This window comes from Culex quinquefasciatus, chromosome 3 (genome assembly GCF_015732765.1).
Source record: "Culex quinquefasciatus strain JHB chromosome 3, VPISU_Cqui_1.0_pri_paternal, whole genome shotgun sequence".
Lineage (NCBI taxonomy): Eukaryota > Metazoa > Arthropoda > Insecta > Diptera > Culicidae > Culex > Culex quinquefasciatus.
Window position 1 is genome coordinate 153,965,107 of NC_051863.1, and position 142,744 is coordinate 154,107,850.

A 142,744-nucleotide genomic window follows, 5' to 3' on the forward strand; every position below is an offset into this window, starting at 1 on the left:
TATTGATGTTTTTTGCTGAACGTTTGTTGTATTCACCTTCTTCTTCGTCTCTTTCTATCGTTACGTTACCCTAAAGCAGTCCATTTGTTGTTGTTACATTGGTAATTGGTTGTTTGTTGTTTACACATTGTTTACGTTTAACGCGTGCTAGTCTTCGGCGATGGAATATGTTTGTGTTTTTACCCTTTTTTTCTATTTTCATCACGATTCCTCTCCTAACACACTTGACTTTTTTTATACGCGCTCTTCAAGTTGTGTTGCTCATCACGAAAATCGCTCGCGTCTTTTCTACAAAAAAAAAATGACGCTTCCCTTTTGAGCGGCTTTTGGTTGTTTGTTTTGTTCTTACTCGTTCATTTCGGCTTATTTACTATTATTTACTTTGTTGTTGTAGGGTATTGGATTTTTTGTTTGCATATCACAGATGTTATCATTTGCACGTGTTGGTTGCAGTTTTGAGTTGTTTATTTTTCTTTTGTGTAACGCATCTTTCCCAATTCGGTTGTTTTGGCTGAATAACATTCAAACTTTTCAACCCTTTTGTAACCATTTCAATTTGATTGAGAACAGGTTGCCTCTTGTTCCCAAAAATGAATCTTGTTGAGTTTCGTTAAAAAAAGACAAACGTCAAAAAACAAATAATATGGTAATAGTAGTTTATGCAACAAGTTGCAAAAAGAGGATTTTTTCAGCACGAGTCGCACATTTATCCAACGAGGGTCACCGAGTTGGATAAATACGAAGAGTGCTGAAAAAATCAAGTTTTGCAACGAGTTCCATACAACTTTTTTTGCAATTCCAAAAAAACACACACTGAGTGACATTTTATGTCAAATCGTTTAAATCAAAAAAAATGTTGAAAAGTGTTACTTTTCGAAACAAGTGCTGATAAGTTCAACTTTTCAGCACCCATTTGAGTGCTGAAAAGTAGAACTTTTCAGCATTTATTTTGAAAAGTGTTGCTATTCGATTCTGTTATTTTTGGTACAGAAAAGTAGGCTATTTCGTCGATCAAGAATGACAGGAAAAGTAAGTGGTTTCACGAAAGAATTACAAAAACATGTTTTACAAATGAAGGAATTTCAAATTATAGATTTTTGAATATTTTGGATTTTTTGAACCTTCTGAATTTTTAAACATTTAAATTTTCAGGTTTATAATTCTGAAAGAATTTTAGAAGTCTAAAAGTTTTAAAGAAATTTAAAAGGTTAGAATTTAAGAAGTTAAAACGTTTAGAATTTAAAAAATTCAGAAGGTTAGAAGTTGAGAAGTTTAGAATTTAAGAATTTAAGAATTTTAAAATTTAAGAAGTTTAGAGTTTAATAAATTAAGAATTTAAGAAGTTTAGAAAATTAAAAGTTGAGATGTTAAGAATTTAAGAAATTTAGAAAGTTAAAAGTATAAAATTAAAGAAATTTAGAAATTTTGAATTTAAGAAGCATAAAAGGATAGAAGAAAAGAATTTAAAAAGTTAAATTTATTTGAAGTTTATAATTTAAGAAGCTTAGAAGGTTAGAAGTTGAGAAGTTTAAAATTTAAGAAGTCAAGAAGTTTAGAATTTAGGAGGTTTAGAATTTAAGAAATTATGAAGGTTGGAAGTTAAGAATTTAAGAAGTTTAGAATTTAAGAAATCAAGATTTTCATAAGTTTCTAACTTGTGAAGTTTAGAATTTAAAATTTTAAAATTTTAGAATTTAAGAAATATGTAGCGGAATTAAAAGGAACAACTCGTCTCTTTGTATTCATAGAAGTTTAGGATTTAAGAAGTTTAGAATTTAAGAAGTTTATAAGATTAGAAGTTTAGAATTTTAGAAGTTTAGAATTTAAGAAATCAAGAATTTAACAAGTTTCTAAGTTGAGAAGTTTAGAATTTAGGAATTTTAAAAAATTAGAATTTAAGAAATTAAGAAGGTCAGAAGTTCAGAATTGAGGAAGTTAAGATATTTAAAACTTAAGAAGTTTAGAAGTAAGGAAAAAATAAAAAAGTTTGGAATTTATTTAAGAAGTCTAGAAGGTTAGAAGTTGAGAAGTTTATGATTTGAGAAACTTAAAGTTTAGAATTTAAGAAGATAAGAATTTAAGAAGTTTAGATTTTAAGAAGTTCGGAATTTAAGAAGTTTGGATTTTAAGAAGTTTAGAATTTAAGAAGCTTAGAAATTCAGAATTTAAGAAGTCTAGAAAGTTATAATTTAAGAAGTTTCGAAGTCAAGAATTTTTGAAGAAAAAAATATATATATATTTAAAATTTCAAAACATTCAAAATTATTAAGAATGTTTGAAATTTTAAATATATTTTTTCCTAAATTTCAATCAAAATTCAGGATACAGTCGTTTAGGATCACAATTTAGAATGTTTTGGAATTTAAAATACATTTTTTCCTAAATTTCAATCAAAATTTAGGATAAAACCAATTTAGGATCACAAAATTTCAATCGCTTGGAGTAATCAGATGTTTAGAATTTAAGAAGTCTAGAATTGAAGAATTTTAGAAGTTTAGAATTTAATAAATTAAGAATTGAAGAAATTGAAAAGTTTAGAAGCTTAGAATTTAATAAATTAGGAATTTTCAAAGTTTAGAAAGTTAAACGTTGAGAAGTTTAAAATTTAGGAAGTTTAAAATTAAGAAATTTAGAAAGTTATAAGTTTAAAATTTTAGAAGTTTAGAAATTTATAATTTAAGAAGTTGAAAAGTTGAGAATTTAACAAGTTTAAAAGTTTAGAATTGAAGAAGTTAAATATTTTTATAAGTTTATGATTTAAGAAATTTAGAAGGTTACAAGATTAGAATTTAAGAACTTAAGAATTCAACAAGTTTAGAAGTTAATAACTTTAGAATTTAAAAATTAAAAAGTTTCGAATTTAAGACATTTCGAGGGTTAGAAGTTCAGAATTTAAGAAGTTTAGAAATTTAGAATTCAAGAAGCTAAGAAGGAAAAAAAAGGTTTACCAGTTTTAATTTAAGAAGTTTAGATATTGAGAAGTTTATAATTTAAAAAAACTTAAAGTTTAGAATTTAAGAAGTTTAGAAGTTTTAGAATTTAAGAAGTTAAGAAATTTAGAATTTAAGAAGTTTAGAAGTTAAGAAGGAAAAAAATTAAGAAGTTCGAATGTTTAGAATTTAAGAATAATAGAAGTTTAGAATTTAAGAAGTTTAGAATTTAGGATGTTTAGAATTTATGAAGTTTTGAATTCAAGAAGTTTGGAATTTAGGAAGTTTAGAATTTGAGAAATTTATAAATTCTGAATTTAAGAAGGTTAGAATTTAAGATGTTTTGGATTTAAACAGTTTTGAAGTTAAGAATTTCAAAAGTTCAGAATTTAGAATGTTTTGAAATTTTAAATATAATTTTTCCTGAATTTCAATCAAAATTTAAAATAAAATCAATTTAGGGTCACAACATTTCAATCGCTTGGAGTAATCAGAGTGTTCAATGTTCAAAACATTTTCAACAAGATTCATTTCTAGTTATCAAAGATCCTCAACATCACTTTACCTCTTTCGCCTGTCTTTTTATGTGATAAACGTTAGCACACCTTCTATTTCACACTTTGTGTGCATCTACTATTTATATTTCATATTCTTTTCTTATCATTGCTTCGCTAGCTATAACAATGGCATCGTTTGTTTTCGTTATGCACTTTTCTTCTATAAATTTGCTCTTTTCTGGCATTGATCTTTTGAACCATTCTATATTTGTTATTAATTTAACCACTTCATACCGGAATTATGTTCTTGAGTCAACAAATGACGAAACAAAGTTAAACACACTTTAAAAATATTGCACTTTTGACGAGTACGCTCTCCAATTCGAGTTGTTGTTAACGAAAATCAGAATTCTACGGGGAATCCACTAGTGTTGAGGGTTAAGTTAGAAACACTAACATCTATTCGGTAGCATTTGAGATGCACTCTGCTTACGCTAGTGTAATATTTTGTTTTGATTATAATAAGTAAACTTCTCTTTCCATTTTTTTTTTGCTACTTTTTTACTTGGTTTCTTTTGTTGATACGTCAAATACATACATTTATCTAAATATTCATAACACACTCTTTGTCTACAAATTCCATAACCATATATAGAAGAATAAATAAGATATCCGAATAAAAAGAATGTTACATTTCTGCTCAGTTTAAATAAATATCATGCCGTGTTTTTGTTGGTTTCTGTTCATGCCGGTTTGCGTCACAAAAACGGAAAAATTTTAATCTTTTTTTCTGTTGCTTTATTCTATATGATTCATCCTCGCAGTGGACTGGATTTGCTGTAACACTTTTGTTGGTTTCCCGCTAAAAATCCGCTTTTGTTTTTGTTTCGATATCTGTTTGTTTGTTTGTTTCTTTCTTGCTTTTTTCCTCCTCCGTTATAATCAGTTAGTTTCACTTGTTTTGCTTGTTTGCTTGTTGTATGTGTTGTTATCATCTTCATATTTCGATATTATCACAGTTCTAATTTGTTGCGTTAAGGAATTGTTGTTATGTTCTTTGTCGTTTTGCTTGCATCTTTTTTTTTATTCTTCTTTTTTTTTCTCTAACTTAGTTTTGTGTAACACATTTGTTGTTGATTCTTGTTTTTGTTTTGCTTCGCTTAGGCACGCTGTTGCTTGATCTTCATGGCATTTGTTTCTTTGTTTACATTTGTGAGTGTTTTTTTTTTATTTCTGTTTTGGTTTGTTCCCTTCTGGCGCTTCTGTGTGTGTTTTTTTTTCTTCTTCTGAGTTTGCTCTGTTGCTATCAAAAAGTGTTTCGACCGAGTTCGGAAGGGACGGTTTCGACGGTAAGAAATTCTCTGTTATCTGTGTGTTTTGTTCCATGTTGTTTTGTTTCGTGCTAGCGTGCCACAATTTCGTTCTAGCTTTATTGTTTTGTGTGTTAAATTTTTTCTACTCGTTGAGGATGTGTTTCGGTTCCTTGCTAGCACTTCCTTAACTGATTAGTGTTTGTGTGTTGTTCTCTTAGCAAACTTTTCATTTTCCTAGTTCACTTTGTGTGTTTTTTTTTTTGTGTATTGTTCACTCCGCGTTTTGACTTGCTCTCTTTGCTGACTAGGGGAAATAACGAAACGGTTTTGTTTGAGACATAACGTAAATTCAATCTTCAGTTTCGGGATAAGTCATATTATAAGTGTATAAAAATATGTTTAAAGATATTATTCTTGCATTCGATTTGATTTTGCTTACAGTTTGTTTTTTTTTAAATAATCTTTTTTTCCGTTAAGGTACACAGTACACAAATCATTCCTCCTTCTCTTTTTTTCCTGTTTGTCTAGTGCTTATAATCACTTCTAGAGATACAATATATAAAATACCGATTGGGTTGCATGCAGATGAATATATTTTGTGTCTATTACTCTTGAACCTTGCTTCAATTGTCTGCTAATTTAGAGCAACAGTAGAGCTTTTGTAGTCTTCGTCTTTAATACCTTAATCACCTTTCGCTCTTAACAAACCGTGCGTGATCTACAATTTATCACCACAATTTTCAACGGAAAATATAACTCAGTAACTCATTCGGATGATTTTGTAATGGAATTAGTGTGCTTGGTGCATGGTTCACGGTTTAAACCATTTATCATAGAAACCCCAACCTTAAAAAATGTAAAAAAAAACTACCCAACGCAAGGGCTGCTCGTCTTTTTTTTTACAAAATGTCTTATTTCTGTGGAAATACTCATTTTTTTTTAAATTTGCACTGTTGGTGTCGATGCAATTTTTATATGTTATTGATTTTCACTACCACCAGCGTTTTTTGTGTAAAATGTTCACAAAACCTGATAAATTGATGAGCATACTTAAAAACTTGTAATTTGCAACAGCGATACAAAGCGTAGCGAAATGTGTTAAATACTTAAATTCCCACAAAGTACCTCTTTTGTTGAAAATACTAATAATTCCATAATTTGTAATATGAGCATTTCTTTCTTATTTTCTGTTTTTTCTCCTCTTTCTTTTTTTTTTTTTTTAGTTTTTCAATTTTGTATTTTTTGTTGTACAAAATGGCCATGTGAACATTTGAAAATCTGTAGCCTGAGAAAGAATTTTCTGATCGATTTGGTGTCTTTGGCAAATTTGTAGGTTAAGAAAAAATGGAAAAATTCCTCGCTTTCAAGACCTGTCTACTTAAAATAAAAGTTGAGTTGATTATTAATACTTTCGAGAAAAATTAGAATCCTGCGCTCCAAATAATCGCCGCAGAAAGATATCGCCGCAACGAAAAAACCTAACGAAGGCAAGGGAGAGTAGGCTTAGGCAAACCTAAATTGTTTACATAAAGTGACAATCTGAGAAAATCGTGGGGGCTTGTTGGCTGGCTGGCGTTGGCTTTTTGGTTCTGCCTGCGGTTGTCTGGGTTCGACACCGGACGCAGTGGTTCTGCAGCCTTCGCGGTCAGCTTAGAAGTAGTCGGAAATGACACCGAGGACAACTCTGGAGGCGACGTGACGCAAATCACTCCCGAAAAATTCTTGGTCAGCACCGCTCTCCAATAGTTCGCCGAGCCAGACCTCTTCGGTGTCTCTACTAACCGGCTTTCGCTGAGGCAAGCAATTCAATGGAAGTCCAAGTAGTGCTGCAAACTGTGGGCAACGGATAATCTTAACTTGACCTTCACCAGCTCTAGCACATCAATGATCTGTACCGGCAGCCGAACCTTCTGGTCGACAAGCTGGTCCTCCTGAAACAAGATAATCCTCTCTTCCTCCCCCTCTCCGATAGAGCATGTGCCGTATCACCGTCCAGTCGGACGGACTGGTGCGGGTCGTGCGCGTCAAGGTTCCGTCGGGCGCTTTCTACGACCGGTCAGATGTGAAAGAGTGCCTGATATCCATTAACAACCTCTCACCAGCGAACAAACCCGAATTAGACGAGTCGCCCAGCTATTCGACGACCTCCCAAGACAAAGAATAAAACTAGTTTATAAGAAGTGTGAGATGTTAACAAGTTTAGATTAAATTTAAATGAAATCGGGATTCCATTGGTGGCCGGTATGTTGGGGCTGAAAATTAATTGTGAGCCTGAAGGACCCCATTTTGTGCTCGGTTGGGCACTTTGCTTTGAGACTTGACATTTGTACACTGCCCCAAGCTGATCTTACCTATTGCGCTTTTGTTAGTACCAATCCCCATTGTTTGCGATAGATGCCCCTGGCGTATAAAACCCCGATCGAACCCTGTAACCAGCTCTCAGCTAATAAATCGCCTCATGGCAAGAGATCGTGAATCCGTCCGCTCGACATGATTGTTATCCACCATCCGGAAGTAGTCTATTTAATACATTCCACTGGCCCTTTCCCCTGTGTAGATTGGGCTGCGAAGAGGTGTCTCGGCGTGGACACCTTGCAAATGAAAGAAGCAGACCAATTTAAGATTCATAGCAATTTTTATTTTTTCTAAAAGAAACGCGTTCAGTTTGAAAACAAATTAACATAAAAAGTTGAGTTGAACTGACAGCAATGAAAAGCGGAAATCAAAACGGTTACTGCGATGGATTGGAAAAATGCTTGCGCTCTTATCTTAGAGACCCCTTCAAGATAATCACAAAAACTGATTATTTCTTAGGACGCGCAATAAAAAGAGCATCTTTTACGATTGATTTTTTGAAACATCGGAGCCATTGCCAAAAAAAATAAAGGTCATTTTTAAAAGCAAAATCAAACTTTCAATCGAAAATAACTTTACCTTTTTTATTGTTGATAAAGGGCATCGTTTTCAAGTAACAAAAATTTTCAAGGTCATTTTTTGACTTCTGGAAAAGCACCCTGTAACGTTAGGAAAATTTTGCTGTAATTTGAGCTTATTTGGAGTAAAACATTTTTGTACGCACTTGAACATTATTAAAATAACGATAAATAACAAGCATATCTCCATAAACGTGCATCTTCTGCACGCCAACACGACCTCACCAATACCAGCAACCGACTTCCGGCAAGAACTTCGGCTGCAAAAGAGCGAGAGAGCGAACAAGTTGGGGAGAGGAGAGCGTTTCTACGGATCGGAGGGTTCCACATCTCTCAACGCTTCGGGGTTGCTCAGTTCCAATGATTTGTTATGGGCTACCATTTGACAGCTAGTGCTTTTGTTGTGGGCTCTCATTTGACAACCGTGCTAATGTCGACTGTTGTCAGTTTGCTTTGGTCGGAATAGAGTAATCTAAGGCCGATGTCACGCACACTAGCACACCATTTGTTTTGCCGGCTGGTGCAAAATTTAACCTCAATCTTTTTCGTGTACGTATGCGCAATACATGCGCACGTAGATATCTCTATAGGGTTGCCATCCCCCCGGTTCCCGGCGATCCAAGCAAGCGAACGGATCGCACTTTCGCGGTTGTCCGCGATCATTACACGTCAAAGTCACGTGAAGCCCTCGAACCGAACAAACGAACTTCCGCGGCGTGCGCGAACGTATCCGGATCTCGCCGGTGGCCAACTACTGCCACGACTCGGATCGGACACATCCCGGCGGACGACGGCAGCCCGGGCGCCGACGAATTCCAGCAGAAGCGGTACAGCGGAACGACTCTGGCCGGCGGAACGCGTGCGGCGGGAGGCCGCGTATCGAAGGCGCGCGGTGGCCGGTTCTGGACCGGAGGCCGTGGCGCAGGTTTGCTGCAGAAGAACGAGTAATGTAGTGTTGGTTGTTGGTCGTGCCCAGGAGGAGGAAAAGAAGATTGAACTGCTAAAGAAGTGCTTTGTGACCGAGAGAAGAAGAGGACGCTAAAGGCGAAGGTTGAGGCCATGTAGGGGAAGTTGGGGTTAATAAATCATTATAAGTCGATAAAGTTAAGTGTTTTTTTCTGTAGAAAGAGTCTCTTTGCAACAACCCTGCATTAAAGGTTTTTGAAAGCTGAGAAAATTGTTTAATTAGTAAACCGACCTCTCTAAATTTTGTGAGAAATTTGTTTTTCTCTGTTTCATCTAATTAGCCAACATTCTTTAGCTCAACATGAATAAAGAGTAAAAATTTTACAGGGCCAAATAATTTATTTTGAGCCTTTTATATACTGCGCATGATTTTAAATTTTTGAATTTATTTTTATTAAAGAAAGCAGAAAGTATCAAAAAATATCATTTTTCGTTTTCGAGAATCACGAGTTGATAAATTTAAGCAGATTAGATGACACTGAGGAAAACTCATTTTTCACCCAGCAAAAAAAAATAACTAAAAACGGTTTGATTTTCGATTGCAAATTTAATCTTGCATCTAAAAATTATTTTTCTCGAGCGATGAAATGGCCTACTTTTCTCTACCAAAAAAAACTGATTGAAAAAATTATACCTGTGCTGAAAAGTTCTACTTCTCTGTACTGGAATGGGTGCTGAAAAGTTGATGTTTCCAGTTTCGAAATCAAATAGTAAAATGTTTCATTATTTTTTTGTTTGCACCGTGGATTTACTTAAAACCTTGAAATTTTACGTAAAATTCCATTCGAAATGCATTTTTCAGAATTGTAAAATTGGTTGAAAGCGACTCGTTGCAAAACTTGGAGTCTTTCTTCTTTTTGCAACTTGTTGCATAAACTACTACAGTGATGCCACGGTTGCATAACTGAGGGAACTTATGGGATTTTGGCTATATGGATGACATTGAAATTTTCCTTTTTTTTAAATGGATATAAAATGATTGAATTGAAAAAAAGATGAAAAATTTTCATACATTTCTAAAGATTTTTTTTTTTTGAAAATTATAAGAATTTTCACAGAACTACGGACTTTTGAAAAAAAACCTCAAAAATCCGTTCATATTTGTATTATTGGATTTTTGTTCGTAAAACCCTGACATTTCTAGCATTTTTTTTTTTGTAAAAAAGTAGTTTTGTGAAAATTTCAAGTAATTTAAAAAATTGCACTATTTTTACAAAGCTACGTTTTTTCATGATTACTCAAAATTTAAGTTTTTTACAACATGGGTATTAAATGATCGGGATTTTTTCATACATTTTGAATGTTATAACTAACTTATAACTTTCAAAATGTATGAAAAAATCCCGATCATTTGAAACCCATACTATAAAAAACTGTAATTTTGAGTATTTTCGGAAAATACGTAGTTTTGCGAAAACTCTGAATATTTTCAAAAATGTGAGTTATAATATTTTGCATTTCTTCCATGTACCTATTTTTTCGAAAACGAAAAATTACGAAATTCTAGTGAATTAAACTTTTGCAAAATAAGAAAATTTGAGCATTTAGAAAAATTTTCGGAATTCTGTTTTTTTAAACTTGTAAATCAATTGGACCCCAAAATTGAGTTCAGATTCAGTCAGGTTAGGGTGGTTCTAAAAATGATTTATTTCAACTGATTTGAACTCTCTTGCACATAAATGGTTGAAAAAAAATCTGTTTTTGGATCCACCTCAACTTAGCAAAGAACAGCCTTTTCCATAATTTCGTAGCCGGCCTACCGATATTGAATTGGGGAACATCATTAGACCGATTCTTTCGTGACGGGACAACGTTTGTACGCATGTTTTCAGTTTTTTGCTGATAACTTTAAAATCTGTGGGAAAAGGTACCAATATTTATACAAATTTGGAAAGCATTAAATTTCCAATAAGATTCATTCCAGCAAACATTTAAAAACACAAAGTTTGAGTCAAGTGGGATACATATGTAGCGTGACGGGACAACATCGTACAATTAGATCACTTTGATTTTTACACACAAAAGTGGAGATCTCTGCTCTCCTAGTAAGTTTCTGGAATAACCTTTTTCTACAGGTGTTTCTAAAATGAAAAACGAAGATTTTGCTTTCTGGATCACCCAATTTCGTCAAATTTTGTTGATTTGACAGGTACTTCTTTTCGTGACGGGACAACGCAGATATTTTGCAAAAGAGGATTTTGCTCGCGTTGTCCCGTCACGAAATGAAGCAATTGTGAAAATCTCTACTGACTAGTCAACTTCAACTAATTTAGGATCGCTGAGCTCGAATATGACTCCTAGAGTACTCCAATGTATTCAGGGAATGTGCAATCCAAGATGGCGGCCAATATGGCGGTGCTTGAATATTCGATATTTTATAAAGAAATGTTACCGGCAATGAGCAGGGACAAAGGGTTGCGAACTCGAATATGAGCCCTAGAATATTCCAAAATACTCAAGGAATGTGAAATCCAAGATGGCGGCCAATATGGCGAAGCTAGAAAATTGAATTGCATTCCATGAGTACCTATTTATTAATTTTTGGCCGTATTTGGCATTATGCCGCATAGACTGTTCTAAGGACTATAGAATATTCTAAGGATTATATTCGAGTTCAGCATCCCCAAATTGATTAAATTTGACCTGTTGACTTCCTGTTACATTTCTGTATAAAAATTTCCAATATGCTAGGTTCGCCATCTTGGATTGCACATTCCCTGAGTACTTTGGAGTACTTTGGAGCTCATATTCGACTCAGCGACTCCAAACTTTAAAATCCTTTTATGGTGTTTTTTTTCCATTCAGCCGCCATCTTGAATATTTCGCTTCCTTTTTGAGACTCAGGAAAATCAATTAGCAAATTTGTATTCAGGAGGGTCGATTTTGTCTAGATCGATCAAAAACTGGCCTGTTACACGATTTGCTTCTAGACACGTAAAAAGAAGGACTTTTTTTAATTCGTGCCTTGACCAAAAAATTGGCGTGACGGGACAACGCAAACTTGCGTCAGTCGTAACTGTGGTTCCCTTAGACCAATTTTCGATTTCTAATAAGCATTTTAAAGGGGTTTTTGAGTACAAAGAGAATGCAAAATATGATGCAAATCCGATTTCACGAACTATTGCAAATTAAACAATTGTCATTTTTCGTGACGGGACAACGCTTCCATATACCCCCTTTTTAAATGTCCTGTATAGTTTTATAACAACCGAATCTGCTTTTGTCAATAAGAGGGCTTATAAAAGAGTCATTTTACTATAAAATTCCGTGTGTGTGGTTCAAATAGTAGGAAAACATGGAAAATTATCAGAACCATCCAAAGTTCAACTAGAAAAAATGACTGCTTGGTAAACAAATGCTAAGAATCGGTCATTACTGTAGTCACATAGCGGAATGGGATAACACACGCACGTTATCTTTCGAAACTGAAATTTTACATGTTTCAAAACACGGTTTCCCGCAATAGAACACAACCTTTAGGGTTTTGAGCCATGCCCAAGCACACTTTTTGTCAATATGATTGCTAACCTAATTTTTGAATAAATATTTTTGAAGAAAACAAAATATATAACACTATATAATTTCAGTTGTTTCATGTATACAGCACAATCAATATAATAAATTCGAAAATATATGAAAAATAAATATTCTAACCGCAAAAATAAATCACAGATCTGTTGTTGTTGTTGTTTGCTCTGTACATCGGTTTGTGTGTTTTCTCTCAAAAGAGTCGTTTTTCTTTTCTTTTTCCTACTCCATCCCCAATCTCGATTGCACAATTTAATGTAATTTCTTTCCTCTAACAAATCTCACTTCATTCTAAACCAAATTTATCTAGAGTAGGGTTTGCCTCGGTGTTTTTCGTTTTGTTTCGTGTTTTTCTAAAGGTAATAATGTTTCGCTCTTGCTTCAAGCTGCGGCGCTCTAACTTTGCGTTTGTGCACTTTGTTGCCTGGAAGTGAAAGCATTCCGATATTTCCACACACACTAAATTGACTTTCGCGCGCAACGGGTTAAGCTGTTGTTGTGGGGAGGAATGCGCACCTTACCGAGCTATAGGACGCTTCCTTGCGTTTCCTTACGAAATACGATGAAGATTTAAAAGTGTAACTTTTGTAGAATTCTCTTCCCACAATTTTCTTTCTACTATAATGTACGATACTTTTACTACCACGTGTATGCCCATCCAGATCTTCAACTGCGTCGTGCTTCAAGCTAACTGCCGGCGCCGATCGATCGAGGATCACTTTGCTTCGTTGGGATTAACCTACCTTGCGTTCAGCTTCACTGTGGCCGTCTAGGTTGAGCTACCGTTGCGAATGTAGCGCAAAATGTACTGATCGCGGACGTCGTCCGACACCGGATAGAAGCCGAGTGCCGCTGGTAGTGTTTTCGGATCCAGCGGTGCCCACTTTTGTCCCAGCTGGGTGCTGATTTCCTGTTGGCGGAATTTGTTCATAAGTTAGAACGACTTTAGATGCAGAATTTTAGTGTAGCTCACCTCGATGAAGGGCGTCATCATGACCGACGGCATCGATAGGTCGATTCGGGACACCTCGAGGACCTTAAGATCCCTACCACGCAGTCGGGAAATCCCAACGAGGTTGTGCGGATCCAGCACGTAACCGTGGATGACGATCTCCTCGAGCTTCTTGCAGCGCCACGCCATCATAACCAGCGGGTCCTGCTCGGTGCGGAGGACGAGCTCCATAATGTTGCGGTACTCCTGGATGCGCTGCGCGAAGAAGATGCGATTAGTTGGAACTTATTGTTTCTGAGGTTATTCAACATACCATTGAATCAACCCAGATCATACTCTTCAGGGTTTCCTTGTAGTAGCGTGAAAGATACTCCAAGGCGTCGCAGTTGATCTTGAAAATAAACTCTATTAAACCTAGTCCGTAATTAGCGTCAAAAATGCTCACCCTCTCACAGAACAGCACCTTCAGGTGGGACAGCGGCATCGACGGGCGCAGGATGTGACTGTGCAGGATGTCCACCGCTTCGTACGCGCACACCAGCGTCAGATGCAGCTCGGTCTGCGGGTTCTTCGCGCAGAACGTGGCCCACGCCCCCTCCGATATGCCCGGATGTTCCTCGTCCAGGCCGTGCACGTGGATGGTGAGGCGACGCAGGGGCAACAGCTGCAGCGTCTGCAGAAACTCGTCGCACATGGTGTCGTAGTCGAGCGAGAGCTGCTGCAGCGCCTGGCACTTCTCGAACAGGGTCGGCTCAATGGCACTGAGCGCGTAATGGCTGGGGTCCTGCTTTACCGAGGCGAACCCCAGCCGCTGCAGGAACTGGGGCCGGGGGCAGCTCTGCGGGGAGTCAATGTGAATTTTATGAGCATTGGTTAGGAAATTTTGAAGGTGCGACAGTTTGATTTGCGAAAGCAACTCTGAATTTCTTGATCCGAGTGGATATGTCGAGCTTGGTGCCACCATCAAGCAGCGCATTCTGCTCCACTAGCGTATATTAAAATTGTTCCAATTTTGGACCGAACCAACGTTGACGTTTTCTGAACACAGCATACTGCGATGCTGTCAAACTTTCGTTACACGAAAGTGACAGCTACACGCAAAACTTGCACCACTCAATTTCGCGCCACTTTAGTCAAATTTTGAAAAGAGAGTAAAATTGTTTTCAATCAGTTTTACCCAAAACTTACGTTCAAAAAGTCAGCGGCATGAAGCGTCAAGATTTCCGAACATCCCAGATCGAGCTCCTTGAGGGGTGGGTTCGGCCGGCCGAGCAGCGCTTTGATGGGCTCAACGAAAAGTCTGCAAAATAAGCGTGTTAGAAGTAGATGACACAAGAAACGGTAGATTTCTAACTTGTAGATATAGTTCCATTCTTCCTCGGAGTAGAACCTTCCCGGAGTGACCAGGGTGGCATATTTCGGCTGAAGCGACAAGCTAGAGAGACAGGAGCTTTTGCTGAGCCTGCAAAATCGAAAATCAGTCAATTTTTACAAGATCTTCAAAGTATTAGTCATACTTGTAAAGGATTTCCGTGGCCAGCTCTACATCGTACAGGTTGCACGAATCGAACGAAATCTTGGCGGCGCTGATAATGTGCGCCAGCGACTGTAGAAAGAAGCTGTTCTTTTTGTTGTTCTCCCGAGCCACATCGAAGTGAATTCCTTTGAAGAATCTAATAGGAAAATATGTTATTAGATTGCATTCAATCACACATTCCTCAAGTAAGTGGCACGCCATCGCTTGAATGTGAACGTCGAAGGAGCTTGCACAATTTGCGAATCGCAATGTCGAGCGCAAGAAAGAGGTGGGACTACGCAACGCCTTCAACGCAATAACCTTCCTCACCTTGGCTGGAAGATAACGGAGCGCCAGTGCCAGCAAACGGCCGAGGCCTGCAGGCGGTCGTGATAGTCCAGATACTGGAACAGGTTCGTGAGGACGAGGGCCGGCAGTTCGCCCCAGTTGGAACCCTTGCTCATCCCTCGCACGTCGTCTCCAATAAGAATTGTGCAAAAAGTACCTGTTCTTTCAGCTGTTTTTTTTTTCTTTCACACTACCTTGCACTCTTTGTTGGGGGGGCTGATGAACTTTCTTTTTTTCTAATGCTTGCCTTTTAAATTCGCTTTTTCAGCCTGAAACAAAGCCACAAACACTTTTAGGATCCGGATTCACATTCGTCACCGATTCCGGGATCAACCTGTGGCCACGGTTAGGGAAAGCGGTCGAAACGTTGCATAAAAGCGTTAATTTTAGATTAATTTGCGTTTCTGTCGATGATCTGTGAAAATTTCCTTTTTGTTTTTGTTACTCCTTGCCTGTCATTGTTGTGAAAAGTTTGTTTCGTTTCTTTTTCTTTCTGCGCTGCACGCAACTGACAGTTCCAGTTTCGTTGCATTCCCCGTGGGCCGACTGAAGGTGGCTTTGATTGTTTTGAAGGTTCGCAGAGTGCCAGCTTCCCCTAATTTGGTAAGAGGTCTTTCTGAACTACCAGGTGAATTTGCAGTTGGCTCTCTCATGGCGACAAATTGCCAATTTGTTATTGTCATTCATATTGTGATTCGTTCTTGTTCGTCCAGATCTTGTTCTTTGCGGTGATCCTCTACCTTAGCAAATTGGAAAAAATGCCTTTTGTTTTCAATCTGTTGTTTTTGTCATTTATATTGTGATTCGTTCTTGTTCATCCAGATCTTGTCCAGTGTGGATAACCTCAAGAAAATCTGTGTTTTGAGGGATTCAGAACCTTGTCAAAAAGGGTTAACAGCAGCTCTGGATTACAAACGTCAGCTAACTTGAATACGGAACGGCTGAAAGTGAACAATCAAATCAAAACAAACAACTGTCAAAATAATAACAAAGATTGCAGGAACTCAGCTGAATCATTCGGGTCCTTCTTATCAGTAAGTCATTTTTGCTTCAATTTTCAAACAACACACTGATTCCGTCCCCGTTCCGGAACCCCCGATAGTCTAACGTGTAGCCGTGTGTGAAACTTTTGTAGCGCTTCCGACACGATGATTCAGTTTGTCCTGCTGATTTCGCTGTGCCTGCTGGTGCTCAGCGTAGACCGAGCGGACGCATCCGGCATGGACTTTGCCGATACCGTCGCACTAATTCTTGGCCTCGTCATAGGTACCGTCGGCGTGTTGGCCTGCCTGGGACGCTACGCTCGTCGACTGCGGGCCGAGCAGTACTGAGCCGGAGTTGCGACCAAAGAAGAACCTCCACCGAAAGGAGTTGCTGTTTAGGCTTAGAACTTTAGAATTTAAGACTATTTTGTAAGCAAATTTTGTAATTTTATACGATGAGCTACCTACGAGTCATGGTGCAACCTGCCCGCAGTGCGAGGGTCATCTGCGCTGGAAGCGCGTGGCATAACCCACCAGAACCTGTAACCCATCCTACCACCCGCAACTTCTCCGTGGACAGCACCGTAACGTCCCTGTGGACGACCATGTCCCAGAGCACGCCGGTAGCATACGTCCAGCAAGGGCTAGTCAACATCCATGACTTCACCGGGCTCCCCTGGTGGGCATCTGTCATCCTGTCGACCGTACTGATGCGTTCGCTCGTCACACTTCCTCTGGCCATCTATCAGAACAAAATCGTTGCCCGGCTGGAGAAGATCTCCCTGGAGATGCCCGAAATCGTGAAGGGTCTCAAGCTGGAAACCGCCTACGCGATAAAGAAGTACAACTGGACGGAACAAGAGGCGCGTATAACGTACAATCGATCGGTGAGTGGCTCCTTCAACTGTTAAATCCAGCATTACAAAAAAAAACTTTTTCGTACAGCTCAAGAAGCAGTGGGACAAGCTGGTGATCCGCGAGAACTGCCACCCGGCCAAAACGATGATCGTGCTGTGGGGACAGATTCCGCTGTGGGTGATGATGTCCGTTTCGTTCCGGAACATGGTCCACATGCTGCCCGATCCGGGCTCGATCGAGGCTCAGATTACGTTCACCGAGCTGACGCTGGGCGGGTTTGGCTGGATACCGAACTTAACGGAGGTGGACCATTCGCTGATTCTGCCGGTCGCGATGGGGCTGATCAATTTGGCTATCATTGAGGTAGATGACCATAGGTTTTGAATCCGAAATATGCTTATTTTAATATTTTTAAGATTCAAAATGCTGCTCGAACTCGAGAGTCCTCCAAACTACAACGAATATTCACCAACGTGTTCCGAGGCCTCAGCGTTCTAATGGTTCCGATCGCCGCTACTGTACCATCGGTGAGTTGTTCTAGGTTTTAAAATAACTTAGAAATTGACAAACATTCTTCACTTCAGTGCCTCTCCCTGTACTGGGTCACCTCTAGCACTTACGGACTGTGCCAGAACCTGATGCTGATGTCCCCGCGCGTGAAACGCCTAGTTGGTGTTCCTCAAGTACCTTCCGAGCTGGCCAACCCGTACCAACATGTCCGGGAGAAGTTTGCCCAGAGAGGAAGCGCACTGTTGAGCAAGATCGGACTAAGTTCAAAGTAGCAGGACATTTAACAATATGGAAAACTAGCTTTATTATACAATAAAAAATGTTACAAATATTCTGTTGGTTTCACTGCTGTTTACAGCTCCTTAAGGTACAGTGTTGGGTCACACGCCGTACGTGTGCAAAGATTGGAGCAGCTTCTCCTCGATCCAGTCCAGGTAATGTTCCACTTTGACGTATACGCCGGGTTTGTTGGCGTATCCGCACTGGGAGCCCCAGGAAATGATACCGTAAAGGGTGTGGCCACCTGTGGAAAGAAAAAATGGTTACTGTGGCATCCTGAACATTATCCTAAATTAGGCAGTCAGCTATAAGCGTGTAAAGCTATGTATGTGTCGTGGCATTTGAGATTAGTCGTGTTATAGCTGAAGTAGAGTTGAGTTGAGGTAAACGACAATAAGCGTGGGAGCTGTCAGTCAGTCAGTGTACGAAGGTGTTGGAATAAAGCGGTGCATTGGAAACCGCACAAATGTGTTTTAATTACAAGCTTGAGAATATCACGGTTACTTCACCTTCAAAATTGTTTACATTGATCAAGGTGGTTCACGATAAAGGTAAGCATCTGTCAAACTTACGGTCATTTTTGCAAACCAGTGGGCCACCTGAGTCACCCTCGCAAGCGTCGACTCCACCGTCTAAACTGCCGGCGCAGAACATACCGGCGGTAATGTTTTTACCGTACACCTCTGGCTGGGTACAGGTCACGTCCGACAGCAGCGGAACCTTGGCCGCTCGCAGCTCCAGGGAGTGAACTGTGGGGAAAACAATCGTCATTTGTCAATGGATCAAAAGCAGGTCTTGTAATTGCTTACTCGAAGATCCAGACTGCGTTGAGCCCCATCCGGAGATCATGCAGTTTGCTCCTTCGTGGTACGGTTGGTTTTTCGCTGGCAGACACACCGGTTGAACGTAATTGTTGAAGCGGATCGGTGTCTTGAGCAGCACAACAGCAATGTCGTTGTTCATGTGGTGCCCAACCCTGAACTCCTCGTGGATGTACCAATCCTCGATGAAGATGTCAATTTCCGCCTGTTCCAGCGCATCCGTATTGTAATCTCCCAGCCGGATCATGTACGCTCCCTGGGGAACCCAATCAGGCAGTGAGCAGCGGTGAGGATGTGATACTTGGAGATCAGTACCGCTCCGCACCAGTGGACGGACTTTCCAGTTCGCTTCGCTCGCAAAGCCGCTTGCCACGGATGGTGTCCGTAGACAGTTTCACCACCGTGAATCACCCGGGCACCGTATGTCGGCTTGACCGCTTTCGGATCAACCTGCAGTTGGCCGCAGCTATCCGGATAGATCTTGGTCGATCTCTCGCCGTCAAATTTAAACGACTTGCCGGTTGCAAGTCTCAGCTGAGCTGAAGTCTGCGGAGGCGTTCCACAGCTTACACCCACATCCTCCTGATGGCTACAGTTGTGTTCTCCCCATCTCCAGTGCATACAGTCGTCAATCGAAGTCTCGTTTCCACCGCAAACCACCTGGTCCAACCAAATCTGTCCCGTTCCCACCTTGTACTTGTTCTTTCGCACCTGCGCCGTTCCATTACCAAGTCCCAACTGCCGGCAGATGACGCGAGCTTCCCGCAGACCAAACTCATCGTCACAGATCGTACCCCAAACGCCGCGGTACTTAACTTCAACTCGGCCCTCCGTTCGGCTTGGTCCATCCGCCAGTCGCATCTCCAGCGGTGCGTTACAGTGTTCGGCACTCTCATCCGACCCGTCCGCACAGTCCATCACATTGTCACACAGGAACCCTACCGGGACACACTCCGACGAGGTATCGCACAGCCAGTAGTCGTTCGGGCAGGTCATCGCCGGCGTCTTACACACCACTCCAACAACTTCTTCAGCGTTACAATCGTGCACGCCCCACCCAGAGAAGGCGCACTCCTGCAGGGAACTCTCATTCCCCGTACACCGCACCTCATCCATGATAAACACCGGATTCCCATTGTTCATCAACGCTGCATTCGGCGGGAAGAACGAGTTCGGCTTGAGCTCCAACGCTCCTCCAGCGAAACCCAACTCCCGACACAGAACGTGCGCAGCACCCAAGCTGAAGCTGTCGTCACACACATAACCCCACTTGTCGTACGCCTTGACCTCAACGCGACCTTGATGCTTGCCGGAGAGACGCACCTCGTACCCGACCTGGTCACAGTTCCGTTCGTCCTGGCGAGCTCCGCAGTCATCTCTACCGTCGCAAACCTTGACCGGGTCGATACACTTGCCGTTGCCGCACACGAACATGTCCTTGCAGGGATCCGCCTTTGGAGTGGTTGTTCGAGGTGGCGTCGCCATTGGACGCCACTGGGGTGATCCCTCGTCGAAGCGAGGTCGTACAGCAATCGCTGGACGCGTGGTCGTGGTTGGTCTGTAGACTGGGAAGTACTGCGGTTGTTGTTGTTGCTGGGTGTATGGAGGAGAAGCATGTTGTCGGTTGAATGTTGACGGTTGGAAACCCTGGGGTGCCGGAGGTCGATACGTTGGCGCACCATAATAGATGGGCTGTTGTCCGCTCAGTTGACGGTTGATGTCCGAGGGAGAAGCGATGTAGGGAGACGTCTTGTTCGGATTCAGTCCGATCACTTCCAGACCAGGTTGGTTCATCATGGAGTTAACCTTGGTCATGTTGAGTGTAACGTTACTGTTTGGCGCTATGTACGGCTTGAGCAACAGTTTGAGTGCTTCACTGAGTGGGAGTGCTGTGGTTCCGCTGTGCAAGTCTCGAGCATTTGGGGTCACGTTTGGCTGGTAGTATTGCGGATTGTACCTCGTATTAGCTTGGTTCATTCTCGGGGTAGTATTAGGAGGTGCCGCGTACACCGGTCGTACCTCACTGGAAGCCGGACGTTGATAAATTGGCTTCGGAACCTGCAACGGAATGCGTGGTCTCGCCGTAGTTGTCACATACCCATCGTCATCGTTGCCATTGAATCGAATGTCCAGGTCATACGAAACATTCTCGACGTCAATCTCCTCCGCATCCGGATTCGACGGAGAAGACGGTCCATGCTGAATAAAGTTTCCGTACCTATTACAGTCCACATTGTGGATGTGATCACACACAGACATCATCCTGTTGAACGCCGTTCCAGGTCCACAGTCCTGAACCACAGTCGCACCGTTGTTACAGTTCAAAAACTTCCTGCAATCCGTTGGATGCTCCCGCAAGCCAATCACATCCGGCGGACACCTCACCACCAACTCCGTCCCACCATAGAAATCATCCTGGCCACCCTGCGTAAGCGGAGCCGACTTGACCGGATCCTTGGGCTTCCTCAACCGTGCCAACCGCTGATAACCCTCCATCGTGTTCGACGTCAAGCAGTGCACCTTCGTCGGATGATCGCACTCGTTGGTTTCCGAGTTGAATAACGTTCCCGGTGCACAGCTCTGAATATACCCACGACCTTTCCAGCAGTTCAGGAACTGTCTACAGTCCATGATGTAGACAAAGTGACCTGAAGCCGAAGGAGGACACTCCAATCCCGTAAAGTTCGTCGGAACCTCACCGGCAGTAGGTCTCAGCTTTGAGTTGGTCGCACTCAGAATGGCGTTCTCGTTGCCATAGCCGTCGTACGAAGGTGCTGCCTGAAGGTCTCGATAGGCGGCCTTCTGGGGTGGTACTTCAACCCTGGCGGTTGTAGTGGGGACGGTTGGTGGTACATATCGGAAAGGTTGCTGCTGCTGCTGCTGCTGCTGGTAGCCGTGGTCACTGCGGGCGTAGTTGGGCTCGTACGAGCGTGCCTTGTGAGTGTGCACCTTGCTGTAGTCCCCGTGGACCTGGGGCATCATGTTGAAACTGGGACCGCCATTAGTGCGGGGGTCGTAGATCTGAAAAGATGATTTCCAATAAGATTTGCTGAAATTTAAAATTTTTTACTTGACAAAATTGTGTCATTTGAAATCATTTTCGATGACGAAAAATGCTTATTTGTTTCTAGAATAGTTTCATAATTCGATTTAAAAAAGTAAAAGTACAAAAAAATAATTTAAATACAAAGCTTTGGAAGTAGTATTTTTTTCAATTTTAATGCAATAATAATGCTGGAGCAAAAAAAAATAAAGGCCACATTTGAATAAAAGATAATAAGTGTTTTAAAATGCATTTCACACTAGTTCAAGTGTTTTACAATCATTATTTTCAAAAAATTGAAGGTTTGAATCATCGGAAAAAACTTTTATTTTTATATTAAATTGATTTAAGCCGATTGCACTTGAATTACCCTTGAAATTTTGAAGTTTTCTAAAAAAATATTTGTTTTGCCCTTCGATTCATTGGGCCGATTTTGATAGGGGGGTAACAAAAACTTTATAAAATATTTGTACCAGCCTTATCATTACCATATCGATGCCAACATTTCAAAAAGCATTATGTACACACCATCCTTTATGAGAAAAATGCTAATTAAATCAAATGCTACTAATCGAGCTGTCAAAAAAAAATTCTAGGAATTTGCAGAAATCGAAAATAATCCTATTTCCAAATTAATCTTAAATAGTAGTTTATGAAACAAGTTTCAAAAAGAGGATTTTTTTCAGTACGAGTCGTACATTTATCCAATGTAGGTTCAATCAAGTTTTGCAACGAGTTCCATACAACATTTTTTGCAATTCCGAAAAACACCCTTTGAGTGAAATTGATTTTGTCAATTAACCGTCAAAATAAAACAAAATGAAAAGCATTACTTTTCGAAACAAGTGCCGAAAAGTTCAACTTTTAGCATTCATTTCAGTGCTGAAAAGTAGAACTTTTCAGGATTTATATTGAAAAGTGTTGCTATTCGATTCTGTTATTTTTTGTACAGAAAAGTAGGCCTTTTCACCGTTCAAGAATGACAAGAAAAGTAAGTAGTTTCACGACGGAATTGCAAAAATTCAATTTATAACATTTTGTTTATATATGTTTCTAAGAAATATAAATATTCCAAAATTGTCAAACTTACGGATCCAATCCTGCAACAACGGGACTGTAAAATTAGTCAATCTTTGTTGTAAATTACTTTGTGCACAGTATTTTAGGGGATGAATAAAAAAACATTCAGCACTTTTGAATGACCCAATCTCCCCCCCCCCTCCAGACCCAATGTCACCCCTGATGACGGTTGTACCCGTAATTTTGAAGATACTTAAATGTCTATAACAAAAGTCTGGGTGCAAAAGCTCTGTTTGATGTGCACCGTTAATAAAAATAGCAATCATAACCTTTACCAAGACTCAGTTAAAGCATTGTGAATAAAACGAATATATATTTTTCAAAATAAAACAAATCCAAACGAGATGTCTAAATCCAATTGTTTTTTTTTTCTTTATGGTTAAATCATCAATCATTCGACTTTATAATTACTTGAATAAATAATCAAATTCAGTTTTCAATAAAAAGTCGTTCCAGTCACTAAAATTTTCCAATGAAAGGAAAATTTTATTAATTGAGCAATTCCAGCTCAAATCGGGAATTTTTCTGGTACTTTTGTATCCGACCCTCTCCGATTTCAATGAAACTTTTTAGACATGTTATCCTAGGCCTATATAAGCCATTTTTATGTATATGGAGCCTATAGTGTTCGAAAATAACATTTTTTTTTTGTTTGATGCCACTATCCACTGCGACCAAAAAATAACATTTGAGAAAGGTGTAAGAGTTTCAAATATTTTTGTGTTTTGTAATTTAAAAATTACTGTATCTCGAAGCCCTAGCATCGTATCAAAAAGTGGTTAAATACGAACTTGTAGGAAATTTGATGGGCTTTCTGAAAAAAATACACTGCAACAAATATCTTATCAAGGATTGGACATAGGAAAATGGTCAATATGGAGACTTTTATGTAAAATTGTCTGGAGAATCGATTCTCACTACCGATTTTTGATCATTTTGACGTTTAGAACACTTTTCAAAAAAACAGTTTTAGTTAATGGTTTTTGTAATTTTTTAGGAGAGACGTAGTAACATGGTTTTATCATGGTTCTGCATAAATAGGCTTTTATGTCCTTGTTACTACATACCATGCATTTTTAGTGAGTCTTTTTGTCACATTTTAGGCTATTTTCACAAAAATTTTGAACGAAAAAAAATCGTGACATTACCTTAAAATTTAACTTTTAAACTTAAAAATTGAAAATTCTCATAAAATTGGCATGTATTTTTGATTCAGTGTTTTTTTTTTCAGAAAGCCCATCGAATTTCCTACAAGTTTCTCTTTGACCAGTTTTTGATACGATGCAACGGGGTCGAGATACAGTTATTTTTAAATTACAAAATACAAAAATATTTAAATAACTTACGCCCTTCTCAAATGTTATTTTCGTGTACTATTGGCTCCATATACACAAAAATAGCTTATATAGGCCTATGATAACATGTCTAAAAAATTTCATTGAAATTGGAGAAGGTCGGGTACAAAAGTACCAGAAAAAAATCCCGATTTGAGATGGAATTGCTCAATTTGGTTTATGTTATTCTAAACTTTTTTGATTGTTCGGCTTTCTCAGTCGGTTAGAATAATCAAGCGATTGGGCAGTTTTAATTTAAAAGTTTTAATTTAAAACTGCCCAATCGCTTGATTATTCTAACCGACTGAGAAAGCCGAACAATCAAAAAGTTTAGAATAACATAAACCAAATTGAGCAATTCCATCTCAAATCGGGATTTTTTTCTGGTACTTTTGTACCCGACCTTCTCCAATTTCAATGAAATTTTTTAGACATGTTCAGTGATCCCCGTGCACCGCGTTCTCTGTTTTCTGTACTCGATCAAACACCAGCACCGCGTGTGCACGCGTACAAGCAAACCTGAACTCTGCCGTGTACAGTCTGTACGCGCACACGAACCTCGAGTTTAAAACCGAACCTTGCACCCCGGGTACAAACCCCGTGCAAGCCGACGACGCAGAAAAGAGAGAAAAATAGTTCCCTCACGCTCCCTCTGCTGTAAAGCGGTGTTTCATTCTCCGCTGCAGTCACACTACAGTGTTTGCCACAGAGAGAGTGAGAAGCAGTCATTTTTTCGTCTCTTTACACGCTCTTCCCTCGCACGGCGTTGTACCCGAGGTGTGTACCCCGTGTTTACACCGCGTGTAAACTTGAGTGCGCCGTGCGGGGAGAACTCGAACATGGCAGCCTGGTGTGTTTGAGGTTCATCTGCACTGAAAACTTGTACGGCGTGTACGGCGTGCGCGCGTTTCGGGAAGACTGGTTTTAATATAAACATCGCTTGATTATTTGAACTGAGAAAGCCGAGCAATCAAAGCAGAACATTCCAGTCAAAAAATCATCCGTTATTCTAAACTTTTGATGTTTTGACTTTCAAAAACAATCATTCGTTATTTTGCAATGAAGGGTAATTTTCTATGAGCAATATTCGTGTGTTGTGCAAACAAGGAATGTATAACATTGGCTCAAGTAGTTATAATATATAAGTTATAATTTCTAAGCTATCTATTTTTCGCCAATGTTTTAGAGCTTGTTTTAGAAAAAAAAACAAGGAAAATCATTTAACAATTACAAGATTTTGCAAAGAATTTTAGGCTCTTGAGAAAATACAACATTGGCATTAATAACCTCAGGTATATATTGCGATAACGATCAAAAAAGATCATTACAGACATATAACTTTACTTCAAAAGGCAATAAGAAGAAAAAAACAGCAACCGAAACTAAAGATTGCGTAAAACTTTTAGCTAAATGTAAAAAATATATGAAAATAACCATACAAATATGTTAACAATTACTTTTTCAAAAAAAAACAATGTCATTTGCCCACATCCAAAATTTTAAAAAAATATGTTGTTAAATTGCTCATCGATCAAAGGTGAGGGGCTTTACTCGAACTCCCCTGACCCAGATGCCTTCCAGCATCATCATCGAAACGATCATCCAGAAAAGCGTGATAACGAATACACTTCACTCTGTATTATTCAAAAGGCGCCATGAAACTGAACTAAGTTTATAAAACGCACATCACTCTTGATAGGATGTTTTGGCACTAATCATCACCACAGTATTTGCAAACATTAAGAGTAGGGCAGAGCAACGGAGAGATAATAAGTTACATGTGGAACACTTCCTAGGAAATTCCGCTGAAATCACATCACGCATATCACAACCCATCTGAACTGTTTTTCTTCTGTTTTACAAGTCCCATTACAGTAAACACCAGTGAAAAAAAAAGTCTGAATCACGAGTTTAAAGCAAAAACAAACAACATTTGGTTCACTCATTCGAGTAGCATTCCTCCGGGTCAGTCCTTCTCTCGTCCTTTGTTTACTTTCCAGTCAGTTCTTCAAACTGATAACGACTTCCATCACTTGCAAGTTCTTCTACACTTCAATCGATCTCCAACTTACACCACACGATTCGTGGACGATCAGGGCCAACGCCACCAACAGCCAACGCAGGCCACGCACGTGGATCTGCATGTTATCCGTTTGGGCACGTGGAAAAACGCACGTGTTTGTACTGAACGCAGTACTGAAAGTTCCAAGGTTCACACACTATCTGCGCTTGATGTTGTATCACTACCAGAATCCAGAAGATGCCCGAAAACACGTCCGTTCGGATTGAATTCGCAAAGCACAGTGATAAGGATGGTTTCTCTCGGCGATGGTGCTCGGACTCCAGGCCGATCGTCATCATCATCCTCCTTCTGGATGTGTCTCTCTCTGATGAAAGTGTTCCACGCGAAATGGCGATGGAATTCTTGGAGGTTGTAGGTTTTTATATGTTTTATAAAAGACAAAAGAGATATAATATTTTTTTCTATTATTCGTTTCTAATCCATTTAATTTCATTTTACAGTAGTTTAGGGGTTATGGCTAATCTACAATCACTTAACTCAGAAAATTGTATTGAGCTTGTCAGGTTAAAGTTAGTTTTCTAGCAAATTTATATTTAGTTTGAGATCACTTGTTCTTAAAATTGACTTCTCCTTTCCAAGTCTAAAATTTGATACAAGTATTTTTGAGATGCTTTGTGAAAATTATTATGAGTATAATACGGAAAGGAGTCAGATTTGCGATTCCTTTCCGTAGGGTCGTAGAATTTTCGCGTCCGCCGTCGGTGTGTTTTTCGTTTCTTTGGCGTGCGTGTGTGCGTGTGAAGGTGCGGCTGGCTTTGGCTGTCTCGATGACAGTTGAGCCAGTCAGATTTGCGATTCCTTTCCGTAGGGTCGTAGAATTTTCGCGTCCGCCGTCGGTGTGTTTTTCGTTTCTTTGGCGTGCGTGTGTGCGTGTGAAGGTGCGGCTGGCTTTGGCTGTCTCGATGACAGTTGAGCCAGTCAGATTTGCGATTCCTTTCCGTAGGGTCGTAGAATTTTCGCGTCCGCCGTCGGTGTGTTTTTCGTTTCTTTGGCGTGCGTGTGTGCGTGTGAAGGTGCGGCTGGCTTTGGCTGTCTCGATGACAGTTGAGCCAGTCAGATTTGCGATTCCTTTCCGTAGGGTCGTAGAATTTTCGCGTCCGCCGTCGGTGTGTTTTTCGTTTCTTTGGCGTGCGTGTGTGCGTGTGAAGGTGCGGCTGGCTTTGGCTGTCTCGATGACAGTTGAGCCAGTCAGATTTGCGATTCCTTTCCGTAGGGTCGTAAGAATTTTCGCGTCCGCCGTCGGTGTGTTTTTCGTTTTTTTCGCGTGCGTGTGAAGGTGCGGCTGGCTTTGGCTGTCCGGATGACAGCTAGCCAGTTTGATTTGACCCTATCAACACCCTATCATACCATTTCAGCTCGATACACATCGAAACTCGTCGTTCGCACCGTTAATCAGTACCTCACTAAACATCAATCATTTAAAACTCGTAAAATCATCTCAAGTTAAAAGTTACATTGTTTAATCCTTCATTCTTTAATTACAAATGATTTTTGTTCTATCTTTCCACAGCCGGCTGTCTAAGACTAGACCATTTCATTTAAAATTTAACAACCGATAAACGGAAATGTCTCATCCGCAGCATCCGATTGTTTGCCTTGAGAATAATATATAATACCTTTCACCAAACACTATGATTTTGGGTCGCATCATCATCTTCTATGATGAATCCTGACCAAACACCCTATCCTACTAACAAGTTTTCAGGTTCCTGGCGCTCGTGGGGTGTAAGCACAGAGTAAATCAGCTGCCCTAGTAGCAACCTGCGCTAACTAACATTCCCGTCCCTTAAAATCGAGGTCTACAAACTGACATGGCGGGCGCCGTTGGTGGCCAATGACTGTTACCTATTCGCAACTGATCTAGCTTTAGCAATTATGGTGTTTTATCTTTTCAGCGCATTCATACATGCTGTTGATAAGGGAAACACCACTCGATCGTCGAAGCCTATAATCAGTAGTGCTGAAAGGATATTACGGTTCTGTTCAGCAACGGAGGGGCAACCATGGGTGATCTCTCATGCTCATGCTCATTATTATGAGTATAATACGGAAAGGGTAGGTCTGTGATTTGAGGTGGAATGAATTTTTTTTCTACAGTTCTTTTCTCTCCCTCTCAGTAGCATCATCCACTGAGATGAGCTCTTATCAATAAGTGTCTCTGCCCCTACGTAGGGGAAATCCTACACTAGTCGGACTCTACATTGGATTTGTTCATCTTTCTTTTCCCAGTACTACTAGCCGCGGTTCTCTCTCTAATTTCACCGATAGTGGTGGTCCACCGCCGCGGATTATGCTCGCTCATCATAAATGGGGAGATCCCCTCCGGTGACGTCACACTATTCTGGACCCTTTCGCCTCAAAAACACAGCTCATCGTCTTGAATATGTACTTGCAAGAGCTTATGATTGGGATTAATTGTTTGGCCCGCCGTTGATTACAGAGATCGGTCGTTGTCGCTTCGTTCGAAAGTCAACTGAAAAATTGGTCCCAACCGACGACTACATCGTCTTCGTGCCAGAGCTTCTTCATCAACTTCACAGGAATTCAATTAGGTTTAATTGATGAAACGGCGGCTGATACAATTTCATGGTGACGTTTTCTCGGCGCGTGGTCGGCTTGGGTGCTGCTTGGTTCAGCATACTGACTGACTTTACATCTCTAGGCATATTTATTTGCTGGTGTAGCAGTTTGATTAAAGTTCGTTGAAGGCAGAGCAGAAGTGCATGCCTTTTGGTTGCTGCAGGTTCAAGTGAAACAGCATTTGATACGAGACTTGAAGATGTATTGCTAGCTCAATTAAAGGCTGAGTTATTTTTTCACATCAATCATGATTTGTTTTCAACAAAGTCATAAGATAAACAGAGTTTGTATCAATAACATACAAGACCATTCATTGCTCAATTTAAAAGATTCTTTTCGATATGTTTGAAGGATTCGGCATTTTAAGATAAAAGTATTTTTATCAGTGTTATTTCAGTTTAGAATTGTGACTGCATTGCAATCTTGTTTGAGTCTTATGAGATTTTCATTACAAATTTCACATTTCTTCACGTAAACATCGAAAAGTTTATGCCATCAGAAACCAGTAAGGAATCTGTTCAACTTACAAGGTGAAAATAAAAAAAATAACAGTTTCTTTCTGGCTTCATATGCCATGAACTTAGTTCACGTTCACGCGAACTTATTTTGTTTTTGCGTGTATTAAAATATGTTAATGCATTGCATTGTTGTATGATTAAACTAAAGTATTCTCTCAAACTTGATAGTTGATAGTGCCCTGATTCCAGAAATCTCAAAGTGCCAAACATCCGAATCCCAAATTCACAAATCTCCAATTCACAAATTCCCAGATTCCAAAATCCCAAATCCCTTAATTTTTGCCGTCCTCACCTCAATGAGGAAAGGCTATAAAATCACTCGAAAAACGAACTTCTTTATTAGACCTCGTAGACCCACCTTCACGTATACCTATCGACTCAGAATCAAATTCTGAACAAATGTCTGTGCGTGTGTCTGGATGTGAGTCCGTGCACCGAAAAATAAGTTATAACCACTTAAGTGTTTTTATACACGTTTTTAGACCGGATTTCTGATATTTTGATAAAAATAAGTCTTATTTATACTCTTTTTTGAGGCTCTGTAGTGTGTTAACTTTATGAATGTAAGGAAGGCACCACCCACCTAAGGTGGATTAAGCAACGTTTTTTTTATTGACGAACTTCCTAATGATTAATTCTCAGATTCTCAGATTCTCAGATTTTCAAGTTCTCAGATTCCCAAAATCAGAAAATTACCAATTCCAAAATTCCTTAATTCCCGAATTTCCTGATTCTCAAATTCCCGGATTACCAAAATCACTAACTTTTAAATTTTTTTCTCACAAATTTTCAAATTTTTAAACTCCCAAAATGTCGAATTTTCAGATTCCCATATTCCCAAATAACTTTAATTTGAAATCCTTAGATTGAAAAAATATCTAATTATCTAGTTTTAAAATTCTCAAATCCTCAAAATCCCATAGACATTTCTAAATTCTCAAATTGTCATAACTTTGCAAATATCCAAATTTCCAAATTCCTAAAACCCAAAATACCCAAATTATCAAAATTCGAATTCCCAGGTTTCCAGATATTCAAATTTCAAAAATCCTGAATTCCCAAGTTGCCTGATGCCCAGATTCTGTAATACCCAAATTCCCAGATTCCCAAAATTACACATATTCAAAAATTTCAAATCCTCAGGTATCCAAATTTTTAAATTCCTTAATTCTAAAATTCCCAAAATCCAAAATTCCCGGATAGCAGATTCCCAAATTACAAGATTTTCCAACTCCCACTGAGAATCTTGGAATTTTATTCTCAGATATCCAGAGTATAAAATTCCTGAAATTTCTAAATCAAAAATTCCCATGTTCTAAAATTTTAAAAATTTCCATATTCTTAGATTCTTTAATTCAAAGATTTCCAGATTTTCAAAATCACGTATTCATTGACTCTTTTTTTTATACCCAAATTCCCAGGTTACCAAAATCACAGACTCCCAAATTCTCAAATTTCAAAATAAAGAACTCAATGCCCAAAATTTTGAATTCACAGATTCTAAAAGTACTATATTTCTAAATCCTTAGATTCAAAGACTCCAAAATTCTCTAATATTTTTAAATTCTCAAATTCTTTAAATCCCATTTTTACAAATTCTCAGATTTCCAAAATCTCTAAGTGCCATATTCCCAAATTCCTAGAATTTTTTTTAAAGGTCCTATAATCCATATGTTTATATATCCATATGTTTATAGAACCTATTCAAAATAAACTCTAAATATACAGAATTCCCTGATTCCCAGTTTCCCAGATTCCGAAAATCGCTTCTTCCTAAATTCCCAAATTCCCATGTTCCCAGATTTCTAAAATCCCATTTTTTTTAATTCTCATAACCCATCCCATCTCTAACACACACGTGCACACAAAAAGTTGTGCGATGTTTTTTTTTGAAAATATCACTTTTATTTCTGAAAGTTCTACTCATATCTTTCCATCAGAAAGCCATCAATCCATTCTCAAAGTACAGATTTACAAATATTTACATGCTCTTTTTATGAACACTTCGTGAAATTGTATGGAAACCTGTATGGAAAATCTAATGATGCAAAATTGCTCCTTCCAATATAGGGAATGCGAGGGGCGGGACAATAGTAAGAAATTAAATAATTTAATTAATTAACTGTCGAAATTAACAAATTAAGGCAAAATTAACTTTTGTTTACGACCAAAACAACGCCACCTCTTTTTACACCACATTGGTTTGGAAGCTTGATATTGCACGGGATGTTTGTTGTTGTGTTAGGTCAAATTTTGTTTTGTTTTGATTACGAATGTGTATTTGCGTTAACCGAGGGGCGTGACATTGGCCTTAATGTATTAATTTTTGCAGTTAATATATTAAGGAATTAAATACCTCTCGTCATTTGACATCTGACAGCGCCACACCTGCATTCTAAACCTTGGTTTGTTAGACAAAATCAAAATAAAGCGGAATAATATTCTTGAGTGTTGTGTCGATATTACGTTGCGTGGTGAAATGCACCTTTGTTATGACTAATAAAAATAAGATTTGGTTGTTGTTTTTTTTTGTGTTTGCTTTTTATTACCCAAATAATTTTACCGAAAACTCTGCTCTCGCAGGCATATTCCGTCCAAACCTCTTCTCTGGAACACGTACGTAATTTTACATCGTTACATGATTCGCCACGATTGGCACTTGGTCCTAGGCCAACCTCACATTCCGCTGGATCGTTTTCGACAGCTTCTTCGTTGATTTTCAGGTGCAGGCGCTCTTCCAAGACGAAATCCATAAAATCGGTGCTGTACATGTTGGGAAGGCAGGGTAGGAGGCCAGTTTGCACTCGAAAACAGACACGGCGATTTGCCGAAGCTCCGCGAATTCATTTCCGATCATCCACAGAAGGACGTGTCAGCTAATTTTCCAGGGTTAATGTTAATGTCGATGTGAATGATGTAGGACGTAGATACCACAGGTCTGCCTAGATCCGGTTGACCACGTTCAGGAGGCAGGTTGGGATCTGGAACGCCACAATTCTAAGTGAACTGGCATTGTACTTTCCGATGCAGTAAAAGCGATGATCTGGCAGGAGTTCAACCAGTTGGCTTGTTGGATCAGATTCCTGGCGAGCAATGCCCTTTGGTTTGGTTAACGCCGAGAGGGAATGTATGGAACTCATTCGCCAGCGGCAAAAATGATCCATTTTGGCTAATAAGTCGTACAATTTAAATATTTATTTGTTATTTCATAAAACCATTTCTAAACCATTATTTCATTCATTTCTAAACCATTTCTAAGAAAATTAACAATAAAAAAACAAATGTGTGTGATTGATTCATTTCAATGATCTAAATGTTTATACAGTTGACAAAACATTGAACATTTTGTTAGACGACGGTGTTAATAACAATGCCAATTTTCCAATTCCAATGATCGGAAAACTTTTGGAAAATGCTTAAAGCATGGTGGAGCCACCAGGTAGTTCAAACTTCACCACGCGTCTCCATCAAATCATTAACACACCCTTTCGTATCCTTCACCTTCTTGAGCTTTTTCACCACGCTGAAAGCTTTCAACTTTCAAAAACTTCACCAAAGTTACCACGAGAGAGCACACAACACGTCTCTCTTTTCTCCCGCGTCAAAGTGCACGTGCTATTCTCCATCACGAGCACGCACACATCTTTCTATGCATTGTTTGGGGGCCCTCTGGATAAATAAATACTCTGTGCGAGTTGCTCCCCAACCAAGTGCCCAGTGCCGTTGCAGCTCCACCGTGGGAGCACATCGATCAGAAAGTTTTCAGCAATAACAGTTTGCTCGTGTAGATGTAAGTAGACCCAAGCTAAATTGAGAGGAAATTTTAAGGTGGTGTTTGTAGGCTTCTGGATGACTCAGAGAGAGAGCGGGAGAAACTTGGGAATTTTCGCGTTTTTTGAGCGATTTTTTGGCTGTGGTGCATAAATACTATAGTAGAATATTTATTGCGAAAAAACACGGTTGTGGTGTAATTTTTTGGGTTGAAGAGGAAAACGAAAATCGCATTTTGAGTGTGTTTTTTATTCGGTGCCAAAAATTTCGGCCAAGATAAATACACCGGGGATTGTCTTTTGCGAGTCTTTTTCTCCAGACAAGAAGAGTCACTGAAAAAAGAGCAAAAGTTCAGTTGTGTTCGGGATCGTCGCGGTTTCGCAAGTTAACTATATCCAGTGTGTGTTCAGTGCAATCCGGTTCTGGGAAGTTCTTAGCAAAATTTTCACGAAAAATCTGTGAGTATAGCGGGTTGAAGGGGGTTAGTTGTAGGAAGCGTTTCTTAACCCAAGTGATGACGTACAGTCAACCTTGTGACACATTTGAGACAAGGATTCACCCACTTTTCAGAGTTTCTTCTCCGGCAGCGTTCGATTACATCATAGCGTAAAGTTCGGCTTTGACGGTTGTCGGGAGTACGGCGAAAATAGACACTGATTGCATGCACCGGTTCGGTGTGACTCATTTGTGTCATTTTTTGCTTCATTTTTTTAAAATGTTCAAAAATATTTTTTTCGGGGTCAGTTTCGAGTTACTTCCTAAACCAACATTTAAGCAAAACCTTTTATCTGCTCCATTTTTCCTCTTTGCAACCCGTAAAAACCGCAAACCCTGGGTCATCGACGCCGAGTGACGTTCGTTCGTTCGTTCAAGAAGAGTCATGTTTCTCATACACATTTCATAAAATCAGTCAGAAATTAATTCAACACTTTGAATCATTTAGCAGCTTGGAACCTGAGAATCCAAAGAGCGAAATATCCCAACCATGACGAAGCGGACGCATGAGACATCTTTGCCAGCAGCAGCAGCAGCTGAGTAGTGGCACGGCTCTAACTGTGTATGGAGGCTCTTTTGTTACGTTTGTTCTTCTTCTGGTCGACGACGACGCTCGTTCAAACTGCTGCGTGACTTTGTCCTCGAGTTGTGGTGACCTTGCGGTGGATGCGGTGCGGGGAAAATGAGTGGTTTTGATAAAAAATTTGAGATCATTGTAGGTTAGAACTTTTTGTCACTCAAAAATACTTAACATATTAATTTGTACGATATAGAAAAAGTTGTCCAGATCAATCTTCGATTTTCGTGAAGTTCAGTTCTGATTACCTATGGTCCCTATCAATAAAGTCTTTTTTTTAATATCTTGTAACGGAAAGGACTGTTCTTACCGAGGTTCTTACTGACTTCCTGAGTTTTTACAAAGACATGATTTACACCAGAACTGGGCATCGGCATACGAGAGGATAAAGAGCATGATTCGGTAGTAAAATGGAACTGGAACGGGCGGAGAGGATAAATCCCGAAATTATCGAAAGTATTTTACTCGTAGGTTCATTTTCCAAAAACTTCACCCTTCAAAAAAGTGTCGATACCGAGACTCTTTTAGCCCTGTCCCATCTACCTGTTGATGTTTACAGTAGAAACAAGCAGGAGCAGAGCCTATTCTGGAGCAATATTTGAATAGTTCGCATGAGCATCATTTTGATAGCGATTATTATGCTAGATCTGTAGTAATATTTACACTCTTAAAAAAGACTACCTACGGTTTTATTTTATATTCTATCACAAATAATCATTTTGTGAAAACAAACTTTTTTGGATGTGCGACAAATGGTCGAAAATGGACAAAAGATCTAATGGAGAGAGAAAGTGGCTAAAATATAAAATTTTGAGATATTTACATTTTCCCAAACAAAATATTTTAATAAATTTTAGATTATTTCCACTCTTGTAAACATGATCAGTTCTTGAAAAAGTTTTCAAAAGTTTCTTTAAACACAAACACCCAAACTGGACATCGGCATACGAGAGGATAAGGAGCACGATTCGGTAGTAAAATGGTACTGTGTGAAGACTGAGAGGATAAATCCCGAAATTACCGAGAGTACTTTACTCATGGGTTCATCTTCAAAAAAAAGTTCATCTATCAAAAAAAGTACCGGTACCGAGACTCAAACCCAAGACCTTCGGTATATCGAACCGTGCCTTTGCCGTATGGGCCACCATGGTTCGGTGACTAAGTGGCGGTCATTTGGCCTCTCAATAGGATGAACTGTTCCAATGAACGAATGAACACGTGAGAGGACTATACTCTCGCAAAATAGCACTTTCCTCACGTTTCTTTTCGTGAGGACTATCCCCTCGTTCTTTAACTTTGGATGAAGATATTTGAATATTCTTCAAAATTTCTAATTCTATTGTAACCAGAGCAGTTTTTTTTAAGTTTGAGGAATTTAATTGTAAATTCAGATTCCAATATTCTTTCAAAATATTTTATGCTAAATTCAATAAATTTTTGGAGAATATTTCAATTATTTCAATCATGAGAAGTTGTTTAAAAGTGCATGAGAAATTATATGTACAAACATGAGAAAGTTTAATATTGTCTCAGACATATAGTCTGTGACGATTTCCTTTTTTGCAATAATGAATATTTCTTAAGCAGCTTGAACATTTTTGAATCCAATGCACAGTGGGCGAAATGGAACCCAAAATCGGACTTAATTGAACGCGGCTGGTTCCCTGGTATGAAAAATAGTGTTTCTCATGTAAAAAAATCCGGGGAATCGAATGGTGATGGTTTCATCCACCGCACGAAACGGCAAAGGGTCCATTTTGCCCCAATTCCCATTTTATAACATTTTTTCTTGAAAATTGGTCTGTATTTAGAGCGGAGGCTTTATGCGGCCATCAAAATGCACTTAACTTATGTGAAAATGTCCCAGGAATCTAGTAAAAATAACCACTTGCACCGCAAAAATCATCTAGGGTCCATTTAACCCCAATTCCGCTATAAAAGCATTTTTGGCCATTTTCAAATGTTAGGTCAGATTTTAAAAATCTTAAAATATTTTTATCGTAAAGATCAGACAATTTTACATAAGAATGACGATGTGCATTTGATAGTTTGACAATTTTCAAGAAAAAATGTTAAAAAATAGGGAATTGGGGCAAAATGGACCCTTTGCCGTTTTGTGCGGTGGATGAAACCATCATCAATCGATTCCTTGGATTTTTTTACATAAGAAACACTATTTTTCATACCAGGGAACCAGCCGCGTTCAATTAAGTCCGATTTTGGGTTCCATTTCGCCCACTGTGCAATGCATTTAGGTATTCTTTCAAAGGTATTTGTTCTTGATTCTGACATAATTTAAACATGTTTCTTTCTGGTATTCATGAACAGTTCTTAAAATAGCACAATGAACTTAACATTTAATAATTCAGGGATTTTCCAATATTAAAAAAAAATATTCGTGTTTCAATAATAACAAGGGGAAATTTTCGTATGTTTGGCAAGTTAAGCACTCGCTCCTAATTCCATCCAATTTCTGATTTAAACAACTCATTTAGCAAAACTTTTGATAGAAACTTGCTTGCTCACTTCTTATTGAGCTATTTATCATTCGATTTCAATTTATAACGCTTTTAATAAGCTGTAATTGAATGTCAAAGGGCTGATATGGCAACATTGGAGGCACGCTGGAATTAGATGCTGCTCCCCTATGTATTTTTGAATACAAACAGTTTTTGAGCATTTTTATTCGCTTTTTTTTTTGTTTTTCTGGTCACTGGTTAGCCTATTATTATAAACTGTGTATTTAATTGTTTTTAACAAGTTTCATAAGATTATTAATTAAAAGAAATTTAAATATCCTAAAAAAGGTTTATCCTGGATTCACTTTTTTGTAATTTTGGTAAGCTCAAATTTAATCTAAAGTGAATTTTCGAATTTAGAGCCTAATTTTCAACAAAAAGCACAAAAAGCATAATTTTTCAAGTTTATTTCAACAAAAAAATGTATGCGAAAGTTATATTTTTGGGAAGAAAAAAATAAGATAAAATTTGCATTAGCCATTTAAATTACCATAAATTCAGCTGTTCTTTAAAAAGTTTGATTTTTTTAATTAGGAGTCCATAAATATCAATTTTATGAGATTTTATTTTCAAGCGCCAATTCAGGGTTCTCAATTTATACATTTTTCAAAATTAGTTTTGTAAAAAATATATTCAGACATTTTTAAATATTTTCAAATATTTTATTTGGAAGAGTTTTTAAACGGGTTTTCACAATAATATGCATCATGTTTGATTGTTAAAAACTGCAAGATTTTTCAACAGTGATTTCAGTTTCAGAAACATCCGAACCAAAATTTTAAAATGGGATTGGAATCAAAATAAACTTTCTAGATTTTTTTTATAACCTGCAACGTTTTCGAGATAAGTCCACCTAAAGTTAGATTCTTGTGAAATCTGTCATTCTGATTGGCTGAGATGCAGCAACAAAAAGAAAACAAAAAAGAATTTTATGAAATTTTCTAAACTTTTTGCAACAAATGTTATCAATTTTTTTAAATCTTGATTAACATTTTAAAGGGGTTTAAAATTAAAAATCTGATAAAATTTTGATTAGGAAAATCAGCAAGTTTCACAAACTTATCATGGATTGCTGAGGTTTGTAATTTGAAAGTTGGGTGCTATTTAGGTAATAACCGAAAAACCTCTTTTTTGTTGTACTCACAAAATACTTATCTGAAAATAAAATAAAATAACACCAAAATATCACATCAGTTATCCTTCTATTCCCACGATTCACTCAAGTATCACTTATAAGCACTCCAAAACATTATATCAAGCTACACCTAGTATCGTTATCATGTTACTCAACCAACACCCCTGGGTTAGCTTACCATCGATCCAATGTATATGCTTTACTCACACTTCAGCTGAAAACTTGATAGGCTCCTTTCTTGTAAACAGGGGGAGGCGTCCCCGTAGACTTGTTGACGCCATCGACCGCCAGCGAAGAGTGCAACCTTTGCCAGGACTATCATTACGGTGCACTGAAAAAAAAAACTGCAGATTGTTTTGTGAAGAGTAAACTATTCAAGATGAAAATTAAAGTTAGTTGATTAGTTAACCAATGATATAAAACCATTTTTTACATGAATTTGTAAATTTACAGCCAAGCAAACGCCAAAACAAAACACTGTAACGACTGTAACATTTTGTCCAGTCCCAACCGGGAACAAACAAACGAGACTTGTTTCCTGGAAATCGATAAAATTGAAGGATAACTGGAGTGACACGATACCGGAACCGTGTTGGCTATAGAACGAAATAAATACTACAATGAAAAAATTGTATTTTGTGTCTCCACTAGTCTATCAGATAGACATGGAAATGCCACGGAGACATTAAATGGGTTATTGATACGATGTTGTCACGTGCCATTCTATGATTTGGGAATGTCATCAAATATACTGGAAATGGGGAACAGGATGGAAGATTATGATTAGGTGTTTTTTTTTTTATTGATCGAGCCGAAATTTTATAAGCATAAAAAATAAGACCATTTAACAATACTATTGCGTTACATAAAAAATTAATTTCAACTCTTCCGTTCAAGAAACCCGTTTTTATTAGAATTGGTCTAGAACTGCTTAAAACGAGTGGTATCTAATTAGTGATAATTTTCACATCTTGGATATGTAACTTGAAGTGTTGTAAAACCATGGGGTTTAAGTTTTTTTCTGAACTCAACAATATGGCCTGCACGAAAATTTCCAAAACTAGCCTATAATTTCGCATGGTCGTAAGAATCATTTTCCCATCATAACCTAAAAAAATATATTTTTTAAAATTCAGGCCTGAAAGGGTTAAGGCACATATTAAATGATCTTAATAAACTTAGGAAAAACAACATTCCTAAAATGTATGTTTTCAAATATGGTTGTTTTAATTCGATTAATTTTCTAAGCCTTTCTTTTTATCTTAAAACGTCACTTTCTTTTCTTTTCCAGAGAATTTATACTCAAATATATACTAATCCCACTGCTCGCCATGTTCGGACTTTGGTACTTTTCGCTCGCGTTGGAAGAAATTAGGTAAGTGCTAAGTTTACAAACATTCCACAGTTAATTTGTCATCAGTGTCGAAGCTGCTGCGCCGCTCATAAAATGCTTCGCAAAAAAAAACGCAGTTCCGCTACCGCTAGAAAAATAATCATCACCATTGAACACTTTGGAATCCGATAATATCGACGCTGTAAACCGGGTGAATCACGACTTGCGCCAGCAGCCGGCTTTAACAGGCCTTAACCATTTGTGAAGGCATGGCGTCATCCTTGGCGAGTGCCAAGTCACGTGCAAAGCAAACACAGCATCTAGAAAATTCATTTTGGTTCTTTTTCCGAAAAATGTGCAACTTGCTCATTGGGGTAATTACGCGTAGTTCCGATAAGTAACTAGAAAGAATCGGCATTAATTATGCTAGATTACCTTTGAAAGTTGAAGAACTAGAGCAAGTTGGAATTCTTGAAAGGTCATAGAACATCAGACATCAAATTTAATTAAAAAAGAAATATTTTGAGAATGTTTGAAATCATTTTTGTCTACTTGTCTGAGATAAAACCCCGCGATGTATGCAACCGCCCAGCTAGCAATGCCTCAAAGTAAGCTTAACCGTGCCGCTTTCAAGCTTATGCGCAGCGTTTTTAGCCACAGTTGAATGTAGCTGAGATACTGAAAGAATGCTTTTGGCTTGGAGAACAAACCAAGCCAAAAAATGCAGGAAGGAAAGAACAGTAAACAGCTGCCGGATTTGCCAAATTAAATATTGACTCGAAAACGTCTAGAAAATGGCAAGGTACGCGCTTTAACCGGTCTGTGGGGTTGTTGTTGTTTTGCTACGGAGAAAGAAAAAATAAACCATCGTGCTTCTCCTCTTTAAGGCAGAAGGAGTGTGCAGTTTGTAACTTATGGAGACGCATGGTAATTTATTAGCAGTTGAGGCAGGTGGGGTTGTTTACTAAAACCAATTTTATATACAGAAAGCAAGTTGAAAATCAAAAATTTATCTGATTGTGATAAAATTTGATCCTGGGCAAAAATAGTTGACAACTGTTTGCCTCGTCAACATTTTCACCAAATTTCAAGGATGATTTTCAAAATGTGTAAGCAAAAAATCCTTTACACATTAATACAGTTCATGCAACACAATGTAAATGGTGGTAAGTTTAAAGTTTTGCTATGCGCAAAGCGAACTGTCAAACTTTGTGAGCATTTTTTCTCAAAACACCGAGTTGATTTGCGGGTGCCACGCTATCTCGAGATGGGATGAACCAAATTGGCTGAAACTTGGAGAGAGGACTCTCAAGACATATCCCGTGTGCATGACGAAGCCCGATTTTGAAATTTAGGTTTTTTTTAATTATAAGAATCAAAAACTGTTGATTTTTTATATAAAAAACAGAAAAAAAAATAATTTTTTTAAATAAACTTTTTGAGAATCGGCCTTCGTCATGCACACGGGAACCATTTAGTGAGTCTTCACAAAAATTTTGAGCCGAATTTTTCGTGGCACCCGTTTTTTGAAACTGCTTACTTTAAATAGCTATATCTCGGCAATGGTACTACATCGAAATGTTTTCATATTTACTTTGTTAATAGATCAAAATGTATATTTTAAAGCCCTGAAAACAAATTTAAAAAAATATTTAGTGTGTGCCCATACCAAATTTACATGTATGCAACCCCTTAAGCATGACTTTTGCATCTATTAACCCCTCGGTAATTTCGGTTTGTTTTGGTTTTTTGACGTTTCAAAATTTGGCAAAAATTTACACTACATAAGAGTTTTAGTGGAAAATACTGAAGTGTTCTTAAAATACTGTATTTGATTTTTTGTATACATAACTCTGTCAATTTCTCACAACAATATTGATGAATTGAAATTACATTCAACTCTCTGGTTGTCAATATCATCAGATAAACTCTTCGAATAATGAAGCTTCAGTTTACAAACGATTCAAAATGAAGACTCAATTGAAATTTGTTTTCTTGCTAACCAGCTATGGGAGCGAATCCTGGCAACGTCCAGCAAACAAAAACAAAGAAATGTCAAACACCCTTCAAAGCTTCATTTCTCAAAGAAAAATGTCTATGCAAGCCATGAGAAAGTGAAATTATTGACAACCGGAATAGATGTTTAAAGCAAATAGAATCCAAGGGACCGTCGAGGAAGAGATCCTTCAAGCAAGAGAAAATATCGAGGAATAAAGGCAATCGAAGTATGCCGTTTGAAGGGACTGAATAATTCATCGGTACATGGAGTAATATTGATATTGAGAAGATCGACAGCCTGAGAGCCGACTGTAAAACCGATTTTAATTAAAAAATTAAGAATTAAAAAACCGCATAATAACTGGGATCACAAAATCACTGGGATTTTTTATCAGAATCCAAATAAGATGATATGATTCGATGAGCCACAAGGATGACTAGAATTACAGTGGCTCAGAGTATCTTCAAATTACTTCCGTATAAAGTCCAAAAAGGGCATGTAAATTCAAAACTCAAATCGATTACACAGTCCAAACAGGATTTTGTCTCTGAGACGAGTATATGTGTTCTTAGTAGAACTAAACTAACATTTCAAGCGGGTGTATCTCAAAATTGGGACCGTTTGGAGCAATTCTGGACCCGGATTCTGATTCAGCAGAAAAAATTCTACTAGGAACACATATACTCGTCTCAGAGACAGGAAGCAAATGGTTTTTTGTTGAACTGTGTTATCAGTACTTTTCATTATCGTTAAATTTTCAAAAAAAAAATCTTATAGTTTCAAAAGCAAAGCAAATTACTAAAACTTGTTATGGCTGGAGAATATTCATAACTATTCTGAAGTATTTTTTATAATGTTGTATTTTTTGAATTATCTGAAAAAATGCGAATTTCTTTGCATAGCCACACAAATTTTGTCCACAGTGGACTCTCTGGCTGTCGATATTCTCGATATCAATATTGCTCCAGCTGTCAATAAAATTTTCATTCCCTTCAAATAGATTGCTTTGATTTTTCGTTCTATAATTTCATAACTCCCGCTCTCGAAGTTCTTTAAAAAGCTTTCTGAAAAGTTAGACTTTTTAACAAAATTGTTCAATTCTCAGAATGTTACAAGGAACTATTATCAAGGTAAGCAAACAACAACAGAACCTTAAAATCTAGAGTTTGTTTTAAAGGACACAATCGCTTATAGCACTTTTTCAAAAAAAAAAATCGGAAATCATGAGTGAGCCACTCTTTTTATTACAAAAACCAAAAACATTTATGAGATTTTAATTAAAGGAACAATCCAAAGCGTACTACACTGAATGAATAAATGTGTGTCTATTTCTAAGGTTTTCGATTAATTTAACAACCCTGCACTATTTCGAGGTAATACATATTTTATTGACTCAAAATCTGTCAACATTCCCTGATGTAACATTACTAAATCGCTTAAGAAACTAACTATTTAAATAGACTTTCTAGACCCACACCTTCGCGTGTACAAATTAAACCAGAACAAAATGCTGAGCAAATGTATGTGAGTGAGGATGTTGATCATAATAATATATTCCATTATCTCGACACTGGCAGAACCGATTTTGACCATATTGGTCTCATTGCCCCGCCCATTCCCAGAGAACCAAGAACCGGTCCCAAAAAGGTCAGATATTTCCAAAATGGTTTTGAGTGTCATCAATGAACATGATTTTGAAAATGCTAAATTTTGATACACATATTGACTGGTCTAACAAAACTCTAGAAAATGCTCCAGAAGTCCAACACAATTTTGTGCGTCATCAATGAGCTTTATTTTGAAGATGCTGTATTTTGATTCCCATATTGCCAATGCCAGGCCTGCAAAATGTTTCCAACCCAGCGTACACATGAAGCAAACCCAAATGTCAGTTCACTGCTAGAATGTGACTGTAAGCCTACTGTGTCCGTTCAACCACTGCCGCCTGACTCGTGCCGGTCGGCTGCTGGAGAATGAGAGACGTGAAAAAACGAACTACACTCACTCAATTCGTGTCGTATGACTGACTCGTAAAATCCTCTCTAAACACTTTTTTGACTATTTTTAAACAATTGAATGGTTCTAGACTGTGCAAAACACTTAAAACAACCATAACTTATATTCAAAATTACATTTCCACGCATAAATACCAACTTTTTGTGTAAAAACTTGTTTCTTTATGTGTGTGCGTGCAACGTCGAATGAGCGTTGGTCGACTACTGCCTCGCATTGCAGCTGCTCAGTGAGCTAGGGCACTCACGACTGAGTCGGGTTTGTTTATGTCACGGTTTTGCGGTTCAGTGAATGGATCTGAAAAATTCGTGTATGCGTCGCCGATTTTTCGCGTTAGGACCCCTGACATTTTCCGTATCCGCCGAGTGTTTTTCAGGTGAGTCCGTTCCCGTTGATGCGCGTGTGTTCGTGCGTTGAACGGTTTGATTAAAAGTGAGCGAGTTGTGGCACTATAACCACGGCAAGTAGTGTCCAGGGCATTTGTGGAAATACGATGACCCATCCCAGAGGGTCCCGGAGCACCAAAACTTCTTAGCATGGTGCTCCCAACGATTTATTGCTATAACAAACAGGAACGTGAGCGGGGGATCCCCACGTTTCTTCCTCCCCTGTAGATTCAGAAATGTGTTGTTGTTTGAACATTCGTGCTCAAACTCTATCCAATTCAACTAATCATCTTTGCGGTTAACTTTACGCAGTTGGCCTGGCCGCTTTAACTTTTGTGATGTTTATTGCATTGGGGCACTGCAATTGCTAATAATGACAAGAGGATGCTAGGCGTTAATCAACCTAAGGCATTTTCCAGGATGCCCTCGAAAGACTGGCTGCGCTAGGGTTAGATTAGATTAGATTAGATAGGACCCCTGACATTTTCAGCTCTGGCCAATGCAATTAAATTCATGGATTCCAGGTGATTGGGCATATTCCACGTTTCACGAAAGATCCTAGAACCGGTCCCAAAGTGGCCAGATCGGTTCAAGATGGTCTTGGATATTATAATTGAACTGTACCTTGCGTTATGATAAAATTTGAGACAGATTATCGTTCAACATTTGAACCAACATGCAAAATAACTCGAAAAAAAGTCAGTTAAAAAAAAAATGTCTAGGAATCACTTATGGTAAACGCACTTTTTCTATTTTTCAAAAAAGTAAAAGTGTTTAAACATCTGTTCGCATCTTTAACTTTTTAACAGCTAAAAGTTTCAATTCAAGAAAAGTCTAATTCGAAAAAATGGCTTGCAGTTTTTTTTTACAAAAATGTGCAGTTTAATCGCCAATATTTATAGACAAATATAATCAAGCTACTTAAACCATCAAACTCATACGATTTTCTTCGCATTAACACCAATCTCTCGATAGCCAGTCAGCGCAGTGGTCCGACGGCGACATTGTCATAATTCGTTATCACTTTTCGTCAAACGCCACTGCGCGCTTAGCTTATTTGCCGCTTGTTTGCTGACAATTCGTTCACCTGACGTGAAAGAACCTTTATCACCTCGCGACACACCGCGCGTCAAGTGCATTTTTCTGATCTCATCGCTGCGACGTCACGTGCCTTGCGTTGTTTATTCCAGAATGGTGGTGGTGGGTTACGTGAGTTTTGGAACGATATTTATTTGCTTGACTCATTATCTTTTCGGAGGAATGGATTGTTCAAGATGCCGGCCGGCGTATTGCATGGTAGAATGCAATTTGGCAAGGTTTGGGGGATTCTGTTGCCAACAGGAATTGGGTTTTATAGAGATGATGAATTTATATTCGATTTAGGAAATTTTAAATTTTAAGGTATTATTATGATCATAAGGCAATTTTTGATTTATTCATTTTTTGCAGAAATTTTAAATAATCACTTTTATCTCGTTACATAACATTGTTTCTAGAAAAGCGTCACAAAAGGCCAACCTGTCAAGTATAATTGACTTCTGACGGTAGAAAAATGGTTGCAACGCCAACCCAAACTTGTCACTGAACTTGACATTGGACTTCAGGGGGAGGCAAACCCAAATGTAACAAACGCCCATCCGACACATCTGGGCCCAGAATTTTCTAACGATCAGCGAGCCGCCCAGATTCCGCGGAGGCAAAGTTGATAATTATAGCACACACAATTTCCCATTTTTCACGCAAAATCGTGTGTGTGTGGAATTATTCGCGCCTCTCGAGGGGACCAACCGGCCGGATTTGCCCCACCACCACCGAGGGGAAAATTTTGGGCGAATTTTATCGTGTAAACATGTATACAAAATAGATTTCCTAATCCTCACCCCCATCATCCGTTAATGCGCGATAAACAATGTTGTTAAAATGAGAGTGAAAAAAAAAGTTCACTGAAAACAGAATATTTTTTTCGCAGAATTACTTTCGCAGTAAATTGAGCCGAAAATTGGCATTCGTTTGATTTACGAATCCGTTCAGTTACAGCTGTTTTGTTTGCATAACGTTTGTGAATTTGCAGCAGCACCGGGGAACTGCCAAAATCTAGTGGGAGCGCGCCCGGTGACTTAAGTGAAGATGACTTAAGTGAGTGCGCGGCTGTATACCTAGCTTAAAAATATCACCCCTAAAAGCGTTCAATTGTGGCAGCACTTTTTTGGCAGGATGATGGCTCTATGCTGGTGAACCGTGGCACGGTACGGTGTGTTTGGATATTAGAACTAAATAAAAGATTTTTTTTACTTTTTCTTGTCAACGATGGATTTTTCTAAAAAAAATACTTTTTGTCAATCTGTAGTAACGAAATTACTAACTTACAATCACTTGAACGACTGAAATAGTAGTTTATGTACCAAGTTGCAAAAGGAATTTTCAGCACTTTTCAAAATTCATCCAACGAGTTCACTTTTGATAAATACGAAGAGTGCTGAAAAATTAAGTTTTGCAACGAGTTCCACAACATTTTGCAATTCCAAAAACACACAGTGAGTGAAATTTTATGTCAAATTTTCATGTATTTTGTCAATAAATCGTTTAAATCAAAAAATTGAAAAGTGTTACTTTTTGAAATTGCTGAAAAGTTCAATTTTCAACTCATTTGAGTGCTGAAAAGTAGAACTTTTCAGCATTTATTATGAAAAGTGTTGCTATTCGATTCTGTTATTTTTGGTAAGAAAAGTAGGCTATTTCGTCGTTCAAGAATGACAGGAAAAGTAAGTAGTTTCACGACGGAATTGCAAAAAAATAGTTTTAAGCATTCATTGGAGTGCTAAAATGTCCAACATCTCAGCACTTTTGTGAGTATTCTCAAAGATAATAGAAGTCATTTTGCATCTATTTATTGTCGTCAGACACAAATACCTTAAATGGTATTCATTTATATTTAATAATTTGGGTAATATTTTTTCGGGAGCTTCCTTATGACCAAAGAAGGCATTTTGCATCGACATAAAAAAATGGCAGCTGTTCATACCAAAATGATATTCGAAATAATGTTTTTGGAACGATATTTTCTAATCGATATAGTGTCTTCAAAAATTCTTAAAGTGGTGATGAATCTAGAAAAAAAAAATTTACATCAAAATGCATAATTTTATTTACCAAGAAATATGTTTTCAAAAAATCGTATTTTTCAGAATTATTGAAAATGCACAAAGTTTTTGCCTTCCTCACCTTACTGAGGAAAGGCTATAAAATCACTTGAAAAATTAACAAGTTAATTAGACCTCGTAGCCCCACTTTCACGTATACATATCGACTCAGAATCATGTTCTGAGCAAATGTCTGTGTGGATGTGTGTAGGTGGGTGGACAAAAAATTGCCACTCGATTATCTCCGGACTGGATTAAAAGGATTTTGACCGTATCACTCTCATTCGATCCGTCTTGGGGTCCCATAGGTCTCTATTTAAAATAAGCAAGTTTAATTAAGTACTTCAAAAGATATGCAAAAAAACGCTTTTGGCGTATGTCCGGAAGATTGTAAAAATGCTGGTTTTGCAAGAAAACCAATCATGTTATACATTTTCAGAAAGGTATAGCAAAGACCTTTCCAATGAGCCTAGAACATCGAGGATCTGACAACCCTATCAAAAGTTATTAGCACTTGAGTGATATTTATACACCTTTTGGAGGCCGGATCTCACATATTTCGATGAAAATGATGTCCGGGTCCCTTATGCAACCCGACGTTAGTTAGATAATTGAAAAACCTTTCCAATGAGCCTAAAACATCGATGATCTGACAACCCTATCAAAAGTTATTTGCACTTAAGTGTTATTTATACACTTTTGAAGGCCGGATTTCAAATATTGTGATAGAAATGTTGTCTGAATCTTCCATGCGAACTATCGTTGGATAAGTTTTTTAACAGACCTTGCCGATGAGCAGGAGTTATTGAAGGTCTGCGATTCCTATCCAAGGAAATGAGTATTAAAGTTGATTTGTTAAACATTTTAAGGGGGAATGTTGTTATTTTACTGAATGTATTGACTTTTTTAATGTGAGGAAGGCACTAACCACCTAAAGGTCGATTAAGTAATTTTTTTTTAATTTAAAGTAAAACAACGTTTTCAATTGAGGGTTAATTTCATTATTTTTTTTAATCAGGCTGAAACGCTGAAACTATTTTGGTGCCTTCGGTATGCCCAAAGAAGCTATATAATTTTCTATACAAATTTGGCAGCTGTCCATACAAAAATGATGTATGAAAATTCAAAAATCTGTATCTTTTGAAGGATTTTTTTGATTGATTTGGTGTCTTCGGCAAAGTTGTAGGTATGGATAAGGACTACACTGAAAAAAAATGATACAGGGTGAAAAGAATTGGTGATTTTTAATTTAACTTTTTGTCACTTAACTTGATTTGCTTTAGGAGACATCAAATCCCAACTTTTCATAAATTTCCAGGTTGTGCAAAAAATCTTTGACCGAGTTCTAAACTTTTGAATTTATGCAGATTTTTTTTGTAAAATCGAAATATTGCTCGCAAACATTTTTAAAATTCATTTTTCGATGTTAAATCAAATTTGAAATCAAAAAGTACTTCAGTGAAATTTTGATAAAGTGCACCGTTTTCAAGTTAAATTCATATTTAGGTAACTTTTTTAAAAAAGTCAGTTTTTCATTTTTTTAAATTAGTGCACATGTTTGTCCACTTTTGAAAAAAAATATTCTTCAAAAGCTGAGAAAATTCTCTATATTTTGCTTATTGAACTTTGTTGATACGACCTTAAGTTGCTGAGATATTGCCATGCAAAGGTTTAAAAACAGGAAAATTGATGTTTTCTAAGTCTCACCCAAACAACCCACCATTTTCTAACGTATATCTCAGCAACTATAGGTCCGATTTACAATGTTAAAGTATGAAATATTTGTGAAAAATTTTCGAAAACGATATTTTCAAAATTTTCAAATCAAGACTAACATTTCAAAAGGGTGTAATATTGAATGTTTGATCAGTAACCATTCATTTATTAAAACATATGTGCTTTTACTCTCAAAAAAATATTGCTTTTAACTTTTTGTTTTATTTTTAAAGGAATTTTCAAAAAACATGTTTTTACTTTTTGGATGTTTTTGAATACCCCTGACAAAAAATGGTTTCAAAAACATCCAAAAAACAAAACAAAAAGTTTAACTGCAGATTTCAATTTTTGATTAAAAAAAAAGTTGTTCATGTTACTCTATGGCTGAAAAGGAACCTTTTTTCGTTTCCTTAAACATCGAAAACATAAAATAAAAATTAAAATTTTTGAGGGTTAAAAAACTGTTTTATAAAAGAAGAGCGTAAATTTTTTTATCGATTTTTTTTCCAGATTTTCCTCTAAATTGCTTCATCTACAACTTTGTTGAAAACACCATATCATTTTTAAAATCTTTTCCCGAAAAACAGATGTTCAAAAATTAACACGCCATTTTTGAATTAACAGCTTCCAAAATAGGATGGAGACATGAAAAATGAAAATCTCATAAATTGGTCATTAAAATAACTGTAAATATATCCAAAAATCGGTACTTCTTTTATGAATCAATTAATTTATGAAAATTCATAAAAAAAAGTAAATACTTTAAAAAACTCGCGAAAATCGATATGTTTTAGATGATAAACAAAAATACCACATTTTGAGCTATAACACCAGAAGATATAAATTCATTGACATTGTCAAAGCATACAATATTGAATAAAAAAAAATAGAAACAAAACATGTCATGACCATCTTGACCTATTATGATTTCTTTTTAAAAGTTCGGAAAATTTCCTATGAATTTGTTCAAGAACTTTGAAAATTGGTCATAGACAATCTGCACATAGAATAGTGAATCAGAAATCACAAATTCCAAGTATTTTTTGGCATATTGTTACATTGAATCTAATGAACATGGACAATTATCAAAAGATTTTGACGCATTGTTATCAAGAATTCATTTTTCGTAGTATTTTCTACAGTATTCTGAAATAATTTATTAAAAACGCTTTCTCAAACCAGAAAACCCACCGCTGAAGAACGGAAAATTTTGTCGCCAAGTAAAAATTCGCAAATCTCAATGAAATTGACGTGCGGTGGACACATCTGTTCGCAGAGAGGGGTTATTTTTGTTCGTTTGCTGTCGGATGTCGTGCAACACAGGCTAAGTGGAAAAGTAACCAACTGACGTCGAAGAACCACCAAAAAAATAAGTGACAAGAAAACGAAACCAACAAGAAAAAAAAAACAAAGACAAAAAGATAGCAGGACAAACGTAAAGACCTTGAGCGCGGTCAGCAGAAAAAATGCTATTTTTTGTCCCACAAAAACAATTAGTGTGCGCACTAGGAGGGAGAGAGAGAGAGAAAGCAAATCATATGATTGTCCCCTGGTTTGTTTGAGGGAAGATGATAAATTAGTCTTACAGACAGATGCTCATCGATGGCCTATTTTTATGACAATTTTGTGCGATTTTTTTTTGTTTTGCCTTTTTTTCAAGTTTTATTCTATGATACATTTCTCTTTTTTTCCGGTGGTTTTTTTCGACAGATTTGTTTTATATAATTTTTGGATCGGCATTTTAACTTTAAGTGTTTGCTGATAAGTATATTACTATCACTGGTTTATTTAAAGTGTTAGTCACAGTTTAAAAATGGCATTGTTGCAACAAATCGTGGCAAGTCTTTAATAAACTGCACCTGAAACCATGCTTTTTTTTCAAAATTGATCTATTCTCCTGCATACTGATCACTAATTCGACCAAATGGATAAATATTGGCAGGTTACGAAATCTGTTGTGTAAAGTTCTCTGAGAACTTAAATTTACTAAAAAATGATTTTTGAAGATTTAGATCAGGAATGTAAAAGCCTAAATAACATCAACATCAAAAGTTTGGGATCTTCAGCAAAGGAATTTATCGCTTTATGCCATGCAAGAGCTTACATTGCTTTTCATTTATTAAGATTTAAGAATTTAATTATTATTTTGTAGATCTATTTCGAGTAACTTCTTCATTAGTTCATCGTTTTTGTTATTGTTTTCGAATGATTTCTGTATAATTTTCTTTCGTTCTCTTTCGTTTTCAGAAAACGCTTTGGTTTTATCAATCGTATTTTTATATTTTTCACCGGCAATGATATCTCGAGCAACAATCCGGCCCTTACCGATACCCCGGCCGAAGATCCCTGTGAACCCGGGTCTGACAAAACAGCCCAGGTAGATCCCAAACCAACGGACAAGCCCGTTGATGACGGCCCCGCAACGAAGCCTTCCGGCGTCGAAGATCTTCCCGAACCCGTCGAACAGCCTCCAAAACCAGTCCAAGCGCCTGCTCAGCCCAAAGTAGAGGCCCCAGTTAAGCCAGCACCCCCCAAACCCGCTCCGGTTCCGGAAACTAAACCAGTTGAAGTGCCTAAACCAATCGTTGAACCCGCCAAGCCTAAAGTTGAAGTGCCTGCTCCGGCCCCAACTCCGGTCGCCAAACCCGAGCCAGTGATCCCGAAAGAACAATCGAAACCTGTCGCGCCGGCACCCAAAATCCCGGAACCAGCCACAAACGGTCACCAGACGAAGCCAGCTGTGCCGGAACCATCAGCCAAACCGGCGGCACCGACCACCGAAGCCGCGCGACCTTTGAAGCCAACCTCGGCCGAAGATGGCCCGTTGGCGGCTTCCGCTGCCAAGTCAGCCGCCGCCGCCGTTGAGTTGCCGGCCAGCAACGAGGACAGTTTTATTATAGTCGAGCAGCAAAAACCGAAAGGTCCCGCGGTGGCCGCTCCCACCCCGGCCAGCGTCCGCAACTCGACCGTGGACTTTTTGCGCGCCGAAGGTGGACGCAGCGCACCGGCACCGGCTCAGGTGGCACCTCCCGCAACAAGGTAGGGCACCCGGCGAAGAGATGAAGAGGACAGTGGGTGGGGGGGGATTATTTATACCCTCCGACAGCTGTTCGCTCGGTGATGGCCAGCGGCCAAAATTACTCAACTGTTTACCAACGGTGCCGCAGGCCGGCCGGCTGGCCGCGACATTCCGTAACCGGTCCGAGCCAGAATAGTGTAGACTCTAGAGAGTGTAGTGGAAAAGGGATAGCTTCTATTTGATATTGTTCAAATTACTTAATCATTGTATGAATTCAATTGGCCTTTTCCTTCCTTAGTAACAGATTTTGCTTTGAGCAGATTGATATTGTTGTGTTAAGTTTGGCATTAATAAGTTAACGCTGGTAGACCAAAATAACAAAACATTGTTTTATTAATCACAATCACAAACAGTCTTTCTTTCCTTGAGTTGCCGCTTCTTTATGGTTTGTTTGTTTCATTTCAATTATTTATATGTATAGCCGTGAGAATAACAGCCGATTGTCGTTTTCATTAACAGAATTTATGCTCCTGATAAAATACAGACCATATTTTTTATTTGTTGACAAACAAAAAATACAACGCGTTACCAAGCAATGAGAACGATCTACCTAAAAAGAAAAACAAGCGAAACCAGATAAAATTACAAACTATTCTCGTTTTTGTTTGGTAGGTTTTTAAAATATTTTTTTCATTTCAACTTCATGTGCGTTTACTGACGGTCGCTCCGTAATAGAGGGCATGATAGGCGATTTTAATGATAGAAAAACGATCTGACAAAGTTCGTGTAATCACTGTCAGTGGCCGTTTCCCTACTTTGCTGTGGTTCCACCCGTGACCTGAATTTTGAATGGAATTTTAATCAATTTAACTCTTTTTCGAGAAATTTTTCCTAATCCGATGCATGTTTCTCGTCCTAATGATTACTTATAGGTTTTGATCCGGAAAACCATTTTGTAGAACATCGTAAAGCGCTAGGAATCGATCCCGAAGAGGTACAGGAAATTTATTGAGCATGTTTTTAAATTTCACCAGAAAAAAAACAAACTCCAAAAAACATCCTGTATATTTTCGGGATCGATTCCTAGCGCTTTGCGATGTGCTACAAAGTAGTTCTCCGGTTCAAAACTTATAAATACATACCTTAGGAAAATTTGAACTGCGAATTGCGATTTTAAAAACTGTCTCTAAGAAGAGGTAAAAAGTTTAAATTTCCCACAGTAAATTGATTTAAGATGGAGTTTTTCGACAATGTGAAACAGGTCGTATCAAGGTGCTTCCATTTGGATGAAACTTTCAGCGTTTGTTTGTCTATTCATAATATAAATTCATGCCAAATATGAGCCCTGTACGACAGAGGAAAGTGGGATTAAACGGGCTTTGAAGGTTCAAGTCCAAAAAACATTTTAAAAAACATAAAATTGCTCGCATTTTCGTAAAATTTCATCAAATCCAACTCTCTTAGGTATTTTGAAGCACTTTAAAATGTGTCATAAACATTGGCTGACTCATAGCTTTTGAAAATTACTGATAAAAATTGATATTTTAAAATAAAAACTTTAATACCTTTTAACAACAGCCTCCTACACCCATACATCCGAAATGTCAAAATCGCGCAGTAGCACCAACATTAGAAAACAAATGTGGCTGTCATGCCATGGCACACTTTTTTCGGAATATTGATACCACTGCGTGATTTTGACATTTCGGACGTTCACCATTCAAACGCCATCTTCGTTTAAAAACCTGGATAGGTCAAAAGTTAGAGAACAATAGCAACAGCCATCCTGGGCAGACGGTAATAACAAAATTCATGCTAATTCAATAACAAATACTGTTAAAATAACAGAAAGTGTTATAGAATCTTCTTGAAAAATCCATTTTTGCATATAAGGGTTTAATAACATTTTATTTTATCATTAAAAAATTGTTATTGGCTGTCACCTGATTGTTGTTTTTGATGATGTTTATGGGCCTTTTTGTTTAGTTAGAAATAATGGGGAATTCAGCAGAAATTCTGATAATTGGGTCCTAAAATGAAGCTTAGATTGCTAATATTATTGTTTACAGTGATAAAGCTTATTTTTCTGAGTACAATGACCCTTTGTACGACCACAAAGAGTTTAAAATGGATTTTTAAATCAATTTTGAAAAATTATCCTCGCGGTCCTTCTTGACAGAAAAACTCCTACTTGACAGCTCGTTCCAAGGGGACCATAGTCGATCCATCGAAAAAATGTTGTCTTGTCAAAAAAAAAATTGCATCAAAATGAAAAAAGTGATCAGAAATGGTTTTTAATCGTGTTTTTACCGTTGTACATAAGAATTGACATAGGGCTTTAGTACCCAATTGGTGAAGTTTTGTGATCGAATGGTGTAGATAAGGTATGTGGAACATAAAAATTCTTCATAAGTGTACTGAACAACAGCCGCGAGGCCGTATTAAATGGAGCCTAAGATTTCAAAAAGGCACATAACTTTTGTAAACAATAGTGTATCCCTTTCACTCAAATGGTGTGAAAGGGACACACTCTTGGTTAAAAAAGTTATGTATCGTAATGAAATGGCAAGCACGAAATGTTGTATTTGGACAAAGTTTTTTTTTAAGTGAATTAGTGTTAAGAATGTATGAAAAGTTCAATTTATAACATAAAAGGATCCTTAACCACGAAAAACTCACGAAAAAGAAAAGGGCACAATTGAACTTTTTTCTGGTTTGGAGTGAACATTGTTATGTGCCCTTTTGTGTTTTTGATTTTTTCAATAGAAAATTGTTTGCTATCAATCTGATTCTTGGAAGGTATGTAGGGAGTGTACCAATGAATGGAATAGTGATATAATCCCAAATGTTTACGTTTTGGTTTTGTGCCCTAATGAAATGTTTAAATTGATATATGTTGATTACAAAAAAAAATCTTTTTTGTATGGAGCGTGGACAATTGCCATACCAAATCGCCCCCCAAAATGTCCACGAGGTTTATATGGCTGATCCCTATATTGTGTAACAATTGAAAATACACCATTTTTGAACAAAATGTTTCTCATTGCTTTGAGAAAAGCGGCGTGCCAGGTTTTGGCCAGATTTTTTTCAGGCCTGGTAACCCTGTATTCAAGTGTAAATATTCCTCAAAACTCTTATTTTTTTAAATTTTTGATATTTTGAAGATGGAAAAATCCCGCAACTTTTGAGGCACATAGAAAAAAATGAATAAAAATTTTGTCACTGATTTAGGCCGTTGCAAATATTTATTTCAGGAGGGGGGGGGGAGCAAAACAAAAAAAAACGTCTAAAAATAAAAACCTCAAACCATGGTTTAAACACTAGAATGAAAAAAAAAATCTAAAATATTTCAATGCAAGTTTAAGTGCAATCAGCTGAAATCAATTTAAAATATTCTCATGCGCTTAGGATCATTTTAGCGTATTTGAGTTGATTTAAAAATCTTTTGATTTTTTGGAAAATTTGCGATGTTTAGTATCGTATCGTTATTTTTTTTTTTTTTCGCTAAAATTTGTGTTATCGTCAAATCTTACAGTTTTTGAAAACTGGCAATTGCAAAACAACTGAACTAGTGTAAAATGCATTTAAAACACTTTTTGCATGAAAATTTTTAGACTATGGCTTGTTATTTAAATTTTTATACTTCATTTGTTCAAACGATTTCTCCTAGAAAAGTAAAAATAAATCAAATGCTATTTTATACTGTAGTTTTATCTACTACTGAATTGCTTTGTCATCAAACAAGAAAGCACGACCAGACTTGTGACGGTTTCCCAATTTGGCCCAAAATAGGAACTGCAGCAGACACGAAAAAAAACCCTTCCCAAGTAACAGAGCCAAAACCGAAGTGCGCGCGCTCACATCATCTTGGACGCCAACAACCGTTTCTAATTCTTCAAGACGCTCTCTGAACGTATATCAGTCCGCATCCCGTTGACAGATGTGTTTCTTTTGGTGTGTTGTTTTTGCTATAATTAAAGTTATTTTTGTCCCGCTCGGTGAGGTGCCCGAGGGAAGCGCTCGCACCGCACAGTTGATGTGAATTTTGGCTGTTTGCTTGCCGGCCAGCGCTTGCAGTTCGGTTGTAATCTTTCTCGTTTGTTAGCTGCAGCAGATTTATGGCGCGGAAAAATTATCGCGGCTTTCAACAAATTTCGAGGGAAATATACGATCGTTTTTGTTCAACTGAATGCAGTTTTCGATTTCTGCAATTGCAAAATACTTTTCATTTGACAACATTTTATTAAAGCAATTCATGTCTTTTGAAGAATAATCCAAATACCATGTTTGTTCTTGGGTTGAGTCAAACATTACAAATATCTTAACATTGCTTTGAGTCAATCAATACAACTTATTTATGATTCAATTAGGCTCAAAGTCCATCTCTATACAAGAATTTCATAGAAAAAATGTCTTCGTACTGCGCAAAACAAATTCAACAACGACGAAATGTCAAAATAAAATTATGCGCTCTACAGCATTGCCTTGGCGTTCTCGATTGCGAGATTTCTTCTCGAAACTAAGTGTCCGAAGGCTTGATTGTTGAGGCAATTTCAAACCTCTTTTTACACCTTAGCTTCCATCCACCCCGGGATTCGAACTGACGACCTTCGGATTGTTAGTCCAACTGCCTACCAGCGACTCCACCAAGACAGGACCCACGGGAACGACTCCTACACCTGGACTGAGCTATCGACCTAACCATTTAGGTTGGACTGGGACCAACGTTTACTTCCCCATCCGACGGAAGGCGTGGTCAGACAAATCTCGTCTCGAAAAATGCCACCGGGACCGTCTGGGATCGAACCGACAAGCCACGACCCACTGGACGAAATGTATGTTGACGAAAAACAGTATTTTTCAAGTAAAATCGAAACTGTTGAGTCATATTAATTTTTCATGTTTTTTTAAGTAACGAGTTTGATCTGAGCTGAATTTGTTCATAATGATTTAAAAATTGCCCATAACTTAATAAAAAAACAATATTTGGTGAAACAAAGCATATGAAAAAAAAAACAAAAAGGAACAATTATGATATTTGAGTGTCACCAAAATAACTCCTAATTTTCCAAACTTGTATTTTAAAAAATGCTAATATTATTTGAATTTTTTGTCTGCCCCTTCAAAAATACCCCAAAAATTGCAACAAAATAATATTTTCATTCAAAAACTTTTCAATTGTAAACTATTAAGGTTACACAGAAAAAATCAATTCCCGTAATCGTGAATTAAGTTCACGAATGTGAGATCCACGAAGGAATTTATTCATGAGTATGGTGCATTTGCGTGAATATATTCCTTCGTGGTTCTCATAATCGTGAACTGACTTCACGGTTTCGAGAATTGATTTTTTTCTGTGTACATTTAAAAAAAGGTAATTTTTGTATTTTTCCTCAAATTGGTAGGCTTTAAGCCTACTTTAATCTAAGACCAGATATTAGGGAAAAAAATAATACAGTCGAATCTCTGGTTGTCAATATCCAAGGGACCGTCGAGGAAGAGAATCATCAGTTTACAGAACGATGCAAAATGAAGACTCGATTGAAAATATGTTTTTTTGGTACCCAGCTATGGGAGAGAATCATGGCAACGTCCAGCAAACAAAAACAAACTAATGTCAAACACCCTTCAAAGCTTCGTTTCGCAAAGAAAAATGTCTATGCAAGCCATGAGATAGTGACAATATTGACAACCGGAAGAGATTTTTAAAGCAAACAGAATCCAAGGGACTGTCGAGGAATAGATCCTTCAAGCAAGAGAAAATATCAAGGAATAAAGCCAATTGAAGTATGCAGTTTGAAGGGACTGAAGAATTCATCGAAAGATGGAGCAATATTGATATCGAGAAGATCGACAGCCAGAGAGTCGACTGTATTTCCATGAATTTTTTGATATTTCGAAAAATCTTGACAACTAATATCCCTCACCGAAAAAGACTGGAAAAAATATATTTTCATGAATTTATTGGTACTTCGAAAAATGTGGACAGTTGAACAACTGTTACTGTTGTAAAACATCTTGTAATAATTACTATTGGTTGAAAAATAAAATAAAATTTGAATTGAAATTCAAATATCTGTTTGTCCTTTTGTATGTATGTATGTATTTGAACCCCCGTCTTGGCAGGACTTGGCCATGACCACAGTATATTTCAACTAAGACGGTTCGGTTAGTAACCACCATATATCTCCAGAACCTTTGAAGCGAAATACCTCTCTATCGCTAACGATTTCTTCTAAAATTGTACAGACATAGATCGATAGACAATGCAGATGACTCGGGCCAGACAATCCACGACTCCCTCGTCCAGTTCATGAGTATATGAGATGGCCCTGGGCTGTTTTGAGACGGTGTTAGTAGTTATATAATGGTTTGATATATTATACCTTGTGACATTATGTCGCCACTACGGATCAATTCAGTTCTAGAGCATTAACTCTATGATGGCCGACTGGTTAGCTTCGCAGACCATCAATCCAAAGGTGTGAGTTCGAATCCCACCTGATTCTTAAAGGTTTTTTGTTCATATTCAAAGTTCAATTCCTGATTTGAAACTTGAAGGGAACCGACCGGGATTTGATCCCTGAACCTTCTGCTTTCGAGGCGGACAACCATTAAGCCACGGAGCCGGTTATCTAATATCTGTTTGTCCTTTTGCTTCTTTACTATTTTCATACAAGTCTCCAAATAATTTTGCGAGCTTGTCATACAAAATGGGATGTGATTCATGCGAAGAGAATTAGTGATCGATTTGCTGTCTTCGACAAAATTGGAATTTATTAGAAAAAATAGTTCGTGGAAAATAAATTCCCGATTTTATATTAAATTTACTTTTATCTTAAAATGTCAAATTACTGATAAACGTATTTTTGAAAAGACGATTTTGATATGTTTTATCAGACTAAAAGGCATTTCTTGCCAGAGTGTAGGATGGTCTAAAACCTGATACTAGAGTTATTATTTTTGGAAACGTGGTGTTTTTTGCAGTAAATTATGTCACACAATTTATTATAATACGCTTTTACATGCAAAATCTAAATCGGCCGAACATTAAAAAGGGCTGAACACTAGGGTGCCCAGAAAAAAATGGTTTATTGGGTTGACTTGAGCATCTGTGCAAATTTTGAGCGAAATTGGTTGAGATTAACCCATTGATGCTCGAGCCTAAAGTTGGTTAAAAAAATGTTTTTCATGCAAAAATGACTTTTTTATATCGCTTATAACTTTTCAGGAACAAGTTTTATAGTTTTGGTATGTTCTACAAAGTTGTAGAGCATTACATTTTCAATCAGAATCTCATTTTTTTAATTTGGATGGAAGAAGCGCACCGTGCAGACCACACCGTAAGAAAATTGAGTTTTCCATATTTTTTTTTCGATTTTTCCCATACAAACTTCCCCTCGAGTATTAATGGGTAGATGTTGACCGATTTTGCTCATATTTGGCCCAGAGTCCTAAAATATCTCAAGGAACAATTATCAGCTTGTGGAGCGAGATTTTGAGAAAAAGTACCATATTCTGGACACCCTACTGAACACACTTAGGGGAAGGTGGGGCAAGACGACCATATGGGAACAATCGCTTGTACGGCAGTAATTTTTACAATTTTGATTATTTACAGTATGAGGAATTGTTGATAGCAATGCAATTAGCTGATTCTACTACCACATAACCGCCAAAACGACGTAAACGCAACTGGGCATAAGATTGAATGAAGTTTTTTCCAAAACCTTCGTTTTCTTATAATATTTGAAAAGTACAAAATAAGGCTTAGGGTTCGTTTTAAGGCTCATTTTATCAAAATGCTATTTTTCCTAGACCAGTAGTGTCTCTACCAATGATTTGCACTTATTATAAAGTATGATTTAACTTTTGGTTATTTTTGTTGAGAGCTTTTAAAAAATCTTGTTCAGGTGGGGCAAGTGTACCATATGGATTTTTAGTATGGAAAAAATTACGAATTGCTGCAACAACATATTTTATTGTGAAATAAATTCATAAAAGTACTTAAAACTGATAAACAACTGTTAAAAAATTGTCCAAACAAAATATAGTTATATTATTAAAATTTACTATTTATCTTCTGAGTAATAATTTTTTTTCGTAAAAACGATCAAATTTTTAGTAAAATATTATTTTTTAATCTAAAAATGAAAGAAACGTTTCAAATACATCCTAATCTGATGTATCTCAGTGATAACAGTTCAGTTGTTAGCAAATTAACATGTTTTTTTCATGCATTGTTCCTCTTGCCCCAACGGCTTGTTCGTCTTGCCCCACTATTTGAGTAGAACGTACGTAAAATCAAAAAAATTAAAATCATTTTTACATTAAAAAACAGGATTTTTTAAATTTGGTCTATCAAAGTTTCAGTCAAGACCTGGAATAAGATGTTTATAAAAAATCCGACAGATTTTTTAACGTTTTTAATGGGTCTAACGAGCATTTCCTTAGCTTGTTACACTTGCCCCACTTTCCCCTATTGCGAATACAAGCAAATGGCAAAGATGATGTTCAAGCTACACAAATATTGTATTTAAAAACAGCAAAATACATCCATCATATATCTCAGACTTTTCGACATTGAAAATCTAACCAACAGTTGTCAAAATAACAGTTGAAAAATTAAGGTGCCAAAGTCTTAAAAGGTCTGAAAATATAAAGTTTAATCAAGGGATGCTTTTTCATGTTTTTTTTTAAATTAACCTTTTAAAAACTTTTGACCAGCAAATGTATATATTTTGAAACAGTTCACTTTATAAATAAAATTTGTTGAGTCATTTTTGATTGTAAATTTAATTTTACAGAAGATGCCCTTTTAAGTCTCCTTGAACATTTACAAATTTAAAAATTAAAAGAGAAAATCATATCGAGATTTGTCCCATTTTACTGAATTTTGCATCATAAAAAAAAACTTTAAAGTTTCCAAATTTTTTAATTGTTGGATAACATTTTTTTGGAAAAAAAATTATGAAATTTTTAAATATACCAGAATAAAAGTAAAATAATTCAAAAATCAATCGTTATTTATAAAATGGTCCAAATTATATGATTTTTTTCACAAAATTTGCTTTATTATTAATCTTTACTGAGCTTGGTTTGTCTTTGAAAAAAGAGTATAGAATGTAAATTAGGTACCTTATTGTGACCCTTTTAGCTCTCATATTGAAGGTGACAATGTTATGATTTTTTTTAGAAAAAGCGTTTCAGTGTTTATTGATTCTACCAGAAATAGTAGTTTATGCAACAAGTTGCAAAGAAGATTTTTCAGCAGTTTACATTTAAAAGAAGTTTTTTTCAGCACGAGTTTATGCATAGTCGAAGTATATGCAATAAGTATTACTTTTCAAGAACGTAGAATCAGCAAATGTTCGTTCTATTTTTCTTCGCTTGCAGAAAATATTTTACTTGATTAATTGCTGAAGTATTTCACAATAAGTCTGATGAGCATGCTACTTTATTGCTCGCCGACTGCAGAAAGCATCTTTTAATTCTGGATTATTCCTTCCATTCACTTTGGGAAAGATAACATCATGTCCCCCCGTCTCGAATCAGAGCCGACCAAACGTAAAAGTCGGCATCAAGGGTCACTCGATTCCGAAATACACCTGTGTAAACAGAGAATAAAAAGATCATCTTGCACGCAATTTCTCCTTTCATCGAAAACATTGGAAAGTCATTACCGGGCGATCGTACTATAATTCTCAAAAAATGAAAGTGGTTTTCGTGCTTTGCTTTGCTTCTTTTATTCTCACGATCACGGTTTATTGTACACACACACACTCGGGGGTCATTACGTTAGGGTAGTCCATGAAGCGGAAATCTGGGTCGGCGCCAATCTGGCTGACCGGTCCGGTCCAGTTTATCCACTTCTTTTGTCGTATTGCACGAGCCCAATTATCTAATAACGACTCCTCACGTGCTGATCCTTTGCCGCAGGAGGAGGGCACCAGACGCACCGTCTCAGAAGGTTGTTGGCCGAACTGGCCAAGGGTCGCTGCAGGTGATCGTAAGCAGGTCGGTATCGGTCGAGCGAGTACTCGGGCAGGTTGAGTGCCGAGCTGATGTCAGCCGCGAGCTGTTGGTTGACACTTTGCAGCAGGGTGAACGTGTTGTGGAGTGAGCTTGCCGGCTTTTGGCCGTAGTTTGACGGGATCTTGGCGGGAGATTTCGCGGGAGGTTTGGCATTGTTGAAGTTGGTCAGGAGGTGCTGGGGTTTGACGGGACCAAGATTAGCGACATCAGTTAAGCTGTAATCAGCTGGGTTCAGCTGAAGTCCTCCATTTGGAAGTGAGAAGATGCTTCCACCATGGTCGGATGAGAGTACGTTGAGACCATTCGGGGAATTGGCTGGATTTATCAGGTAAGTTCCACCAGAAGACTGCACAGGCGAAGGTTTGTTCGATCCGGAAAGCTGGTATGACCCGAGATTCGAAAAGAACGGTGAAGGGACGTTACCATGATGTATCGCTGGAAGGTTGGCTGGAGCTCCAATCGGAGACAAGAAAACGTTAGTACCATGCGATGAGGGCAGTGCGTTGCTTCCAGAAGGACTATACACTGGGTTGATCGGATGTGGTGGTCGTACGAACGTCGCGGTCGTCGTTGGTTTAGTTGTGGAAGTCTCCTGACTAGTCGTTGAAGCAACAGATGATCCACTAGGAGCTGGTTTCCAAATTACACTGTTGGGGCGATTAAAGCCGGCAAATAGTGACGGTCGATTCGGAAGAAGACCAAAGTTTGGTCTTGAGAAGATGCTACCTCCCGAGTTAATTGAATTCGATGGATTATCTAAAGAAGAACTGAGCGGAGGTACCGTTGTTGCAGCTGGTGGCGCATTGGTACTGCTAGGGAAGAATACGTTATGATGTCCACCTGACCAAGATACAGCAGGAACACCCGCTAACCAGGATGATCCAGCTGCAGAACCCAAAGATTGGTGAACTCCACTTGTAATTGATCCAGCATTCCCCGTTTGAATCAGCGCTCCCAATGACTGTGAATGACTTCCTTGGGGCAGGAAAGCACCTAGCATTCCCGATCCAAGATTGCTACCGAATCCTCCTGTTGTATTCTGCTGAACGGATCCTAGATTATTTACTTGAGGGATTGAAGAAATCGAAGGAACTCCGCCTGTCAACCAGGAAGATCCGCTACCCATTGCTAGAGGTAACCCGCTAGTGATCGTTCCGACGTTACCAATCGGAGTTATTGGTCCTGATCCTTGCGAACTGGTACCTTGAGATCCAACGTTACCATTCTGCGTCCATGATCCGGAACCTAAGTTACTTCCTTGAGACACGGAAGCTGATCCTTCACCAACATTAGCCCCATGTCCGTAGTTACCGCCAACTTGAGCCGACGGTCGTTGAGTATTACCAACTCCTCCCGTCAACCAAGACGCCCCCTGGGAATAGCTTCCCAGCAGTCCTGCTGAATGATGACCGCCCAGAATTCCCCCGACCGGGCCCTGGTTCGATTGGGCGGGCAGCAGTGCACCCAACAGCTGACCCGCAGCTGGTGAGTTTGTTGACCCGGACCAGAAGGCAGACGGGGTTGTAGGGTTGAGGGCACCCTGCGGAAGAGAGAATATCATCGATATGGTCGCCGTAGGTGGGGTCGTACTCTGTCCGGGCGTTGACGGAAGAGCGGTTGGTTTTCCCGTTGATTTGGTTGTAGTGGTGGCAGGGGACGTTGGTGCCACGGTAGAAGCTGAAGGTGAAAATATGAAATGGACGATCAGTTAGTGGAACGTGATCAGGTCGTCGGAATGGGTAACAAAAACGTCATTCTGACTAGATAAAATATATCAATACTTTAATCAAACTTACGTGTGGTGGACGATATGCTGAACAACCCTGTGGTTGATGAGGGTGGAATTGGAGTAGCTGCAATCAAGAGAACGAATTAGAAATTTATAATAACGTAATAACATGTACTTTAGACTTCTTATAGAAATCAATCAAAATAAGCAACAACTGAACATACTTGTTGCAGGTATTGGTGTAGTTGTTGGAGATGTGGGCGTTGTTGGTGTTGATTGTGTGACTGGACTTGTTGGCATGGTCTGCATTGTTGGTGTTGATGGAGTTGATGGACTTGTTAATGGAGTTACTGTAGTGGTTGGTGTTGATGAGGTTGCAGGGCTTGTTGATGTAGATGGAGTTGCCGGATTGGTTGATGTTGATGAAGTTGCCGGATTTGTAGATGTTGATGTAGTTGTAGGTATTGATGGCGTCGTTGAAGAAGTCGTGGATATGCTGAACAATCCGGTTGTAGACGATGATGAAGCAGCTGTAAAAATTATTGTTTCAATAATTTTGTTTATAATGTAGACGGAACCTTTGGAAAGTAGCATAAAATAATAAAGCATCTTGGAAAGCACTTTAGAGAAAAACACAATTATCATTTGAACCTACTTGTAACAGATGTTGATGGATTTGTTGATGAAGATGCCGTTGCTGAAGTTGTTGATGTTGATACCGTTGCTGAAGTTGTTGATGTTGATGTTGTAGGTGTTGATGGCGATGCAGAAGGAGTTGTCGATATGCTGAACAATCCCGTAGTAGACTGAGTGGAAGGTCCTGAGAAAAATGCATTTCATAATTTCTCCGAAATTTTCACTACTGATCGATTTATAAACAGAGTAATCAACATTAAATACATATGGAAATACAAAAATAATTTCGTTTTCATTTCTTTTATTCACTTACTGGTTGAAGGTGTTGATTGAGTTGTTGAAATTGTTGGCATTGTTGTCATTGTTGGCATTGTTGACATAGTTGACGTCGTTGACATTGTTGATGTTGATGGAGTTGCTGGACTAGAAATTGTTGATGCTGTTGATGGAGTTACTGTACTTGTTGTTGATGAAGTTGGAGATCCTGTTGAAGTTGATGGAGTTCCAGGATTTGTAGATGTTGATGGAGTTGTAGGATTTGTAGGCGTTGTAGATGGGGTCGTTGAAATGCTGAATAATCCAGTCGTTGATAGGGTGGACGGTGCTGAAATTATTGATAATAGTTATTTTCATTACTTTGCCATTTTAAACTTAAATGCTGCTATTTTTTATAACACGGTTTAAAACAATTTAAAATTTTAAAAATCTTACTTGTGGCAGATGTTGATGGATTAGTTGATGTTGATGCCGTTCCTGAAATTGTTGATGTTGATGGAGTTGCAGAATCTGTAGATGCAGTCGGCGTTGTAGAAGGAGTCGTCGAAATGCTGAACAATCCGGTAGTAGATGGAGTAGAAGGTCCTGAAAAATATATTGCATTTCATGATTTTTTCAACAATTTGAACAATTCGAATGATTTTCCAAACATAAATTTCTTTTCTACTTACTGGTTGAAGATGTTGACTGAGTTGTTGAAATCGTTGACATTGTTGGCATTGTTGGCATTGTTGGCATCGTTGGGATTGTTGATGTTGATGGAGTGGCTGGACTTGATGTTGTTGATGGAGTTGCTTGACTTGTTGATGACGTTGGAGATCCTGTCGAAGTTGACGTCGCTGTTGGACTTGTTGTGGGAGTTGCTGGACTTGTTGTTGGAGTTGTAGGTTTTGATGGCGTTGTAGAAGGGGTTGTTGAAAGACTGAAAAGTCCGGTAGTTGATGGAGTGGAGGGTCCTGAAAGTGTAGCAAACAGGGTTTATTGTTTGTTAATTTCTTTCGCCTATTAATCCTTTATACTCACTAGTGACTGGACTAGTTGACATTGATGATGTTGCTGTATTAGTTGGCGTTGATGGTGTAGTAGAAGAAGAAGTTGATATGCTAAATAATCCGTCGGGATTTGAGGGCGCTGAAAAACATATTTAAAAAAAACAGAAAGGATTTTAGAAGAAAATTAATCGTTGAACAAACGTGCTTTAAATTTGAACATGATCTGAATACAGTCATCCCACATATTCGGATCGGTTTCCAGATCGGCCAATGTTCAAAAAATCATAGCAAATCGATAATTTAACTTAATGATTCGCTTTTACCTTCATTTGAAAGCTTTTCTTGCGATCTTTCGAATGCTGTATCGAACATCTGCACAATTTTAACTTTTATATGAAGTTTTTGAAGAATTAATTTGACCCTTGAAATCCACAAATTCGGAACACTTTTTTCTTACGAATGTAAACAAACTTTGGATCTCTCCAGGAGTACATATTTATTACCAAATAATGACTTCACACACTGAAACCAATGAAACTCAAGCTTAGTGATGTTTTATACATGGGTTGATAACTTTTTTTGTGAAAATATCAGTTAAATTCAGGTGTTCCACAATTGTGGGAGGCACAATAACATCCCACAATTATGAAACAGGCCATTTTGAGGCAGTGTTTTGCTACTCTGGACAAAATATTCTTGGAATGAAGTTTTTTGTTCAAAAAGTACTACTTTTACTAGTGAAATAGCAAGATAATGTCCAAATGAAGGTTCTAAAAATAGTAAGGTCGACAGAAAAGCTACTTTTGGCATGCTATTGACAAATTATCATAAAATTGTTCCGAATTTGTGGGTGTTCCGAATATGTGGGATGACTGTAAGTTATTTTTAATTTCAAACATTTATATCACGATTGGGAAAGAATGAATCTTATTTGAATTATGGAATAATTTTGCAATAGACCATCGGCACTATTTTTTCAATAACTTCTTCTAATTCAGGTGACTTACATGTTGATGGAGTAGCTGGATTTGTAGAAACTGTTGGTGTAGACATCGTTGGTGTCGACGGAGTTTCCGAATTTGAGGACATTGTTGGTGTTGATGGTGTTGACATTGTTGGTGTTGATGGTGTTGACATTGTTGGTGTTGATGGAGTTGCTGGATCTGTAGACATCGTTGGTGTCAACGGAGTTTCCGAATTTGAGGACATGGTTGGTGTTGATGGTGTTGACATTGTTGGTGTTGATGGTGTTGACATAGTTGGTGTTGATGGAGTTGCTGGATCTGTAGACACAGTAGGCGTGGACGGAGTTTCCGGATTTGTGGACATTGTTGGTGTTGATGGTGTTGACATTGTTGGTGTTGATGGAGTTGCTGGATCTGTAGACATCGTTGGTGTTGACGGAGTTTCCGAATTTGAGGACATTGTTGGTGTTGATGGTGTTGATATTGTTGGTGTTGATGGAGTTGCTGAATCTGTAGACATCGTTGGTGTCGACGGAGTTTCCGAATTTGAGAACATTGTTGGTGTTGATGGTGTTGACATTGTTGGTGATGATGGAGTTACTGGATCTGTAGACACAGTAGGCGTGGACGGAGTTTCCGGATTTGTGGACATTGTTGGTTTTGATGGTGTTGACATTGTTGGTGTTGATGGTGTTGACATCGTTGGTGTCGACGGAGTTTCCGAATTTGAGGACATTGTTGGTGTTGATGGTGTTGACATTGTTGGTGTTGATGGAGTTGCTGGATCTGTAGACATCATTGGTGTCGACGGAGTTTCCGAATTTGAGGACATTGTTGGTGTTGATGGTGTTGACATTGTTGGTGTTGATGGTGTTGACATTGTTGGTGTTGATGGAGTTGCTGGATCTGTAGACATCGTTGGTGTCGACGGAGTTTCCGAATTTGAGGACATTGTTGGTGTTGATGGTGTTGACATTGTTGGTGTTGATGGAGTTGCTGGATCTGTAGACATCATTGGTGTCGACGGAGTTTCCGAATTTGAGGACATTGTTGGTGTTGATGGTGTTGACATTGTTGGTGTTGATGGAGTTGCTGGATCTGTAGACATCGTTGGTGTCGACGGAGTTTCCGAATTTGAGGACATTGTTGGTGTTGATGGTGTAGACATTGTTGGTGTTGATGGAGTTGCAAGATCTGTAGACATCATTGGTGTCGACGGAGTTTCCGAATTTGAGGACATTGTTGGTGTTGATGGTGTTGACATTGTTGGTGTTGATGGAGTTGTTGGATCTGTAGACATCATTGGTGTCGACGGAGTTTCCGAATTTGAGGACATTGTTGGTGTTGATGGTGTAGACATTGTTGGTGTTGATGGAGTTGCAAGATCTGTAGACATCGTTGGTGTCGACGGAGTTTCCGAATTTGAGGACATAGTTGGTGTTGATGGTGTTGACATTGTTGGTGATGATGGAGTTACTGGATCTGTAGACACAGTAGGCGTGGACGGAGTTTCCGGATTTGTGGACATTGTTGGTTTTGATGGTGTTGACATTGTTGGTGTTGATGGTGTTGACATCGTTGGTGTCGACGGAGTTTCCGAATTTGAGGACATTGTTGGTGTTGATGGTGTTGACATTGTTGGTGTTGATGGAGTTGCTGGATCTGTAGACATCATTGGTGTCGACGGAGTTTCCGAATTTGAGGACATTGTTGGTGTTGATGGTGTTGACATTGTTGGTGTTGATGGTGTTGACATTGTTGGTGTTGATGGAGTTGCTGGATCTGTAGACATCGTTGGTGTCGACGGAGTTTCCGAATTTGAGGACATTGTTGGTGTTGATGGTGTTGACATTGTTGGTGTTGATGGAGTTGCTGGATCTGTAGACATCATTGGTGTCGACGGAGTTTCCGAATTTGAGGACATTGTTGGTGTTGATGGTGTAGACATTGTTGGTGTTGATGGAGTTGCAAGATCTGTAGACATCGTTGGTGTCGACGGAGTTTCCGAATTTGAGGACATAGTTGGTGTTGATGGTGTTGACATTGTTGGTGATGATGGAGTTACTGGATCTGTAGACACAGTAGGCGTGGACGGAGTTTCCGGATTTGTGGACATTGTTGGTTTTGATGGTGTTGACATTGTTGGTGTTGATGGTGTTGACATCGTTGGTGTCGACGGAGTTTCCGAATTTGAGGACATTGTTGGTGTTGATGGTGTTGACATTGTTGGTGTTGATGGAGTTGCTGGATCTGTAGACATCATTGGTGTCGACGGAGTTTCCGAATTTGAGGACATTGTTGGTGTTGATGGTGTTGACATTGTTGGTGTTGATGGTGTTGACATCGTTGGTGTCGACGGAGTTTCCGAATTTGAGGACATTGTTGGTGTTGATGGTGTTGACATTGTTGGTGTTGATGGAGTTGCTGGATCTGTAGACATTGTTGGTGTTGATGGAGTTGCTGGATCTGTAGACATCGTTGGTGTCGACGGAGTTTCCGAATTTGAGGACATTGTTGGTGTTGATGGTGTTGACATTGTTGGTGTTGATGGAGTTGCTGGATCTGTAGACATCGTTGGTGTCGACGGAGTTTCCGAATTTGAGGACATTGTTGGTGTTGATGGTGTTGACATTGTTGGTGTTGATGGAGTTGCTGGATCTGTAGACATTGTTGGTGTTGATGGAGTTGCTGGATCTGTAGACATCGTTGGTGTCGACGGAGTTTCCGAATTTGAGGACATTGTTGGTGTTGATGGTGTTGACATTGTTGGTGTTGATGGAGTTGCTGGATCTGTAGACATTGTTGGTGTTGATGGAGTTGCTGGATCTGTAGACATCGTTGGTGTCGACGGAGTTTCCGAATTTGAGGACATTGTTGGTGTTGATGGTGTTGACATTGTTGGTGTTGATGGAGTTGCTGGATCTGTAGACATCGTTGGTGTCGACGGAGTTTCCGAATTTGAGGACATTGTTGGTGTTGATGGTGTAGACATTGTTGGTGTTGATGGAGTTACTGGATCTGTAGACATCGTTGGTGTCGACGGAGTTTCCGAATTTGAGGACATTGTTGGTGTTGATGGTGTTGACATTGTTGGTGTTGATGGAGTTGCTGGATCTGTAGACATTGTTGGTGTTGATGGAGTTGATGGATCTGTAGACATCGTTGGTGTCAACGGAGTTTCCGAATTTGAGGACATTGTTGGTGTTGATGGTGTTGACATTGTTGGTGTTGATGGAGTTGCTGGATCTGTAGACACAGTAGGCGTGGACGGAGTTTCCGGATTTGTGGACATTGTTGGTGTTGATGGTGTTGACATTGTTGGTGTTGATGGAGTTGTTGGATCTGTAGACATCGTTGGTGTCGACGGAGTTTCCGAATTTGAGGACATGGTTGGTGTTGATGGTGTTGACATTGTTGGTGTTGATGGAGTTGCTGGATCTGTAGACATCGTTGGCGTCGACGGAGTTTCCGAGTTTGAGGACATTGTTGGTGTTGATGGTGTTGACATTGTTGGTGTTGGTGGAGTTACTGGATCTGTAGACATCGTTGGTGTCGACGGAGTTTCCGAATTTGAGGACATTGTTGGTGTTGATGGAGTTGCTGGATTCGTTGGTGTTGATGGCGTTTCCGGCTGCGTGGGCATCGGAGTAGATGGACTCGTAGGCATTGTCGGTGTAGATGGACTCGTAGGCATTGTCGGTGTAGATGGACTCGTAGGCATTGTCGGAGTAGATGGACTTGTAGGCATTGTCGGTGTAGATGGACTCGTAGGCATTGTCGGTGTAGATGGACTTGTAGGCATTGTCGGTGTAGATGGACTCGTAGGCATTGTCGGTGTAGATGGACTTGTAGGCATTGTCGGTGTAGATGGACTCGTAGGCATTGTCGCAGTAGATGGACTTGTAGGCATTGTCGGTGTAGATGGACTCGTAGGCATTGTCGGTGTAGATGGACTCGTAGACATTGTCAGTGTTGATGGAGTTTCCGGATCGTGGGCATAGTTGGTGATGACGGAGTAACTGGACTTGTAGGCATTGTTGGTGTTGATGGACTTGTAGGCATTGTCGGTGTAGATGGACTCGTAGGCATTGTCGGAGTAGATGGACTTGTAGGCATTGTCGGTGTAGATGGACTCGTAGGCATTGTCGGTGTAGATGGACTTGTAGGCATTGTCGGTGTAGATGGACTCGTAGGCATTGTCGGTGTAGATGGACTCGTAGACATTGTCAGTGTTGATGGCGTTTCCGGCTGCGTGGGCATCGGAGTAGATGGACTCGTAGGCATTGTCGGTGTAGATGGACTTGTAGGCATTGTCGGTGTAGATGGACTCGTAGGCATTGTCGGAGTAGATGGACTTGTAGGCATTGTCGGTGTAGATGGACTCATAGGCATTGTCGGTGTAGATGGACTTGTAGGCATTGTCGGTGTAGATGGACTCGTAGGCATTGTCGGTGTAGATGGACTTGTAGGCATTGTCGGTGTAGATGGACTCGTAGGCATTGTCGGAGTAGATGGACTTGTAGGCATTGTCGGTGTAGATGGACTCGTAGGCATTGTCGGTGTAGATGGACTCGTAGACATTGTCGGTGTTGATGGCGTTTCCGGCTGCGTGGGCATAGTCGGTGATGACGGAGTAACTGGACTTGTAGGCATTGTCGGTGTTGATGGACTTGTAGGCATTGTCGGTGTAGATGGACTCGTAGGCATTATCGGAGTAGATGGACTTGTAGGCATTGTCGGTGTAGATGGACTCGTAGGCATTGTCGGTGTAGATGGACTTGTAGGCATTGTCGGTGTAGATGGACTCGTAGGCATTGTCGGTGTAGATGGACTCGTAGACATTGTCAGTGTTGATGGCGTTTCCGGCTGCGTGGGCATAGTCGGTGATGACGGAGTAACTGGACTTGTAGGCATTGTCGGTGTTGATGGACTTGTAGGCATTGTCGGTGTAGATGGACTCGTAGGCATTGTCGGAGTAGATGGACTTGTAGGCATTGTCGGTGTAGATGGACTCGTAGGCATTGTCGGTGTAGATGGACTTGTAGGCATTGTCGGTGTAGATGGACTCGTAGGCATTGTCGATGTAGATGGACTTGTAGGCATTGTCGGTGTAGATGGACTCGTAGGCATTGTCGGAGTAGATGGACTTGTAGGCATTGTCGGTGTAGATGGACTCGTAGGCATTGTCGGTGTAGATGGACTCGTAGACATTGTCGGTGTTGATGGCGTTTCCGGCTGCGTGGGCATAGTCGGTGATGACGGAGTAACTGGACTTGTAGGCATTGTCGGTGTTGATGGACTTGTAGGCATTGTCGGTGTAGATGGACTCGTAGGCATTGTCGGTGTAGATGGACTTGTAGACATTGTCGGTGTTGATGGCGTTTCCGGCTGCGTGGGCATAGTCGGTGATGACGGAGTAACTGGACTTGTAGGCATTGTCGGTGTAGATGGACTCGTAGGCATTGTCGGAGTAGATGGACTTGTAGGCATTGTCGGAGTAGATGGAGTAGCTGGACTTGTAGGCATTGTCGGTGATGATGGACTAGCTGGATTTGTGGGTATAGTGGGTGTTGTTTGTGCTGTTGGATGTGTGAAAATTGTTGAAAATGTCAAGAAAATTTTTGTTATTATATTGAATATTTTCAGCGATGGAAGAATCATTATCAAAAGAAAATCTTTTGACGCATATGAAGAGAAAAAATTGGAAAAGAACATGGCTTTCTTGTCTCGCGTACGAAAGATCCGTAAAAGGAATTGTTTAGATTATTCGGCGGAATATCTATTCCAATACAACACTTTTAGGTGTTACGTTCCACGTCTGAAAGTGACCTGTCACTTTTTGTAGATGTGCAACGAGTGTAAACAAAACGAAATAAGTAATGTGTAAACAAAGCGAAATACGTAATGATGCTCACAAGGAAATTTACAAAAAAAAATCTTCAATGGATTGATTTTCTTCGAGAAGTCCGGGAGCGATTTTCTTTGCGTGTTTCGCCACCTCTCTCTCTCTCGCGGGTGAAGAAAGTTCGCAAGCGGAAATGAATATTGTAAGTAATGTATAATGCATCGGTAATTATTTTCGAATGAAACCAAGGCTTTACGCTCATTTTAATAAACATCAAAGTGGAATTACGACTCATTGAAACTGCATGAAGATAGTTAGAACTTACTTGGTATAAGCGTTGTCACAGGTGTCACAGTCACTAGAACAGAACACGGTTAGGTTTGAAAAAACATTACTTGAAAACATAAGGATGGCATATTAAGCAGAAATACACTACCATGTGGCGCTGTTACCGCATAATGTCCAATAACATAATACACTCCTGGTGCAAACTGGCGAGCTTTTTTGTTGTTTATATGACTTAAACTGTTTTGGCTTAAAAGAACACTTTCATCATATTGGTTAGGGTCATTTTGTTGGGTCTTATTAGCCCAACAATGCACTGTTATCACAATCAACACAAGCAAAATTCGATACATTTTCTCCACAGTTGAAATCAAACTATTTCACAACTGCATTTAAAAACACCGTTATCCTTTGCAATATGTCCTCGAGTGGGACCTCAAAACATATAAGCTCTTTCACGTGCGACAGTTCGGAACAGAATAAAAATCGTCTGCGGAGCCAATTTCCAGATCAACAACAGTTTGTGAAAGCAATTTTACATTCACTTACTTTCACCGCAAGGAGTTCTCCTGGCGTTGATGCATTTAATGTTGAGGAAGTCCATGAACTTGAAATTTACGTTTTGGTCAACGGCCACCAAAACTGGTTTGTGCGATGGGCTGAGAATTCGGATGTGGAATCACCTGTGAAGCAGTTTTGTTCTCTCTGCTCGGTCTTTGCGGCGGGACTTTTGGACCTTCAATTAAGCGCGGTGCAGGATCCCCATGTGAAGGGGCCCCGGACGGACCGGTGACTCGTACGACGTTCTTTATCAAACACAAATGGGCTCCGAATTTTGGTCTGGGAACAGGGCAGAAAAAAAGCGGTAAGTGAGAATACCTTTCACATTGTTTAATTCAGGACAGCGACACGTGTACGCAGTGCCGTTTGAGGGGAGTCACCAAATCTGATCAAATCCAACGTTTAATAGAAACTTATATTAGGCCATCAAAATGACTCAAATGTTTTATTTTTTATCTGGTTTGTTACAAAAACAGCAACTAGCCATATTAGTGTTTTACGTGTTATTTTTACCCTTTTTCCCATTAAATTTTTGGTTTCATACAGAATCATATACTGAACATCAAATTCGAAGCCCGGCTTGTTCTCGCTCGAAAGATCGATAAGTCGTCAAGTCGAAGCATAAACACCAGCACATTTACGCTTGCCCGTTTTACGCTGCGCTTAAAAGTGTTCTTTCTGGCTTCTGATAATAGATCGACAAAGTGCAATATCGATACATACCTTTATTTTATTTTTTTCTAATAATGTCAATCCAATAAGTTTTGCCTCCCTCACCTTACTGAGGAAAGGCTATAAAATCACTTGGAAATTAAACTTCTTAATTTGACGTCCTAGACCCACCTTCATGTATACCTATCGACTCAGAATCAAATTCTGAGCAAATGTCTGTGTGTGTGTGGGATGTTGATCAAAAATTGTCACTCGATTATCTCAACATTGACTGAACGGATTTTGTCCGTTTTGGCGTCATTCGATCCGTCTTGGGGTCCCATAAGTCGCTATTAAAAATCATGCAGTTTAGTTAAGTACTTCAAAAGTTATGCTTAAAAAACGATTTTAACAAAAGTCCGAAAGATTGTAAAAAGGGTGGTTTTTGTAAAAAAAAAACCCGTCATGCTATACATTTTCAGAAAGGTATTTAAAAGACCTTTCCAACGCGTCCAAGACATTGAAGATCTGACAAATCTATCAAAAGTTATAAGCACTTAAGTGTTATTAAAGCACTTTTTGCATTTTGGATAGCACTCTTTACATGTGAGGAAGGCGCCAACCACCTAAGGGTGGATTTAGTAACGTTTTTCTTAATTAAATAAATAAATTAAATATAATTATCTTGCACCTCATAATGTACTTCTGAAATTAAAAACAAAATGCATTCGAGGTTTAGTCTAAACAGATTCGAAGCTTTAGGTCAAATTCTCACTGGGTGGTATCATTATGTTTCTGAAAAAATAATTGCATCAATATATTTGTCGGAGTTTCATCATTTTGTAAGAAAGGCTCTATTTCACCTCTGGTGATATTAAATCGGGTTTTTCGAATAGGTCCTATAAACATATGAAACACAATAGCTTATAGGACCTTTTTCAAAACAACCTCTGGAAATGAGCATTTTGAAAATATGCGTTCGTCATGCACGCGGGATCTTCTCGACGAGTCATCATTCTAAATATGAGCCGAATTGGTCAGAGCAGTGATGAGAAACCGATATTAAACGATATTAACCTGTAAAGGAGACTTGGGAAAACTCGAGACCTAGACTATAACTCGAAAATTGTGCGAAATTGACTCAAACTAACTAACAAATGAAAGCTTTTTTGAGTATTCAGATTGAATTACATCTATATTCATGGAAGTGATGCATAAAAAAACCTTAAAGAGAACTTTTTTTCTTGCATCAATATGTATAAAAACAGTAAAAAAATATTCAGATATATTTTTAAAGCATACATTGTTTAAAAAACTTATAAACTACAAAACCCTTCACGAAATTTATTTAAATATTGACATTCCACTATTTTTATATGCATTTATTTCGGAAAGTGCCTTTGGGGAGAGTCCCTGCTTTTTTACAGTCACTGAAACAAGCAAAAGTTTAGTTTAGGAGAAACAAGTCTATGACAAACAAACTCGCAATTTTTCGTGTTTGACGTATGCCAAACTCGCAAACAAAGCAAAATGTATGCAAGCTGACGTTTCTCCAACAATATGCAGGCAAACAAACCAGGCAAACGGCGAAGTGCGAGTTTGTTTGTTTGTCATAGTCTAATACCTCCTTCAATCGGTTCAGTTTTCCACTGTGGATTAATTTAGCATAGCAAGAATTCTCGTATGGTGGGCAGGTTTGTTTTTCACCAGTTCACAGAAGCCAGATCTCAATAATTTTGATGACTATACAGTAGGCTGTTTATACCAAACAAAAAAGTTCTCAGATTACAGCTAACCGATGTTTCCCTTGTAGAGGATACCCATAGGGACTCTCGTGCCAAATATTAGCCCATTCGGTTGAGAATTGGCCTGCCTCCACCGTCTGACATGTGGTGTCGTGATTTACACAAATCCGTCATAGCATACTAAGGAAATGCGATGCTTTTGAAGGATGAATCGTTGATTCTGAAGACACCGGATGTCGATCCAATGCGCACCTTGGAGTCATAAAGGACAACCCTCATTCCTTCTGGAATGTGTTCATTGGACCATCCCCTGCACACCTGTCTTGATTCCGAGTAATTCCATGTTGTCCCCAGACCTGTAGGAACGATTGAACGAAAAGCACAAAAATCCCCTAGTAATTTCTATGTAAACTTCAAACAGCTGAATGGGCTAATATTTGGCATGAGAGTCCCTATGGGTATCCTCTACAATGGGAACCTCAGTTTGACGTTATCTGAGAACTTTTTGTTTTGGTTGAAACACCCTAATATACAGTCATCCCACATATTTAGAACACGCACAAATTCGGAACACTTTCGTGATAATTTGTCAATAGCACGCCAAATGCATCTTTTCTGTCGACCCAACTATTTTTATGAAATTCTTTTGTTATTTCATTAGTAAAAGTAGTACCTACTTTTTAAACAAAAAACTGCCTTTCAAGACCATTTTATCCAGAGCAGCAAAACACTGCCTCCAAATTTCCTGTTCCATAATTGTGGGATGTTATTGTGCCTCCCACAATTGTGAATACGTGCATTTAACTGATATTTTGATAAAAATATGTACTCCAAGAGAGAACCAAAGTTTGTTTAAATCCGTTTGAAAAAAGTGTTCCGATGAGCGAGTTGTGGCGCTATAACCACGGCAAATATTGTCCAGGGCATTTGTGGAAATACAATGTCCCATCCCCGAGGGTCCCGGGGCACCAAAACTTCTTAGCATGGTGCAGGGCCGTAGCCAGGATTTTTGTTCGGGGGGGGCTTGGGTGCAAAAATTCAAGGAGTATAAAAATCAGCAAATCATTTATACCATCACTTGGTTTGTGGTATAATTATTGAGATGAATTGTAAAATTTTAATGTAATGTATGCAAAAAAGTTTTCGAATATTTTCATATTAAGTTATCAATGTATTTATTGAAGAAACTCGTTCGTCATTTTTTTTCTTTATTTTAACAGCTAGTTTGTATTAAAGGAGTAGAGAATGTGTTTTTTTAACATTTTCTTGAATTGTTTAATTGTAATCCAATTTCGTGATAAACGTCGCTAAATTTAAAATATACTTAACTTGAATCAAATTTTTGAAAGCATAATTTTTTTAAAAAGAAATATCGATTTATCTAACCATAAGTATTATGTTTTCTGTATTTTATACTGAGAGAAATTTTAATCCGTCTGGATTTACATTTTCAGCTGTGTGATAATTGTGATGGTTTATCTAACATTTTTCATTTTTTCTAGCACAACATAAAACTCATAACTGGAATATTTGTTTTTCTTAAAATTTTATAAACAAACTTAAACAATGTTTTATTTTAATTGTTCTAAGCTATTGAAGCCATTTCATATTTTGCGAAGCTCCTGGTGCTCTCAAAAATAAATAATTTTAATGAAATACAAAAAAATATAATCGTTGAAATTTCAGCTTCTGAAGTGTCTCCATGGCAACAACAAAAAATTACGTCGAATCTCAAGTTTACATCAACTGAGTTTACATGTGGTTCATTTTTTCCGTGTCGAGTAAATTCACATTTTTTTTCTGTGTAGGCCTATAATAAATATATATTTGAAGAAAAAAAAATCAGTGCCTGTGTTTAATTTTAATGTGTTAAAAAATTTAGATTAAATGTATTAAATTAATTTTTAACGCCAAAATATTCACTGGAAGAGTTGTTAATAATGCATATGTAACCATTTTAAATGCATATGTAACCGTTAAAATTTTCCTCGATTGCATCAAACATTAAAACGAATCATGTCAAAATATTCACTGGAAGAGTTGTTAATAATGCATATGTAACCATTTTTAAATGCATATGTAACCGTTAAAATTTTCCTCGATTGCATCAAACATTAAAACGAATCATGTTTAACTTTAATATTCCGACTAAGCGCTATTTTCAAATTCATTACTCATTGTATTCTGAAAATTGGTCCAGAATTCGAGCAAAAATAAAATTTTAAAACATGACAAAAAAATTTAATCAGATCTCAATTCTAAAGATAATTTTTTAATAAAATTTTAATCTATATACATGTTTAATAATTTAGGATTGTAACCATTTATTAAAATCGATGTTTGTTCAAGCAATATCTTGACTCTAGAACAAAATCCTGCACATTTTATGGTTTAGAAATTTTATATTTACGAAACCTTGCTAAATTAAAAATAAAGAAAACTTTATGTAAGAATTCATAAATTGATTAGTTTTATCCTGTAAATCTAATCTTAGTCTGCACTTGAATTCAAACATACCAATATTCGAAGCATAAAAAAAATAAGATTATTAAAACATAATTTATTGAAATGATTGAAAATTATTTTTTGAATATCTTTATTTAAAAATGATTTAAAAATAATTTAAGGATTTTTTTAGTTGTAATTATTTTATATTTTTTTATGTATTTGATTTTTTTCATTTTTGGAATTTCTGATTTTTTTGAAATTATCATGTGTAATTATTATCTTAAATTTTTGTTTTAAAAGTAAAGAATACTTTATGTAAGAATTCTTAAATCAATTACATTTTTCCTGTAAATCAAATCTTAGTCTGAATTTTGCTACAAGAACTATATTTTACTTTCAAACGAAAATTTTAAAAAATGTCCTGTAGTACGGAGACTCTTAAAACTCCACACAAAAAAAAATCTCAAGGAACGGTCAAGAAAAGGTTTACGAAAAGACTTCTCTTAAGCGGTACGCAGCTGAAAAGGAACAGAAACAAAAAGCGTCGTTTGATATTTCTTCGGGAGCAATATGTGTTGATAAGATTTTGATTTGTTTATTTGGATGCGACTGAAAATAACGTTTGAAAATAATGTATTCGCTTAAATAATATTGAAGAATTGCCTCATGAAGCTGACTATCAAAACGCTGAATCGTAAAATGCTGAAATAAGGGAAAAGCCATTACAAAAATCACTTAATTTTCTGGTAAATATAAATTAATCTAGGAATACTAGAATTCAAACATAAAAATATTTAAAGCATCCAAAAATTAAGATTGAAAAAACATAATTTATTGGATTTTGAATAACTTAATTTTAAAATGATATTTTTTTTAGTTTAGGATTTCTTAAGTATCAATTATTTTAATAATTTTTCAGTTTTAGATTTTTTAATTTTTGGAATTTCAGATTTTTTGATATTATTCTGTTGAATTGTTATCTTAATTTTTTTTTGTTTTTATTATTTTTATTTTTGATTTCTGGCATTTCTTTGTCTTATACCAAAAAAATTTAAATCAAAAATTATGAAAATTTAGAAATTTGAAAGTGTAAAATTTTTAAATCTTCAATTAGCCGTTGCGAATATTATTCTGAAGTTTATGTCACTAAACTCTGACCAAAGTTGAGAGGGTTACAAATCAAAACTACAAGCTTTGGTTTTATTATTTTAAAAGTGTTCAAAACACACTTTTAATCAGTACAGTTGTTTTGCATCATTAGTTTTCAAAATATCTAGCTGATGGCGAAATCCTTTTTTCGTGAGAAAAAACTTTCCGCGGTTCCGCGACATGTTACAAAAATTCTAAATATTTTTAAACGAGCCCAAACATGGCGTATATGATTATCAAAGCAGGAAAAACATTTCAAATTTGTTTTCCGGACCGACCTAGTCGCTGGTCCTAAAAAGACTTAATCGAAATAAGTTATTTCCAATAAAATTGTGAAGCTATTTTTTTTTAATATTGTATTTGCTCTCTGTTTTTTGGTCCATTTTGAAAAGGTGGCAACATAAACTTTGGAAAATATTTACAATTGATATTCAAAAATAAGAAATTATAAAAAAAATAATAAAGAAATTTTAAAATTTTCAAAATGCAAATTCTAATCTGTAAAATCCAAAAAATAGAAATTGAATAGTTTAAAAATGAATTATTGATCAGAAATTATATAATTTGAAAGTGATGTTTAATTAATTTAATTTCAGAGTTTTTGAATCCAAGCTTAAATCTTTTTAACGTTTTGAATATTTTTATCATTTTATTTCTTCCTTTAAAAATCGCAAGCTCATGCACAAAGTGAAAATTAGTTGATAATAAGTATTCACTTAGTTGATCTTCCGATTTTTGATATATTAAATAAAAATTGAGATTGGCCACGGTGGAAACTAAAAATGTGACCAAAAGAAAGCATTTTGGACGAGTGGTTTCGGAAAAAAAGGTTTACGAAAAAGTAATAAAAAAATACACACAGATATTTCTCAAGCATTTTTCTCTAAGGTCTTAGATATGTAACTAACCATATTCTTAAAACCAAAACGATAAAATTAGAATTGTATTTCTGATAATAGTCAAAATTCACTCAAATGTTTTTCATATTAAATGCTTTCGTTTTTGAAAACAAAATCTAAATATTTTTGAGAAATTATGATTAATTTTTTAAAAATGTAGAGAAAAAACATGTATTAACAGTTTAAAGGTTTTAATGCAAATAAAGGAGGGCTATTAATTTTACAATCCAAATTCGACTAGCCGAAGCCTCGATTATCCAAAGTTTCGATTATCCGAAGTTCGAAGGACTTCGGATAACCGAATCAGGAACAAATGAAATCGGCATGTTTTATTTGCTTGTTTTTAACATCAAATTCGGCATCTGTTTTTTTAATGGTCCAATACAAAGTTTTTGCTTTTGGGTGTTTTTAATACCCCTGACGCTTTCAAAAGCACCCAAAAAGCAAAAACTGGAAATTTGGTTTATTAGACCTTTAAAAAAACACCAGAAATATTTCTTGACCTCCATTTTGACCGCCACATTGAATCCAAAAATTCTAAATTATTTTATGGTTCTTCAGGGGTCATACTTAAGTTCTACAATCAAAAATAAGACAACAAGATCTAAGGATTTTTGCTGTCCCTATTCAGACTGTAGTCCCGATTCGCCCCAGATGACGGTAATTATTTCTATGTAGCCCCTTAGAGCAGTCCGCTCGGAAATTGCTATTTTCGAAGGTTAATAACTTTTAGCAAAAACCAAAAAAATAAGGTGTCTTCGGGAAAGTTTTTCCAAATTTAAAGAAGATATTAGTTCTGAAAATTGATAAGAACTGGATAGTTATTGCGCCTTCCATTGGTCAAAAACTGAAACAGTTGCTTTTCTCCATACAATTTGACGATTTTGCCCAAACTTGGTGGTCAGTGGTCAGAAAAAGCTCAAATTTTGGAACTTAGGCTAGTGATGCGTAAATCTTTGATTTCAGGGGATAGCCCCAAGTAAGCCCAGATTTGGACCATCCTAACCAATGTAATGCTAAAACTACAAGATAAATAAGATGTTACTGAATGGAACAATGTTCAAATCTGCAGCTCAATTTTTAAATATCCAAATTTTGGATCCATAATCTACAAAAACTGAGCCCGGCAATGGACAGGCAAATTACTTAGTTTGATCAATCAATTCTTGATTCTCTATCTTACAAATTATTTCTGGGAAGAGAACACACAATCATTGATTTAAGATTTTTTTAAGGTAGTTCAATTTTAAAAAAATTGGAAAAAATTTCGGGGGGGGCTGCAGCCCGGAAGCCCCCCCCCCCCCTGGCTACGGGCCTGGCATGGTGCTCCCAACGATTCATTGCTTTTATAAATAGGAACGTGAGCGGGGGATCCCCACGTTTCTTCCCCTGTAGATTCAGAAATGTATTGTGGTTTGAACACTCGTGCACAAACTCAATCCACTTCAACGAATCATCTTTGCGGTTAACTTTACGCAGTTGGCCTGGCCGCTTTAACGTTTGTTATGTTTCAAAGCAATTTATTGCATTGAGGCACTGCAATTGTTAATAATGACAAGAGGATGCTAGGCGTTAATCAACCTAAGGCATTTTCCAGGATGCCCTCGAAAGATTGGCTGCGCTAGGGTTAGATTAGATTAGTTAGATTAGATTAGATTAGTATGAAAAAAGTGTTCCGAATTTGTGTATTTCAAGGGTCAATATTTGTCTTTGAAAACTTGATATAAAACGTAAAAAATACAGTCGGTCGATACATCAATCGAAAGATCACAAGAAAAGCTTTCACATGCAAATCATTACTATCAACTAACGATTTTCTATGATTTTTTTCAAACATAGGCCGATCTGTAAACTGTTCCTGTCTGTCTGTCTCAATTATGTTTAAAACCTAAGCTTTTATTCAACATGATACTAGCAACGAAAGGAAACATTCCTACAAGTCAAAAAGCAATGGAGCACTTCCATTCGAGCAGTTTTTGCTTTTTTCTACTATGTATTTCTTATGGAGCGAACTTTCAAAAACTGCTAGACTGCGGGTACTTCTTTACCAACTGTACCCCCCGAAAACTCCCTCGCTACGGCTCTGCACTGTTTGTACCCAACATTTCATTTCCCTTCTCTTATTTAAAATCCATATTATCTCGTTACAAGCGCATTCACGATAGTGCCCAATTCGAGCCGAAGGCATCTTCAAATCGACAATAATCATGATTTTGTTTTAGAAACCAAAGCTGATATTGATTCAGCCTTGGAATCTTTAACTAATGCAATTTTGGATGCTAGGAATATTGCTATTCCTAAAGTCCAAGTCAAATTTGATTCTCCCATTATTGATGACGATCTTCAGCTTCTAATTCGTCTGAAAAATGTTCGCCGAAGACAGTATCAACGTTCTCGTGATCCTGCACTGAAGCGAATTCAAAAAGATTTGCAAAAGGTTATTGACCACAGATTCACTCTCCTGCGAAATGAAAAGTTCGCAAGAGATGTCGAACAAATTAAACCTTATTCCAAACCTTTTGAAACTTTCAAAGGTTCTTAAGAAACCTCAAAACCCATCCCTTCTTTAAAAGATGGTGATAATATTCTATTAACTAATGGGGAAAAAGCTCAAAACTTGCTCAGCAGTTTGAGAGTGCTCATAATTTCAACTTGAATGTTTTGAGTCCTATTGAAAATCAAATTTCAATAGAATTTCAGAATATTGTTGAACAAGAATTTTCATCAGATGAAGTTTTTAATACGGATCTGAATGAAATAAAATCTATTATCAAAAATTTAAAATATGAAAGCCCCTGGTGAGGATGGCATTTTTACATTTTAATTAAAAATTACCAGAAGCAACTTTAAGTTGCTTGGTCAAAATTTTCAACAAATGTTTTGATTTGGCATATTTTCCCAGTAGTTGGAAAAATGCCAAAGTAATTCCGATTTTGAAACCGGATAAAATCCTGCTGAAGCCTCAAGCTATCGGCCCATTAGTTTGCTTTCATCTATTAGTAAATTATTCGAAAGAATAATTCTTAATAGAATGATGACGCACATTAATGAAAATTCAATTTTCGCTGATGAGCAGTTTGGATTTCGCCTTGGGCATTCAACTACTCATCAGTTGTTGAGAGTTTCAAATTTAATTCGAAGCAACAAATCTGAGGGCTATTCTACTGGCGCTGCTCTTCTAGACATAGAAAAGGCATTTGACAGTGTTTGGCATAAAGGTTTGATTGCGAAATTGAAAAGGTTTAATTTTCCGATTTATATCGTGAAAATTATTCAAAATTATTTGACGGATCGTACTCTGCAGGTATGTTATCAGAATAGCAAATCTGATCAACTACCTGTACGTGCTGGCGTCCCTCAAGGAAGCATTTTGGGTCCAATTTTATACAATATTTTTACTTCTGACTTGCCTGATTTGCCCCCAGGATGTCAGAAATCACTTTTTGCTGATGACACAAGCATCTCCGCCAAAGGCAGAAGCCTTCGTGTCATCACAAGAAGATTACAAAAGCTTGGATATTTTCAATTCTTATTTGAAAGAATGGAAAATTACTCCAAATGCTGCAAAACTCAACTTATTATTTTCCCTCACAAACCAAGGGCTGATTTTCTTAAACCAAAAGTCATCACATTATAAAGATGAATGAGGTAAATTTAAAGTGGGAGGATCAAGTGAAATATCTTGGACTTGCTTTTGACAAAACCTTACTTACAAGGATCACATTGAAAGTATCCAGGTTAAATGTAACAAATATATTAAATGTTTGTATCCACTTATAAACAGGAATTCTAGACTTTGTCTCAAGAATAAACTGTTAATTTATAAACAAATTTTCAGACCTGCCATGCTTTATGCTGTGCCGATCTGGACAAGCTGTTGCTTAACCAGGAAGAAAAAACTGCAGAGGATTCAGAACAAAATTCTGAAAATGATTCTGAAACTTCCTCCCTGGTTCAGCACCAGTGAACTTCATCAATTAGCCGAAGTTGACACTTTGGATGTTATGTCCAATAAGATAATTGATGCATTTCGACAAAAATCATTGCAGTCTTCAGCTGCATTGATCCGCTCTTTATATAGTTTATAAGTTAGTTTTAAGGTATCCCTTTTCCCTTTTGTACATGTAGGACCTCCTACATTTGAAATCACTGAATAGCGAAAGCTACAATATTTCATGAATAAATGAAAGTTGCTAGTATTTAAAATTGAGGTGAAAAGTCATCGTTTGTGATTGGACACTCAATAATATTTTAACTGAATGAATGTACATGGAAAAGAAATTTGAATAAATATAAATTAAAAAAAAAAAAAAAAATCGACAAGCTTTTAAAATCATACTCAATTAAGTGATTTTATGTGAACTAAGTAAATATTGGCAACCGATGAGAAAACGCAACGCAAAATAAATAGTTCGTAAGCATTTCGCAACTTTTAGCAATCCGAAAACTTACTACTACACGGAGAAAAAAGGGTTCCCAAAATCGTGAACAAGCGTTCATGAAAATGGGTTTTTCAAAATCGTACCATGGGATTTGAACACTTTGTTCGAGGTTCTCATTTTCATGAACGCTTATTCACGATTTTGGGAACTCTTTTTTCTTCGTGTAGACTTTAGACTATTCTTTATACTTACATTTTTGAAAGTTCGAGAAACGAGGACTCTATAAGAATGATTAGAGAAAATATACTTTGTAATCTTATCAAAAATCTGTGTTTTGAATGGACAAACAAATTTGAGCTTATCTGTTAACCTGAAAAGTTTGCGCGCTTCGATTTATAAATACAATATGTTTTATGAAAAAAATACAAATAAAATGAATTTTCCATCATTAAACTCCCCTCAAAAACATGATCAATTGTTCATGTTTCTGATCTCCCCAAATCAAAATCCTCTTACAGCCAAACCGGCAGTAAATCAATTCCCTCGGGGAATAATCTGACATAATTACTTCGCAACATGATACAAAAATTAGCACCCTAAAAGCCGCATCACGCGCAAGTCAACCGCATTTTGCGCAAATTTGCGTTGACGGCCGTTCACCCAAAAATTCACTCCCGAGTCGGTCCCGGACTGACTGCTGGCTTCTGCTGGTGCAAATTTGCAGCCAAGCAAAAAGAACCGTCGTCGTCGGGAAGATCTGCGGTGAGCGGAAAATAAGAAACAAGCAACAACAAAAAAATCATCCAAAACTGCAGATCACTGCCAAGAAGAACTTCACGATATCACCGGCGATGCAGAGGGAACGCACCACGTGGTAACATCTAGAGGGCGCTGCTTGAATGAGGCACTTCAAATTAAGTTTTAACTAGGTTTTTAAATTAATTTAATTGATATTTTTGGAACAAATTATGATTGCAGAAGTTTGAAACAAATTTATGAAGAATTAAAGTCACTTTTAATAAATTGGTATAAGCTTATTTTTGAACTCAGGCTATATGAGAATGACATGAAAGCCAAACGAAACCCATATTTTTTTAATCTGTACTCCGCACCAAAAACTCGTTCCCCACACGAAGTCTCATGCAACTCCACGCACACGCCTCGGAATCGACGACGCAAGTAACTTTTGTTCCAAGCATGTGACGCCCAGTGATGATGCTAAGGCCTGGCGTGACGAGGTTTTCGGGACAAAAATAGCACACGCGCAGCAACGTTAACTTTTGCGTCTTCCCGGTGTTCTAATGTCAAACGACGGACGCGCCGCAACAAATGGACTTTCTTCTAATTGAATGGTCTCGCACAGGTTTGGGAAGGTGGCGTGGTGGAATTTGTTTAAAATGTTCTAATCGCCTGTAAAGAGAAAGATAGTCGTGGATTAGGAGATTTTATATGATTTCAAAAAATATAAGTCACAGTCCAGACACGATTATCTGAAGCCTTGATTATCGGAAGTTTGTATGGGACTTCGGATAATTGAATCATTACCAAAAACTTTTTTTTTCTTACTATTATTGTAACATTTCAGTTTTGCGACTCCATTTTAGTCAAATTTGAATGGCCGATTGCCTTTCAAGTTACCAAAATGCATTTTTCTCAATATTCCATCACCGCCATTTTAGTCACCATCTTGGATCTGAAAATTCTAAATAAAATTGGAGTAATTTAGGAGTCACGACAATCTAAGTGAATTTTTTCCAAAGTCGTCGGATAATCGAGTCCGGACTCTTGACTTTGAGGTTTTTTTTTATTGTTAGAAACACACTTTTACAAACAATAAATAATGAGTCAAGATGAAATGAAAGACGAAAACAATGCAAGAGATTGTATTTTCAACGTGTCGTAACTCTAGCAACATTTTGTCACACGCGGAAGCGAACCTTCGATTTGTTTTAAACTTTAATCTTTTTTTAATGTTGACGTTACAGGATGTTTCAGGCTTTCTATAAGGTCTTCGCAAATATTTTTCAAAGTTTTTGTCGCCCTTCAATGTTTATTCGAAAAATCAGGGTGCAAAAACATGTTTTTTTTCTTTTTTTTTTTGAAAAAAAAACTTTAAAATTTCATTGAAAAAAAAATTAATTGCAAGCAATTGAAAAAAAGTTCCTCCATGATTCAAGCAATTACATTTAGATTTGGTGAAATGTCGATGTACATCTCCACCAAAATATTTGTCAAAGCTATTTTTTTAACTTATTCTTGTTAAACAACTTTAACCATGGCAAGTTTTTGTTTTGTTTTGAGAATTAGCAAAATAGTTAAACAGTCGAAATACTTATCTGCCATTTTCTCGTGTTGCTTTAGATTTGTTGTTATTTTTTTTAATTTTTGTGTAATTTTTTTTTTTTTTTGAAAAAAATCGAAGAACAGACCAAACTTGTACAACATTCCATCTGTTTTAGCGACTTTAAAAAAATATATATATTATAGCTATAACGGCTATAACCACTACACTCAAACCCCGATGGTTTGACACCAACTGTTGTCAAACGATCGGGGTCACTTTATAGTTTGACACCCCTTTTACACGGAGTTCACACACACATCCAAACGTTTGTTTTGATAGTGTGCGTGAGCGCCGTGTAAACAGTGACAGTTCGTCATTTTTTAGTTTGACTTTGATTTGACCAACCAACGGGGTACAAACTAAAAAAGTGTCAAACGAAAAAGTGACCAACCACCGGGGGTTGAGTGTATAACCAAATTTGTCTAGTACAACTTTTTAATATTTTGATACCGTAATCTGGGGTGAATCGGAACTACAGTCTGAATAGGAACAGCAGTGTTTAGAGCACTTAAAGCCTTTAAATTTGGAAATGGATGTACACATTTCGTTGGTCTGCGTCTGTTCTAACCGAAACCAACCAGAAAAATCAAAATATTGTGCTCCAACATGGTTAAACCTGCTGTCCCAATACGCCCCGTGTGTCCCGATTGACCCCAGTTTACGGTACGTTAAATTCGAATTCTACGACCTCTATTTTTTGCGTTGAAAATACTTTTTGCGGCCTGAATAGGGACAGCAGTTTTTAAAGCTTTTAATTTCTAAAACGTTGCACGATTTGTGTTGTTCTGTGTCTGTTCTGTCGGAAACCAATAAAATAAAACGTTACTTAATCCACCTTTAAGTGATTGGTGCATTCCTCGCATTCATACACCACACAGCCTCAAAAAAGATTATAAATAACAATTATTTTATCAAAAATCTGAGATCCGGCCTCAAAAAAAGTGAATTAAAAACACTAAAGAATTTATAACTTTTGATAGGGTTGTCAGATCTTCAATCTTTTGGGCTTGTTGGAAAGGTTTTTTGATTATCTATTCAACGATGGGTCGCATGATAGATCCGGACAACTTTTTCATCAAAATATTTGAGATCCGGCCTAAAAAAGTGTATAATTAACACTTAAGTGCTCATAACTTTTTGAACGCGTTGGAAAGGTCTTTCAAAAACCTTTCTAACAATATATAGCATGATAGGTTTTCTTACAAAACTATCCTTTTTTACAATATTTCAAACCTTAGTGAAATCGTTTTTTTAGCATAACTTTCGAAGTACTTTTTTAAACTTCATAATATTAACTAAGGTCTTGTGGGACCCTAAGACGGATCGAACGAGACTAAAACGGTCCAAATCGGTTCAGCCAGTCCGGAGATAATCGTGTGCATATTTTTCGGTGCACGGACTCACATCTAGACACACGCACAGACATTTGTTCAGAATGTGATTCTGAGTCGATAGGTTTACGTGAAGGTGGGTCTAAGAGGTTGAATAAAGAAGTTTATTTTTCGAGTGATTTTATAGCCTTTCCTGATTGAGGTGAGGAAGGCAAAAATCCAAACATTGTGCAATAAAACGACTGGTGTCCCAATTCACCCCATGTGTCTCAATTCGCCCAAGATGATGGTTCTGTACATTGAAGTTTCACTAAACCTGAAAATATTTTTAACTGGCTCAAACATGTTAAAAATCTAGCAAAACAATGTAAATCAGCCAAAGCCAAAGTGTAAACAAGGAGTCTGCCCTGCTCGTTCCTAATGTAAACATCCACTGACTTGGGCGTTGGGCAGGACAGACTGGCTGTTTACACTTCGGCTTTGGCCCATTTACATTGTTTTGCTTGAATGATTATAATCGCAAGAGAGTTATCTAAGCCCGATCTCACGCACACTAGCTTACCATTTGTTTTTGCTGGCGGGTACAAATTTTCACCTAAAAACCCTTCGTGTACAAACACGCAATACATGCGCACGTAGAGTTCTATTGTTTTCAGCTGATTGCACTTAAATGTCATTGAAATTTCGAGGTTTTTTGAAAAATAACTATTCTAAAAGTTTTTGGGCATTTTTATATTGCTTATTTCGGACCCGAATGACTCTTGAGTTAAGTGGCCCTTAAACGCAAATAAATATTTACCAAAAAATTTGAAAAATATTTGCAACAGTCGAGGGGAACGACAAAATTTCTTTTTGCGTTCTGTACATTGCAGATTCACTAAAAGGTAATGTAAGTAGCTGGCTCAAACATGTTAAAAATAATTGTAATCGTAGCAATTTTTTTGCAAATAAATTTTATAACAAAAAGCTTGAAAATTTTTTTGCAACAGCCGAGGGGAACGACAAAATTTCTTTTTGCGATCCTGTACATTGCAGATTCACTAAAATTTAAAAAAAATAGCTGACCCAAACATGTTAAAAATAATCGCAGGCATCGCATTTGAAATTGTTTCCAGCTGATTGCACTTAAAATTTTATTGAAATTTTGAGGTTTTTTGAATAAATATTGATCCTTTGAGTTTACGGGCCGTTTTTAAAAGGGGGACAGAGAGTTTTAAATATATTTGCAACAGCCCAACAATATTAAGCATGTTTGGACAAATTGATTTTTTTAAATAAAATGAAATCTGAATTGGACCATTGAAATCACTTACAAATCTAGAACTACCCCACGAATACGTTGACTTTTCATCCCAATATAAATTTCACAGAATTTTTGAAATTGTAACAGTTTTGCAGGAAACCCAAAGAATCACATATTCCTTAAAAAAATACAAAAAATCTAAATTTTTCGTATTGAACTTTCCAAAGATAAACCCGTGATGTGCGGCTGTCGGGCAACGAACACGGCTACAATCGCGTTCTGATACATCGTGTATTATGATAAACGATGCACGACGACACCACCGTAGATACACCTTCATACCCGGATGATACCAATAAACGGTGGGCTCGTCCCATGTTATAAACACCAATATTGCACTAGTGGAAAATGCTAACCGCGTTTTGCATACAATATTTCGCGATCGTGCGTCAACTCGGATAGCCAGTACGATCGGTTTATCTGTGTTGAGAGCGCAGATACATACAGCCAAAAAGCACTTCGTAAAATTCTCGCTTTATTTTAGAGAAGGACCAAACCAAATTTTGAACCGCTGAATTTAAATCTGAAGATATGCGAACCCCTAGGCGAACCCTTATTTTTTTGTCCTTGTTTTGTCAACTTTTTTTCAGAAATTTAGGCAGAAGTTTTTTTTAGATTTTAAGCTATTTATTTATTTTTTTGGTTTGTGTTCTAACTTTGTATTTGATTTAAAAAAAACCCTGTACAAATAAAAAAATAAATTATTAAAAAGTCACACACTTCACAGTCAAACATCGGTCCCAACCCCCTTCCACCTTTCGTTGTGTTTGTGTGCTCGTGAAAAATCGCTTCGTGCGATTTGCTTCTCGCGCTTTCCCCATGTGTGTGGCGTGGAGCCGATCCGGCAGCGACGGCTTCGACGAGACTTGGTAGACTTCTGGCACAGCTAGCTTCATTCTACAGTTGACTCTCGAGGTTGCTAGAAGGTAAAGGTCTCCTCCGAAACTGACCCCTTGGGCTATCCAACTGAGGTGTTGATCAAGCCTTAGGATTAGTGCTAGTGATATATTGCTTAATTAGTGCTGATTTAGTGCGAATATTTTCTTAACGTGGATCTTTGTGTGATTCGTTGTCAGCGGTACCGTAAGTAGATTCTGTTTTTTTGATTATTGAGTTTGCAATCGTGGAAGAGAAGCACAAAAATTGTACAGTAAATGACACAATGTGTGAAAAAATGCTGTAGTTTTTGCAGAAGACATTGTATAACCGGATTGGCCGGATGAAGCCGGCCGGCAAGTCGGTTGAGTCACAAACCAGTTCTTGTTCAGCGAAGCCGTTGTCGCGTTGAATTTCGCGAATGAAGTGAAGCAGCAATGTGGGATTAATACTTTACCGTTGTTCAAGTAAATGTGAATTGGTGAACTCCCCCCAGTTCGAAAGTGTGTGTGTGTGCGGAAGTTTGTAATTTTGGGTTCTTCTTGGTCCCTTCTTACCCTCCCCCGAAAAGCAACACACAATACCTTGACGTGTACGGTTAACTGCGAACACTTGAAGCGAAAAAAAAGAAGTTGCGATAAATTTCGCATTACGGTCGATAAATTGGGCTAGTTATTGCGTCAAGTCATCGTGGAGGAACCTCGCAATGGCAGGTTCCCTAGTGAAGCCCATCTTTCTGAGAACCGTCGGAAGCAGCTACTTTGCATACAATAGAGCTGCAACGAGCTGGATCGTCTGGAACAGTTTCGCACCAGTGGCAGTTGCCAGGCAGATCCGTCCAAGTTCCAGCTTTTCAGTGATTAGGTAACTTGCCCCGTCTTCCATCAATACCAATTTTCAAACCTCGTGACGTCCTACTTTGAACGCGTGAGGGGTGAGAGATGTTGTGCAACGAGAATGCATTTTTGTTCGGGATATCGCACAAGCGCACCCACCACTAAGTACAGATCTAGGATGAGGAAGTAGTTCAGCGAGAGAGTAGAGTGAGAGGGAAAGAGCGAGTTCAAGGACGAATCTGTTTTTCTCGGGGCAGAAAAACTACCGGAGCTGGGTTGGGGGTGGTGGGGGTGGCAAGATTGCATCACGTGTCGCCCCAGTTTTATTTCTTCTCCACGCAAGCATCTCGTTACGAGGCCCCGGGGCGTTTTGTAGGATGCATTATACAAGAGGCTTCGAGTGCAATGAAAAGATCTCAAGCACGGTGTGAATCTGGGCTCTTAATGGGAAGTCACGGTCGGAAGAGCCGGACTGAATGGGTTGCAATCTGTGGGAAAATCTGGTGGATGTGTTGGGAAAATGCTTTCAAACAATTTCGTTTTTAAAGGAAATTTAATAGTTTTTATTTCCTACGCCCTCATTTCAAATCACTTAGTTTTCGTCTAAACCGAACCTACCCAGATATGAGTAAATGGAACAACTGACAGATTTGGGTGATTTTCCCTCAATTTCCATTTAGATCTGAGTGAACTTCACTCAAATCTGACAGCTGGCCCATTTACTCATCTCTAAGTAGGTTCTTTTTTGGCAAAAACTGCTGGCTGCATAAAAAATCTCCCAAACTGACTCAGAAATAAGTTTAGAATCTATAATGTCAGATTTCGATAAAGTTGACTCAATTTTGAAAACAATTAAATGGGACCTTTACTCAAATTTAGCATTTACTTCAAAGTTTATTCCAAATTTGTTCGGTTGAGATGAAATCTTGATTATTTTGAATAAGCAAGATTATCTGATTACTAGGCTTAATTTCCCATTTAGGCCGTTGCAAAGTTGGCCTGAATAATCAGGGGGCCAACAAAATATTTTTTCGAAAAACTTCAAAATTTTATTGAAATTTAAAGTTTAATCAACTGACAACCAGTTAAAATGCATTTTTCCGCGTTTAAAATCATATTCAGCATGTTTGAACTCCTTTGAAAACATTTTAAATTTTCATGAAATAGCAATGAACAGTCCCACGAAAAGTTTTCCTTTTTGCGAAAAAAAATTCCGTTAATACCTCAACATTTTCAAAACTAATAATTGAAAAAAACACCAAACCATTCCCCCCCCCCCTCCCCCTTGCCTACGACTTTGGTCAGACCCGAGGGACATAAACTTCAAAAAATATTTGCAACGGAATTAAGGCAAAAAAATAAAAATAAAACTTCGAGCCTGAAATATCGTAGGTGCTTTTTAGAAGGTTATATCTGCACAAAAAAACCCACATCACCCAGGTGATAATGGAAAACATGCTAATAAACTTGTATTGTATTTGTTGTAATTGCAATTACAGTTGCAGTTCAAATGGGTCGAACAGAAAGATTTTTTTAATGTATGGAAAAATAACTTCTAAACTACTTTTTATTTCATAAATATTTTGACTACCCAAAATTTACGGATTTTTCTTGTTTTTTTTTTTTTAAATTAAATTTCTTTATTACATTTTCTGGCAATCAAATCGTCTAATTTACGTTGGTTACAAATAAACATATAAAAAAACTAGTTTGAAAATTAATCAAAACACTCAAACCACAGATTTTCAACCAAAACAGTTTATTTACATCCGGATTCCGCTTTCTCTGAAAAAGATGATTATCATTTGACTTAAAACTGTTTTTTTTTTTTTTTTGCTGACCGCCCGATGTCAAGCCAACATATTTCCCAGGGACTAAGACAGCTCTTTCCCAGTCAAATCAATCCGAATTCTGAAACGGAATCTAATTAGAATCGTATACAAATTCCGTTTCAAACGCAACAACCCATTCCGTGTTCGAACCGGTTGTTGCGTTTGAAACGGAATTTGTATACGATTCTTATGAGATTCCGTTTCAGAATTCGGATTGATTTGACTGGGTTGTTTTTATCACGCTGTGATTGTGGCCACACGCTGACGAGGATTCACTCGTTTTACACGGCACTCACACACACTATCATCACATTGTCACGATAGCTAGCTTGAGCACTGTTTATTTTGGCTTTGTCGAACCAACGGGAATCAACAATATAAATTTAAATTCTGGTAAAAAAAACTTTAAAAAACGTTTGTCAGAAAAAGACAAATAACCTGTAACAAATGTACAAATTTCAAATCTTTTAGCAGCATTAATTGAGGAAAAAATACAACATTTAAAATGTTGATTTAGACCGGAAAAACTTCCACATTGTAAATTGGATTGCAACAGAATTCATACAAAACGCATATGAAAAAGCGTTGTTAAAGCTAGTTGTTTACTAGGTTGTTTACAAAATGAGCCACTAAACATTTTGAGGTTATGTAAAAAACAGGAAGTATTTAGTAAGACATAAAATGCTAAACGTTTTTTTTTTTTTTTTGAATAATACTAATCCAATTGTTTGAGGAACAGGAAGGAAGCATACACTCAAAGTCAGAAGTATCCCTCAAAAGGGTACTTTCAATCCTCAAAAAGGATACTTTCTATCCTTTTTTAAAGTTCACCCGGCGTCACCCTTTTAAAAGGGTATGTCAAATTCAGTACATTTTCGATACCCTTTTAAAGGGTGACGACGGGTGAACTTGAAAAAAGGATACTTTTTACTTTGAGTGTATGTATTCTTTTGAAAATACTTAACACCAAATAAACTTCGACTGAAAAAAATATTTTTTCCTCCGTCGACGTTTATCACAACCTCACTCAATCTTCTAATCATGACAATCACATCATTTCACTTCAATGCACAATAGGAGGCCCGCCTCAGTGAATGTATTGTCAACTTTATGGCGCATTGCCATAATCGGTTACAATTGGCGCTTTGCGTAACATACGCACAGGCGCAGTTTGGGTCGGGTGTCCTGTTTGTCGCCAGATAGCGCCACCATCAGAGCTCGTCTCTTTTAAAGTGATGTTGAGTGACTGTGCTGTGAGCATTGTTGGATTTAAAACAGATTTGTTGAAGTTCATTCCCTCGCTCCGATGACGACTTTTATCGATCGTCAAGGTCGTGGGGAGTGACACTCTTCAAGCAATTTGAAATGCTCATTTAATTGCTTCCCTGGGCACTTTGAGGGGGTGATGAAAGTCCCCCCCTACAACTCTGACAGAGCCCGGTTGCATAACGCGCTCGATCCTATTAGCTCTAGCACGCCACCTGTCTTCTAATTTAACGATTTTTGCTGCACACGATAAGCGCACTCGGCATAAGCTAGAACAAGGCCAACACCCTTCCGTTTAGTGGGTTCACCGGGTGATGGTAGCACTGTTGTTTGTTCCTGTTCATTTATTGACCTATCAATTGGTTGCAGGCGTCCTGAAATGTGAAACCACCACCACCGATGGTGTGTTCATAATTTACGTAGCACCTTTCTCCCTGCGGGGGAGTCACGTGTTACGTAACCAATCGATTCCCAGGCCAGCATTTTTTTTTCATTCCTCCGTTTTCCTCTATATTTAAAAGACCATTTTTCAACAGAACTAGCCGGGAACGAGCCGGGGGACTCGCTGTGTATTATTTCGACAATTTATTTATAATATTATCGTCGTGTGTGAACGAACCGGCTCATTCGGCGTTGGGGTTTAATTTTAGACACATCCAGGCCGTCGTTGGTTGATAGTGGTGGCCGCCGCCGCCGTGATCTACCAGCCTAGAATTAGCGAACAGGAATGTTGTTTATTCGCGACGACGTCTTAATGTTAACCAGGGAGTTTTTTTTTTTTTTTGAGTAAGCAAATATTTTACGCGTGTTTTGACTAACCTAAGCTTCTGTTATTCGCATTGATGAGTGGACTAACTTCGCTTGTGCCCCACCTCCCTGCACCACACAAGTCAATGCGGAGAAACAGATAGAGAGCCGACTTTCGGAAACGCAACCGACGGTTCTTTAAAATCTCTCCAATAACAAACCAAAGCGTTCAGCTTTGTTACGCTTAGCGTTAGCGAACGCCTAATCAGTATGTCGCTAATATACTAAAATAAAGTACAAAAATGATGTACATGCCAACCCCCCCTCATGTACAGATAACGAGAACCTAAAAAATTGTGCAACCCACCAACACTTGCGAATAGATAACACCTTTGCAAATACTAATTGCCTCGCGAGGAATGATTACTAACGTCGTAAGTGCTAACGCTTATCCGTGTACCGGAGCAGTCGGATAGGGGACGTTCAGAAATAATGCTGAATTTCTTTATAAATTTGCTCCGAGAGTAAGCAAAACCTGCACTTTGCCGAATCACACATTAGCGCAGTGCTCCAACGAGAAAAGCTGCGCTAATTGCTTGCGCAAAGTACAGACCAAGTACCACCATGTGTGCTAACAAAAAGAGTTAGGTTATGTTGGTCCCCTTGCGCTGCATGTGTCACGCAGAATTAGCATGATTTGCTGCGCTGCGTGTGAGACTAACCCGTCCGTGAAATGGAATTTGCGTGCCGAGCTGAGCCGGGTTGACTGATGATACTGTGGGGACGAGACGTGTAGGGCATGTGGCCAGTTTTTGAACGACGTCGTTGGACACATTCTGACACATGGACGAACAAATGCTTATTTGACGTTTATCCTTGACGACAGAGTTGCCAGCTCTAGGTTTGATACCTCATCAAACCAAGTTCTACGATCAAACGTCTACAACCTGACACGGTCAGCAACTGTCAACTTCCCCTTAAAGTCGCAATGTCAGTGTGACTCACTGCACCAAAACAACACAATCCGCTTGCGGTATCTGTTTGTTTCGCGCGACTGTACACCACCCCAGGGGAAATGAGATACCATCGTCAGCGGAAAAAAGTGCCATCATTCGCGCAACTCGAGCTTCTGGAAGTGGCACGATCACCAAAAGTGGGCGTGGCCCCGGGCAATGCATTTTGGCGCGCCAGGTCATCGAACTGCGCTGAGGGCTGGCACATGTGGTGCGGACCGGTTCTCACGAACATCGAGCAGAACATGGGGTTCGGCTTCTGAAGATCATTTTAGCGCGAATATTTTTCCAGCGAAGCTGGATTACATAACGACGCAGATTCCAGAAGCCGACGCAATTCTTCATTCCAGTTTTGTTATTGCCATCATCATAAAGTTCCATTTGCGAGGCAGTCTGGCATGAATGCAATCAAAATCCCATCCCGGCAGCAGCGATGATCGCCGGCTAAGCTACCCAGTAATGAATATTTCCGGTGCTGACCTGACTAACGGACAGCGCTCGCTGGCCGCGTCGACCGGCCAACTTCGCCGCCTCCCACGCCCTTTTCCGTTGATTCTTCTTCATTCTTTTTTCCAATATTCGCTGAAAGGCGCGATTGAATTCACCTAACGATACTTGGAAGACTTTCTGCGATGTAAGTCTGCCGCAAGGCTGGCAACACTTGAAGCTGTCAAAATTAGACATTGTTATTGAGTTACCTTTAGAAATTCAATGCAAACAATTTTGAAGGTAAACAACTGTCTAAAAGTTTCAATCATTTCAATAAATAGGTGTGGAGTTCAACTACATCACTTTTCCTCACTAGAAAAGACAAAACCAGTAAATGCCAACGTCAATACCCGGCCTGGGATTAGCATTTGAACACAGCGCGGACAGTAATTGACTTTGGACAAAGTGGCAGCGATAGCTGCGAGGTTTGCCCTTGAATGCGCGAATCTTCCAGACCTTCGGCGAAATGCATTCCGGCGGCGAATACACGTCTGTTTAAATCAGAGAGTGCAGCTTGGACGGAGCCCAAGTCCCATTCAAGTGGCCTCAGACCAGATCAATCAGCAGACCGAGCAAAAATTCTGCTCTAGAGGACGATGCACATTTAATTTATGACGACTACGTCTCCGACTCGACTTGAGCAGCTCATTTTTTCATATAGAAGTTTTATTTTTAAACGCTGGTCCCGGTCCCGCCGCCAACCAACAGTTCAGTTAATTGAGCGCTCAATTAAACTTTATTGGCCACGTCAACGACCAAACCGGGATAGTGGGCGTTTCTAGAAGATGCCCAAGTGCTCAGCTTGCATGCAAGATTGCCATTTAATAACCTAACCTAACCTCAACCGGAGATCAAAGCGTCTGGCGCTCCGAACTCAATCGAAGCCTCAGTACTGAAATCTCCAAAAGCAAACCAGCACCGGAAGGATTGCCGGGGTGGACAACCAAGATCACCCAGGTTGTGCACCTTGTCCGCGGTGACAGTTCCTCCCCCACTTCCCAAGTGTGTGCTAACCCCGAGTGTGTGCGTGATCAACCTAACTGGGGAGTTCAAACAAGATCTTCAACCCGCAAAACTCTGGCTTCGAAGAATCGCACAACTCCCAGAGAAAACCGAGGGGCCCGGGGATCGATCTCTGGTGCGCGATCGCCGCTACGTGGCGCGGCACCAGTTATAAACCCCGCGGCACAACGCGACACGTTGCATGAGACCCCGCCCCTCTAGTCTACAGGTTCCACCCCACTAATTAACACGTCTAACCGCGCGCTAGAATTCCTTCATGTGCGAGATTGACTGCCTGCTTGAGTGACACCGTAATAACACAAAACCCGCTGGCAACACTGCCAAAAACACGGCTAAATTACGCGAATGAAAAAAAATCTTGGAAATCGGAGCTAGGGTTTTTTTTTGTCTTAAAATTGGCCGCACGCCGGGGAGGATGTCGTATTTTGCCTCAATTCTCATCGTGTGGGATTGTACTGCACCGGGCAATTGTTCAATTGAAAATGCTAATATCTGATGAGGATAAATGGGGGCTCCCCTCACAATTGTTGGATTGGGGATATAAATCTTAGCGGTTATTTATGCGCTCATTAGAGCGTTTTGCATTATGGAATCTTCAAACTGGAAAGATTTGATCTTAGCATTAAAGCTGTCGCCATGTTGGAAGCTCTTGAAGCCGATCCCGATTTACCCGAACCCGACCCGACGTTCACGGACAGGAAAAAATTAAAACTCAGTTCTTACTCGAACTGAAACAAACGATCACATTTATTGACGAACAAACAATCTTTCAACAAAACATAACAACACTTTAAAATGACAGACCACATCTATGCGCAGAAACAGCTTCAACCAGTGACAGCTATGCTGTAAATTGAGGTTCTATCAAACCAAAATCTACAACGTAAACATAAACACCCATCTCCTTCACTAGCTGTCACTCGCTATACACACTAATGGAAGAACACTCTCTTTTGGGTTGTTGTTACACGGTCAAACTTTACAAAACACAATTTGAGTTAATTTGATGATAAAATCGACATATTTATTCAAGTTTGTCTTATGAGAATTGCTTTCGTTTGCTGATCTCAAACCAAAAGCAAGCTCTAAAGTTTGATTTTAAACTGCCAAGACAGTAAAGCAATGCAAACAACAAAACTTATTTATACTCCTTTGTCATGATAAATGTTTTGTAAGACTATTAAACCGGCAAAACTAATTTCATCAATTGAATAACGTTCTCCAAACACGCAAACTTAAAAAAAAACATTTTTTTCGTGCTCCTCTCCGCCCTCGACATTGGCCTTGAAAGAACCGGTGCTAACCACCACGACCGAAAAGCTTCCGAAAGCTCCCCAACCAAAGCACGCTTGCGCGCCTAGCGGCGACTAGCCGCAACACACAATTGCACTGATAAGACACGCAACGGTTTAAAAGTTTGTGTGCGCGCACTTGCGTCCCATCTTGATAAGTGCGCCGTGACAATTGTATAATTTGCTATTTTCGCCGCCAAAAGATAACAAATCAGGCGCAGAAAAAAAAACCGTTTGACATCAGAATGCACTCGAGCCCAATTCGGTCGGTTGCCATCCGAAGCTGTCGTCGTAATCTTATCTTTGGTCTTGAGGGTCGTTTCACGATGATCTGCTCACATCCCTCGCTTTGCGCCATTACGCGGGAAGGAGCAATCAATAACTGTCTCCGCGCGTGACACGCGATGGGATCTACCCAATTCAAGGCCCTAAATTGGGTCCTAAAATGAAGCTTAGATTGCTGATATTATTGTTTACAGCAATAAAGCTTATTTTTCTGAGTACAATGACCCATTGCACGACCACAAAGAGTTAATTTTGAATCAGGCGGTCCTTCTTGACAGCTCCTACTTGACAGCTCAAGGGACCATAGTTAATCCATCGATGTTGTCTTGACGCGTTAAAATGAAGTGATCTGAATCGTCCGACATGGGCTTTACATTAGAGCTTATAGACTCGGGAGGCTTTTGATAGCTTGGCCCGAACGTCGAAAAATATCAGCCTGAGCTGATAATGACGAATGGCTCCATTTCGTTTTTGGCCTGCTCGGGTCGTGACAATCGTCGGTTTCGTCGGGACACACTTGACTTGCCCCACGGAGATAAGCTCTCGAGCCCGAAGTCGAAGAAAGTGTAAGGTGAAGTACCTCCTCGGGCCACATCAACGGACGCACTCTCATTAAGCGCGCGCGGAGAGGAGGCACCGACAGTACTGATTCACGACCGTTGGTGCTGGTCAATATCAGTCCACGTTCCGCAACCAGCGAAGCAGAAGTGCGCGCGGTGTCCAGCAGCAGCTCCAGAGTTTCCGTGTTGGTTTGGTTTGTGGGGTTGTGTTGGTTCTGGACCGACCTCGTCCTTTGGGTAGAAGCAACCCGTAGGGATCCATAAAGTACTCGAGCTTACCCCGCTTCAAGTGAAGCTTATCCCAGATTACGGGATTTGCGCGAATCCAAAGCACTCCAGCTGTGTCGTAACTCCAACGTCAACGCGCTGCTCTCGAGCTATCTACCGGAGAAAGTGAATTAAATGCGTGTGCACAACATACGGCCAATAATTGTGTATTTATAAACACAGCAACATCGCGCAGCGATATTCCAGCGGAACCTCCACGCACGCAGACCATGACGGTGAACCACCACCACCAATACCAACCCAAACTCAGGTGTAGAAAGTGATCAAGCTGCGCTGCGAACAGTTTGGAACTTTGCGTGCCGGTGATCGCAACCATGACACCGTACCGGAAGTTCCTGGTGACGTTCTACTGCTCGTTCGGGGCGTACTTTGTGCTGCTGGTGGTGCTCTACCTGAACGGGTACTTTGCCGTCGAGGAAGTCGGGTAAAGATCGGACGTGTCGGTTGTGAGTGTGGCGGTACGCAAGCGAAGATCGTGCGCGCGCGCCTCCACAGGTGTTGCGGAGGTGGTGTGCGTGTGATCCAGTTGGAACGCATACGCAGAAGATCCTCTACCTTCAAGAGTTTGCACCCGCAATTGACCCTGCCAAGTGCACATAAGTATAAAACTGATATCACTTATCAAAGTTTTGCGAAAGTACACAGTGCAGAAAGCCGTCAGCAAATTCAATTATCGTGGCGCAAGGATAAGATATCGTCTATCTTGCATCTTGATTTATGAGGGTGCACCTTTTGATTGGGTGCAGCTGCAGCAGCGTCACGTTGTGGTGAATAGTGCAAGCTTTCACTATCCACCGCTAGGTGTCACGCTGTTATCGCGCGGGAAGTGCAACAGCGCATGTGCAACGCGTTGCAAGGACTTTTTTTTTACTAGAAGGGTCACAGTTGGCTGGGAGCGCGTGGTCTTTTTATGTTCTCTGATTTTGTTTGATTTTTGAGCACAGAAAAAATGTAGGTAATTTACAAATCACAAAATTTTATGTTAAAAGATTCAATTTAGCAGCACTCAATAAAATTATTTATTAAATAATTTATTTGAAGATGCAACTTTTGAATGTCTATTTTACTGTGATGTTGGTACGGTTGAAGGAGGGATGCGAATCAATTAAGCAAGTTCTCACAAGTTTGGCCCACTGAATCAACATCCATCATTGTGTATCGTATTGCAAATTGACGTCAATTTGTGCCGGTTCTTGCGATGACGTAAGAGGAATCGCCAATGGCTCAATAATAAGTGGTCAACGATATAATATCTGCAGTTTTTTTTTTAAAAAAAGGTCCAATAAACCAAATTTTCAGTTTTTACTTTTGGGTGTTTTTAAAAGGCGGTCTCAAAAACACTCAAAAAGCAAAAACTGGAAATTTGGTTTATTGAACCTTTAAAAAAAACTCCAGATATATTCTTAAATGAATCTTTTCCAACCAACTTGGACCTTCAAAAAGCTCTGAAAAAAAACTTCTATACTTTTAGAAAATTAAAGATTTGATTGTTTGAATTAGTTGATATGACACTTTACACAGCAAATTTTGGATCATCACTTTCGCTGAAACTCGGTAATGAAACAAAACATTGCTGAGAAATCAGTGAACAGTAAAATTTCTGCTAAAAAAAATACGCTGAAAACATAGGAGCAACTCTCTTCGAAATCGGCCGATTACGGCCATTTTTATTTTTTTGTATTTTTGGATTTGGCTCAAACTTTGTGGGGACCTTCCCTCTACCAACTGTACGGATTTTTTCCTTACCGTACGGATTTTCGACCCTCTCCGCGGATTTTAAACAGGCCGGATTTTTTGTACGGAATTTTTCGCATAATACGGATTTGTACGGAATTTTAGCAACTTAAAAAAAAAATCATTCCTTTTTTGATTGGATCAAAGCTTTTGCTAATTAGACATTTTTATTTAACTGTCAGTTTGATTTTAAAGAGAATTTTCCGGATTTTCCTCAGTTCAAACTTGATTGTCAATAATTGTTCTTTTCAAATTCCTTACAAAACATATTTATCAAATAAAAGATCAAAAGGCTTTCTAAAGCTTGTGAAACCTTGTGTTGTACTTGTATTTAAAGGACCTTTCCAATAAAAGCTCTAGAAATGTTTTCGTGAAAACACTGACAACGATATTATTCTTAAAAGCAAACTTGATATTTCGTAAACTTTTAAACGTTTAGCAAAAATATTTCTATTTCTAAAATTCCAAATTTATCTAAATAATTTCTTGACATTTTTGTTATACCATGGTGTCATCTCGGTAAAGTATACGGGTTTTTGCTCAGCAATAGTTGATAGCCTTACCTATGACCAAAGAAGCTATTTTGTGTCATTGATTCACCCATACAAGTCTCCATACAATTTTGGCTGCTGTCCATACAAAAATGGTATGTAAATATTCAAACAGCTGTAACCTTTGAGTGAATTTTCGGGTCAATTTGATTTCTTCGGCAAAGTTGTAGGTATTGTTGAGGACTATTGAGAAAAAATAGGTACACGGAAAACAAATTTGCAGATTTTTTAATCAACTTTTTTTTCACAAAAACTCAATTTCCCAAAATACGTATTTTTTTTATTTTCGAGATTTTTTGATATGTTTTAGGAGACAAAAATCCGCAACTTTTGAGCCATAGAGAAACATGGTCAAACAATCTGCCGCCGATTTATGAATTTTTGAAAAAAATAGTAATTTTTGGAAAAAATCGAAATTTCATGCAAAAAAATTGACGAAATTTTTTAATGTAAAATTGAATTTCCAATCGAAAAGTACTTTACAGATTTTTTGATAAAGGGCTCCGTTTTCATGATATAGCCACCGAAAGTTTGGTTTTAGCGAAATACTTGCAGTTTTTTTTTTAAATTTCTGAAAATTTGCTATAAAATTGGGTACTAAAGCCCTAGTTCAATTTTTATGTACAGCGGTAAAAAACATGATTAAAAACCATTTATAATCAGTTTTTTCATTTTAATGCAAAAACAAAATGATAAGACATCATTTTTTCGATGGATCAACTATGGTCCCCTTGGAACGAGCTGTCAAGTAGGAGCTTTTCTGTCAAGAAGGACCGCGAGGTTAATTTTTCTATATTAATTTAAAAATCCATTTTAAACTCTTTGTGGTCGTACAAAGGGTCATTGTACTAAGAAAAATAAGCTTTATCGGTGTAAACAATAATATCAGCAATCTAAGCTTCATTTTAGGACCCAATTGTCTAAGAGTCATTGAAGATTGTACCTCTGGTTGCTGAGATACAGCGGCTTAAAGAAATAGAAACAGGAAATTTGGCAGCGTTGGCAGATCGGTGATGCGTTCTCACGGTATTCAATATTTATCACTTTCCAATGTTTCTCACCATGAGACATGTGTTGCTCTAAGGAAATTTGAAGTTTTCGAAGTCAGCCCACCATTTTCTAATGTCGATATCTCAGCAACTAATGGTCCGATTTTCATTGTTAAAACATGAAACATAATTTTTCCGATCTTTTCGATTTTTTTTTGGATCAGGACTAGCATTCTGAATGGGCGTGTTTGGCCCTTTTAAAATTTTAAAATTTTGTTTTCCAATTGAATCAAATATATCGAAGACTTGGCAACTCTGCCAAAAGATATTGAAGGTTAAGACAAATGCAACTTTCGATGAACATTTCCGATGAGATTTAGAATGTCTTAAATTTTGGCAACCCTGTCATGAGATATCGAGACTCAAGTAGGTTAGACGTTGCCAAACAGATTTAGCAAAGTCTGGCCAGTCTCCCTATTTTGGGTCTCTAAAGTAGATTTGATGGAAGTTTTTGCTTATGTGGTCCATATTTTTGCATATAAGTATATGGTTCTACGCAAGACCATTTCACTAGTCATGTCTTTTGAATCTGTCAGCACCACGAGAACCACCCTTGCACACCGGTTCTATTCCGACTAACTCGTCACAGTTGGCAACGCACGCCCGTTCGGTCCCTAAACTTTAGGGTGCGCCTCACCAACCATAAATACACTCACAACTTTAGCAGGCGCAACAACCCCAACTCGGCGGCGGCACCCTTCGCGCTCCCTCTCTTTATAAGGATATGTATTTCATTGAAATCAACTCCTGTTTCGGGAGGGGTTGCCAATTTATAACCTCAAACGCACCCTTAAACAACAAAAAAAAAATGTGAGGAAAGGGAGAGCGAGAGAACGAGAAATTCCTGAGAGCGCGAGAATACGGAGAGGGTCGAATTCAACCCCCTGGTTTTCCGTACGCACCAAAACTCCAGGAAACCGGTTGCGAACCTCCTCGAGGGCACACAGAAAAGCCGAATCCGAGCGTGTGGTGCGGGCGCGTCCGTAGAATAGCGAGTGTGTGTGTGTGTGGGGTGTCCGGCAGTGGTAACCCGGAACAACCGGCGAACCGGCGGTAGTTGAGTGTTCCGTTTTATTGAGCCGCGGAAAGAAGGCCCGCAAATAACCGCGAAAAAGGGTGTGGATCTGGATATTGTACGAGCAATACGCCTGAAAGTCCGCAACCGAGTTGAAGGAGGTCGAGTTTTTGAGGGAACTTGGGCGCGATTTGTGATAATTTGGAAGTCGTGTCCGGGAACCTGCTACATTGAGGGTGGCCAGAAGTGTGATAGTTGATACCACCCATAGAAAAGAAAATCCAGAAGGAATTGAATCCCGGAGTTGCCAACTGTTGAGGACGAAACTCGACTGCAGCGCCACTGTCGGAGAGTTGAGCAAGTTTGGAATTCGGTGCACAAGTAACTCGCTGCCAACAAACCGTGCGATATCTACATTTAGGCGTAATCTATATAGTGTTGTATACTTTTTATACAAAAGATAAGCATTGTTTTAAGGCCGGGAAGGCAAGATTGACACACGAATTTTGCGCACAGTGTTTAGTACCAACGAGATTTGTAGAGGGTATTTAAGGGGATAGTTTAAAAAAGGCCAAAACCAACGAAAAACGGAACCGCCGGGAAAAAAGGGTGTGCATTCCCAGTAGGGACACAGCCACAAACACAAACAAACCAAACCAACACGCACAAATACCAACTAACAGAGTAATAGCAGAGAACCCTCTAGCATCGGCGGCAGCGAAAAGAACAAATCAAACAAAAATGGGTGGTTGTGCGTCCAAGGACAAGAAGGATAAAGTGGTAGAGAACGAAACAGCTGCCGGAAGTGGCGAAGCCGGGGCCGATGGCGGGGACACCGCGAACGGAGGTGGTGAAGGGTGTGTATCAAACTCGATGGTATTTTTGTCGAGGTAAGTGCGGCATAATGTGCAGCAAACTTTTTCATTGCGAAAAGCCAAATTCGAAATTGTTCGATTGCAGGAGAAGGTCCTTTTCTTTGCCTGTGTGTTGATTTCAAAAACACACACACCCTTGCACACACAAAGAAGGAGACGCCTTCCTGAATTTAATTAGCGAAAATTGAGAGAGGGAGAAACAGAGAGAGCGCGCGCAATCGCGAGAAGGAGCGCACACGCGACTTTTGGAGCGGATGTCCTTTTTTGGTCCGCGTGAGTGTGTGGCCAGACAACCCCCACCTCGCTCTCTCTCTCTCTCACCTCGAAAATGTTCAAGAGCAAGGTCCTTGCTTTGATTTGATTATGCCGCACAGTGGTTACCTTTTGGCCGTGAATCCGAAAAAAATGCTTCCACGATTATCAATAATCAACAGAATCTACTCAACAGTATCAAATGAAAACATTTCCTCCTCAGAAAAAAAATGGTCCCCATTTTAAACCAAAACCCTTCGAACCCCTCTCTACTTGCAGAAACAAATCAGACACCATGGTTGACGCTGCCGTTCTGGAGAAGATGGAAGCTGGCTTCGCCAAGCTGGCCGCTTCGGACTCCAAGTCCCTGCTGAAGAAGTATCTGACCAAGGAGGTGTTCGACGCTCTGAAGAACAAGAAGACCTCCTTCGGCTCGACCCTGCTGGACTGCGTCCAGTCTGGTGAGTATTTTTTGCAACAAGCTTTTGCGAGTTCGATTCACAAGTTCGTCAAAATAAGCAAATGTTTTGATGTGTTTAAACTTGGACAACAACAAAAACCTGCATCAAAATTGTACTTTTTTTTACCTAAACAATGATCAGAATTCGGGCAACACATAGAGCAAAAGAGCAACTCTCTCCTTTTTAGATCCTCCCGTTTGCTTCAGTTGTAATACTCAGTGTTAAAACGTGTTTAAAAGTGTCAATTTAATGTAATACAAAGTTGAAAACGTATTATTATAAAGGAAAGATTCTCCTAGCTTTAAATTTAAACTTCCTAATAAGAAAAACTAATTCACTAAATTATTTCTTTCAACTCAACAGGTTTCGAGAACCCAGACTCCGGCGTTGGCATCTACGCTCCGGACGCTGAGGCGTACACCGTGTTTGCTGATTTGTTCGACCCGATCATTGAGGACTACCATATGGGCTTCAAGAAGACCGACAAGCACCCAGCGTCGGACTTTGGTGATGTGTCCACCTTCGGCAACGTCGACCCGACCGGTGAGTTCGTCGTGTCCACCCGCGTCCGTTGCGGTCGCTCGATGGAGGGATACCCCTTCAACCCCTGCCTGACCGAGGCCCAGTACAAGGAGATGGAAGCCAAGGTTTCCGCGACCCTGTCCGGCCTGGAGGGTGAGCTGAAGGGCAAGTTCTACCCGCTGACCGGCATGGAGAAGGCCGTCCAGCAGCAGCTGATCGATGACCACTTCCTGTTCAAGGAGGGCGATCGTTTCCTGCAGGCCGCCAACGCTTGCCGTTACTGGCCGTCGGGACGTGGTATCTACCACAACGACAACAAGACCTTCCTGGTCTGGTGCAACGAAGAGGATCACCTTCGCATCATCTCGATGCAGATGGGTGGCGATCTTGGCCAGGTCTACCGTCGTCTGACGAGCGCCGTCAACGAGATCGAGAAGCGCGTGCCATTCTCCCACAATGACCGTCTCGGCTTCCTGACCTTCTGCCCGACCAACCTGGGAACCACCATCCGTGCTTCGGTCCACATCAAGGTCCCCAAGATGGCCAAGGACTACGCGAATCTCGAGAAGGTCGCCGGAAAGTACAACCTGCAGGTCCGTGGTACCCGCGGTGAGCACTCCGAGGCTGAGGGTGGCATCTACGACATCTCCAACAAGCGTCGCATGGGCCTGACTGAGTACGAGGCCGTCAAGGAGATGTACGATGGCATTTCTGAACTCATCAAGATTGAGAAGTCGCTGTAAATCAAAAAAACAACCACTAAACCCAACCCAACCTAACTCTTATCTTTCACTAACAACACACACAAGCAAGAAAAAAAACAATTGATAAAACCGTTAAATAAAAGCCAAACAAAAAAAGTAATAAAATCTAAAAAGTTAAAATTATGATTATTTTTGAAATACATCTACAATACTAGGCACTCGTTTACACGTTGTACAGAGAGCGATCCTCTTCTAAACTTTCCAACACCTTTTACCCCCATCCATCCGATCTGGCTGATCTGCGATCTGGATTTGCAGCTGAGCTGCTCCAGCCAGTCACCAGAACGAGCTGAGAAGAGCGATTCGCATGGGTGGGTCTCGACCTGTTTGCCTCACAAACTGATCGATGACCGCACACTCTTACTTTGAAGCCGGCGCATTATTATTTAACATACATAAACAAAACCACACATAAAGAAACTAGTTGCGTTTTCGTCTCTATATTTTGTCGTCCTCTCTGTGTTAGCATTCTCCCGTGTTTCCTAACATAAGAATCTTGTAATTTATTCTTTGAACTGCTGTGAGTTACGTTGTAAGCTGTGCATTAATTTCGGTAATAGTAGTCACTAACCCCGCAAAAAGGACAAAGAATTCTGCATAATATTGGCATTGAAAATTACACAAAACACACACACAACAACAACAATTGTAGCATGACCGAAAACGTTGAGTGTCAACAGTATTTTTTGTAGTCAGAACCTATTGAACCAACCAACATCGGAGAGATCTCTTAGCCGTACTCGACCCGAGCGTGTCACGTGGCGATAACGATGTGTGTGTGTGGGGGTTGCAAAGGTGGTTTTCGGATCCTGGCGGTTTCCGCGGGACTGCAGGGATTGAGCCATTTTGTTGACCCCCTCCGAAAGTCGAGCGGCATCGTGCGCGTCGGGGTCGATCGGTGAAAATTCCAACCGCCGGACGATTCAGGCTATAACAGCAAGCCCACCGCGTGCGAGCGCGCTTGGGCTGCACGAAGAAAAGCTAATAAAGACGCCCGAAAATTTCAAATTTACTCATTATTTTAAAAATAAAAATGAACAAAAAATTAAGAAGGAACTATTTAATTACACAAGTTGAGAAAATCCCGTCTTTGTCTGAACTGATTGAAATTCAGCTTCTCAAATGCGGACTTCAGAATCATGTACGTTTTCAAAAAAGTTGAGGTTGAGTTCATTAACTTAAAAACGATAAGATGTTGCAAAATCAACCAATTAAGTATTAGAGGAACGACTGTGATATCGCAGGCTTGTGGCCGTGGGTGGAGTGGCGTCCAGAGTATCGATTTCGGGATCTCGATCTGGTGATTATTGCGGACGAGCGGCCAAAGGCACTTCTCGAGTCCCCTCAGAATATCTACACTTCAACAGAATCTGGAACTTCGGGTACTTTTCAGGAAAGGCACTCGGTCGATGTTGTTTTGTAAACTTCGGCACTCTTTTTTGCCCAATAGTTTCCGGGAACATCTTTAAGTAGTTTTTTCTCAAACTTCACATTTCACATAAATTGCACCCTCTAATGTCTCCATGTCTATATGGTACCGGTTCAGTAGATACGTAATACACTCATTAACTTTGACGACTTTCAAGGATACGAAACGATTTCACTTCCTTTTCAAACATCGACGTGTCGTGCAGCACTGGAAACACGCCTTACCTTAATATTTTAGCCAATGAAAGCTAAAGTATTTTGTAGTGGTTGGTTTGCATTTTCGAAAGTTGCATTTTCGAAAGTGAGGGTTTAGGAAAACTTGAATCTTCACGCCTCACATGCACCAGGAATTTGGAAGAAACGCATAATTTTTGTAGTCTGCGCGATTCATAGTCGAAGTCGTATCTGAAAATGGTAGAAAAAGCTTAAATCATTTATTTTGTTTGTCATCGTGAAAAGAATAGGCTTTCTCAGTATTTTTCTATATTGACAAGACAGCACGTTACTTTGGCATGCATTCATTTCCGATAAATCTATAAATGTAAAACTAATAAACAAGTGTTGCTCATCTAATGCGAAGATCTACCTGTATTTGTGGAGGAATAATTGGGTGTCCTACATGTGGACGTTGTCGATTAATAAGAATTAAACAACCGAAATTTACTTCCAAAAAAGATTCAAGATAAATGTGGCTAAGACGTAAAGGTTCGTTAATTTGATTTTCTTTTTCTTTTTCATAAAACAAGTACGAAAATGATGGATGGAATTTGGCAGCATTCGTGTGTATGTGATTGAGTATATGGAAACGGCACTGCCCGCTATCACTGATGCTATCTTGTACCTGCGTCCTACTTTAGCACTAAGCTTATACACGTATTATCATATTTGAGTGTAAAATTAACCTTAACATAAAAACGTTTACGCGCGGTGAAAAACATTCCGGCCGCATGTGTATGTGTGTGTGTGTATGCGTGTAATGTGTAAAAAATACAAAATTCAATGTAATGTTAAAATTACCTACGCGATAACAAATTCTCTCTCTTTTCCGTGATGGTTGATGGTTGGAATTTAAGTCGACGTGACGCCCTTCCGGGCGACCAGCAGATTGAGGACGGGATTTTTCCGAATGTAGCTGACGGCCTTTTTGTGCGTGACCATCGTAAAGTCGTACCCGTTGCACTGGAGGATCTTGTCGTGCATTCGTAGCCCGGACTTGGCCGCCGGACTGCCCTCGTGCACCTCCGTCACGTAGATGCCCTAAAAATGGAAAGGGATTAGTTGCGGGATGGGAGATTTTAGAATCAACTACTGACATAGTCGGTATATCCCTGAGGACTCTTCTTAAAATCCTGATCGATTCCACCGCCTATTTTGAAGCCACATTTCAACACTTCACGTCCCTCCTCGTCGACGTCTTTTTCTTTGTGCAACGTGATGGGAATCTGGAAGGGGATATAATCATATATTTATAACGAGAATGATGACCATATGAACTGATCTTAGTAGCAGTTAGAAAAAAAATGGTCCCACGTCACTTCGTGCTTTCTATATACATGGGACAATTATGCGTCAAACAGCCTTAAGGAAAATACTCTTCATGAACATCCAACTTGATTTCTCAGGCGTAAAAATATCCATGTTTGCAACCAAAACTGTTTCCAGTGACTTATGGTCGCACATGACTAAGTCAATCCATGACTTACGCTTAAACATTCCATCGCCGTGCCCGCCTGATGTTGGAACGCCATTTTGCCATTTTGGACAACTGGAAATGACCCTCGGGGGTGTTATCCGGTACTTGCTCAAATTAGATTGTTCGAAAATAAGCTTAATCCACCGCCAGACGGACTCTTTTCAAGGAATCGAGAAAAAGGGTTTTCCACAGCTGCTCCAGGCAACAGATTTTTGGGGAAATTCTTTCAAAAAGTGGCCAAATTTACGCACGATTGGAAAGAAACACGCAAACTGACGACGATTTGATGAGTCAAACTTTTGATGTGGGAAAATAAAACAAAAAATAGCTGGAAGGAACGGGCTGGAAAGTTGGACCAAATTGTACCGACAATGAATACGAGGGTAACACGCTAACACAAGATAATTATTTTTGGGTTATTGTTTACAGCACAAAGCGATTCGTTTTTTTTTCGACTCCTCCAGCAATCGTAAAACTTTAGGAAGAGTCGAAGAGTTTGGTTATAGAGTTATCTAAGCCCGAACTCACGCACACTAGCACGCCATTTGTTTTGCTGGTGGGTACAAAATTTAACCTCAATCTTTTTCGTGTACGTACACGCAATACATGCGCACGTAGATAACTCTATGTAACTGCTTGTCACTTTTTAGTTTGACACCCCTTTTACACGGAGATCACACACACTACCAAACGATTGTGTTGATAGTGTGCGTGAGCGCCGTGTAAAAAGTGACAGTTCGACGCCAACATTTAAAAAAGCATCATGTACAAACGGTGCGTTTTGAGAAAAACGCATTTGAATGTTGAGCATCATTTTTCAATTCCCTTTTTAATATAAAAGCTAAAGAAGATTTTCTAATCTTGGTTCTAATGATAACAAACGATGAAAAACGATGCTTTTATTGATACTTGATCATCCATATTCAATAAAACATTATTTCCGTCCTAGTTTCCGTCATTATATTTAAGAAAAACAAACATAACTTCTTTTGGAATCACAAACGTCCTTATAAGCATCCTGCTGTCATTGGAGGGGGAGCTTTGTTTTGATTCGTTTTTCTTATTTTTGCAAGTGGAAGGAAGTTTTGTTATGATTCGTTTTTCGTCGGCAAATGTACATGGCGTCTTTTTCATGATGCTTTTTTTCGTCACGAGGTTCATGTAGTCTTTTATCAGACAGGTTAACTTGGCTATATAAACAGACACTGCTGATGCCAGAGATTATGTTTATGCTGTTTTACTTAAAATCATTATTAAACAGGCTTTACTGAAAAAACTTTTGCTCGTTTTTGGTGGAGGAGTACTTTCAGAATATGTAATAACCAGGGCACATGGTTGGAACTCCATACATCCTGTTAGCCCAAAAAGTGGGACGATTGTTAAGCTCTGTCGCTGGTATAGTGTAAATTTATCCAAGCTAGTCACAGCCTACTCAGCAAAAAATTTGAAGCTCTTATACCACTCGCAGATTGACAGACAGGCCTTGTTTTTGTTTTATCTACCAATTCTGCGTAATTCAAGTAATGTTTCCAAACATGATCGACTTGTGGAGATTATGATGCTTTAGTGGCGCGATTTCTTTGCCAACACTTCATTTTGTATGCTCTTCTTCAGCAGTTAAAGCTTGCTCACCCTCGTTATTTCACTGATGGGTTGATAAAATCGTGGTTTTAAAAAGGAAAGGAGTAGATTTTGATGTTGCGTATGGGGATTGGAGGAAGACGACCTCCCTTATTTTTGTTCGATGTCACAGAATTCAAGCCATTTTACCAGCACTAGCTAAATACCTGTTCTCAAAGGAATAGAATGATTATTGAACATGCAATTTTTAACTGCACATATTTTTCCGGCATTTTGGAGCATGAAAAGTAGATAAATTTCAAAAACAACCGGCTGACACGAGAGGCGCGCGAGAAGAAAAATGAAAATTCAAATCATGGCATGCTGCGATTTTGTTTACTTGAGGCATCTTCTCAGTATACCAGTTTTGATCGGACGAGGGGTCAATGCATATTTCATGTAGCCGATATCTGTTTACGATTAAATGACTTTATACAAATCAACCAAAATTTTGTAAAAAAAATTAATTTAAAAAGTGAACGAAAAATAAGTTGTTATCTGAGTAACTTTTGAAAATGTTGAATATAGGGAAACTTACTAGAAAATTAAAATTTGGTTTTAAGTAAGCATAAGTAGTAAAAGAAAAGCACATAGGTTACATATTGTTACAGTATCATTATCAAAAATATCTCAAGTTAGAAAAAAATATGTTTTGCACTATAAGAGTTTTATTATGAGATTTAATTACAGAAAAAAATTATAATTAAAGCAAAATTATGATCATCAAGTGAGAACGGTTCAAATTAAAATAAGGTGTACTAATTAGTTACATCTACTGGCAATTATTAGAATCTACTTGACAATGATACCTTGTAACAGATTGTCCAAGGCACAAAAGGCACATTAAAATAAACCATTATAATCGGCTATCAGTACAAGAAAAACATAACCAGGTTTGGCGGAACGTTGCTCTGAAATTATGTTGCTGCCTGGAAATCTTGTTTGCAATCACGGCAAGACGTCATCCATAAAAACGTCACGCTATAGTAGGGAGGGTTGTCACAAGCGTGACAAAGTATGACAAATGGGGAGGGTCTGTAAGACCGTGACGGCACGCTAGACTATTTCTTGAATACTAAAAATTCAGTCTAAGAATATATCTAGAAAATTTAATTCTCTAAATTTCATAAGAAATAAATAGTTTAATATCTCATCAGATTTCTAAAATCATTCAACAAAATAAAAATCCATATACAACCTGTAACAATTTAAAAATAGCGAATGAACTCCGAATTTGAACATAATCCTTTTTATATATCATGCAAAAATTGTTCAAAAAATTAACAAAATCTAACTACGTTGGAGCCAGCGTAACAAAGTGTGACATAGGAGGGAGGGGGGTTATTTTTGACCAATTGGGTCCTAAAATGAAGCTTAGATTGCTGATATTATTGTTTACAGCGATAAAGCTTATTTTTCTGAGTACAATGACCCTTTGTACGACCACAAAGAGTTTAAAATGGATTTTAAGTCAATTTTGAAAAATTATCCTCGCGGTCCTTCTTGACAGAAAAGCTCCTACTTGACAGCTCGTTCCAAGGGGACCATAGTTGATCCATCGAAAAAATGTTGTCTTGTCAATATTTTTGTTGCATTAAAATGAAAAAAAAGTGATCAAAAATGGTTTTTAATCGTGTTTTTTACCGTTGTACATAAAAATTGACATAGGGCTTTAGTACCCAATTTAAGCGTGATTCATTTTGTCCCTTCAAAAGTTTCCAAGTTTTATTACAAGAGTTCAGTCAAAAATGATGAAGTTAACGCCGAAGTGCCGTTAGGTCAACATTATGTGCTGGATGGAAATACATGCTGTTATCCAAAACTAACAATAAATAATTTTCTACTTTAAATAATTTTATAAAATTCAAAGTATTCTTACTACACGCACTATGAACGACCCATCGGTGCAAAACTGCCATAAAAACTGGTAGAAAAGTTGCAGCTCTCCACCGCGAGAGGCAGCACCTGTACTGTCCCCGTTTTTGAACCTAAAGTTCCACATATGTGACCAGGGGCATGCTAAAAGCCGCCATTTGGGTGATTGGGATTGATAACGCGCTCAAACTGCGCACAGTGAAAACAAAAATATTTCTTTTATTAATAATTCAATTTTTGTTATAAGAATTACTGTAGTAAATATCACAGTTTACACAGTAGTTATGTTAAACGTTTCATGTGATAAAAGTACAACTTTAAATGAGGTAATCGTCTCGATGTGTGCTTAATAATCCCTAATTTAGTAGTTTATTTTGCAAATAAATTGATAAAAATCACCTTACAAACATACACTAACTTTTAAACGAGCATTGCGGTAAAATTTTACATAAAAACAATAATAATTACTTTATTTCCATTTTATGCCTGAGGTTTTGTAGTTTTTACAGTGCGCAGTTGTTTTGTTTTTAGTTGCTTTGTTTTGATTCCGTAACGAACAGCTGTTCTTTTGTGCTGGAGCCGAAGTTGACATTTCCCTTTTGTTCTGGTGCCGAAAATGACAGCTTGTGTTGGCTACGGGCGAGCTACCTGTAGTGAGATATAGATGTCGCCCCCACATGACGCTTTTTTATATGTTGCCGTCTAGTTCGTCGCTTTTAGTTTGACTATTTTAACGATCAACAGGGTACACACTAAAAAAGTGTCAAACGAAAAAGTAAACAACCACCGGGGGTCGAGTGTAAAAACTACATGAAATGAGTGAAATTCAAACTTCTTTATCTCTTTAGAGTTTTTTCAGAGTCCTATAAGCTATTGCGTTTCATATGTTTATAGGACCATTCCAAATGAAACTCTAGATTCGAGTCTAGATTTGAAAAAAAATTGAAAACCTATAAATTGGGTCCTAAAATGAAGCTTTGATTGGTGATATTATTGATTATAGCGATAAAGCTTATTTTTCTGAGTACAATGACCCTTTGTACGACCACAAAAAGTTTAAAATTGATTTTTAAATCAATTTTGAAAAATTAACCTCGCGGTCCTTCTTGACATAAAAGCTCCTACTTGACAGCTCGTTCCAAGGGGACCATAGTTAATCCATCGAAAAAATGTTGTCTTGTCAAAAAAAAATTTGCGTTAAAATGAAAAAAAGAAATCAGAAATGGTTTTTAATCGTGTTTTTTACCAGTGTACATAAAAATTGACATAGGGCTTTAGTACCCAATTAGAAAAAAAATATATTTGAGCGTGTAAACCATCAGCGATCATGATCCCACCCTGACAGTTAACATCATTAGTCGGTTTAATTCCAGCCCTGACATCGTTCGGTACAAGGGAGAACTGTCATCTTTCATCGACGATTGTTGTCTTTAGCGTTTTGTTGCAGAGGTATAAGTTGATTTTCCTTTAAAATCGCTTTTAAAGTTACTGAATTATTATATTTTTTAGGATAACAGTTGAAATCTGTTGTGCCAGCATGTCGGGAGCAATTAAAAAGGTAAGAATAGTCCACCTCGCTTTTATTAATCCGATTTTCCAACTCCCAATACTTCCGGCCTGATTATGTCATAAGTCCTTCTCACGCAAATGGATTTGTTTTGATCCACCCATCCCTTCCGTTCTGCAGGCAACCGGATTGACCGGAATGGCCGTCGCCAAGAACCCGCACCACACGCTGACGGCGCTGTACAACAAGATCCTGCGTGCCGTTGCCAAGATGCCCCAGGAGGCGGCCTATCGCCGGTACACGGAGCAGATCGTCGGCGAGCGGGCTAAGATTGTGGCCTCGGTGAGAAGTTGATGTTGTGCATGTTTTAAAAATGGGTTATTGATAATTCGTTTTTGTTTTTCAGACCTCGTCGGTGAAGGAAATCGAGCAGAAGGTCAACTGCGGCCAGGTCGAGGAGCTCATTATCCAGGCCGAGAACGAACTGGTTCTGGCCCGAAAGATGCTTGGCTGGAAGCCCTGGGAACCGCTGGTCAAGCAAGCTCCAGCCACCCAGTGGGCCTGGCCACCGGCTCAGATTCACGAACTCAAGTAAGCAGCTGATGATTGGTTGAGTAACTAATATCTTTATTATTCTATAAAATCGTTCAACACTAGAAATTGGTTGTAAATAGAGGTGAGCTGGGTTCGTGCTCGATTACTGGCTGAACAATTGCGTTGATTCATCACTAGAGAAAGCCTTGCTAACTGAATACCACCTTCAGTTTGAGACGATAGTCGGGTCCTAAAGGAAAGAAACGAGTCTCCTTAAATGTTACCAAAAATCTAATTCAACACAAACTTTTAAATTTTGCTAATAATTATGCGTCAGCGTAAGCATCCCGCCAATCCGCGCTTTACCATCGCCTGCGAATCCTCCAAAGTGCTGGTTGTAGCTGGCCGAACCTTGCACCTCGGTGTTTCCGCTCTGGCTACGCCACAGCCGTGCGATGGCCTCACCCGTCACGTCCGTGCCCTCGTCTTGCTGATGGGTTGCGCCAAAGTTGAGCGAAAACTGGCGCTTTACCCGTGTGTCATGCTGGAAAACGAACAGATTAGCAGCAAATAAGTGTGCTCATTGGAAAAATACCTCTCGCAAAGCTGGACTGCACAAGCACTGTTGAAACAAAACAATCAAAATCAAGCCCAAAAAGAACGGTTTGGCCATTTTGTTCGAAACAAATAAAACACTCCGTCTCGCGATTGACTCAACTCTGTACGATCGAGCGCTTCGGTTTGAATGATCGGCGTGATTTTCCAAAGCCATTGATAAGAAGCTATCAAAACAGTGCGCGCGCTATTCTTGTGAAGAGTTTGGTGTGGAGTTCGTCACGTAGGGGAGCGTAGTCAGCGATGATGTAGATTTCTATAAACAATGCGGTTCCTGCTGCAAGTTTTCCTATTTTTGAAGAAATCATTATGCTGATTGATCTTTTATCTTAAAAATAGCATACAATATACGGTTAAATGCTGTTAATCGTTGAAACCTACCGCGTTTTTATCATTGCTGACGTTGATCGTTGATGTAAACGTAATCGTAAATAGAGCCATTGTTGATTCATCGAATTCGATTGGATTTTATTAAATATTGTAGTTTCCCGATTACTGAAAATCAAACTTTATCCATAGAGCAATTCTCTACGAAATCGGCCGATTTCGACCATTTATTTTTGACATTCAACCATTTTCATCGGCCTGGGGCGTCCAATTTTCCCGGGTTTTGAATTTCCCGGGAAGCGGGAAAAAATATTTTTGTAACACAAGGGAATTCCCGGGATCCCGGGATTTTTTTTAAACAGCCATAAAATCTGCATTTCAATCATGTTTTCAAGCTTGAAGTCATAAAATCAGCTCAATTATATTAATTGTTGATAATCTACACTTCAATCTAAACATAGACGACAGCTTTTAAAAAACTTAAGGGGTTACATACATGTAAATCGGTAAAAATGTCAGAGTTTCAGGTTTGAGCACAAACGCAAACTATTTTAAAATCTATTTTCAGGACAATAAAATATACGTTTTCAACTATTAACAAAATAAATTTGAAGACATTTGGTTGTATCATTGCCCAGATATAGCTATATGAAGTTAGCATTTTCAAAAACGGGTGCCACGGGTTAGAGGTTGGTATGAGAACACATTTAAACTTTTTTAAATCTATTTTCAAGACATTTAAATATATATTTTCATCTATCAACAAAACAAATTTGAAAACTTTTGGTTGTTCCATTACCGAAATATAATATATTTGGAATATATTTGAAGTTGGCACTTTCAAAAAACGGGTGCCACGATATCTCAACACTTCTTTGACCAAATCGGCTCATAATTTTGGTGAACACTCGTTAAACTGGTTCTATGTGCCTGACGAAGGCCGATTTTCAAAAAAGTTTATTTTTAAGATTATTTTTAGAGAGCTTTTGATTATTGCATTTTTCAAATATGCAAAACTAAAAAATCGGGCATCGTCATGCACACAGGAGGTCTTGTGAGCCTTCTCCCCAAATTTCAGCCAATTTGGTCGCAATGTTCACAATGTTTGACAGTTTGCTTTGCGGTTGGCAAAATGTTGTGCTTAAATCGTCTCTTTCACAGTTTTATAATGAAATATCTTCATGAAACTTTCAGGAGTGATCATCTTTCAAGGGGATTAAATAAATTTTTAGTAAAAAGATTTTTTTTTTTTTTTCGCATTTTCAACAATTTTCCCGAATATGCCAAATTAATGGTGATATATGCCGAATTCAATTTTTATTATTTTTTTCAGTTTCGAGAACTCCCGGGACAAATTATAAAAAATCCCGGAATTCGGGAATTCCCGGTTTTGGAAAAATCCCGGGATTTTGTCCCGGGATGGACGCACTACATCGGCCCGATGAAATTTTTCGAACCCCCATTCCAAACCTCCCAAAAATATTCCGTTCACTTTTAAAAGTCACATGGGTTCCCTGCACTTTTGCCACCAGTGAACAACAAAAACATCCCCTCCCAAATCCCCACGGGACTGTATGGGCGTAGCCTTGGAGCACAGTGTGGAAATTTACGTTCTTAGATATTTTTGGAAGTACCGGGCAGCAATCAAATTGTCTAAGGATATTGAATTGACCATTGTTGCACCCCCTACAGCGTGGTGCAGACCCGTAATGCTATGCTATGCTATGTTTCAGTAGTAAAACTATTTTGCCAAAATTGAAAAATAAATAGTAGGGGAAATATACCCTTTCTAATCAAACACCTATCTTCGTCATATGGAGAGCTTGATGCTCGATTAAAGCTCCAAAAATACTATTTAGGCTGTAAACATACTAGCAACAGCACCGCCTGGAGTAAGCACGCAAATGTATGCCACTTACTGGCCAAAAAGATCAAATTTAATGCACTTTTGATCATAATTTCTATTTTGCGAGACCATTTCTCATCATTTTGGTGGCACACACATCCACACGCAAGATCAGAGGTTAACTGCTTAACGAAAGTCGCCATCAATATCATTTCACTTGCGCTAACGATTTCAAAGCGCTTAAGATATAAAATTGCTTCCAACTACCGGCAACATGTTCTTTTGACCGTTACTTAGTCACCCACTTGAGAAAAAATCCCGAAACATGTAAATAATTAGCAAGCGCCATAAAAAAAACAAACGCGCTAAGTCTTTTGACGTTTCAATTTTGACCATCCATTCTAATCGAAGGCTGAAGAAAACCGAGCGAGAAGCGAAGGCAAATAAAGAACAAAGGGTGGCACCAACACCACCAGCAGCGCTTGTGGTGTTGCCAGGAAACTTTCTCAATAAATGCTACTTTTCGTGAGTGTTCGCTCAAAATTTCATCAATTTTGGCAGCACGAAGCAGACCCAAACGAGCGTTGGAAGAAAAAAAGAACTAAGCTGAAAATACAAAAATGGGCGTGGCCCAATGCACACGACTGATTAGAATGCGTTTTGAAATATTTTTTTTAAAATGCTTGTAAAAGGAATAGCATAACTTTTAATAAAAGCGAAAATAAACAGAAATGTTCACAAAAAGTTGCTCTACTCGTTGGTGTACTTGGTTTTACTGAATTTCAAGGAACACTCCAGATTATCCAGCATCATTCAAACAAGACCGCTTATTAGGCTTAAAATGGGTATATTTCCCCTAAATTGCTAAATAATTTTCGAATCGAATGGAACAAAAATCGATTTGAGGGAAGGAAGATATAAGCGTTTGACGGATGGCGCATTCAGCCTGGGTTTTTTGAAAGGGCACCCCAGTACCTTCGAGAAAAACGTAGTCTACGTTAAAAAAATACGTAGAGGAACAGTATGGGACATCACAATAATGACTTCACACTTCTTTTTACTTAAATTATAGGAAATGTTAGTAAAAACACAGGAAAAGTTGATCCCTAAAAAAATGAAATTTTTAAAAACAAAATCAAATAAAACAAATCAAACTTCCAACACTAAAATTTTCGAAAATTTCAAAAGTTCTTCTTTCCAATGCTTTTGAAGATCAAAAATTAGTTGAAAATTAGTTTTTTGGCGACTTTTCAAATCGAAGCCCGTCTAGAGGCGGGGTTGGGTTGTAGAGGGTTAAAAAAAGTTTGACTTTTGAAATATGTTGTAAATTTTTCCTATCATTTAATAAAAACTTTTCTGGAAGGTTTTTTTTTTCTCATAATTTCCTGATGGTTGTAATATGTTATTTCCCGATCTTAACAAAAAACAATCTTGAATAATTTTATGTTTTTGTGAGTTTTTCCATTACCATGACTTCTTAAATACTTTTGCGAGTTATCTGTCCTTTTTGTGCACTACGCTTTTCCCCCCTGATTTTTTTTACCAATTTTTAAGAGGGACGAAATTTAGACTTTTTTTATTAGGTCCTATAACTTATGGGAAACTCTGAAATTAACTTTGAAAAATATTTGTAACGGTCTAAATTACAAACCAAACTTTTGGTAGTAAGTGAGAGCTCTGTGTAAAGGGGGTAAAACGAAACTATTGGCACTACGCCCCCCGGGGCATGGCCTTCCTCTAACGTGGGATTTCTGCTCCAGCGCCTCTGACGAGACAGGAGAAACCGGGACCGACGTTTTACTTCACCATCCGATAGAAGCTCAGTGGATAAGGCGGGAATCGAACCCGCGTCTCATAGCATCATCGGGATCGGCAGCCGAAGCCGCTACCCCTGCGCCACGAGAAGTGTAAAGGGGGTGTTAAAATTAAAAGTGACCCCGGTCGATTGACGAAAAATTGTGTCAAACCATCGGGGTTTCAGTTTAATGAAAATGTCTGGATTTGATTCCCGTTGAAAGCTCATAAGTTCGACATTAGCTTTTAGTTTTTGAGGGAGTTGAGAGATAGAAAAAAAATACAACTTGTTTGATCTAGGATTGCAATGGTTTTTATTGATCCTTCAGAAAGGCCAATTACCTTCTACGAATAGTTTCAATACACTTACCATAAGATAAGAACAGTTATTCTTTTATTTGTTTAAGTTACTTTAGAATAAAAAAAAAATGATACGAGCACTTAAAAATTGCTTTCATTGTCCGAAAATCTTTTGTCAGCCACTTGCTGGGGCCCAAATTAAACGAGAACCGGAACCAATTTGCAATTATTTTTCTTAAAAATCTTTTTTTTTTTCGCTGCCGAAATTGTTTTCTTTTTTTACATTTGCAACTGAGATTCGCACCACTCAACTTGAAAACTGAAAATACCTACAAGAGTGTGTTTCACAACTTTCGTTTCCCTAGATCTTCTAAAATTTTCGCTATCGCTGGTTTCTTCGTTCGCCTTAAATTTAGTGTTTTTTTGTTTGTTTGTTTCGCTGCCTTATCATTACGTTAGAATTTTTTACTTTACGCCTAAACTCTGAATTTCTATAATCTTTTAAGTTTTTTTTTCTTGTTGTCCAAAAACGTTCAACCTCAATTACAAATTTTACAGTTCCAAAATAGTTTTTTTACGTCTCTCTTTCTTGTTGCTTTTACACGCAAAATATGCAAACCAAACCAGATACAAATCACTAAATTCCATTAAAAGATTTGCTTTATTTGTTTTGCCGTGGGCCCGCAAGGACACAAAACGTTGAAATTTGTCTGTGACAACGTTTTGTGTCCGAGCGGTACCTTCGTTTTGGCGTAGATAGCAATTTGCTTAAAATTTGAATACGTATTTTGCTTGCCTTGGCAAAATTGCCAGATTTTTGTTTTGTCATTTATTTCCGATCTCATTAATCCGTCGTCGGTGCCTCTGTCGCAAGGAACTTTTCTAAAATATCTTCGCTGCTTGTCATCTGTAACAAAAGCCAACCTGCCAACCGTGGGAGTCTTTTGATTTTATTTCAGTTTTGTAGTCTTGTGAGGCGAGGGAGCTTTTGTTGCAGATAAAGTTGCATTTAGATGTTTTATTATGAGCAATAATACCACTGTTTTAAATTTTAGTTGAGCAATGATTATTTAAACAGGTGAACATAATTTAAATAAAAATTTGTTAAAGTTTTGGTCTCACCATGAAGTTTTTGAAACTGCTTAATTAAATTTGCTTGACATTCTTTTTTGATAAATTGCAGTTTCTTACGAAGAATTTTGAAGTTCGTATCAAACATTTTATTTGTTTTTATAAAAGCGATTGAAAATTCAAAGATTGTTGATATTTATAGATATTTCAAATTTAGCATGATTTCACTAACAAAGAAGTGTCTTGTCTGAACATATTTTTTTATGAATTCACAATTTCTTAAAATATCCGGAGGGTGTACGTTTTTCTTAGATTCTCGCCCACTCGTTTAACTTTAGTTCTATAAATAATATAATCAAAACCTGATTGACACAGGAAAAAACAAAATCGATTGTGTGCTGAAAACGCTACTAATTGTATCTCACTCATTGTTTAAAAAGTAAAACTTTAAACGTCTACCGTCACTTTCGATCCTGCCAGCAAAACAACATTGGGCGTACTTATAAAATAGTCAATCGATACGCTAAACCGAGTAAAACTTCTACAAAATAACGGTCGCCTCCGCACCTCACAAATCTGTGTGTGTGTTCAAAACAACATCAGAACCAAATGATGATTAAAAGTACAAAAAAAGAGTCCTCTCACTTTCTCCCCCTTCTTCTTAAGACTTCCAGTTCGACTGGCGGCTGTTGCTCGGGCCCTGTCCGCTCTGGGGCATCATCTCCAGATACTGGCGCTGCAGCTCCATCGCCCGTTGCATCTCGGCCAGCGAGGCCGCGGCGGCAGCGGCACTCGAGTTGCTGTTTCCACCTCCTCCTCCTCCTCCGCCACCACCGCCTCCGCCGCTGTTGTTACCCCCGCCACCCTTTCCGGCTGCCGAAATTGAGGCTGTTGGAAGGAGAAGGTCAACATTTAGAATTGTGGTTTTCATCTTTGAGATTTTTTTTATGATTGCGTAACCATTTGCCCATATTGTCTAGTGGTTAGGATGTCGGTATCTTGAATCGTGTCCTTCAGACATTTTGACATGTATCTTTGAGATAATCTTCCACAGGATGACTGTAACCGTTTTCCCATATTGTCTAGTGGTTAGGGTGTCTGGATCTTGAATCGTGTCCTCCAGACATTTTGACATGTATCTTTGAGATAATCTTCCTCAGGATGACTGTAACCGTTTTCCCATATTGTCTAGTGGTTAGGATGTCTGGATCTTGAATCGTGTCCTCCAGACATTTTGACATGTATCTTTGAGATAATCTTCCACAGGATGACTGTAACCGTTTTCCCATATTGTCTAGTGGTTAGGGTGTCTGGATCTTGAATCGTGTCCTCCAGACATTTTGACATGTATCTTTGAGATAATCTTCCTCAGGATGACTGTAACCGTTTTCCCATATTGTCTAGTGGTTAGGATGTCTGGATCTTGAATCGTGTCCTCCAGACATTTTGACATGTATCTTTGAGATAATCTTCCACAGGATGACTGTAACCGTTTTCCCATATTGTCTAGTGGTTAGGATGTCGGGATCTTGAATCGTGTCCTCCAGACATTTTGACATGTATCTTTGAGATAATCTTCCTCAGGATGACTGTAACCGTTTTCCCATATTGTCTAGTGGTTAGGATGTCTGGATCTTGAATCGTGTCCTCCAGACATTTTGACATGTATCTTTGAGATAATCTTCCACAGGATGACTGTAACCGTTTTCCCATATTGTCTAGTGGTTAGGGTGTCTGGATCTTGAATCGTGTCCTCCAGACATTTTGACATGTATCTTTGAGATAATTTTCCTCAGGATGACTGTAACCGTTTTCCCATATTGTCTAGTGGTTAGGATGTCGGGATCTTGAATCGTGTCCTCCAGACATTTTGACATGTATCTTTGAGATAATCTTCCACCACAGGATGACTGTAACCGTTTTCCCATATTGTCTAGTGGTTAAGATATCGGGATCATTGTGCTGAAAAGAAATCAAACCAATCATTTCGAAACGCAACTTACCGGCAGCTTGGGCCATGGCCAGTTGATACGAGTACAGCAGCGGCGAAAACTGCATCATGTGAGCTTGCAGATTGTTGAGATTCCCGGAGGAAAGATTCTGCTGAAGACCTGCGGGCAAAAAAAAAACAGTTTAAAACCAACTTGTTTGAAAAATGCTGAGATTGCAAATTAACCTCTGAACAGCTGCTGCTGGAAGGCCTGCATCGCGGCAGCGGCCGCCGTCGGGTTGAGACCACCGAGCGCGCCCAGCTGACCCAGCCCGCCGAGACCGGCCAGCGCCGTAAGCTGGGCGGCTGCCGCTTCGGCCGCGGCATTCGCCGTGGCACTGTGGCGGCTCGAGCGCGAACTGGACGACGGCGGTGGGGTCTGCTGGCTGGGCGGGGTCGGCGTGGGACGCGGCGTCGGCGTAGGCGTCTTGGACTTTGACGGCTGGGAGGACAGGTGGGCGTGCTGTAGCTGGGCGTGGTGACGTTGCTGCTGTTGCTCCTGGTGTTGCTGCTGGAGCTGTTGCAGCTGTTGTTGCTGGAGCTGCTGTTGGAGCTGCTGCTGCTGGAGTTGTTGGAGCTGCTGGTGGCGCAGTTCTTGCTCCTTTTGGCGCTGTGTGGGAAGTTTTGATTAGTCTGGGTATTAGATATTGACAAGCGGTTCTTACCTTGGCCTGCGCTTGAGCCTGTCGCTCCTGTTGAGCCTGACGTTCCTGCTCCCGCTGGCGCTCCTGGGCAGCCTGACGTTCCTGTTGGGCTTGCAACGCCGCCTGATGTTGCTGCTGTTGCTCGAGCAGCTCGCGTTCGCGCATGGTCGGCGTGGACGAGGGCGTCGGACGGATGTCCACCGGCGATGGACTGCTCTGGGTGGCCAACCGAGCCTCGATTTCCTGCTCCTGCTGGAGGGCCTTCACGAAGGCCGTCTTCAAGCGGTTCGTGTGCTCGGCCTTGAGCGCCTTCTTCACGTTGCTCGTTACGCACTGCTCGCAGATGACCTTGGGATCCTTGCCAACTGCTTGTGTGAAGGGAGGTTGGATTAGTAAAGTGAGGGCGGTTGACTTGCTTTCACAATCAGTTAAGATAATGAAAATGAAACTGAAACAACACAAAACCTGGGGTATTCTGAAAAGTGGGATTTCCTCGTTTACCCTGTTTCTCCCATTTCCAGACCGGGGTGAAGTCGATCTTGCACTGGGCGCAGCGGTACGGCTGCTGCGGCGGGCTCGACTTTTTGTCCTTGGTCAGATAGTCGACGACGTACTCGAGCCCGAGCAGGTACACGAACTCGGTGTTGCTCGGGTTCGGGATGAAGTGCATCTCCGGCGGTGGCGGCTTGGGCGGTGGGATCTACGGGGAAGATCGTGTGTGTTAGATACACGAGAGAGCATTGAGATGAAAGTCGTCTTACCTGAAGCAACGTCTTCTCCAGCTGTTTCCGGAGGGCGAGTTTGGCGGCCGCCTGGCGCTGAGCCTGCGACTGGGGATCTTCCCGCATCGAGTCACGATCGCGCTGTAAAGAAATTATGTCAAGTTTGCACTCACTGAGCAAGCAATTATTTCTACTACCTTCAACGAGATCGGTTCCACCGTGGTGCAGCTAATCTGGGCCGGAATCGACGGCGCCGGGGTGATCGAAACAGAGTTGCTAATCTGGCCGGACTGCACCTTCAAAGCAGTAGCATCCATTAAATTGCTGACTCCCATCATCAGTGACGAGCCACCGGGCAGCTGTTAGTGTTTCAGGGTGAAAGGTCATTGAGCGAGAGAGAGAAAGAGAGAACAATCACCAAAGAAGCGTTAGTACGAGCGTTAGCTAGAGCTAGGTTAACCCCAGAGAAAGAGAGAGAGCGTTTGTTGGCGAAACTTTACAGTTCCTGGGACTCACATTGCGCTGCTTGCTGCTGGACGGGGCGTTGGTGGGAGTAATCGTTACCGACGGCGTGATGGTAAGGTTCGAGCCGGCACGGGACAACCCCATCGGAAGACGTTGGCCGGGCGTGCTTGGCGTGAGCGTTGCGCCCCCCGGAAGGGACGGCTGCCGCTGCGGAGGTTTCGTCACCGGCGTGATGTTGATCGGGATCCTCGGCTGTAAATTTGAGAAATTAAGTTAGCTTATTAGATTGTACAAAACAAGCCACCGTAGCTCATACTTGACCGGGGAGGCCGTGACGGCCTTGGAAGATTTCGAGTGCGCCGGCAGCGGCATCGCGTTCGTCGGCGTTACGCTGAGCGAACCCTTCGTCAGAGCGGCCGGAATGCCGGCCAGCGGGTTGTTGGTCATGGCGTTGGCATTGCTGGGCGTCACAATCAGGTTCTCCTTCATCATGACCTGTTGGGACTGCTTGAGCTTCTTCAGTAGCACCAGTTTGGTTTCTTCGCTGCGGAGTTCCTCGCGGAGTTTGCGCAGGCCGCGCTCGCGTTCCCAGATTTCGGCCGCGGTCAGCTCCTTGATCGGGAAGACCGGCGCCGCGGGCATCTCATCGTCTTCGGACTCGGACAAGGCCGCAGCTGCGGCTCCGTTGTACGACCTTCCGTTTACCTTTGCCGGAAGCAGCACAATGTCCGGCGTTTCAGCGTACGACTTTGGCTCCGTACGAGGTCGCAGGACGCGTCTTCCCGGCACGGGGGAAGTACTTCCGGACGTGGCTGACTGGGCTGCCTGAGCGGAAGACGGCGATGGAGCGGCTGCCGTTGACGGAGGCAGTGCTGGCGTTATCGTCAAACCCGAGTTTTGTGTGAGCGCACGAAGATCGCGCGCCGTGGCCGGTGTAATGGACAGTGAATCGCGACCGGATCCGACACTCAAGTCGACCACCGAATCATCCACCTCCATTCGTTCCATAATTGCAGAAAGGTGTCTATAATTACGAGAAAACATAAAATTTGTCAGACACCAATTAAACACTAATTCCCACGACTTAACCCTGGAGCAAGTCAAACAACACGTTCTAGAATCTATAGCTAGACCAAGCGGCGAGAGAAAGAGAGAGAGAGAGCATAATTGTCGATACAAATTTATGCAAAACGCACTCCATCCCATCCCATCTCGGCAGAGAGCAGCACGCGAAACCAAGCAGGCGCAGATTAACGAATTATTTATTGATGCATGGTGGTTCGCTCTCCAGGTCGAGACTTATTACTTGTACGTACAAGTGTGCAGGTTGCAGCAGCACGCTTCTCTGCGCTTGTCTCGCGATTCAACGTACGAGTTGGAGAGGGGCGGCGAATCAATTAAAATGACCCGGCCAAAATTTTACGGACCACAAAGGGCGTTTAATTTGGTAATAATGGTAAATTTTTACTTTTTTCATTCAGGTTGTTTTCTTCTTCACAGCAATCAACTTTTTGCCTTCCTCACCTTACTGAGGAAAGGCTATAAAATCACTCGAAAAATGAACTTCTTAATTCGACCTCGTGACCCACCTTCACGTATACCTATCGACTATGAATCAAATTCTAAGAAAATGCCTGTGCATGTCCGTGCACCGATTTAGACCTTCTGGTCTCATTCGATCAGTCTTTGGGTCCCACAAGACCCCAAGAAGTTTTGTAAAGTATTTGAAAAGTTAAGGTAAAAACAAACGATTTTAACAAGAGTTCTTTCCTTTCCAATGAGCCTAAAACATCGAAGATCTGACAACCCTATCAAAAGTTATGAGCATGTTGTGTATACACTCTTTTGGAGACGGATCTCAGATATTTCGATGGAAACGATGTCCGGATCATTTTGCGACCTATCTTTTCGTTTTCTTTTTACGGAGCAAGGTGCAGGGTTGTTACGGAAAAGTCGAGAAAAAATCCGCGCCAGATCCGCGCCGACCCCAAAACCCAATCCGCGCGAAATCCGCGCCATATAAAAAAATCGCGACAAACAAAGAAGAGAGTAACATAATGAATGAAATTTTAAACGAAAAAAGAATAATACAGAAGGCATTTGGATCAGTACCGTTGATCAGTTGTGGATTCATATCCCACCTGTACCAAATGGAACCTTTTTTGCCATTTCTGAAACAATATTAGCATTTTTTGCAACACTTTAAATATCGTTGCTTTAAAAACAAATTCAGGAAAAAAATTAAATTCGAAAATTAAAAAAAAAATAAAACCATAAAATAAATCACCAATTTATAAAATCTAGGGATTTACTACTTTCTCGCCAAAACTTTACTCTGGAAAATCGAAACACGAAATTTCTATTATTTTCTTCTCTAAATTTCTCTAAACAAAAATATGACTCCGAAAATGATCCGAACTTAAAAAACAGCAAAAAAAATAATAATTTAATAATTTCATAATTCAGCAATTCCATTTGAAAAGAGCCTAAACCAAAAAAAAAGTTCTCCGATCGGGCTCAAAATTTTTCTGGGGGTTCCTTGGCCAAAATAATTAGACCCGTATTTTTTTGTTTGGCCATTAGGGCCTACATCGTGCTAGGTGGTTCAAAAATGGCAATTTTCGTCATTTTTCGCAAAAACCACTTTTTCTAAAAATCATATCTCCGCGCCATTTCATCCGATTTTAGCTGTCTTAGACGCAAAAGAAAGGTGATGAGTTTGGCTATTTGGGAAAAATAGTAAAAGTTCCAAAATCTAGCTTAACTATTGAAAAGTCGTATGAAAACTTAAATGGCGTTTTGACCGTGTCTGGACCAAAGAGCCTATGTCTGAAAATATTTTTATCGGATTCCTCGGAAAATTTCACATAACATATCAAAAATTGGCGATGTCGAACCGTACGTTTTGGAGATACGATTTTTTGAAAATAAAAACTGCGTTTTTCGACGCGCCACGCGCAAAAACGGGAAAATGACGAAATCGGCAAAAAATCAACTTTTTTCACTAAAACTGCGATAACTTTAAAATTTTAGCGATGACCTATACATGTCGTAATTGAGAGACGCAACTTTTGGTACCATAACATCTATAGGTCATCGCTGAAATTTTAAAGTTATCGCAGTTTTAGTGGAAAAAGTTGATTTTTTGCCGATTTCGTCATTTTCCCGTTTTTGCGCGTGGCGCGTCGAAGTTTTTTTTTCAAAATCATATCTCGAAACGTACGGTTCGACATCGCCAATTTTTATATGATATGTGAAATTTTCCGAGGAATCCGATAAAAATATTTTCAGACATAGGCTCTTGGTCCAGACACGGTCAAAACGCCATTTTAAGTTTTCATACGACTTTTCAATAGTTAAGCTAGATTTTTGAACTTTTACTATTTTTCCCAAATAGCCAAACTCATCACCTTTCTTTGCGTCTAAGACAGCTAAAATCGGATGAAATGGCGCGGAATATGATTTTTAGAAAAAGTGGTTTTTGCGAAAATGACGAAAATTGCCATTTTTTGAACCACCCTAGCACGATGTAGGCCACCCTAATGGCCAAACAAAAAAATACGGGTCTAATTATTTTGGCCAAGGAACCCCCAGAAAAATTTTGAGCCCGATCGGAGAACTTTTTTTTTGGTTTAGGCTCTTTTCAAATGGAATTGCTGAATTTAAATATTTAATTATTTAAAAATTTAATAATTGAATAATTAATTAATTTAATGATTTGATAACTTAAGAACTTTCTTAAAAAAAAAATTAACAAAAAAATCAATTGCAATACTTTCGTAATTTTTCAATTTAATAATTCGTACTTTTTCACGTTTTTTGAGTCTGTAAGTTTTGACAATTTCAAACTATGATTTATGTTTCTTTTTTATTTCAAATTGTTGAAGTCCAGATTTCTTATTTTTAATTTCTGGAACTTTTTGAAAAGTTCAATAAACCATTCTAGTTTTTGCTTTTTGGGTGTTTTTGAAACACTCAAAAAGCAAAAACTGAAAATTTGGTTTATTGGACCATTTAAAAAAAAAACTCCAGATTTTTAAATTACATTTCGCTTTTAGACGGAGATTTTAGCAGATTTCTAAGTGGATTTCGTCATGTTGTGATAATTGGGAGTAGAATCAATTCTACCTGAATTAGAGTGGCAACAGAATTTTTAATTTTTTCAATAAACCGAAAATTTAAATTTTTATATTGAAAAAACTTGAAAAATCTAAAAAGTTTCATAGCTTAATTTTTTTTAAATTCTGTAATTTTTTTAATTTTGTTAATTTGATTTTAATAAAATTGGTATTTAATTGAATTGTTAAGTAGATGTTTTAAAAATAATGAGTTGTAATGTTATGTTGAATTAATATAACAAATCTCAATACATTAAAAAAAATCGCTCCTTGAAGATTATTTCAAAGTTTCGTATGAAAAAAAACAATCAATAATTTTTAGAAGAAAATTTTCTTCATTAAAAACTTCTTAGAAATTGTTGTATTCGCACTCAACGAAAAAGATTGAATTTATTTAATTCCTAATAATATTTTCCTTTGTAATTTGAAAGAAATTCTATAGTTCTCAATTATTTTGTTTATCAAAATTGCTATCCGCGTGAAATCCGCGCCTGAGCAAAATATGCCAGCAAATCCGCGCCAGATCCGCGCAATACGCGCCATCCGCGCGATCCACGCCTTCCGTAACCCCCGTCCGTAACAACCCTGAAGAGCATTAAGCCATACCACTTAGCATGTAAAAGAAATGTAATTATTATAGAGCAATTCCAGCTCAAATCAGGATTTTTTCTGGTACTTTTGTACCCGACCCTCTCCGATTTCAATGAAACTTAGTAGACATGTTATCCTAGGCCTATATAAGCCATTTTTGTGTATATGGAACCATTAGTACTCGAAAATAACATTTGAGAAGGGCGTAAGGTATTTAAATATTGTTGTAATTTGTAATTTAAAAATTACTGTATCTCGAAGCCGTTGCGTCGTATCAAAAAGTGGTCAAAGACAAACTTGTAGGAAATTGGACGGGCTTTCTGAAAAAAATACACTGAAACAAAAATACACGCCACATCTATGAGATTTTTTGATTTTTAAGTCTAAAACTTAAATTTGATGGTGATATCACGATTTTTTTTTTCGTTCAACATTTTTGAGAAAATAGCCTAAAATATAACCAAAGACTGACGAAAAATGCAGGATGGTATGTCTCTCCTAAAAAAATACAAAAATCATTTACTAAAACTGTTTTTTTTTTTTTTTGAAAAGTGGTCTAAACGTCAAAATTTTTGAAAGCCGGTAGTGGGAATCAATTCTCCAGACAATTTTACATAAAAGTCTCCATTTTGACCATTGTCCTATGTCCAATCCTTAGGAAGATACAGCGGTTTTAAAAATGAAAATGTTGAAAAAACGGGTTTTTTGTGGTTTTTGGCAATTTTTATATGACAGACTTGGTTTTTCAGTCTCGAAAATATTTTTGCCGGAAAGCTCGTCCAATTTTCCATAAGTTTACCTTTGACAGCATTTCAATTGGATGTAAGGGCTTAAAGCTATAAGCTTAATTACATTGCTTATAACTGAAAATAGATTTTTTTTTCAGTGTGGTTGAAACCAGGATAGTAAATTTGATTACGTAAATATAAATACGACATAAATCAAAAAGCTGTCAAAGGCAAACTTATGGAAAATTGGACGAGCTTTCCGGCAAAAATATTTTCGAGACTGAAAAACCAAGTCTGTCATATAGAAATCGCCAAAAACCACAAAAAACCCGTTTTTTCAACATTTTTATTTTTAAAACCGCTGTATCTTCCCAAGGATTGGACATAGGACAACGGTCAATATGGAGACTTTTATGTAAAATGAGTGTCGTAAATGAGAATCGATTCCCACTACCGGGTTTCAAAAATTTTGACGTTTAGACCACTTTTCAAAAAAACAGTTGTAGTAAATGCTTTTTGTATTTTTTTAGGAGAGACATACCATCATGATTTTTCGTCAGTCTTTTGATTATATTTTAGGTTATGTCCTCAAAAATGTTGAGCGAAAAAAAATCGTGACATAACCGTCAAATTTAAGTTTTAGACTTAAAAATCAAAAAATCTCATAGATGTGGCATGTATTTTTTTCAGAAAGCCCGTCCTATTTCCTACAAGTTTGTCACTGACCACTTTTTGATACGATGCAACGGCTTCGAGATACAGTAATTTTCAAATTAAAAATACAAAAATATGTAAATACCTTACGCCCTTCTCAAATGTTATTTTCGAGTACTAATGGCTCCATATACGCAAAAATGGCTTATATAGGCCTAGGATAACATGTCTACAAAGTTTCATTGAAATCGGGTACAAAAGTACCAGAAAAATTTTCCGTTCTTGCTTTTTGGTTGTTTTTAACACCCAACAAAAAATTGGTTTATTGGACCTTTTAAAAAAAACTCCAGAGATGGTCTGGCAACTTTTCTTGTGTGAAAATATCAGTGAAATTCAGATGTTTCACAATTCGAGCCAAACATTTCATTAGGGCACAAAACCAAAAACCGCCATTCGAGAAAATCTTTTGCAAAAAGTGGACAACTTGTTTCAATTCCTATTTAAAAAAGAAGCTTGACTGATGACATTTTAACTGACGATTCGATAAATTACATCATTATCCTGAACTCTGCTTTAATGCTTCTTAATTTTTGTTGATTTTCGCAATAAAAATCATAATTTTAAAAAATCTCGTTATTAGGCCCTTTTAGCCTTCCAACTGCTGTTCATAATGGGCCCTTTCTAAATGCAATTTCGAAGAGAATTAAAAGGGCACTAAAGCGCTGTCGTCGGATTGATGTTTTGAATGATGTTTATGGGCCCTTTTGTATAGTTAGAAATAATGAGAGATTCAGTGGAAATTTTGATCATTGGTGAAGTTTTGTGATTGAATGGTGTAGATAAGGTATGTAAAACATAAAAATTCTTCAAAAGAGTACTGAACAGTAGCCGCGGGACCGTATTAAATATTGCATTTCAACGAAGTTTTTTTCTGCAGAAATGCTTGGTGAAAAGTAAACCAAACTTTGTTATGAAGTGAATTAGTGTTAAGAATGTATGAAAAGTTCATTTTATAACACAAAAAGTTCCACAACTACTAAAAACTAACGAAAAACAAAAGGGCACATATTCACGCACAAAAATTGTGTCAGTTTGAATTAGCAAAACAGTTTATTAAAATCAACTATCACGTTTTGTAGGCGTCACTACAACAATTTATCATTTCAATAATCACCGTTTTTCGGTTCGACTAACATTTTGCCATTTTGACAAACACGTTTGTTGTTTGAACCTCAACTCAATTTAACGTGTTAGGAAAATAAACAGTGTATGTTTTCAATCCAACTTCAACAACAATATGGCCGAAGTGAGAATGTGGAATTCTGGAGATGTTCATGAAATAGGTAAATATGTGTTTTATTAGGTATTTAATTTACAAATAAACCCATTATTTTTTTGTTCCAGTTCTAGTTCCTGTCATACAACATGGCTGGTGGAAACTATATCCGGGTATAATGAGGTAAAAACTGAGTAATTTTGTTTTCCCGATGAGTTCGATGTTTCAAAAATTTCTTTTTCAGGTAGCTTGCACCATGTCTCCAGCAGCTGATTTTTCTTGTCGGCGTCCAGTGAAAACGATTGTAAAATAAACGTGGCCGGAACTCTTAATAATATATTGTTATTTTTAAGTAAAAAAGGTGAAATAAATATTATCAAAAAACCTTGCATCGATTCATACATGTTAAGAAAACAAAGAAGAAGAAGAAAAGCCTACCCAGTTTTTTTGATTTTCATAAACTGATCTTTGAATCAACAATCATGTTTATTAAATCATCCCAAATGTTTATTATATCTACAAACATGTCAGGCCGTGGCAATTACAAACATGTTTGTTGAACCCACAAACATGTTAAGTTGAATTTGGCAAACAAGTTTGCCGGCCTCGAGATGACTATCGTGTTTAGCAGCTGTGCCCAACATTTTGCCATGTTCACAATCAGATTTTTCTGCGTGTTAACTTTTTTTTTTGGTTTGGAGTGAAAATTGTTATGTGAGCAGTTCTCTACGGAATCGGTCTTTTTTCTTTAATTTTAATTTGGCAGCTGTCCATACAAAAATGATATGTGAAAATTCAAAAATCTGTATCTTTTGAAGGAATTTTTTGATCGATTTGGTGTCTTTGGCAAAGTTGTAGGTATGGATATGGACTACACTGAAAAAAAATGATACACGGTAAAAAAAAATTGGTGATTTTTAATTTAACTTTTTGTCACTAAAACTTGATTTGCAAAAAAACACTTTTTTATATATATGTTTTAAAGGACATCAAATGCCAACTTTTCAGAAATTTCCAGAATGGGAAAACATCTTTGACCGAGTTATGACTTTTTGAATCAATACAGATTTTTTCAAAAAATTGAAATATTGGTCGCAAAAATTTTTCAACTGCATTTTTCGATGTAAAATCGAATTTGCAATCAAAAAGTACTTAAGTAAATTTTTGATAAAGTGCACCGTTTCCAAGTTATAACCTGGGTGCTGAAAAGACAGAATGCGTAACGTGATTTTCGAAAGCTCCCCACTGCTCCCCTCTAATACAACTGCACTACAGTTGTAAACATAAACAAAGTAGAAGGCCATGTTCAAGCTCAAGCGTGACATATTTTTTGCTGCTGAAGTGAATTATTATAAAACATTTTGGATCTGTTGATGTTGATGTTTTCGATGAAAAATTAAGTGCTTCGCACTTTTTTCTTCGTAGACTAAACGATGGGCGGCCAAAAGAGGCCTTTGTGTCAAAAGTGGGTGGAATTTCGTGAATCAGAAGAGCAACCGAATGGAAGTTCCGAGATTATGTATCTTTGATGTGTAGTGATAATATCGGAGTAAGATTATCCAATATTATTTGGAAAGTACTATTCATAGTTATTGATAATTCGTCGCTAACATTTAAAAGAGCGTCATAAAAAAGGTTTTGCGTGAGACAAAGCGATTATAAAATTTTAGGGACGAATTATGCCAATCTCGATTTCAACCCTCTTGTTTGACTTCGAATACCTCAATAGCCATCGATTTTTTTATTCCTGACTAAATAAATTATAGATCGATCACAATACTTGCCACTTCTTGGTATAATTATGCGAACAGTAAATTGGTTCCGCTTTGACAGTTCTAAATTGAGGCCGCTTTGCGGACAACTATTCTGCACCCAGGTTATAACCATTTTTAGGTAACTTTTTTGAAAATAGTCGCAGTTTTTCATTTTTTTAAAATAGTGCCCATGAAAAAAATATTTATGAAAAGCTGAGAAAATTCTCTATATTTATTTTATTATCTCTAAAAACTGCGACTTTTTTCAAAAAAGTTACCTAAAAATGGTTATAACTTGGAAACGGTGCACTTTATCAAAAAAAGTACTTTTTAATTGCAAATTCGATTTTACATCGAAAAATGCAGTAGAAAAATTTTTGCGACCAATATTTCGGTTTTTTGAAAAAATCTGTTTTGATTCAAAAAGTCATAACTCGGTCATAGATTTTTTGCCCATTCTGGAAATTTCTGAAAAGTTGGCATTTTATGTCCTCTAAAAAATATCAAAAAATAAAAAAAATAAAAATAGTGTTTATTTGCAAATCAAGTTTTAGTGACAAAAAGTTAAATTAAAAATCACCAAATTTTTTTACCGTGTATCTTTTTTTCCGTGTAGTCCATATCCATACCTACAACTTTGCCGAAGACACCAAATCGATCAAAAAATTCCTTCAAAAGATACAGATTTTTGAATTTTCACATATCATTTTTGTATGGACAGCTGCCAAATTTGTATGGAAAATTATATGGACAAACTAATGATGCAAAATGGCTTCTTTGGGCATACCGAAGGCACCAAAAAAGTTTCAGCCGGATTAAAAATTACAAAAAAAAATCGAATGACCGAAATCTCAGAGAATTGCTCATGTGCCCTTTTGTGTTTTTGATTTTTTCAATGCTAAATTGTTTGCTATCAATCTGATTCTTGGAGGGCATGTAGGGAATGTACTAATGAATGGAATAGTGGAATAATCCCGAATGTTTACGTTTTGGTTTTGTGCCCTAATGAAATGTTTGGCTCGAATTGTGAGTGGCACAATAACATCCAACAATTATGGGACAGGAAATTTTTTTGCACTGTTTCGCTGCGTTGGATAAAATGTACCTTTGATAAGCCGTTTTTTAAGATATTTTATTCTTCATATGAGTGAAAATTTGAAATCTCCTAAAATACAAGTAGAATGCACACAAAAACACTTAATGATTGATTTTTAAGTGTTTTATAATAAAATCAACGATTCTTTTCTTCCTATCACTTGCATCCCTTGAAGATTCATCCAAAATTAAATTCCCCAGGCCCACATTCTCTCTATGCGCCATTGTTAATCACCGAATTCGAAAATTGCATCGAACTCGTCGTCGTGGTCGTCGTCATCGCCACACACACACAAACACTCCCCGCGCCGTTGGGTGGCAAATAATGCGTTTTATGCTCTCTTGCCCACCTGCCTCTTCTTCCTACATCCTCCTCTCCCCTGCCCTTCCACCTTCCCATTTAAAACCCCCTTCTCCACCTCTCGTCGCAAGGCTCGTCGTTATTTATGCTGCCTTTCTGTTAAGTCACACCAAACCCAACTCCGCGAGCTTCCGTGTGAGGTCAATCCGGAGTGTGGGGTGGTGCGCGGGACATGGTGCGTGGAGGGTTGGAGAATGAGGTGGTTCACACACACACACTTTTCACCCCCGCAATTGCCCACACTTCCCCGGTTTCGTTCCCTTTCCCCACCAGCGAAACTATGGCAGGCAAATTTCGGGAAAAGAAAAAAAAAAGTGTCCATCGTTCCCATTTTTAGAAGTTCCCTTCCTCGGTTTTACCTTCAACTTGTTCCTCCTGCTTCCAAATCTGCTTCTCCTCCTCCTCCTGCTGCTGGTTCTGGCAATTCCTCTTGGATAATGACAGAATTTGCGTGTGTATCTTTTCGGTTTTCCTCAATCACCAAAAACTAACTTTTATCAGTTTTTAAAAATCTGTTTTTCACCACTTTCCCCCCACGATCCGACCCGACAAACAGTCGCAAACGGTGCCCGGTAGCGGGACGCACACTTTGCCACCGGTTTCCACTTCCGGCGACCGAATGACCACCGTGAAAATCCGCGAAAACCCGTCGCTCACTTTTCGGGTTCACTGTTTTCCTTTCTTTCGCGACGGCGACGACGTTTGCACAGACATTTCGTGAAAAGTAGATGGCGACGCGCGACGACGATGATGACGGTTCTCTTTCAGGGGTGGAATCGATGATTGATTTTCGCGGGGCAGCCAAAAAAAAAAATACCGAAATTTTCAACTCAACTTTTGCGGACCAATTCCGTTGGACTTTGGCACGTTGCCTGGTTCAATCGCTGCGCAACGTGATCGCGCGCAGCTTTTCAGTATTTTTACGCACTTTATCTCAACTTTTGCACCGGAAAAATGCAACAAATTGGACGCGGCAGTCAAAACATCATCGCCACCACCACGCACACCAAATTCCGGAGTGATGATGACACCGCGCGCGATGATCGATAAGCGTTTGTTGACACTTGACCGGGCGGTGTTGTTTTGGGTAAGGGCTACCCAAAATTAGAGTAGAAATGTGTGAAGTGAATAATTGACAGCTATACACGTTCACAGAAGATAACTTCAAATATGGGTTAATTATATCATTATAGAGTTATCTAAGCCCGATCTCACGCACACCAGCACCCCATTTGCTTTGCTGGAGGGTACAAAATTTAACCTCAATCTTTTTCGTGTACGTACACGCAATACATGCGCACGTAGATAACTCTATTATTTCTGGAGTTTTTTTTTCGAAAAGGTCCAATAAACCAAATTTCCAGTTTTTGCATTTTGGGTGTTTTTGAAACCGCTCTGGGTCAGGGGTATTAAAAAAACACAAAATGGAGCGTTCTTTTATTACGTAACGCGAAAAATCGGACTCTTAGACCCTCTCCCCCCCCCCCTCGTAACAAAATTTCCATACAAATTTTAAAAATTTTGTATTAAGCGTAACACGGCCTCCGACCCCCCCTCCCCTACTGCGTTACGTAATTAAAGAACGCTCCCAAAAGTAGAAACTTAAAATTTGGTTTATTGGACCTTTTTAAAAAAGACTCCAGATTTGTCATTTTGAATGTCTTTTTTTTTCATAACTTATTTTTATTAGGTCCTTTTAGGTACTGTGACCAGGTTGGGACCGAGGATCAGTAAAAAGAATATATAATAAAAAACCAAAACAACTCTTTAAATTCCATACTTGGAGATCATGTAACTGACGAGGGTTACTTGGTCCAAGCGGGTCTTGCAGGTCTTGAACCTGCCGATGTATTCGGAGAAAATGCCCCACAGCTCAGCCGAACTGTAGAGCACTTCCCCGGCTCTTTTCTCCGTGGCTCCACCGTCTCGGGAGCCACCTGGGCTGCTTCCTGCGGGTCGAGGGCGATCCTTCGATTCTCCATCTTGAACTGCGCCCGGCAGCGGAGGGAACTCCTCCGGCGTAAACGCCGGAACAGCTGGACTCTGCTTCTCCGCCTTCTTTGCCGGCGGTTTTGGTTTCGACGCCTGCTGGCGCCTCCAGAAGAAGTCCGCACGCTTGGGGCAGCTGCGGTCCGTGGCTTCGTGGGCTCCAGAGCAGCTGGCACACCGCTTCGGCTCGGCTTCTTGGACTTTGCACTCGTCCGTCTTGTGGGGACCCCCACAGTTGTTGCACCTCCCCTTGAGGTGGCAGTTTCTGGTCCCATGGCCCAGCTGCAAGCAGTTCCTGCACTGGGTCACGTTCGGCCGCTTGTTTCGGTAGGCCTCCCACCAAATGATAGTGCTTGCCACAACTTTCACTGCAGAGAGCTTTTTCAGATTGGTGTATCCCTTGGGGAAGCCCACAATGGACGGAGTTTCGTCCACGGTGAACTTTTCCTTCTGCTTGATGACATGCACCTCCAGCGCGTCCAGCTTGAGATCCCTCTTCAGCAGGTACTTGACCTCGTCCGGTTTCAGTTCATCACCCTAGTAACACTTTAAAACTTACAGGTTTTATCAGGGTTCTGGAAACCCTCAAACGACCTAAATAAGCTTTTATGGCCTACTTAAAACCTAAAATGTTACTAGGGTAGGTAAACCACGAAGAACTACCCGATGATTTCGTTCGCTCCACCGTTCGTGGGTGTAGAATTCCACTTTCTTCTTCTTGAGGAGCTCTTGCAACTTGTCAAAATCTTTGACAGAGAAGCAGGTCACCTTGGTTCCAAATCGGGTTAGTTTGTAAATCGGGTTGAAACCAAATTTACAACTTTCCACTATTGCCACGAGCTTGTAAAAATCCGTGGTGCTCTTCACCACCAAAGGTGGTTGCTTTTGTTTACCTGCCGACTGGCCGGGTGGTGAAACCACCGGGGCGTCTCCTCCTCCTGCTGGGCTGGCATTGTTGTTGTTTTCGTTTTCCGATAGCGGGTTGAACTTGTTGTTATTGAGCACATTCTGCTCCACTTTTCCTTCTCCGACGACAGCTCCGGTGATCTCAGGGGTCTTCTTCCGCTTCCGATTTCCGGGGATGAGTCGGAAATCATCCGTCTCGGAAGTCTCTTCCACCTCCATCCGTCAAACAACTCGAGGCACGCAACGATGCCTTTAGCGCGCACGCCACACACGTCTACTCTCTCGAAGCTGTCGGAGCCAAGTCATTTTGAATGTCTTTTGCAAGCAGAACATAACCAAATTTTTTCGCACCCTCAGCAAACGTCAAATCAATACAAATTGCTGCCGGATATTTTTCCGGATCTCTCCCGCAAAAGATCCGGCAGCACTTTTGTATGGTTTGACGTTTGCGGAGGGTACCAAAAAAAAGGTAAACAAATCACTTCGTGCATCAGCCAATGTTTTTTTTTTAATTTAATTTTCTGTTTTTGTTTTTTTGGGTGTTTTTTAATACCTCTAACTCAAGACGTTTTCAAAAACACTCAAAAAAATGGTTTATTGGACCTTTTCAAAATAAAACTCCAGATATGCAAATTTCTCACTGATACCGCAATGGGCTTGCCGTCGGCTGGGTATGCCTTCACTGAAAGAAAGGCGCATAGTAATGTCACATGTTTTGCACATGAATCCACCCCATACAACTTAGCATGTGATTGTCATGTGTGAATCACTTGGAAAAAAATCTTCGCTTGACAGGTTAAATTCAAGTGCAAAACACGTGAACTTAACGTGACGACTCACTTGAATTTGCAATGATATTCTAGTGAATATAATATGAAATTCCATTGATTTTCGAGTGATTTTATATCGGGTTCAATAAAAAAATATATTTAAGAATTTTTATTTAATATTTTATTTTGTTTTTTGCCAAATTTTTACATTATTTATTTTTCACTTTCACCACACGCACGAGGGGGACGTCACTTCCGCGCTAACCGAGCGATAAAGCTTCCTTTTCAAACCTTTGCAGCGTTCACTTTCTCCTTTCCGCTTTAACTTGCTTTAACGCGCGTTAACCGCGATAACTTGCTTTTTGGCTTACCTTTTCTTGCGTTCTCGCATCACACTGCTTGTCTCGTTGAAGCAAAACCGGCGCCGGTCATCCCATCGGAGTTTAGTTTTCCGACCTTTGACCAAAAAAAATCGTGACCTGCTTTGTTTTTGTTTTCTTTCTGCGGAAACTGCTTGAAAACTTATCAAAACAAATACCGAGTTGCCAAACTTGATCGAAAAACTGCTCGAGCTATGACAGCAGGGATGCAAGATCGTTTTCGCTTTGTTCAAAAGTCGAGCAGACGCTGACCGCTTTAACTCGCTTTAACGCGCGTTAACTTGCGATAACTTGCTTTTAGGTGGCGTTATGTGAAAACTCGGCACGATGAGTAGCGTTGATGCTTTTCGAGCTCGTTTTTGTGCGTTTTAGTGTGTTATCGCAGAGTGACGTCCCCCTCGCACACGCATCATTTTATTTTTTACACACTGCCAAGTATTTTTAGCGTTACGACATTGTCAGTTACGGATTGTCAGAGAACATCACGGGTAGGAACTTCAGCATCGACGAAAACTGACCAGCTCCCAGAAAGCTTTTTTCAGAGCTTGATCTTGATTATCTGAAAAGTGTTGGAAAAATTTGTTTAAATAATTCCATCATTATACTAAATAGTTTGTAGTACCTACCGTTATTGTACAATAAGTTTTTTTTCACAAATGTTTTATAAATTTTCAATATTATTACCGAGATTATTACAATAAACTTATTTTAAAAGGAAGAGTTCAAACAGCGAGCTTCTGAAATTCGCCATCTTATTTTGTTGACTCATCGTCATTTTTCGACACGCAACTTTCATAATCAAAACATGTGATTCTAACGTGACTTTCACTTCAGAATCGAAGGACAAGTCGATTGGGGCAAATCAAAGTGAAATTAATTTGACCTTCGCGTGAACTGCGTGCGAAAAAAGAGTGAAGGAATTTTGGTCGACGATCAGCTGATTCTAAATAATTTCCACATTCATTTGATGTGCAAAGCAAGTGAGGGTCAAAGGAAAAGCATGTGAATCTATTGTGTTGGTTTTTGGAGTGGCTCACGTGAAAAAGCATTTAATTTTACTATGTTGGTTTTTTTCAGTGTTCGTATTTGCCCCCAGCAGTGGAGATGCCCTAAATCTAATGGATGTAAAAGTTGAATAACAAAGTTTGTATTCAGTTTCATTTACTAGTTTCATAAAACAAGCTGAAACTTCCAGACCCGCCTAACAATGAATAGTGCCGCAGTGAAGAGTGGACCCGGCCCGGAAACGGTAGCCCATCTCCAGAGCACTTTTAGCCGGAACATGAAAAGTGGCGGCGAGTTGGATCTCGACGCTGACGCCCTAGAGCTGATAAAGTTCGTTGAAACTCACGGACAGCTAGACAAGACCCCGGAACTGGTCAAGAGCAACGCCCCAGCAGCCGAGCATCGCAGCGCCGGAAACCGTCTGTACCGGGAGAGGAAACTTAACCAGGCCTTGGTGCTGTACAACGAGAGCATCTGCCATGCGGAGGCGGGCTCGGACCAGCTGGCCATGGGCTACGCGAATCGGTACTGGATAAAATTTAAATTTAATGGTTGTTCGGTCATGGTGAAGGTAACATCTGGAACTTTGAAATTTTACAGATCGGCCGTTTATTTCGAGCAAGGCGAGTACGAGTTTGCCCTGTACAACATCGATTTGGCCAAGAGGAACAACTACCCTGAACAACTGATGCCGAAACTGTTGGCCCGGGAACTCAATTGTCAGCAGCAAATTGCAGCAGGCCGCTCCAAGCCAACGGTGCCGCACCCACGGATGAACATCAACGTGGACATCAACCCGGAGATTCCCTTCTTGGCCAGTGGAATCGGCATGAACTATGAGGCCAAGTTTGGCAGAGGATTGATCGCGCAAAAGGACTTCAACCCGGGCGACATACTTTTGGACGAGAAGGTCGAACTGTGTGGATTGGAGTGTGATCTAATCTATCAAAGCTGCAGCCAATGCAGCGGCGAGTTCGGATACAGTTTGATCCCATGTCCCGGGTGTCCGCTAGCCATGTTCTGCAGTAAGGAGTGCCAGGAAATGAACTGGAAGCTGTACCACCGTTTTGAGTGTGGCGTGGCGTCGAAGCTTTGCTGCATTTCATTCACCTGGGGAATGATCATTCCGAGATTCTTCTTCTACGGGTTAACGCAATTTGGCGATGATCTGCAAGCGATGATGGACTACTGCGAACAAGAACACGCCACTGCACCCAATCCGTTGGAAAGAACTCTTAACCAGCTGGAAGTGTTCAAGTTTATACACAACGCCAAGCCGCACTTCAATCGCAAGTTCGACAGTTACTTAAAAGTGATTGTCGTCTTCTATTACGTAGTATTTCTGATGAATCCTCTCGTACGATCGGTAATCTGCACAGAAAGCCACGAACGGTTCTTCCTGCGATCACTTTTGGCGTATTCTCGTCTGCTCGGCAGCCTGCTAGCGTCAACGGTTTTCTTCAAAGTTTACCCCCAGGGTTATACGGCAGGTACGGTTTCGCTCATCGGCAGCATCTGCAATCATTCGTGTGACCCTGCGGTGAACACGGTCATCCATTCCGGCCGAGTCAAGATGGTAGTTCTACGACCTATCCGCAAAGGGGAGCAAATATTCACAACCTACGGAACAAGCTGGTGGGAGCCCGGTGAGGATCGCCCCCTTGACTACAAGTGCCGCTGTGTCGTGTGCGATCGCGGCCCGGCAGGCCGAAAGTGGCACTCGCTGATGATGCGGCCGTTTCCCCTGAAGGAACTGAAGAACGTCCAACGGATGAGGTACGTTTTGGACAGCGAGGAGACCAACAATGCAGCAAAGCTAAACGCTCTTCAGCAGCTGATTAAACGGTACGCCCATCTGCATCCACAGAAGAATCTGGGAGATATCTTGCGCGTTTACGACAGTCTTCTGAATGATGCTGTTTTTGCTGAGAATGAAGCTTTGGCTCGTGCTAGATTGCATGCTGCATGTGCTGCTCCTCTATAATTTACTCGTCCTGAATTTGATAAGTTTAAGCAATTTAATTGTTATCTATGAAATAAATCTACACTAAATTTGAACTCTTTAAAAATCGCTCGCCTGTAGGTCTGTTTTATGATTTAGAAAACAACACACTGCCAAGGAAGATCGCGAAGAGGAAGCTTCGACTCTTGTAGATATTAGCGGTATACGCACTTCGGAAGGAACCGGTCAAGAAAAAAATCAAA

General features: G+C 38.9%; 9 protein-coding genes and 1 long non-coding RNA gene across 15 annotated transcripts; 5 read left to right on the forward strand and 5 right to left on the reverse strand.

Annotated features, from left to right (window-relative positions):
• Nucleotides 1-11,909: 11,909 nt before the first annotated feature.
• Nucleotides 11,910-15,466, reverse strand: LOC6040205 (F-box only protein 33). Its single transcript, XM_038259272.1, has 9 exons — nucleotides 15,318-15,466; nucleotides 14,966-15,252; nucleotides 14,637-14,792; nucleotides 14,474-14,581; nucleotides 14,308-14,419; nucleotides 13,565-13,957; nucleotides 13,433-13,510; nucleotides 13,141-13,374; nucleotides 11,910-13,077 (listed from the first exon to the last, which is right to left on the reverse strand). The coding sequence occupies exons 2-9, from the start codon at nucleotides 15,097-15,099 to the stop codon at nucleotides 12,937-12,939; spliced, it is 1,356 nt and encodes a 451-aa protein (XP_038115200.1). The 5' UTR covers nucleotides 15,100-15,252; nucleotides 15,318-15,466; the 3' UTR covers nucleotides 11,910-12,936.
• Nucleotides 15,467-16,398: 932 nt separating this feature from the next.
• LOC6040206 (cytochrome c oxidase assembly protein COX18, mitochondrial) lies at nucleotides 16,399-17,664 on the forward strand. The gene is made up of 4 exons (XM_001849598.2): nucleotides 16,399-16,853; nucleotides 16,912-17,187; nucleotides 17,241-17,351; nucleotides 17,409-17,664. The coding sequence occupies exons 1-4, from the start codon at nucleotides 16,422-16,424 to the stop codon at nucleotides 17,604-17,606; spliced, it is 1,017 nt and encodes a 338-aa protein (XP_001849650.2). The 5' UTR covers nucleotides 16,399-16,421; the 3' UTR covers nucleotides 17,607-17,664.
• LOC6040201 lies at nucleotides 17,614-26,213 on the reverse strand. The gene is given in 5 exon segments (XM_001849599.2): nucleotides 17,614-17,857; nucleotides 18,186-18,362; nucleotides 18,423-18,695; nucleotides 18,698-21,455; nucleotides 25,964-26,213. Coding segments are annotated over 5 exon segments (3,423 nt in total). The 5' UTR covers nucleotides 26,036-26,213; the 3' UTR covers nucleotides 17,614-17,714.
• A 6,823-nt stretch (nucleotides 26,214-33,036) lies between these two features.
• Nucleotides 33,037-107,530, forward strand: LOC6054107 (arginine kinase). 4 transcript variants are annotated; one of them, XM_038262677.1, is made up of 5 exons: nucleotides 33,037-33,301; nucleotides 38,861-38,944; nucleotides 50,404-51,195; nucleotides 105,014-105,195; nucleotides 105,559-107,530. In XM_038262677.1, the coding sequence occupies exons 2-5, from the start codon at nucleotides 38,901-38,903 to the stop codon at nucleotides 106,458-106,460; spliced, it is 1,920 nt and encodes a 639-aa protein (XP_038118605.1). In that variant the 5' UTR covers nucleotides 33,037-33,301; nucleotides 38,861-38,900; the 3' UTR covers nucleotides 106,461-107,530. The 4 variants fall into 4 exon arrangements, with proteins under 4 accessions (XP_038118605.1, XP_038118607.1, XP_038118608.1 ...); XM_038262679.1 differs by lacking the exon at nucleotides 50,404-51,195 and having other exon boundaries at nucleotides 33,072-33,301; XM_038262680.1 differs by lacking the exons at nucleotides 33,037-33,301; nucleotides 38,861-38,944; nucleotides 50,404-51,195 and adding an exon at nucleotides 89,553-89,677.
• Nucleotides 107,531-108,411: 881 nt separating this feature from the next.
• On the reverse strand, nucleotides 108,412-109,916 carry LOC6040210 (tax1-binding protein 3 homolog). The gene is made up of 3 exons (XM_001849604.2): nucleotides 109,613-109,916; nucleotides 109,223-109,351; nucleotides 108,412-109,166 (listed from the first exon to the last, which is right to left on the reverse strand). The coding sequence occupies exons 1-3, from the start codon at nucleotides 109,655-109,657 to the stop codon at nucleotides 108,978-108,980; spliced, it is 363 nt and encodes a 120-aa protein (XP_001849656.2). The 5' UTR covers nucleotides 109,658-109,916; the 3' UTR covers nucleotides 108,412-108,977.
• A 4,553-nt stretch (nucleotides 109,917-114,469) lies between these two features.
• On the forward strand, nucleotides 114,470-115,313 carry LOC6040211 (NADH dehydrogenase [ubiquinone] 1 alpha subcomplex subunit 5). The gene is made up of 4 exons (XM_001849605.2): nucleotides 114,470-114,546; nucleotides 114,607-114,655; nucleotides 114,785-114,946; nucleotides 115,011-115,313. Exons 2-4 carry the CDS (start codon nucleotides 114,635-114,637, stop codon nucleotides 115,197-115,199), a joined length of 372 nt encoding a protein of 123 aa, XP_001849657.1. The 5' UTR covers nucleotides 114,470-114,546; nucleotides 114,607-114,634; the 3' UTR covers nucleotides 115,200-115,313.
• Nucleotides 115,211-115,876, reverse strand: LOC6040212. 2 transcript variants are annotated; one of them, XM_038265322.1, is made up of 3 exons: nucleotides 115,734-115,876; nucleotides 115,505-115,682; nucleotides 115,211-115,388 (listed from the first exon to the last, which is right to left on the reverse strand). In XM_038265322.1, the coding sequence occupies exons 1-3, from the start codon at nucleotides 115,809-115,811 to the stop codon at nucleotides 115,348-115,350; spliced, it is 297 nt and encodes a 98-aa protein (XP_038121250.1). In that variant the 5' UTR covers nucleotides 115,812-115,876; the 3' UTR covers nucleotides 115,211-115,347. The 2 variants fall into 2 exon arrangements, with proteins under 2 accessions (XP_038121250.1, XP_001849658.1); XM_001849606.2 differs by having other exon boundaries at nucleotides 115,446-115,682.
• Nucleotides 115,877-120,013: 4,137 nt separating this feature from the next.
• Nucleotides 120,014-136,510, reverse strand: LOC6040213 (transcriptional repressor p66-alpha). The gene is made up of 10 exons (XM_038261824.1): nucleotides 135,849-136,510; nucleotides 125,223-125,936; nucleotides 124,964-125,159; nucleotides 124,645-124,806; nucleotides 124,487-124,588; nucleotides 124,191-124,425; nucleotides 123,747-124,090; nucleotides 123,268-123,691; nucleotides 123,095-123,202; nucleotides 120,014-121,979 (listed from the first exon to the last, which is right to left on the reverse strand). The coding sequence occupies exons 2-10, from the start codon at nucleotides 125,918-125,920 to the stop codon at nucleotides 121,753-121,755; spliced, it is 2,496 nt and encodes an 831-aa protein (XP_038117752.1). The 5' UTR covers nucleotides 125,921-125,936; nucleotides 135,849-136,510; the 3' UTR covers nucleotides 120,014-121,752.
• LOC119769428 lies at nucleotides 132,083-132,614 on the forward strand. The gene is made up of 3 exons (XR_005278344.1): nucleotides 132,083-132,346; nucleotides 132,408-132,462; nucleotides 132,524-132,614. It is a non-coding gene; the product is annotated as an uncharacterized LOC119769428 (long non-coding RNA).
• Nucleotides 136,511-140,623: 4,113 nt separating the features above from the next.
• On the forward strand, nucleotides 140,624-142,567 carry LOC6040214 (SET and MYND domain-containing protein DDB_G0273589). 2 transcript variants are annotated; one of them, XM_038265915.1, is made up of 3 exons: nucleotides 140,627-140,677; nucleotides 140,730-141,064; nucleotides 141,140-142,567. In XM_038265915.1, exons 2-3 carry the CDS (start codon nucleotides 140,742-140,744, stop codon nucleotides 142,521-142,523), a joined length of 1,707 nt encoding a protein of 568 aa, XP_038121843.1. In that variant the 5' UTR covers nucleotides 140,627-140,677; nucleotides 140,730-140,741; the 3' UTR covers nucleotides 142,524-142,567. The 2 variants fall into 2 exon arrangements, with proteins under 2 accessions (XP_038121842.1, XP_038121843.1); XM_038265914.1 differs by having other exon boundaries at nucleotides 140,624-141,064.
• The last annotated feature ends 177 nt before the right edge of the window (nucleotides 142,568-142,744 follow it).

Coding starts and splice junctions, on each gene's coding strand:
- LOC6040212 (XM_001849606.2), bottom strand. CDS start 115,811: ATGGCCAAACCGTTCTTTTTGGGCTTGATTTTGATTGTTTTGTTTCAA. Junction 115,683..115,733: donor GCAGTCCAGCTTTGCGAGAG/GTATTTTTCCAA, acceptor TTCGTTTTCCAG/CATGACACACGGGTAAAGCG.
- LOC6040211 (XM_001849605.2), top strand. CDS start 114,635: ATGTCGGGAGCAATTAAAAAG. Junction 114,656..114,784: donor TGTCGGGAGCAATTAAAAAG/GTAAGAATAGTC, acceptor TCCGTTCTGCAG/GCAACCGGATTGACCGGAAT. Junction 114,947..115,010: donor GGGCTAAGATTGTGGCCTCG/GTGAGAAGTTGA, acceptor TTTGTTTTTCAG/ACCTCGTCGGTGAAGGAAAT.
- LOC6040205 (XM_038259272.1), bottom strand. CDS start 15,099: ATGAGCAAGGGTTCCAACTGGGGCGAACTGCCGGCCCTCGTCCTCACG. Junction 13,958..14,307: donor ATGCCGCTGACTTTTTGAAC/GTAAGTTTTGGG, acceptor GACTCCCCGCAG/AGCTGCCCCCGGCCCCAGTT. Junction 13,375..13,432: donor TGATCTGGGTTGATTCAATG/GTATGTTGAATA, acceptor TTCTTCGCGCAG/CGCATCCAGGAGTACCGCAA.
- LOC6040213 (XM_038261824.1), bottom strand. CDS start 125,920: ATGGAACGAATGGAGGTGGATGATTCGGTGGTCGACTTGAGTGTCGGA. Junction 123,203..123,267: donor CCAGCAGCAGCTGTTCAGAG/GTTAATTTGCAA, acceptor TTTTGCCCGCAG/GTCTTCAGCAGAATCTTTCC. Junction 121,980..123,094: donor GGCCATGGCCCAAGCTGCCG/GTAAGTTGCGTT, acceptor TCCTTCCAACAG/CCTCAATTTCGGCAGCCGGA.
- LOC6054107 (XM_038262677.1), top strand. CDS start 38,901: ATGTTCGGACTTTGGTACTTTTCGCTCGCGTTGGAAGAAATTAG. Junction 51,196..105,013: donor GTGGCACCTCCCGCAACAAG/GTAGGGCACCCG, acceptor CTCTACTTGCAG/AAACAAATCAGACACCATGG. Junction 105,196..105,558: donor GCTGGACTGCGTCCAGTCTG/GTGAGTATTTTT, acceptor TCAACTCAACAG/GTTTCGAGAACCCAGACTCC.
- LOC6040206 (XM_001849598.2), top strand. CDS start 16,422: ATGAGCTACCTACGAGTCATGGTGCAACCTGCCCGCAGTGCGAGGGTC. Junction 17,188..17,240: donor TCAATTTGGCTATCATTGAG/GTAGATGACCAT, acceptor AATATTTTTAAG/ATTCAAAATGCTGCTCGAAC. Junction 17,352..17,408: donor TCGCCGCTACTGTACCATCG/GTGAGTTGTTCT, acceptor TCTTCACTTCAG/TGCCTCTCCCTGTACTGGGT.
- LOC6040210 (XM_001849604.2), bottom strand. CDS start 109,657: ATGGCGTTCCAACATCAGGCGGGCACGGCGATGGAATGTTTAAGC. Junction 109,352..109,612: donor CGGCGATGGAATGTTTAAGC/GTAAGTCATGGA, acceptor ATCCCCTTCCAG/ATTCCCATCACGTTGCACAA. Junction 109,167..109,222: donor CTCAGGGATATACCGACTAT/GTCAGTAGTTGA, acceptor TTCCATTTTTAG/GGCATCTACGTGACGGAGGT.
- LOC6040214 (XM_038265914.1), top strand. CDS start 140,742: ATGAATAGTGCCGCAGTGAAGAGTGGACCCGGCCCGGAAACGGTAGCC. Junction 141,065..141,139: donor GCCATGGGCTACGCGAATCG/GTACTGGATAAA, acceptor GAAATTTTACAG/ATCGGCCGTTTATTTCGAGC.